Consider the following 112,536-nt stretch of genomic DNA (forward strand, 5'->3'; position numbering starts at 1 on the left):
ATCTGTTGATATGGTCATTTTTGTTAAAGCATGTATTTTATGATTCAAACGGTTTTAGTTATGGCCTTAGCTTAACGTGGGTGGCAGGGTCGGAATTTTCACGATGGTCCCGCACTTTGGCCTTGATGCCCTGTGAAAAAATTTTCAATTTACGGCCAAGGTGGCCTTTGTGCCCCTGTCAAAGTTCAAGTGTAAACAACGCTAGTGAGTGGTGGGCTTTTGCTCTGCTGTGATTGTTCCAAAACAGAACTTGCGCAACTTCGCAAGCCGCGCAGGTGAAGTATCAACATAACATGCAAGAAGAATGTCAACCGTTCGTCAGCTTAATTTAAGCCACCCTAGTGGAGCTGAGCGAGCAGGCAGTGAAAGCACACAGCTGCGTTTTTATTATAAAAGTAGCGGTCCGGTTCCGCTCCGGTGCCGCTCACACCACGAGTCTGAAGCCCAAGCCCAACCCTGTGTCCTACAGTATTTTCAGTCATTAAACGGCTCGATAGCGGGGTATCACTGAACGATAATGAGAGGGACTGCCCATCAATTAAAGTCTACGTCATGTCCACATTGCCTACCCGTGTATGTGCTTGTGCATCTTTATATAAAGATTTCATACAGAATATGTTTTATTGCACTCAAGAAGTAATTCCTTTGTAAGATGTTATTTAAAAAAATCCAATGTAACATTAACTTGATATTGTATTAAAAATATTTTAATACATAATTAATGTTTTGCTATGAATTAGGATGTTTTGGTATTAATCTGAACGGTAAAACCATCTCATGTTACTCAATGGCCTTTGTGCCCTGTCATGTGGCCTTGGTGCCCCTAAAAAAAAGGAAAGTGAAGGCCAAATGGCCTTGCCCCTAAAATGATGAAATTCCAACCCTGGTGGGTGGTATATAATTTTTTTTCTTCCAATGAATTTGAATCATTTAGTGCAACTAGTGCATCCCGTTCGGCAGCGCGGCGCTCCTTACTCCTGAACCCGTGCATAATGTCACGTCAGAGCCCGTATCAACTTGATCGCTGTGTTCGGGGTCATTGCTGGTGGTGATAGTCAGACAAGGGCCATTGCTCGCTGTGGTGCCTTGGTGCCGTGGTGATTTGTAAGCCGATTTGTTCCTTTATTTCCCCTGGCCATACACATGCAGTCACAGGGCCTTTCTCCTCACAGACACACACTAACGCACACACGGAGCGAGCAAAACACACAAAGGCCCTCCCAGAGGACAATCTGTTCTGAATCGCATTACAGCCATTTCCCATTCTGTAGGTGGGGACCGGCCCCAGCAGAAATCAAATATTTATCATGTTGTATTAACCCCCACTGCTGCCCTGCACACTCACACGAGCACACACCATACATAGGTCCTTACACTGCCTCTACACACTGAATTCATTATCCTATTAGGCCATAGCTCAGGCACTGCGGCTGGTGTGTGTGCGTGTGTGTGTGTGTGTGTGTGTAAACAGATGCACATCTATGAGAACATGTCTCACAAACACACAGAAATGCCCATATTGCCAGCAACCTGCTATTGTTGGGTCAGTTAGCTTTAATGCAGTATACGTTATGAATAATATAAAGAAGTACTTCTATTGATTCCACATTACTGTCAATCTTCTAAGGAATACCAGGAAACCCGCCTGATGGTCGCCTGTTCAATAATACAGTCACTAACAGCATCGTTCGTAGTTCATTTCAAGGATGTAATATTTTAGAATATGATGGTTTATTCACATTTTTATTTATTCTAAAGTTGTGATTTTTACTTGTTGTGGTTTATGTTGTTATTGCTGCCTGTTTTAGCAACTTGAAAATGTCAATTTAAAAAAATGTAATTGTTTATTTTATATCGTGAGAAGGAAGACATAGAATCACATATGCCAGGAAAAAGTCAAGGAAAACAATAGTCTTTCGTTTAAATGGCTTTTACGCATTTTTCGGAATGTTTCTATGACAACAATATCTCAACAACATATCACCACTCTGATCACCGACTAGCATCACCACTTAGCTTTTATTATCTATCAGGCTACTTTCTACTTGTTTGACATAGTTTTTTTGGAGTGTAGAGCAGCGGAGGATGATTGCTTCATACGTTGTATGGATGAGCCACCACTCACTCAGACGGAGGATCTGTTGGAGATAACGCGTATACGCTGATACAAGTCCAACACTCACCAGCAACGTTCAGTGTCTGTCCGGCCGATCTGCTCCCACACATTTTTTTTCTTTTCAGTCTTTTCTATGATAGTTTCTGTCTCACGGCCAAAACAAGCTTCCCCTCATGAAACAAGCTTTTCTGCAGTGACATCACCAGCGCTTCTCTGAACATTTTTGCGATATTTTAACTTGTAGCGCTCGGAGCTGCCGCACAAAAAAAGGTGGAGCGCTCCGGAAAAAAAAGATGCAGCAATTATTCTTCTATGAAAAAATGACACTTATTAAACTTTGTGCCTTCATCGAGGTGATTCAGAGAATTACAATTTTACATTTTGCATCAAGCTTCACTGTTCAGTTACTCACTCCGAGTGCACGGTCCACCGCGGGACACGTGGCTGATTTCAGTGTTCTCATCAATGAAGTGATGAGCACGGCCTCAAACACTTTCTCCGTATACATTTAACTCCGGTTTGGCTATTGAATACATCTTAACGTCTATTGGATTTCTGCAAAGCGGACATTTATCTTCCTCTGTGAGTCCTGTCTGGACCGGAGAGAGAGGACAACGGACAGACACACATGCACACACACACATAAACACACACATGAACACAGCTGTCCTGATTTCTTTTTTTCTTCCTTTATCCGTCTCTCTCCGGGAGCAGCATCAGTGTTGGATACATCACCCAGCCACACATTCTAATAATCAATAAACCGGTTGTTATGGTGATCAAACTGCATCCGTTTTTTTTGTTGTATTTGCTGTTGTTTTCACCCCTGTGGCAGGTCAAGACTAATGTACCTTGTCACCGCGTGTGATGATAAAGTGTCTTATTACCCAACAAGCAGGAATTTTAAGATTACTATGAATATCTTAAGGAATCAATCTGACTCCGTTCAGTCGTTGCTGTCTTTGACCTAGTTGTGCGAATGTTTGTCTGAGTGTGCCTGCTTACACTGCACACACACGACACGTATGCACATATTTGTACACGGAAGTGTGCACGTGCACGTCTGTGGCCGTGCACTAAGGTTGTTCTCTGCTGAATGAAACAAATTGAATCACTTTTTTCCTCATGCATCTCTGCATACGTGCGTGTGTTTCCGTGTTTGCTTGTGTAGTTCGGTAACTTTTCCTCCTCTTTGTCCTAAACACGACATACTGGAGGGTAAAAAGGCAATTAGAAGCAGTGAAAAACAACCGCAGTGTCTCCCGCCAACATTCATCTCAGTCCTGCTGCTACAAAAGCCAACTGGTCGGGAGGTCCACCCCTGTTAGCTGCGAGGCGTTAAGGACGGATTTATCGATGTAAATATTTTGACTCCTTGACTTTGGAGATAATTTCAACTTTACGATGCAATATTTCCACCCGTTCTTTTTTTACATTAGGTGAATATTGCACTTAAAACTCCACCATTTAATTATTTGCACCGGCCCAATAAACATGACTTTATAGCGTCCATAAATCAAGCAAACAAAAACACACTTCACACTGTTAATCTCACATATTCCACCATAAAGCAGCATCTATAAAAAAAAGATGTGTTTTACACCAAATGTGTGTGTTGCTGAATACCTTAAGTAAATGTAATAAATGTGGCGAGCACGCTGTGTAAATCTCACATGCTGCGTGTTGTTAATTTGATACATTGGGCAATAATTTGTTATAAATAATTGTTTATTAGCTGGACCATCCTGGACTTAGGCCTAATGATATATACTTTGTAAGTTTTAAGGGAGGGTTCCAATCAGTGCACAACTTTTCAGCAGCAGGAACGTTCATTAAAAGGAAAGATAAAATTATTGCCATTTAACCGTTCGTATAATTCAAAACAAGTAATCATTATAAGGAGGGAATTAATTTTTTTTTTAATTGCTCCCTTAAACATGGATTTTAATACTCCCGCTGCAGGATCTTTCAAATATCTAAAATGTGATTACTTTCCTTCAGAATGTATGAATATGGAGGGTTTCGTATAGCAGCTGTCCCCAAATTTCCTTTCAAATGTAACATATTTTAACTCTTCCACTGTACATACAGGAGCCTGTTTGGTCGTAATGAAATGGAAAACAAATGGAATCTGCCAACCATGATGTTAGCAAATGTGAACAAGTAGTCCACATATGGCCCGCTCTCCGCTATCTATTCACTTATTTATTAATTCACTTCATTTTATTCACCCGCTCTCTTGATCAATAAGTAATTAATTTCCCTGGCTGAGGGAAAACGGGTCCTAAAATGTTGCTAATGTCGCTCCAGCCCCTGACTTTTCTTTTTTTCTTTTTTTTTTGTTTGAAAACTTCAAATTTAAATTAGAAGCAAGAGAGGAAAGGCGATAAATAAATGTGTCTCAACTCGATTTCCCCGAGAAAGGGAATGAGTGTTTCTTTGGCTCCGTTCTTCCTTACTGATAGCGGACAACATCTCATGATAATATTGTATTTGTTTTGTTGGAGGGGAGCCAAGGACAGAGGGCTGGGAGAGCAACTTTGAATTGAGTTAGTGCTGCTGTACAAGTTACTCTTTTATTTTCTGATGTGACTCACTGACTTTCAACTTTCTTTCTTTTCTGTAATGGACACCGGGCTCATTTGAAGAAGTAAAGATGATGATTTTTGTATTTATACACCCCTTGAGATGTATCATCTTGTTTTTGAGGGGGTCCCAACAACACAATCACTACAAATGACAGAAAAAAAAACTAAATAATAATAATAATAATAATAATAAGTTAAAAAAGAAAGAAAAGAAAAGAGACCCAGTGCTGTTGCGGCCAAGCAGATCTCATTTTCTCTACAACATTAATGTTTTCTGTGCAATAACAATGCTGTGGAATTAGAATAAGTTAGTAAGTTAGCTAGTTAGTTATCTAGCTAGAAGACAGCTGGCTAGTCCACCAGGCTTTTATGTTGTGATGTGTTCAACAATTGACATTTTATTTTTTGTACATGTCAAATGATCATGAAAAACAATTTAATATCCTAGGCAACAGCATCCATGTTTCCTTACTTCCTGTCAGCTGATGTCATTCATATACACTGAGACACATTTAAACTGATTACGTTCAATTGCGGAGCGCTCTATATATAGATGTGACAGCTCATTTAAAGGCACAGTTTCTGAATACAGACTGTGTGTAATTCTCCATTGATGTATCGTTTCGATACTTTCACAGTATTTATTATTTTGATTTTTAATGGGGTTTTTTGTTGTTTTTTTTAAAGTAGGTCTCACTTTTTACAAGAGGAGACCTTTAATCTAATTTAAGCTTTTAAACCATTGCTGCAATCCAGCAAACGACTCTTCCATTGTTTTACTCATTGTGATTTCAAGGATAAGACTGAAAACACCAACACGTTCTGTTTTCCTACCCTGTCTGTGGCTCAACGCATCAATCTTGGAAAGTGTATACAAATGTAAAGTCTAATTTTAAAAAATAGCTCCAGTAGATTGGATTTATTGGGGACCATTTTCATCTGTGGATTAACACACATTTGGGGCCCTTGTGACTATTCCCAGCGGGATGGTGTATGTGGTAAAATACAGTATACAGTGTGTGTGTTCTTGATGGAACATGTCACCCAGTGTAACGGTGTGTCTCTCGATGTTTTTAAACTTTTTGAATACCAGTGGAGCTTTATGGCACAAAGGAGTGAGATACACAACACACACACACACAAAAAAAATGTCTCTCTCCCAAAACATCAAATAATGCAGCTTGGACAGTGCTCCTCTGTGTCTGACACCGATGCTCACCCATCGCATTACAGGCCAGGCAACCTCTGGTTCTGAAAGGTGAAGCCATGCTGATGTGCCATAAACTTGCATCTACTGGCCATCAGGGGGCGCTTCATTCTTGAAGTAAAAAGAAGTGTGATTGCATGGAAGACCCTACTTCTCACTTGATTTATTATCTCAGTAAATGTTGTAAACATGAGTTTATGGTCTCAATCACTAATTTCAAGTCTTCTTCAATACAATGAACTTGATGCTTCAAAAATGAGTCCACAATGTAATGGGGTGATGTCACCATGACTACGTCATCTTCTTATACAATCTATGTAATAGGCAGAACAATAGACCACAGGGAAGGTTGGGAGGTGGACGGGTCAAAAAAACAGGACTTTTGTCTTGAAGACCACTGGTTGTGTCCGTAAAAGTTCCTGTGAATACCGCAATTTATTTTGAAAGGACACGATGTATGTTACAAGCGTGACATTGACCAAAAGAGGGAAATGTGGAGCGTCACAGTTTTAAGCTTTTGAAGTGTTGTCTTTTCATAGGATTTGTTGACTATGAAAAAACTGAATTCATGTTTAGTTCATTGCTGCGTATGATCAGCAAACTAAGTGCAAGGAAACTGAACAGAGCATTGAATTTAAACAATAACTCCGCCGTTCATAGAATATACACCTTTTTGAAAACACACCCACAGTCCCGCGGAGCCTGGACTCCCCCAATTCCTCCCTTACAACGTGATTCATACATTCAATATGGCCCGGATAGATCATGAAGACACATTATTCCCCATTCCTCCAGTGAAAGTATTATTATGCCGTGTTGTTGTTGTTTTGAGTGCTGGTGTTTTGGTGTAGACGTCACACTATTTTTCTTTTCCAGGTGAACCGTGGCTGTAAGATTGGCCGGGGCAACAGAAAGAGAAATCACACCAGAGAGGGAGGGAAATCGGATCAGCGAGCACAATAAAGCAGCACCTCTGAAGAAAATGACCTGGAAAGCAAGCCACATGTCCACCTCTCAGAAGGAGTGTGTGTGTGTGTGTGTGTGTGTGTGTGTGTGTTAGTGGAATCTATATTTTAAGGGGGAGAAGGACTGCGATACATATAACTACAGGCTGTCGTTTTGTTTGCTCACTCCCGTGGTAAAATGGAGGACATACATCGTCTCTTATTGCCTCAAAAAAAAGAGGAAAAGAGCAGAAAAAAGGGGGACCCACAATGCAATTCTAGTTGCCCTTGGGTGTGGCATGGCGCTGGTCACTCAGGGAGTGTGCTGCAGGAGTCACATGGCTCAGATGGATCACATCAATTTGCCACAAAAACAATACCCCCACCCCCCTCTCTTTCTTTCTCCCTCCCTCCCTCCTTCATATACTCTTCCTTCTTTCTCCCTCTTTCTCTAAGCCCTCAGTCCATCATCACATAATAGAAGAGAAGAACAAAATCCACAGCCTGGCCTCCCTCTTCATCCCCCCTTCTTACTTCTGTGTAACATTCCCCCTCTCTCCTTCTCTCTCTCTCTCTCGTTTCGTCTCTGCACAACAACATTAACATTTTACGTTATAATAAAATCTTATTAACTGATCTCCGGTCACTTTATTTCCTTTCAATTCCGTAGCTACATTTCTAATGTGTTTCACTGGTATGTTAATGAAGGAAAGTCATGTTAACAAAGGACATCGCTCAAGGTTAACATTTTAAACAGATGATTGATGTTAATTAAAGAAAAAAATCAGTAATATTAGTGTTATCAGCTATGATATAAAAACACTCAATAACAATTTGGTTCAATTCATATTCTGTGTGTGTGTGTGTGTGTGTGTGTGTGTGTGTGTGTGTGTGTGTGTGTCATTCCCTGTGTTCCACTGAGCAGAAGGTCACTACTGCCACCCCGTGGTGATCGTTGGAATAGCAGAAAGGAGATATACTGCAGACTGCTGCAGATGAAGATGGCGAGGACAGAGGAGGACATGTGCACCACCGAATTGTCTCGACATGATGACTGTTCCATTTGAGCTCAGCATTTCAGATTTGTTATGTATATAACTTTTTAATCGTGTGATGATCAGATAGTACATTCATGACAATTGGGCAGTTAACTACCTTGGTGTTCTGTCGAGTCTAAGCGTGTGTGCTCTACTTTGCAAAGTGTATTTGTACTTGTGATTTATGCTATCCAGTTCTTATTAAATACTTTTTGATTTTAATGATCAGAATTCAGCTATTTTGTTGACAGAGATCCTCCTCTTATAAGTGGGGCTTCTGAACCCGACAACACCGATCAGAATTGTGATCAAAATAACTTTTGTGGGGTTGTTGCCTTTGTAGGTGACAACTCTCAATCCCAGTCCTGACATAGTACTTCAACTCTTCATAAACAGTGTATTTATGCTTGGACTGATGCGTATCTGATGATGAATATTTCATTTTGTAGAAATATCATGTGTAATAGACACATAACAGGTAGCATGTCACTAGGTTCATGGAGGCTAAGAGAAGCTTCATTTATTTCATGTTTCTCCTGTGTTCATCTGAACATCAGGAGCACAAAGAATAAACATATTATGAAACAACCCTGATGATGTCATGTATGACCTCAGTGTATCCGTGGAAACTACAAACGCATAATAGAAAGTCTCTTGTTACACAAAAGTTGCATCATGGGAAGTGTAGTAACCTGTGCTTTTGGTACTATATCCATACTAGGGATGAATATTATAGGATATATCCAACTTTATGGAAGTGCGTGAATCTCTGGAGTAGCATTTGAATTCAATGAATCATAAAGAAGTAAAAAATGATCTCACTCAAGCTTCAAATAGCTTTCCTCATAGTTTCCTCTAATCAACAGTTTGTTGTATAATTGATGTTACGTTCCTCTCACACGGCTTCGTCCCAGCACCAACGGGACACGCGTCTCCCAGCCGAGTCCAAAGTAAACACGCATGTGAAGACAGGTCAAGGAAAGCCTGCACCTTTGCTTCTCCTTCTCCACATTTCCTGATTCCACCCTCCACACCTGACCTCTCTCTCCCTCGTTCACATTCAATCACTCAACCTACTCAGCCCTGCAGTTGTGGGGGGAGGGGGGGGGGGGGGAAATAATAAACCCTGAAATAATAGCTTAAACTGAAGTATTACTTTAATACTCCGATAGAAATAACCTGGTTCCAACATTTTTTAAAGGAGCAGGCTGGGTTCCCCGAGGCTATGCTGTAATGTGTGAGAGGAAGTATATGGGCTGTCACTTCAGATTAGAGAACAGCCTCAGTGTGCCTTTGATGGAGAGGCAACAGGGCTAATCGAAGGTGGAAGGGATTACGGTTCATAAAAATCACATAGGAATGGACATAGCCAAGAAGAAAAGAAGCCAGTTGGGCCTGATTACATTGTGTGTGTGTGTGTGTGTGTGTGTGTGTGTGTGTGTGTGTGTGTGTGTGTGTGTGTGTGTGTGTGTGTGTGTGTGCATGTGTGGTATTCAGAGGTTTTGTGTTTAAAGTCTCTTATATCTTATATCTGCATATTGTTTTCTCTGCACTGCATTAATCTACCACGGCTCTATGGAGCTTCTGTGCCATTTTGAGATTTGACATTTACCGTCTAAAAACAGTCGACAGTCAGTTTTCTGAAACACCTATCAGTAACAACAACAACATAGTCATTAACATGGCAGACAACAAAAACAGTATCTTGAGCTGATTTTCCTCTTGTGAACTATGTAACCAATAGATTATGACCTTTCTGTTTTTATTTCTGACATTTAGAAACATCATGTTTTCATTAAAGTGGTGTATGATTAATGTTTATGGTCTTCTTGTCTTACTAAAGGGCCAGTGTATCAAATGTATTGGGATCCATTTGCAGAAATTCAATTGTATAAATGTTTACTTTTCTGAAGAATAGCCTGAAAAAACTAATCCTTGTGCTGTCGTTTTTTTAGAATAAGCTGTGGCCCAATCCTGATTTCCACACTTTCGGACTTTGAGGTTGCCTGTGGGGGTTTAGGGCTGTCCCACCGTTGTTCATCGAGTCATCGTTCGACATTTTGAGCCCTTCATGTACACTTTCTGTAAACCTGTGTATCTGTGGACTCCAAAAATCATAGTGCTATGATGTTAAACGCAGGGTTGGAGGTATTAAAAGAGGTAAACAAAGAAGTGCCACATGGGTGTTCAGATCGGCATATTGCACACATAACATTGAATGGAAACACATGGAATATAAAAACAGAGGAAAGTCATTTTGCTCAATGAAGTAAAAAGATTACTCAACAATTAGCTCCCCTCTGGTATGGTGTGACTCTGATAGAAATTTTCATCAGGCAGTAAAACACAAAATAAAAACCCATAATTCTGGATACGTTTTTGTGTCATGAAAGTAGCGTTCCATTCCTATCTATGTCATTTCACGCCCTGGCGGCCTCTCACACTCCGTTAAGTCCCTGAAGGTTCAGGTTTTGTGGGGGGACATTGGATTGGGGCTTTCTCTTCACAGAGCTGTGATCTACGGAAGCGTATTGCATTCACTTGAGTAATTTTTTTTTGGTTTGTTTTTTGGAGTAATTATTTCTGTTTTTCTGAGTAATTTATTTCTTTGGTCTGTTTTTCTGAGTAATTTATTTCTTTGGTCTGTTTTTCTGAGTAATTTATTTCTTTGGTCTGTTTTTCGGAGTAATTTTTTTTTGGTCTGTTTTTCGGAGTAATTTTTTTTTTTCTGTTTTTCAGAGTAATTTTTTTCTGATTTTCTGAATAATTTTTTTTCTGAGTTTAGACAGCATTTGAAACAATAGACGCATCCATTCCTTTGTGAAAGCTCGATAATGGAGGCCAACATGACCGACTTGTTTAGTTTGATCAAGTTCTACTTTGATCTGGGATTAAGACACTGGGAGATAGTCCTGTCTTCGAGTCATATAGATGGTATTACCATAAGTGTATCCACTTTACGCAGGCACCTGAGGACTTTGCGGCTGAATAGCTGAAGATGGGGCATGTGTATGCAGGAGTCACTACAGGTCCATGGGAGTCACTTGCAGGTTGGAGGTTCTCGCGGGAGTTCGAAGTATCGCGATAATTCAGGAAAAAAATTACTCCGAAAAACAGAAAAAAAATTACCACGAAAAACAGAAAAAAAATTACCACGAAAAACAGAAAATAAATTACTCCGAAAAACAGGAAAAGAATTACTCAGAAAATCAGGAAAAATAATTAGTCAGAAAAACAACCAAACAAAAAAAAATTACTCAGAAAAACAGACCAAAAAAAAATTACTCAGAAAAACAGACCACAGAAATAAATTACTCAGAAAAACAGGAATAATTACTCCAAAAAACAAACCCCCAAAAAAAATTACTCAAGTGAATACAATACGCTTCCGTAGTGATCCACGTTTCTACAGTAGTCCAGAACAGACAAACCAAACGCGTTTTCACATTTCCTCGTGGGCCGAAGTTTTAATTGGCTGCAATCTGCAAACATGCCACTAGATGCCGCCAGATCTCACTAGTGCTTCTTTAAGTGAGTCAAGGCATTGCACAGTAACATTTCCGAATACAATTATGTTTTGCAATACAAATGTTCTGAAAATGTATGTTTGAATGAGCAAATGGGGCAATCAATTATCAGATATGGCTTTTTGATATCTTTGTATCTTTCAGAAACTTCCCCAGTTGATTACTAATAGTAAGATGATTATTTTTGCTTGTATAACAGTTTTATGTTTAAATATGCAAATGAGTCATTATCTAATGCAAACATTTACAATTTAAATAGTGTAGTAAAATAAACAGCTGCAGTTTTTAATGTTAATGTCTCCCCATGAAGCATTGTTATGCTTAGGGAACAGGCCTGTGAGATAAGTAAGAAATTATGTGAAGAGTTGTGGTATTTTATATTCTATTATATTCAAGTTGTAGCCTATCATTCATATAAATAATGCACTCTGGACTCACCTCACAGCTGAGCAATATAACACCATCATAGATTTCTTAACAATCAATCCCTTTTTTTCTTCCAGTTTTATCTCTTTCAAATCCCCAAATAAGTCAGAACTATTTATCTATTACCATTATTAAAATGATTGAAATATTAGACATGATTTACTGGTTTCTATGTTAAAATGTATAGAACAAAACTACAGACTGGCCTTATTTGAACCATTTGTACTCAAACCTGTTGAAATCCTCAACATGTGAGAAGAAAAGTAAGCCACCCTATAGGCTATAGCTGAACAAAGCAACTTCTTCACTGTAGACTCAGTGTTTGGAACATAAAAGCCTCGCAGTTTTTCTCCTTTTAATGACGATGTTTCTCAATTTATTCATAAAATGTCTCCGAAGAAGTCGGTCGAAGGTGCAACCCGGCGCTTTACGAGTGGCACCTGAAGGTGGCATCAGGCAAACCTGTCAATCGTCAGTCTGCGTTGGTCACCTGACCCAAACTCCAGGTCACGTGACTGATATTCCATCCTCGCCATTTTGCAATGTGGGAGAGAGGGAGGCCACTTTTTATGGCTAACGAATAAAACAAAGCGGTTTTATGTGTTGAGGACAAAGAGCTCTCGAGCCCTTCTGTGTCAGTGAGTATATCGCCATTAAAATACAGTCACGCGCTCTTCCGTCACACATTAACCCAAATGATAGTTAAAATGCCCTTGTACAGTCATGAATGCAAATGCTAGCACTGTGTGGGACTCGCGCGTGTGTGTGTGTGTGTGTGTGTGTGTGGGTGTGGATAGCAGGCAGCAAGCTGTGGAGCTAGCTGTGAAGCTAAGAGTGTGTCCTGCTGCCTTTTTGCTCAAATTTCCGTTTGTTTCTTTTCTTCACTTGAACGTCTCTTTTAGCGTCGCTGCTCGTTAGCTCCAGCACGTTAGCTAACATTAGCGAGCAAGTGTGTTCAGCTTCATACTCGGGGGCAGTGCAAGTGGAGGAAATATTTTTAGATGCTGACATAACAGGTGCTCATTTCAGACCGGTTCAAGCACATGATGGGCTAAAGAGAGGCTCTAAAGAAAGACTACAAAGAGACTACAGTGACCACAGGCACATTCGACCTCACACACGTGTCAGATGAACAGGCATGTCGAGCGTCCAGCTTTGCAAGTTGCACTTATTGGCGATTTGGCAGATCTCTATCACTTGGACAACACTTTTCTAATAGAAGGAGTCCATAATTGTGGTTCGAAACCTTCTCGGGTTCAGTGTCATCATGAGGCCAGCTCCACAGAATGATGCTGGAGAGTAGCCAGTCATTCCTGCATGTGGTAACCCTTCCTCCAAATGTGCATGCCGCTGTTTTGATGCAGTCATCCAGAAGCAGAACTGGGAGAAAGAGGAAGATGATATGTGGTTAGAAGGAAGAAAGCGGCAGGAGATGACCAGTTCCCTCTAGCTTAGTTTGTAAACAAATGCACATGGTTCCTGAAGCTATCACGCTTGCCATGCTGGTGTTTGGGCTGCTTCTCTTTCTTCCTAACAGCTGATCCCCTCAAGAAATACACTGGTTCAAGAAAGTGACATTTTTTCTTCTTCATCAGATAAATAGTTGTCTTTAGGGAGACAGCGTCCTTGTTTTATTTATGTCAAACTGATAAAACCAGTGGTCACCATTAGATGTATTTTTAAATTGTCTTTCCTCGTTTTCACCGTGCAAAACTCCTTGAAAAGACAGACTCCCTTGTTAGATTCTTCCCTTTTTAACAAACAAATCCTGAGCTACCATGCAAAGTGTGAATCACTCAATCGCACCAGCCTGCAAGTCAAATATTATAATGTCCAGGGTTTTTGGTTTCTGAACTGTTCTCACAGGTCTTCATCATGTCAGAATAAACAGAATAAATGCTATTAATGTAACATTTTCCTGCTAGTTATACGTTTTGTTTTGTTATTGATTTCCTCGTTATTTTTTTCAAAGAACACGCTTGTTTACACTTTGTGTTTGCAGTAACACAGAATATTCATCTATAAAAGCAATTGCTGTGTGGATGCTGATAAGGCGACGCTACACTGCATTTCTGGTTTGATTGCGTAAGAAAGTGAAGTAGTTGGATGAAGTCGGAATGGCTTTAATTCCTATGAATGCCATTGAAAAGTTAAATAATACCATGAATGTATAAAATTATTTTTGTTATTTTTAAAGAAACACTACCGTTCTGGCTTAAATGTGTCAGTAGTTGGAATATTTGAAAAGATGTTTTAATTCTTAGGTATGTCCTTGAGAAGTTTAAACATTCGTCCAATCATTTGAACAGTTTTCACGGAAATCATTAAATATTTCTGAAAGCAAAGTACAAATGACAAAGGTAATATTGCACATAAATATCATGAAAGTTTTCCAAAAGTTGTCATAACTACATCATTTTAAATAAAGAGTTCTGTATTAACTTAAACAGAACTGGCTAAACTTTAACCACTGCTGAGTCCGTTTCAATCAAAATTGAGCCAAAGAAAATGTTAAATACCACAAGTCATCAGAAAATCCTTGAGTGACAAACCGTCTCCTAGGGATACATGATATAATTAGTACTTGCTATTACTTACACTAGATTATTAAATTACGTCTTAGGTGGACAAAAATGTATGTTTGATAATTATTTTTCCCAAACATTCACAGATTCCATTTCATCAAATGTAAACACTGCCCTGCGTTCTATTTTTTAAATAGAATTGTAAGAATTGTAACTTTGAGTTTTGGACTGGACAAAGTCTAACATTTCATAGACAAAGAAAATAATATAGGGGAACTGGAGACAGATATATATTTTCTGGATTGTGTTGGAGGAATATGCTGTCCTATATTTAAAACATTTAAAATGTTTGTGTGAGTTAAAGTGACCCCCTGGCCTGACAAATTCTGGAGGACTATTTCCATATTATATTTAAAAACATCTGTATCCATATTAATAGTCAGGGATCATATCTGTTAGAATCTAATGTACCATATCCTTTTTCTTTCTTCCTTCCAGGTCATGGAGGAGATCAGCAATGTAGCTGTTGTCATCACACACTCCTCCACTGCCTCCCCTTCCTCTCCCGCTCCATCAACTCTGGGATCACTCTCTCAAACCCGAACACAACGAGATGTAGAGGAGGACGCATCCCAGAGTTTTCAGCAGAAACAAGCTGCAGATTCTCTCATCCAAGTCATTGAGAAGCTCAGCAAAATCGTGGAGAAGCGCCCTCAGCGCCGCTGCACCTTCGGCGGTCAGAAACGAGCCTCTTCTGCTGGGGGAGGAGGTGGTGGTGAGGAGGGGACAAAGGGAAGCAGAGGAGGCTCCCCCTTTAGGAAAATTAAGAGGAACTGTAAGGGGCAGGAGACCACAGAGGAGGTGCCATTAGATGGTGGCGCTCTTTCCTCACTCGTGTCAGGTGACAGTAACAACAACAACATCACCTCTGCGGCAACCGAGGTAGCTGGCAACCCCATCAGCAGTGACCACAAGCGGACGGTGACGTGCTATCAGTGCAGCCTGTGCCCCTATCTGTCCCAAACGCTGCCCCTGCTAAAGGAGCACCTGAAGCAACACAACGAGCAGCACAGCGATCTCATCCTCATGTGCTCCGAGTGCCACTTCACCTCTAGAGACCAGGGGCAGCTGGAGGCGCACGTCAGGCTGCACTTCGACGCTGGTAAGGAAGAGGTTATAAGGACGCAGGACGGGGGCTGGACTGGGAGCAGTGGCGGTATAGGAACGGAGACAATGAACAGCTCAGTGGATGTTTCCATGGAGCTACCGCAGAAGAAGAAGTGGTACAGCTACGAGGAGTATGGCTTGTACCGCTGCCTGATCTGCAGCTATGTGTGCAGCCAGCAGCGAATGCTCAAGACTCATGCCTGGAAGCACGCCGGCCTGGTCGACTGCTCCTACCCCATCTTCGAGGACGAAGACGGGGCTGCCGCGAGGAGAGAGGCCCAGGCCACAACCAACACTGCTGCAACCAGAGAGGAAATAGTCGTTCTTTCCCCGGTTCAAGATAAAAGCCTTCAGAAGCTGCCCACTGCCTTCAAGCTCCAGCTCTGCGTGCCAATGGCTGTTGAGAACAAACAGGATGTGTTGAATCATCCGGTTTCTGATCTTCAAAGTCCAAAGACAGCAGAGGAAGAGGAGGAAAGCGTGTACCCTATCAAAGACCTGACCTCCGAGGAGCCCGTGGTGGAGGTGCAGGTGACCACGGAGACAGAGTCTGAGGTGGAGATCGATATTCACCCCGACGGTGCCTCCGTCACGGACAGCTTGCTGTCGTCAGCTCAGAAGATCATCAACAGCAGTCCCAACAGTGCCGGCCATATCAACGTGATTGTAGAACGCCTTCCTCTGGCAGAGGATTCAGTCATGGTGACCAACCCGCTTCTTCTCAGCCCAGACGTGCACAGGGACAAGAACTCCATGGACGCAGAGGGAACGGAGCAGAACCATGTGGGAGACGTGAAGGAGGAGGAGGTCCCTGTCTGCAGTGCGGGTGGCATCACTGACAGCCAGCCAATAGGAGCTGATCTTAAATCCTCTGTGGGGAGCGACTCTCCACGGGATGAAAACATTCCTCCAGCTGGTCGCAAGAGGACACATTCGGAGTCCCTCCGCCTGCACTCTTTGGCTGCTGAGGTCCTGGTAGCTATGCCTATGAGAACCCCTGAGCTCCCCATCTCCAGCGCCAAGGTAAGCCTGAAGACAATGCAGGCTCAGAGCCCAAACACGGGCCAGAGACTGGGAGAGGTGGCTAAAGCTGGACAGAAGGCTTCTGACGAGGAGACACAAGCAGCGCTGTTGGACCTGGAGCTTCACAGTGCGGGCAGAGAGGAAGATCTCGGGTCCCTGTGCCTGGGGGATGGAGATGAGGAGGGACCCGCTACCAAAGCCGGCATCAGCCTGTCACTGCTCACCGTCATAGAAAGACTCAGAGAGCGCTCGGACCAGAACGCCTCAGACGAGGATATCTTAAAAGAGCTTCAGGACAACGCGCAGTTTCAAAACGGAGCCGCGGCCGGGAACGGAGCTGGGAGTTACATCTGTACAATCCCAGACATGGACGGGCTGGTCGCCTCTCCAGATGGTGGCCTGGTGGACTACATCCCCGGTAGCGAAAGGCCATACCGGTGCCGCCTTTGTCGCTATAGCAGTGGCAATAAGGGCTACATTAAACAGCACCTACGGGTGCACAGGCAAAGACAGCCGTATCAGTGTCCCATCTGTGAGCACATCGCCTCGGACAGCAAGGACCTGGAGAGCCACATGATCCACCACTGTAAGAGCAGAGTGTACCAGTGCAAGCAGTGCCCAGATGCCTTCCACTACAAGGTGAGTGTTGAGTTGAGTTTTGGCATTCGTTGACATGTTTCTGAACTATTCTCAGAGGTCATCATCATGATAGAATAGACAAGCTACTATGATGAACCTCATACTCTATATTGATTGTAATGTTACATTTTTCCACATTTACAACCGGACTTCTACTAATTCTCAGTTTTGTCCTTTCATTATTTTTTCTAAAAACACATTTTACAGAAGGCTATTTTCCAAGTTAAAGTGCCAAACATTTTCTGATTCCAGCTACTCAAATGTGAGAATTTGCTGCTTTTCTTTTTCAAATATGACATATGATAATATGATAATGAGTTTTGGGCTTCTGGTGGAATGAAAGAAGCCGTTTGAATGTGTTCTCCTGGGCATTTTTCACTATTTTATGAACAAAACGATTAACCAGTACTAAAAAACAATCATGAGATTCAGACAGACAGACATGAGACAATATGAAGATATCGTCGTGTCAAAGTTATCATGGCCAAAATAAAAGGGATATTATCCTGTTAACCATGAAAATATGCTGCAAACTCTTGAAATGGCACTTAAACATACTCAAATCAAATTTTGTTAACAAAAATATACATATATTTTTTTTAGTGAATATCCTTTTTAAGGGAAAAACAATCAAATAAACTTAAATGAGATCATCATAAATCATAAGGTCTCCCTGCATAAATACAGTATAAATACATTTTAAAAATGTATTTATACTAGACTCTTTGTTTCACTTGTCTTCCATGAGAATGAACTGAACAGCTTTTTAATGAACAGAAATTCACCACGATCAGCTCATTGTCAGTGATAAAACCTGTTATCATCCCATCTCTAGTTGGTGATAACTCACATTCCCACAATTGTAGCTTCAGATTTCAGTCTTATCGGTGTGGAACTAGAGAGGCTTAGTGAGCTAACTTCAGGGTTAACTGGGTTTTCCGTCGCTGGTTCACTTCTTACCAGGGTACATCGCCATGGTACACTACACTACACTTACACTGCAGAGCTAACCTGCTCTGGAGCAGGTTATGTTCTTGATAAATCAACGTGTAGAAAAACACCGCCTACTGACCAATCAGCTCTCTTGGAAAATGCCATCAGCATTTGTAAAAGATCCCGTGGAGCTTGATGCGCGGAAAAAAAATGAGCTTGTGGATTGTGAGAGGGTCTCTAAGGAGAGCTAGAGTGTTAAGAGACCGGCAAAACCCTTTTTCTTTCCCTGACAATTTTATATGAGAGATCCAGATTCTCATCGGAGGGAATGACTTATCTGTGTCAGTGTACAGCCTACTTACCCATTTGAACAATGTTTTTATATTTCTTTTATTTGCTCCCAAGTCCGTTTTACACCGCCGGGATTGCAGGTGAAAGAATGAGGCTGATATTGTCATACAACACACCATAAAAATACATCTAAGCAACACATTGATTTGTTTAAAGTTATTTTATTTCATTAGAAGAAAGAACAAATATGTATCTTTATCTGGTATAAATCCCATTAGAATCATCAAGTGCCCACATGGTCATTTGGGGGTCCAAATATGGGGTTCCAAAAGAGTCACCTCTGCCCGAAAGGGTATTTGGACCCCCATAAAACCCCCACCAGTGGTACCATACCCTCCAAATTAATTTTGGCAAGAGCAAAGTTCCCAAATATAACAACTAATTCTGTTTAGAATAAATATGATCATTAATTGTGGTGCTAGGGGCACCCAAAAAGTGAAAAATCACACATGCCGTCAAAATTTTTTAGGACTTTGGTGACCCACCTCTCACCCAAACAGTAAGGAATGTTGATTGTGTAGTACAAACTACAATTAACTAACACCAATTTCCAGCCTTCTATCACTTAGAACAGAAGTTATGGGCCTCCAAAAATGCCAAAAAAATGAAATGCAAAATTCCAATGTGTCAAAAAAGGGGTGTGGCACTTGAAATTCAAATGGACGTCACGGGCAAACCGTTTCAGATATTGACCTGAAACTTTTTCACATTTCACGGACGTCAGCAAAATCTGAGAGGTGTCATGTACATGGTACCCCAATATTGGCTGTTTTCACATGGAATGACCCTATTGTGATAATATAATCAATGGAAATGATTGTGATACTTTGGTATCCCATTCCCAGTTTAGACCGATTACTGCAAAAATGTGTCATTTGTCGTAGAATATTTCAATGGAAAACGATACGTTGCTCATCTTTTTGTCAATGCCGACATATCCATGGTACCTTTTTTTGAATGTATCTTCTACTATGTACACATTCTATTACGTAATGCTATTATTAATTATTTGTTTTTACCTTTTCTAAAAAATCTGTATTTAGTTAGTTACTGTGTAAATCAATGTAAAAAGATTTTTGCTTTGCTAGCAGATTTTATGTTGGTAAAAACTATATTTGATGAGAGCTGTCAACTGCATGTTTTGTCATTTCTTTGTCTAGAAATCTCATGCTGTGTCTGTGTTTTCTTTCCTTTAGAGTCAGTTGAGAAATCATGAAAGGGAGCATCACAGCTTCAGCGGCGGCACGGCGGCCCTCACACCGGTCACTGAAACCGTAGCCATGGTGGAGGACGCTGAGCGGGTAACAGACGAAGGTAAGGCATGTTTTTATGGCCTCATTATGTTTTAGGAAGGGTTGTTACAAGATACTTCAATGACTAGCTGACGCTCATCAGAGCTCTCACTGTATGATTTTGGTCAGTGCTTTCAGAAAGTTGTTAGTCTTGTTGAAGTGGATGTCTTACTAACAAGGCAAAAGCCACGACTTGTTTATTTTTTAGTTTAATTGCAGTGTATTCCTGTTACACAGTTCAGACAGCCATTCTTTGCACACAATGTGTTCTGACACAATGCCATAGAGGCTGGGCAAATACACACACCACAGTTGAATTTGTCCTCTATTACAGACGGCGGTGTGCAGAAGATGTATAAGTGCGATGTGTGCGACTACACCAGCTCTACGTACGTCGGCGTGAGAAACCACCGTCGGATTCATAACTCTGACAAGCCTTATCGGTGAGTCATTAAAAAAACAATCCCCTAATCCCACCGATACTCATTCCCCTCAATGAAGTCTATCTGAACATATGATGAAAAAACAGGCTTGTATAGGCCTTATTGTTTCTTGTATCAACGAGAGCGTGTTGTTGCGTGGGGTTTGAGTTTGTTTGTATGTTCCATTTATTTAATAACAAAAACTTGAAGTTACAGGAAATGGATTATTGTGTTTCTTCCATGTCTATATGTACGTGTGATGTGCTGTGCAAAGCATTTGATGTTACTAAAAACATCAAATAACTAAAAATCCCCCCCGAGCGTGAGTCCAGATGCCAGGACGTCCTGAGCATTTCATTTAGAAGTAACTAAAATCGACACATCCTGGTGTCATCCATCTATCTGTTCATAATCAGATTCTGGTCGTGTGCAGGAGAATTACCATGTAAATATGCATGAACATAATGAATCGTTAGGGGCACGTGCTTCCTAAATTGAGTCAATTTGTAAAATCTGTGTAATGTTGAAACCGGTGCCGTTTGAAACCAAACCTGCTTGTTTGACTGATGAGCAGCTCTAAACTCACTTTCAGTGGTATTACGAGGTTTCAGGTTGTGGATTTTCTGCATTTCCTTGAGAGGGAAGCAGATGTGAAATGTTTTTGTGGTCTGAAATACATTTGTGATAAGATTGGTCATCATATTAATTGAAGTAAACATGATTTCCTAAATGTCACAAAAGACACTTTGTAAATACCATTTATTCACATTTTTTTTAATTGAATCATATGCTTAGATCCTTTCATTAGCTAGTTTAAAAGTTTTTGGTTTCGGTAGTTTTCCACAACAAACATAAATAGTTAAATAATAGCAGCTGTACTGTGTTTTATTGTTTGAATGTGTTAACGAGAGTTGCAGAAATGACATATGACATTCAGCATTAATGAAGCAGATGGCCATCTGGAGACTGATTGCATATTCATTATCAACAATGTTGGAAATTGCGTATTAACTTTACAGACTTCTGTGTTAATTGTTTTGCACACAGCAGCCTATAACAGGGTGCTTTACATGAGTTTCAGAGATCAGCTATCTTTTTTTTGCTACATATTTGAAGACAAACTTAAATGAGCCAGCTGGCCATTGCAGTCAATGAGCGGATTGTGTGCTGCTTCTAATGCAACTCCCTGAGCTGTACTTGTCATTTACCAAAGGACCATTAGATGGCAGTGCATGCACGCTGACGTTCAGCAGCACCGTGATGTCGCTGTGTAGCCACAGTTGGACTTCCTCACAAGGCGCCTTCACTGCTTCTCTCCAGCAACTCTGTATTAGGCCTTTGTGTGAACACAAAGCTGCCATGTGGTGTGAACATGTACAAGTGTTTGCTTCAGCTTTATGAACAGTGTTCACTGTGCTCTTAAGGTCAAAAGCTCATATAAAAATACACATGCACTACAGGATGTCTTTCTGGTTTGGAAAAGGTCAGATGATTGCTGTCACTAACTAGAATGGTCAAGCATCTTATTCAGTTCAGATTCAGACACACACACACACACACACACACACACAGTCTCCTGGCCGTCAGACATTGGTACTTATGTCATTGTGCTATTGAGTTCATTGTGCACTTTAAATCTTAGTCTTGGTCTCTTAGTACTGTGCGGCAAAACACCTGAATGGCAGGTCAAACATCAGACACAGTGTGATATGTAGGTGTGAGGACCACAGCACATGTTCTACTGTTTTGGCTCTGTACTCCAGCACACTGGAAGTGCAATTGACTTTGAGTTGAAAGCGCCAACTTTCAGCTTTAATTGCAGTACAGATGGATAATGACAGGGCTACTGTTCTGCACCCAATCTGCATGTAAACACCCGTAAATTAAAGCTGAAAGTCTGCGCTTCACCCTTCAGTCTGTTTTATTTCAGATAAAGTACAAAGCCAACAAAAGAATATAAATGTGTCACTGTCAAAGGACTTGCAGACTGCACAGCCTCTCTAGTGTATGACTTTTGCACCAAAAATGTGCTGCAGTGTTTCAAATGCCAAGGGCTTTGCACTGTTCCTGTGTATTATGTCTTCAGGCATGACGACATCATGGTGAACGCATGAGCTGCCGGCTGCCAGTATGTTACAATATGCAATCAGTGGAATTAGAGAACAAGGCCCCAATGGGCACCATTTTATGGTGGTACTTATTGTCTCTGTTAGCGCCTCAAATTTTCATAGCAAACAATAGGATGTGAAGGCAAAGAGCAGACTGGACTAATGCTCACATATAACCATTCCTTCCTTTGGCTAACAGCAATGAAATGGACTCTTTGTTACACTGGACTGAAACTCCAGTGGTATTCTTTCCGCTTTGGCACTGAATTCAAATGCCAAAACATTTCATTTAAGGTGCTCCTGTACTGTGTATCTGCAATAATGCCAGGAACCATGCTGTTCTGAACGTGTGAGCAGGCAGCAACCTCCAGTTCTGTAAAGTGAAGCCAATATGTGACTCCTCTGGTTGCAAAATGAAGTCCATGGAAGTCTGAGAAAATTATCTTACTTCTCACTTGATGTATTATCTCAGTAAACATGAGTTTATGGTCTCAATCTCTAGTTTCAAGTCTTCTTCAATAAAGCATGATGCTCATGTAGTAAATGATGGTCCATTTAGAGCCCAACAGACCAGGAAGCAGGAGATTATTTAGGGCGGGGCTACTTTGTGATTGACAGCTCTCTACCACGCTACCAATGCAGTTAGCTTTACCAGAATCCAGATGGATCCAGATCCAGTAAGGTTGCTGGTCGCAGTGCCACTCTGCTGCTTGTGTTCATCAGATCCGACTGTCACCCCTCCACAGTCCAAATATGATATGATAATGCAAAAATTCCAAGATGGCTCGAGGTGCAAACTCCGGTGACGTCATGATGGCTATTTCCACTTTATACAGTCTAAGCCTGTGAGAAGAACATTCAAAAAATCTCATAGGTGCAAAGGTTTAGATGCCAAAAGAGGGCACATTGCATTGAGAAGATGTCTGACTCCCAGCTATATAATAAGTACCTTTATTTCTCATGATGTATCCTGCATGTTAGTTCTTGGTGGTCAGAGAATACTGCATTTGCATATGCCTGTTCCTGTTTCAGACAGTGTGATCTCACTAACTAGCTGCTAACGGTGTACCGACAGCTCCCTCCAGAATTGTTGGCACCCTGCAGTAAAAATTAGCACGATGCAAGAACATTTTTTTAATGTTTAGCCTTGTGATCTTTCATTTGAAAATACCCCACAAAAGTCTCACCTTTTTAATTGAAGTAACATCATTGGAAAAAAGACATTGAATGCATTTTGTGAAACAAAAAGACTATTTTCCTCAAAATATATGTACCACAGTTTTTGACATCTCTTGATTTAATATTTCATGCAGCTTCTTGCCAAAATTACAGTTGTGGACTATTCTCCTGTAATGTCTGATGAGGTTGGTGAACACATGGCACAGGATCTGAGACCATTCCTCCAGAAAGAATCTTTCTAGATCATTCTGAGGTGAACACTTGTGGGCTGTCCTCTTCAGCTCATCCCACTGATTTACTACTATGGGGTTAGGGTTGGGGGACTGTGATGACTGAAATGTCCCCACAACATCATACATCCACTACCCTACTTCACAGTGGGTATTAGGGCTGAACGATATATCGTTATCGTATCTATATCTAGATATGAACATTCAAGATATTAATATCTAAAAAGCAACGATATAAACAATATAGATTTCCCCCGCGCTTGCCCTGCATGTAAAGCTCTGGCAGTTACAATATACATCATTTTTACGATTGCTGTTGAATGCACCGCTACGGCCAGCCAACCACAAACCTTACTAAATGAACATCATGGATTGAAGAACACTTGAAACTTGAGAGCAAGTCCATTAATTAGTGTTTACCATGTTTACTGAGATAATAAATCAAGTTAGTAGTAGGGTCATTTGTCATTGACTTCCATGCAATCAGACTTCTTTTTGCAACCAGTGGAGTCGCCCCCTGATGGCCAGTAGAGAGAATGCAAGGTTCAGGCATTTACATGTTGACTTCACTTTTCAAAACTGGAGGTTGCTGCGTCGTTTGCTGCCCAAAAGCTCTATTTGGGTCTCATCTGACCATATAACCCAGTCCTAGTGAAGGCCCCAGTAACAAACTGTAGGTGCTTTAGTTTGTTGTTGATTGATAGCAGAGGATTTTTTTCCTGGCACCTCTCCCAAACAACTTGTGGAGATAGAGATGGAGTCTGATTTTGGAGACTTCCTGAACTCAAGACTCAAATAGTCCTGCAGGTCTCCAGGTTTGATAGATTAATTTGGTCAATGTACTCACGTTTAATTCTTTACATCTGCTTTCGCTAAACAAATTAATTAAAGCTCTGACAGTAGAAATGGCTATTTTCAACTTTAAGCTCTTTCTTATAAGCATCTCCTGATTTGTGCAGCCCAATAACATTCGTCATTACAGCCAAACTCTTCTTTTCTTCCCTGGAGTCAACGCTGAGTGATGGCCGCCAGAAACAACACTGCCTGAAACAACTCTGGAAGTCCCAACAACCACATCGGCCCGCTACACACGGCCATGCCACGGACGGGCACTACTTCACATGAATTATATTTAGACTTTACAATTACTCTATTGAAATGTGTTGTAAAGGTTTCTTGGTTGGATGGTCCAGATCGTCTTTTAAATATTCTAGTCTCGGTAAACCTCACATCAAGCATCTATCCGGTTTGTCTGATTTTTGCCACGAGTTGAGTGCAGCCTCTGTCTCTGCTTTCATCTCAGCAACTTAAAAGCTAGTTTCCTCTTTCAGCCACAACATCCGAAGTGCAACGAAGTAGAAAATGTTGTGATGTATTCTTTTCTTAAAGTGGCAATTTCCTCTGTGTTTTGCTGTAAATCCCTTATCTCCCTCCAGGCTACAAGTGCAAAGAAGCGAAACGATGACCTCAAAGGGCAGCGTGTTAAAGCTTCATGTTCTCTCATCTCTCGTCTTTCCATTCTTCATCCGCCAGGTGCTGCAGCTGTGATTTTGCCACCACCAACATGAACAGCTTAAAGAGCCACATGAGAAGGCACCCTCAGGAGCACCAGGCCGTGCAGCTGCTGGAGCAGTACAGGTGAGAAACCTCACACACACAAATCCACCACAGAGAGGAGTGATGGGGAAACTTCTCCCGGGCCCGCGAGGTAACAATGAGGATCTGTACCTGGCCAAAAGAAGCTGGCTGTCTGTCTGTGTGGGTCTGTGACCACACTGGAGTCACTCATAATGGCTACAGCCTGGGAGGTTGAGAAAGAGGCTTCTGATTGCGAGGTCCGTGACTGTTGAGTGGAAGGAGTGAATAAGAGCGAAACACTCACAAGTCCACATTCTTATGTTAAATATCCTGAGCCGTAAGCGAGACACTGATTGCAGATTCCACTTCACTAGTTATTATACCGTCATCAGTACGTTCAAGCCGAGAATACCAATGTTTCCATGAAGACATGGACACAGATGACGACCTTTTTTCTCTATTTGGGGCCTTCGTATTATTCACTTCTGCACTTTATTGTAATGAGGGACTTGAGAGAGACTGGTTTAAAAAAAGAGCCACTTTCACATCTGTAGCTTGTAGGGATGCACGATATTGGATTTTTTGCCGATATGCCGATATTTTCAAACTCATTTGGCCGATAACCGATACATATACATATACATATTATATATATATATATATATATATATCACGATTCTCCAAATACTCGATTCGATTTGATTTTCGATTTTAGGGTCACGATTCGATTCGATTCTCGATTTTTTTCTTTTTCTTACAGCACAGATGCCTATGCCATTTTCAGACTAGTCTAGTCTACGATCATTGGTTTTATTCATCAAATTTTGTACAGTAAATCTTATTTCAAAAGTTGGGCTACATATAAGTGATGCAATTTCCATAATGTATCACATTAGGCACTAATGGTCAAATTTAAATTATTTATTTGCAATATAAAAGTAACAATCTTGTTTTCAATACAAGGAGGGAACCACTTTTGTTGTAAGATGCGACCTGCTGGGCATACTGTAGCGTGGCTCAAGTACGCTAATTAAATGTTTAAATCCCGTGTTTTCCACCACCGAGTAAGGCTGCAGGTCTGCTGCTATAAATAGCCCTATAGCGCTAGTTATAGCTTTTGCGCGAGCTGAGGTCTGTGGAAGTTTTATTGCAAACGAGGATTGAATAGTTGGCTGGACCAGTGATGGTGCTTTCCCAGCTGTCAAATCTACATCTTTGTGATGCCGGCGAATGTGTCCTGCCATGTTCGTAGTGTTTCCCGTGGCCGGGTATGGTACACGCGCATAGCATATCTTACACACTGTGGTCTTCTTGTCAACAACGCGAACGTCGTCGACATAACTCACCGGGAACGCAAAGTATTTCCATACATGTGATTTAAGAGAAGCAGGAGCTGCTTCAAGCTCCGGTGCCGCGTCTCCTCTTTCATCTGCACTCGCCATCGTGTCATAACCTGCAGGATAGGTAACTAGCGGCGTCGGCTACAATGTGCTGCGTCATTTGCGTAACTTTGCGTAGTGTGCGTAGCTTTGCACACGGGGGGAGGGGGGATCGTCGATCCTCTCTTTGACTTCGATGCTCGAGATCGTGACGTCATTTCGATCGATTTCGATGAAAAATCGAAATCGTGACACCCCTAATATATATATATATATATATATATGTATATATATATATGCAACAGCAGACTTGCTCCGCAAGACGCGCGGCCGCAACAATCTTCGCCGCGCGCTCCCGCTACTTTTTTCTTCGTGTACTTTACGCGCTTGATGTTGTTCTGATGCCGTTCCGCCTCGTTAAACCACCGCGATGTCGCTTTCTACTTTGAAAACACGGAACGTTGACACTGTATTTTGATAAGCTGTTGCACTCTTCAGACTCGTGGTGTGAGCGGAACCGGTCCATAGGGTCCATAATATTTATTTTATTACATTACATTATTATTTATTTTTACATAATAAAAATGCCGCTGTGTCTCCGTCCAAAACCCGCTGCGCTCGCGCTGTCTGCTCGCACAGATCCGCTCGTGCGCACATGCGCTGATGCAGGTCGAGTGTTGTCGAGAAATATAAGCAGAGACGGCGCTCCTTAAAAACAACATCACGCCATGTGTGTGTAGTATTAGGACGTGATGACGTATGTACAACCGGCCAAAGCCCGTTTGCCCCCCCTCCCCGGGGGGGGGGGGATTGTTTTTGATAAGATGTGGAACTTTGAGTTAACTGCTGTTGAGTAAACCTATAACTTATATTTTACTTGATAAAATAAGACAATATATGCACTCATATGTCGTTGTAGTGTTTTACAGTATCTGTAGCTATTAATGTGATGCTCATCATTTTCCAGCCATATTTTTCTGGACCCTGATCATTTCCATCAACCACCACCTTAATAAGTCACTATCTCCTTGTGATCTTGAATACACTCTGGTTGAACAAAAATGTTGAATGCAAATATAATAATTGCAGAATTGCAGACTGCTTGCTGTGCCACCTGACTTAATCCAACTGCACCAATACACCATCCCACACGTCTCGTCTGTTTAGGGTTTTTTTCGGTGGGTACCACCGGGCCTGAAAAAAATTCTAGGGGAAACACTGCCTAGTAGCTTGGATCATTTGGTAGAAACCAAAGAAAAGTTCATGTGGTGTTGGCTGGCTTTTTACAGAGAAAACACGTAGACCCCTTTTTCTTTTAGGCTAGGCAGAATGATTAGCAACATTTTCAATCCATCTCTGAAACGCTAGCAACACCAATGCTAATACCTGACAACAAAGCAAGGTGACATTTTTGATGTGTGACTTTAGCCAACTACTCTGAGGGGATTGGATTTAGTCTCCTGTCCTTTGTATTGCCTCAAGGTAGCGCTGTAATGTAATCCTGATGTTGGCTTTAAAAGGGACTGTAATCATATGGGCTGACATGTAATCAACATCAACCAATGCAGAGAATATAATGTAGTTGTTTTGTTTTTTAATAACTGATTATGTGCCGTATTTGGGCCCCGTATGTCATGAATAATGACAATTAGAACTGCCCCCCCCCAATACATGTGATGAAGGCTTCGTTTTCAAAATTCTCCCAGGCCACGATGTGATAACCCTGGAGGATATTCGCAACTTTAAGCATTTGAATAGTTCTTAAAGACGTGATCCACAATTCTTCAGCAGTAGTATTTCCTTGCTCCGCTCTTCTTTTCTCAAGCTCAGTATTCCCCCGCGGAGTCTTGAGTTGGGACGATTCCTCTCGATAGAAAGCAGGAGGAGGATTAATGGATATGAAGTCAACTTTGCCTCTCGCTCCGGTGCTCATCTTCTTAAACATCTCTCCTTTCTTGCTCTTCTATTTCTGCCCCCCTCCACCAGGTGCTCTCTGTGTGGCTATGTCTGCAGTCATCCGCCGTCGCTGAAGTCCCACATGTGGAAGCACGCCGGAGACCAAAACTACAACTACGAGCAAGTTAACAAAGCCATTAACGAGGCCATCTCCCAGAGCAGCCGGTAAATACATGAACTCGCATGCACTTCTCTTTCAGGTTACATTTCTCTGTATCTACTGTCAGTACACTGTAGGTTCTTGGGAACAGGTACGTTTGTTCAAAGTACTAGGGCTTTAGAGCTTGAATGCTGAAATGTTAAGGGTTTTTTTCGACAGTAAAAGTGAAACTATAATATAAATATTATATATAAAACCTAAACTAGCAGCCACTTGCAGTTCCATTTTATTATTGATGTATCAGGGACCAAACAACAATACATCTGTCAATGTGCAACACAGGGTCGTTGCTAAACAAGAAAAATATTTACAAGGAATGTAAGCGGCAACAAGAGAAGCAATTCTCTGGGCAAAAAAACCCTGACCCAATATATGGCTCTGACTGGACAGAGTCTCCAGCTTGCAAATGCTGGACAAAATAAATCAAATATGTGGTGAGAAAATAAGTTACATTTATTGAAGTGCAAACTGTAACTTACAAAGCACACACAGTGGCGCCGCCAGCCGGAATCCTGTACGCACTGTGCATACTTTTTTTGAAGGTGGGCTAGATATTTAAATTTCAGCGGGTGACACCAAACAACGTCTGCCCAAGCAAGTCAGAGCTTTTCTTTCGCTCACACAGTGGAGAGACGCAGCCGCATTTGAGAGGACGATCGCGCGTGTGTGCGCAATTACGCGTAGCGTGTGTTGGCCCCTCTCCACTACACAATACAGCTCGGCTCTAGTCTCGTCACCTCTCTGCTGCTGAGCACTGTGGGCCGAGTCGATGCATGTCTCTCTCCCCGGGCCAGGAGAGTTACCATACCGTACTGTGCGTGTGTCCAAGCGTGTGCGTGCGTGCGTGGAGTGCTCACAAGCGTGCGCTTGTGTTTAGGGTGGGGATGGAGGGCACACAAAAAATATTTGCACCGGGGCCTATAACCATGATATACGTTGTATTTTGCCGTTTCTGTGCGTACAATGAAATTGAATCCTGGCGGCGCAACACACACGCACACACACACACACAGAGCAACGGAGTGGGCTGGCTACGGGGCGGGGGGTGGGGTTTTGGGTGTCTACAGTAATATGGCTTATTCATTTCATGAGGTTATTTACTTACCCACGATGAAAAAAATAGCTCTGAATGAATAACAGCTGAGCAGAAGCACTTGTCGACCGTCGCGGAGAAATACGCGTCTGGTCTGAACTGGGGGGCAGCGGATCATGTGTGATTTCCGTGGCCGTGACGCTTTGCAGCAGCTAGTGTGAACCTGGCGTCATGCCGGCGTGAACCGGGCGGCCGCTGAAGCACCGCGAACGAAGCACGCTTCCTTTCGGCGCTTCCTGTTAACCGATAGTGCAGTTCAGACCAGACGCGAAGCGCCGCGATCCTGCGCGGCCGTCTCTCGGCGCAGCAAGCAGAGTGCCAGGGGGATTTGAATGGGACTTAATGTATCGATACTCGTGGCTAAAAAATCAATACTTTCTGTGGAAACAAAATATTGATTTATATCGCAGAATCGATAAAATCACTCAGCCCTAAAAGATAGCTACCGTGTGCAGCATGTATATGAGTTGCCATTCTTTCACCAGATATAGCTAAAAGCTCATTTCTATCTGTAGCCTTGGGGTCACCAGTGATACTGAAACTGAAGCAAAATAAAGATAAGTCACTTTGAAAACAGACGACGCATCAATATTACAATCAGAATCAAACACGCCTCGAGTTAACCCAGGTCTGGTTTTATTTACTGTTTAAAGTCTGTCCATTCACTTTTACACTAATAGATAAATTAAAACAATATTGAATACTTTATTTAATAATGCTTATAACAACTAGGTTGTTATTGTGTTAAGGGACAGGGACATTAATAAATAATAATCAATAGATAATCATTGAATACTTTGAGATGGTGAGATTATGATACCGTTGGTTTATTTGTATTCTTTATATTCCTTACATTGACTCACAGATATTTGTTTTGAGTTTGCAAATGTCTTTCTTTCATTGTATTTTAAATGTGTGCTCTCTTTGGAGCTCTTATGCTCACTTGACACTACTGATGAAACGTTGAGCTTGAGCATGTGTCCGTTCCTCAGTTCTTGTTTAGAATGATATAGATTGCCACTATGAACTGCCAGCTGTCTTACAAACACACACCACATCATAATGATAATAATAATAATACATCATGGGCAGCAAGTAACGTTTTACATGCAGCAGATGTCTCAAAACTGGTACACAGACAATTTGACATTTTCCTTCGTGGGCCAACACTTCCCCCAAGAGTGAGATTTACAGCTCCAGCATTTCATCCTGCTCCCTCTTGTTGGTGATACCACCCGTTATTTCCCTCAGAGCTCCTCAGAAGTTGTCGGCGGTCCTGGAGTCGGTGGCAGAGCGTCCTGCAGCAGCCCAGCCATCAAAGGACAGAGCAAAGGGCCCGGCGGAAGCTCCGCCACCACCCACACCAACAATAACGACGACGACAGCGGCAGCAGCTGGCCTGTCTGCAGACAGCTCAGCGTGCCTACTCTCACCCACAACAGACCCTCCACAGTGGCCCAGTGAATCCCCAAGCCCCCAGGGGAAGGACCCTGCACACCTCCAGTCCCAGAGCCAGCCACACACTGGCCAGGCCCCCGGCCCGGGGCCCGGCATGGAATACTGCGTGCTCCTGTTCTGCTGCTGCATCTGTGGCTTTGAGTCCACCAGCAAAGAGCGGCTGATGGAGCACATGAAGGAGCACGAGGGCGACATCATCAGCATCATCCTCAACAAGGAGCAGCAGCAGCAGCAAGCAGAAGCACAAACGGCAGAGTGAGACCTGCCCTCTCTTTATGGTAACACTGACCCTGCAACCTCTCAACCAGCTGCTGCCCACAAACCTCTCTCATTATGGTTCTTTACCTCAAGCTGGGTGCGATGGATATGGATGCGTGAGCGTTCCCCAGCTGCTGTACGGTAGAGTGGTCCGGGGTTACAGTGTGCTCAGAGGGGGGGCAGCTGTGAGGCTGCCGTCACTGCCGTCCAACGCCAACAGCTTGAACAGGCGTTGAGAAAAATGATGAAATCATTTTTGGTGTGGCGTATCCTTCTGAAAGGAATGTTTAAAAAAAAAAAAATCATGTTCTCAGCCGTTTGTGTCAAATCCGTTGACATTAAAGAGACTGTGAGAATGTGTCTGTTGGGATTGCTTTTTGGAGGGACAAGCCTGAGCTCCAACCCAAGTTTCTTTTTCAATACAGGTACAAGTTCATACCTCACAGAACCATACAATCCCTCACCAGAAGTGGAATACATAGACTTGCATATTTTCCAGTCTAATTTCTATATTGACCACGAGGCAGCTCTTTTATTGCTACTGTAATATTTAATGTATATGATCTGCGACAGCCGAGGCTCTGACCTAGTTAAGGACGTACACGTGCAAACTCACAATGCCTAAAGGCATGCATCACAGCTTGAATATGATTTTGATATTTATCAGTTTATTTTTATGCATGTTTCCATTTATGCCATTTTAAAGAGGCAAATGTTAATTATTATTTACATATGTTTTTGTATGAGTGACTGTAATTTTACTTGTTGGATAATTTCTAAGTAAATTAGCATTTTAGAGGACGAAGTGGAAGTTGACTAGAGCAAAGTAGAAATGGGTCTTTGATGATTGTAGTCTACTGGAGAAAGAGTTGGTGGTTTTTAGGGCATGTTGACAAAAAGGAATCATGAAAAGGGAAATGATCGTTGGCGGGCTGTTATTTCAAACGAATGGTGCCTAGATATTTAAAAGCAGGAATACGTTGTCTTGAATCAGCCTAGGTTCACTGTAAGAGTTGTTATTAAAGGTAAAGTCTGTTCTTTTTAGCCCATGCAATTTATGGTGTGTGTATATAATTACATTTTTAGAATGACCGTTGCTCTTTCCTGTCGTGTTTTTTAAAGGACAAACTTTCTAGTGTCAGATGCATTTTCAAACGACGGGCTTTCCCAGCTAACAAACATGCCTGAAATAAGAAAACATGGTTGTGAAAATAAATTTTGGAAGGTGCACACTTTTTAAGTTTTATTGGTCACAGTCCTCCCACCTGTGGAAGTGTAATATAATCACTGAAGCTCTGATATGGAAACACTGGGTAAAATGGAAAGTTTGAGGCTCTGTGTATAGCATTATTTTTGTTCATATAGCATAAACGGCAGCATTTTTTTTCTGAAAGGAGAGAATGTCACTGTAATGTCTCAAAGGACGCAGAGAAACACCTGGTTGAATGTAAAGGAAAGGAAATCTATCTGGTCACCCAGATTACCTTTCAGAACAAAGAGGTTTAAAATGGAAACAAACTGGAGGCTGTGGCAGAAAGGGAACTTGTGTGTTCTGCAAAGTAAAATGACTGTTATTGGCAGTCTGGTGGCAGTCCCTTTGATGTGGATTTGCGTCCCTTTGCCATTCAGTCGGGTACAATTGCTGTTGTTGCAAAGCCTTCATTGGAAAAACATTGAAATGCTGCTTATTTATCCATTTAATGTATCATGTAATCCCATCATGCAGTCATCAGTATGTCATCATAGATGGAGGAAATTCAGATAAATTTAATTATCATAATCCTCAACCTGACACAACGGCTTGGAGTTTTGTCTAAATGAGCGTGCAAAGTGCATGCATCTCTATCTCAATGACCTGGCCTGAAATTCTCATTAATTCTCACAATTATATTTTAGATTGACAACCATTATATGTGTAATCCATGCCACAATGCACATGGGATCAAATCGTTATTTGTCCATTGACTACCATACATATTTTTCTGAAATAAGGTCCCATGGTGGTCCTCCAGAAGGGGCAGGACTTATCCTCTCCATGTGGCAGAGTTAAGGCAGTTGGTGACAAATCTAAATAAATCAAATAAAAGTGGCACCTAGAACACATGTAAATGAATGAAGAAGCAGTTTAGGGAGCGACCTGGCCCAACTGACCCACTTACTGTAGTCGGGAACGCAATGCAATTAGGAGTTACCAATATTTGTACTTCTGGCACAAATGAAGGGGCTGCGCCGTTGGTTTGTTTAGATCTTCTTGCCCTGTGGTGCCTTGTGGATCTTCTTAGATCTTAGCAATTCAATAACTTATACTGTACATTTTGTAACCATCAGCAAATTTCATGAAAAGACCAAAACCGACAACGCATAAGTCATTGGATCATTTCCAGACTCCCTATCCTGTTTCTTTTGTCATAAATATGTACTTTAGTTCTTATTAAAACTGTGACATAAATTCTCGTAAGTGTTTTGGCGAATATGATTTAAACGAAAAATAAATAGTTAATTTGTTGGGCACTATTTTCAGCTGTGCATTGATACACAGTTGATGTGGCAGTGAGTCTTTCTGTCAGCAGATTGACTCAAAGTAAACAACGGTGGTCATCCAGGTCAGCGTCGAGGCTCAATAGAAAGTACTAGTACAATAAATTGTATAATATAAAAAATAAAACTTGTATTGCACTACTAGACTTATCTTTAATATTGTGTATACAGTTTGATAATAACAAAATTGTATTTAACTCGCTGAGCTGACTACAGTATATTTGTTAACTGGGGATAAGCGGTAACATCAGTAAAACAAGTAGTCCTGCCCCATGGCTTGTTTCACTGACTAGTGATTACAACAAAGTTCTTGATAATATTTCAAGTAAAAGAAAATCATTTCCCATAATAGAGACAGAAAAAAACAACTTGAATGAATAAATGTTAAGTTGAGCTCAACAGCCGGCGATACAGCGTTGGTTCATTCCCCTGCTGGTAAAAGCATGTAAGTGCGGTGGGATTGTGCGTGCAGATGAATATTCCGTTGCAAATCCACATTTTAGTTTTATTCAACCGTTTTGGGGACACAAACAATAAACCAGGTTCATGAAACAGCTAATCTATTTTCATGAAAGCTATTTTACCAAGTCATGGGCTCAAATACTTTCCTACTGTAAGTGTGTACATATTAACCTCGAAAGTGACTTTTTTTTTAAAACATAGAATCTATTTTTGAATGATTTTGTTAAAACAAAACAAAAAAAGAAGAAAACAATTTTGGCTCTATACTTATTTGCTGTTTGAGGGCACTGGCCGTATGAAACTAAACAGGTGAATGAGCTGCGTGTATTTAAACCAAAGGAGGTGGAGAAAATTCAACATGTCTGTCCTGTTCAACATGTATTTTTGTTTTTGCTCATGTTAAGTTTTGTAATAAGGTTCAACATAGAAGTGTTTGAGACAGCAGTGTGACACTTGCTTTATGTTTATTTATTTTTAGAACATCATAGGCAGTATTATGTCGCCACTTTGCCATTGTATTTTTGGTAATAAAGACGGAGAAATAAATTGCTGCTTTGCTTTTTGTCTCCTCTTCATGTTTGTAAGATTATGGAACGAATGAATGTTTCACGATAAATGAGAGATAAATCTGAATGTAATATATTTTTATTTAGCAGATGTGTTCTTTTTAAAAACATCTTAAGAAAACGAATCAGGAACATTATTGGTATTTTCGCCTCCAGTTCTCATAGCACTTGACATAATTGGACAGCCCTGAGAAAACGTTTTAGTGTTGGAGGTTAAATGTAGGAGTACTGATTAAAGTCTTTACTCAAGTTAATGTACAGGCTCTGAAATGTACTCAAAGGATAAGATAAAACGTATCCCTATGAAGGACATTTCTAAGGCTAACTGAATCTTGCATCATATTAATAAGAAAAAAACAATAACTCCCCTCGAATGCATTAAAACTAACGAGTCTGTTTTGAAAATGTAAGTAATACAAAGTACATATATTTCTTTTAAAATGCAGGTTAAAGTACAGATACCTCAGAAATCTACTTCAGTAAGGAAGTATTTGTACTTCATTACTTCCTTAATCTGCTGCAGATTTGTGTGAGAGTTCGTAAGCAGATGTTTTGATAAAGAGGCAAAGTCCCGCCCCTTGAAACACCATCCGACTTTATTTTGGAAAAACTATCAACGGCAGTCAATGGAGAGAGACGTATGAATTGTGCCATGAATTACACATATTATCTTTGTTAATTTAATGGATCATTTAGAACATAATTTTGTAGTATTGCTGTTGAAGTATCAGACTGAAAATATTTAATTGGTAAGACTTTCCACCAAAAGTGTGGTAAGTGTCGTCTCTCTGAAGCCCTGATGTCTGTGTGTTCCGTACCAGGATGTAACGTTACTCACACTAACAACAGGTCTCTCTGTGTGTTCGGTACCCTTCGAGAGGAGGAATTAGTTAACACCGATTTTCTGACCAAGCCTCTGTCCAGAATGTTCTCAATCACATTAAAACCCAGGAGTGTGGCTGTGATTTGGAATGGAAGGTCTGATAGACTTTCGAGGGGTTGGATTTTAGCATTTGGTAAGGCGTACTAGTGGCATGGCTTGATGCTTCCACAATGACACCTTCAGTTGCGTTAGTGTTATCAGCTGTAAACGGTGTGTGAGAGCATTGCAGAGAGGCTCACATGCACTAAAAGCTCACACAGTCCCGGCTATGTCAACAGGAGCAGAGAATGTCGGATTGTGACTCCATTCTCTGCTCAGTAGACATTACTCAACTATATTTTTACATAATAAATAGTTGTTTGCTTCTATATTAATGCTCTGAATACCATATATTGCTCTTTTTAAGGCAGCCTCGGACAAAGCCCAACCCAAAATGGTATAATGGCAAGTAATACAAGATGATAGAAGATAAAATAAAAGCAAGAGTGTACACGTATATTGCTCAACATAAGATTAACAGCAGAACTTAATAAAAAGAGAGTTTGTAGAGAACAGTTAAGAAATCAGTTGATGTGATCCTTGGGTGTATTCAAAGCAAAGACAGGTTCTTCTATTCAGGCAGTTTTTAGAATTTACTGTGAAATACAATACCTCAAGGTTCTGCAGCGCAGTAAGAAGCTAGTACCTTCCATTACTTCATGCACATGCACAAACATACACACATGCACATTCTCTGATTTTGAAAGAAATAAAGGCTGCCACTGTAATCCCCTTAGCTTTTACATGAAACCCTGACTGCACACACAGAAATGAAAATCATCCAAGTCTATTCATTTCTAAAGGATCAAGATTTTTATCTCAACCTTGAAAGTAAAGTACCATGAAAGTAAATAAAAACAACCCCAAAAAAAGAAAAGAAAAGAAAGAAGCAAGGGCGAAGAGAAGTTGGAGATACTCTAGACTCAGCCTAGAATAATCTCCTGCTCTATGAACCTTGTTTTGAGTTACTGTGAGTTTGACTGTACTGTGAGATGAGTTTTGATCTGAGGCCGATTGGGCACACTGGGTGAGACGAGCGTTATCTCTAATGGGTTGTCCTCCTGCAGTCTCCCTCCCTTGCTTTAGATGACAAGACTTTGAGAATTGAACGAAGGTAGGAGGGAATTAAGGACAAATGTGGACTTGCTCTAAGTGTGCCCACAAGGAAATGATGCAAGAACAAAGGGGACGGAGTCAGAAAGTATGGCCATTAAACAATCAGTTTTCTTCTCCAGTAATCCTTCTTTCCAGCAAGAGTCAAGCCAATTTATTTTCTTAAATCTTTTGGATAATCTCCAGGTCTTTCATGTCAGCCCTCTCAAATACACTCTCCCTATTTCCATTTGAATGCCCTGGGCATTCTCCCATTCGACCTGTTTACTGTGTCAGGGCTGCTCGTCAGGATGGGCGTCGGATTTCTTTGTAGTGCATGGTGAGAGCTCTGTGCAGAAGTCAGACAATCTGAAAATCTATACAATAATTCACAGACCACGATGTGGACAGTTTCCCTGAGGACTATTTCTTTGGTAATAAGTATAGCAGATCCAATGGAAACTTTCTACAGCAAGGTGCATGCTCTGGAAAAACTTTTCAATATTAGTTTTTATTGCTTTGGGTGATTCCATTCACCTCCGTTGTATTGGGGTGAAAACAGAAACCTCACTGACCGATACGCCAACCTGGACTCACAAAAACAAAACTAGTAAGAATATATAGTCATTTGGGTGAACTGAGTAATTGTTATAATCATTCCATCTCCTACCATGGCAGAAAACATCACCGTAGTGTTCAAGGTCAGTTGTGACAAAATAATCAGCCCAGGCATGGCAGCTCTGATATTTTCACAAATTGCAATGTATTGGTTTCTTGTATTATGTATTGTCACTTAAAACATGTGTCCAAGTGACTCTGCAAATTCCAGAGCTGGTGACCTAGTATGAAATACTGAGAAACACTACTTATGGTGGGTGGGTCAAACAACACAGGACTTTCAACCGTTAGACTGATGTTCAACACCACGTCTCAAAGTGTTTTAGTGAAGTGACATGTGTGCAACCATTTTCCGAAACATACCTTTTGTTGCCTTAACCTCGCTGAACGTAGTTATTTTAAGCTCAACGACAATGTTTTTCCTACACTTAACTGATTTGTTTTTTCGCCTGAACCTAACTTTTGTTTTGGAGCATAATGTCGTCAAGACTGAAAGAAAAAGTGGTGGATTGGAAATGCTATTTGGAGAACAAACATAATTTTACATTAGATAAGATAATTGTTTTATCTCTGCCAAGTGAATATTGGCAACCATTGATAACATTTAGCTACTTAAAGTTACAGTTCAATTATATTATTCATTTAATTTCAAGGTTTTTATATAATTCTGTCTAAAAAATGTACAACAAAATACCTTCCCATGAGACTTTCTCAGGTTTCGGCATGAAGTTGCTGTATAGCAAACCTCTTCATCTGGTCAGTTTTTTTACCCAATACAATGTATTTTATACTGTAAGATGGGCTCTCTCCATTTGGAGAAGCAGACAATACCACACAAACTAACCGATCGAGGCAGCAGTAGACCAGCATCTGTTTTTGTCATTGGAGTTTGTGACTTTGAAGAATCCAGAAATGACAACTTCTGTTTCCCACCAGAAGGGCTCTTCTCTGCTTTCCATCAGAGAACTGAAGCCATTATATCACTCTCTTCAAGCAACCACACTACATTGACAAAAAGAGCAATTTTACCTCACAGAATACCTGTGGTGACAGGTGACTCGCAAAAATTGAGGAGTACAATATTTAGTTATTTTTCTTATTTTGCACTTCCTCCATTTTATTTATGACTCACTGCTGCTTGATAGAACAGTATTTACTCATTGTGACTTTCTTATTTTCAATGAAATGTAAAACAGTAAAATGAAGACTTGCAAGATATTTTAAACACAATCACTAAACAAACTAAACAAACCAGGATCTAGTCCCGGGTGAGTAGGGTATGCAACATGTTGGAGCCCTGCATGCCACCGTATTGCTGTTGTGGGTCCAGTCTGGACTGCTGACAGCGTGACCTAAGGCTGCACCAGACTTCATAGTGTTCTTAGTACTTGAAATTAAAGACTAAAATGAAGCAACGTCTGTCATCAAAAACAGACTTTGTCTGACTTCCAATGGTGGACAACAAATGTTGAAGCACTAATAACTCCTGCCAATAAGTCCAGCTTTCTGTTTGGATATACCTGATGGTAGTCGAGACCTGTCTCTGATTAACAACTGGCGAGGTTGTGGCAATGCTTTTCTGCTCTCCAATACCCTTTTTCAGGACCATTTCAAGGTGGAATATGGACAAAGGACTTGTCATGATGTTGTTATGATATGTTCTGTTGAACTTGTATTTTGTACACTGGCTTGTACACAGAGTCAGAGTATTTGATATATTGATTGCTGTCGGGATGTACTGGAAATTTCTACAAATATAAGAAAAGTGTTTTTGAAGAGGATTACCAACCCCAGCTTTAAAATGAATTGTCAAATATGGCAACCGTGGGTATTAAGCATCTTGTATTACAACAGAAAGGTCAGTAATGTGTTGAAGGAACGTCTCATGCCTTTTATACTTCTGTGAAAAAAGCTGCAGGAACAAATCAAAAAGAAAGTACCTGCTGCCTGTAATCCATGGCAGCATTATTTAGGCCTGGTGTGTGAGAGTTTCCGGGGTGGTTGTGGCTCAGTGGGTAATCCTTAACCTCAAGGTTGGAGGTTCAATCTTTAAGCAATACACTAAACCCAGGGTGCTTCACTGCTTCCCCACTGCTTCCCACTGCTCCTTCGGAGAGGTTAAATACAGAGGTCAGATTTCATGTATGTACCTGCATGTATATAATGTTTGTAATAAAGTTTAAGTTTTAAACCTTTTTAAATAAGTTTTGAAATCTTCAAATGTAGCAGTCTTCAGTCCCTCAAGTGTAGGAGCAGAGACAATGTCTTACATGGCTTTTTCATGACACAGAAACATCCAGCATAGCAAAATTATAACTTTCTTTCCCCTTTAATCTATCTATTAAAACCAGTATTAGCATTAAATTAGTATAGATAATTAGTATACATTATTATTTATTTAAAAAGCACCAATTAAACCAGAAAACAATTAAATCATTACGAACAAATTGTTGAAAATTGCAATGTAAAGAGTAAAGCTGGAAAGTGTTGCTGGGGAGAGGGACATCTGGAATGCCCTCCTAAGCCTGCCTCCGCAACCCGGCACCAGATCAACAAAGGGCCACCCCAGAAAGCTCATTGGCTACCCCAACATCAACTAATGTACAAACGCAAACACAGGAAACACAGATGATACAGATGACAGCCTGATGTCATTCTGTAGGATGCCTAGTGATTTTTGAAAATGTATAAAAGCGGTTTTCAACCCAGTATTATTTCCTCTTGGCCCCTGATGGATGCATAAACTGAAATTTTGGCTTTGATTCAGTGTGATGCTGTTTAAATTAAGCTGAATAAATGAGTAAATCTGCGTGCTGCCCTTATAGGCTACTGCCCTGTGTGCTGCCCTTCATGCACTTCATTGATATTGTTATCCATGTTTTGGTAAAATGTTAAATTAACCAATAGTTTTAACATGCACTGTTTTTAAATGACCATACCAGTCTAATTGTGACTTCTCTCCATTAGCAGAGTCCTCCTGTCTTCAACAGTTTGTGTACATCAGTGTCTGCAGTGTGAGCTCAGCCTACATGTTTGAACCATTCACTGCCTTTCATGTTGAACCAGTGTGTAGACAGTAGACAATGACATTTAGTACACTGGTACAGTATAAATCATTATACAGGATAACTCTTTACCTTTTGTTGAGGACTCAACCGTATGTGTAGCCTATCCAGAACATTATTACTGAATAAAATAGATGTTATGATAAAATAACCAGAAGTTCCCGGTGACATTGACTGGTGGAAATATACAGGCACCTGCATGCTTGTGCTGTTCTAGGTTGTTAGGTTATATGAATGGCACCTTTAAAACTGTTTTATAGAATATCAAAACAACCTGGCATTGAATACAAACAATTCAATTCATTTTATTCAATTATCATTTGTGCATGGGTTGAAGCAAAGCAATGTGATATTTACACATTTTACTGTTCATCAAGGTTTGCTCCCCCCCCCCACCTCAGTCCCATCTTGGCCCCAGGAAAAACCTCCTAGATACGCCACTGCTGATACGCTGAGGAAGATGGAGAGGGACGTGGTCGCATTCACGGAGAGTATGCTTGTCTCCTCCACCGCGCAACTGTTTCAAACTCCAAGGCTTTTACATAAAAAAGATGGTTTGTGCTTTTATTTTGAAGGCAGCCTCTCTTGTGTTCCGGCATTGCCCCCTGGTTAAACCCAAGTAGAGCCGCGTGAAGCTGACCGATGAATTCTAACGGGAGGGAAAATAGAGGAGAGGAAAATGAAAGCGCGAGGTAGCTAGAGACAGCGGGAAAGAGGAGGAGAGAGAGAGAGAGAGAGAGAGGGAGGTAGAGGAGAGCTCGGACCATCCTACCAGCCGCTGCTGTAGAGGAGGGTGAGGCTTATTCATGTACCGTTGGCGCAAATCGTATTCGTCTTTGTTGCTGTCAGACAGAAAGAGAATTTGGCGTCCATAACAGGAACGCGCCTTTATGCAAAACGCACATTCATGATGACACGGCTGTAGAAATACGTTCCACACCAGGGGTTTTACACCTACCTCATCCCACTATGGGATCCAGAGCCTCACCATGCTAATATCACTGACTTGTACATTAGCCGCTATGTTTGGCGTAGTGTTTTACATACGGTAGGATTCACGCAGTTTTGCCGGTGACGTGCGTGCTGTTGATGTCGATAGACTGGACCTGATGTTTCACGTTGTTGTGGCCGCGACGTAAGCAGGAAATGCCGCTGTAGGCAGGCCCGTGCACCCCATATATCAGGCTGAATGAAAGGCTCCAGACAGAGCAGAGTGCAGGTCGCTGTTTGCTTTGGCGTCGGGGTGCATGCATGTGTCTTTTATGTTAATGCATTACTCATGTATCCTGTACACCCCCCCCTCCTCCCTGTGTCTGGTTGCAGTGTTTCGACATGACAGCCCTGCGTCAGAGGAAGGGCAGCAGGGGGAAGGAGCCCCCTCTTGGTGCAGAGTTTCAGTCCCAGCAGCCCAACTGTTGCTCCGATCATCATCATCATCCAGAGAAGACCTTGCGTGGTGAGTGAGCCAGTGGGAAGGGAGGTTCTCCTTGTTGTTGGTTAATGAAATGCGTCCTCCTTTTCAAAACTCCCTCATCTAAAGCGGGCGGCAACATCCAGCTCTGAAAAGTGAAGCCAAATCTGAAGTGCCTTCGTCTTGACTTCTGTCTACTGGGCATCAGGGGGCGACTTCTCTGGTTGCAAAAGCGGTCAAAAAAAGAAGTCTGATTGCATAAATCTATGAGAGAATGAGCCTACTTCTCATTTGATGTGTTATCTTGGTTAACATTGAAACATTAGTTTATGGTCTCAATCGCTAGTTTCAAGCCTTCCTAAATACATCATGATGTTCATTTAGTCAATTATGGTCCATTTATTATTTGGGGACATTTTTGCCTTTTATTGAGAGAGAGAGAGTGAGAGTGAAAGGGGGAGAGAGATGGGGATGACATTGCAGAAAGGGCCGCCGGTCAGATTGGAACCATCATTACTAATTGTCACTTCCTTCACTGGCTGCAAACATTCCAAGATGACTGAAGTATCTGCAACAACAACAACACATACTAGTTGGGATTTAACTATAAGCAGTTGTTGCATGAGCGAAGGTGTAAGGAATGTTTAGGTTTAGGAGGAAGATGAGAAGAGGCCTAGATGTAAATTAAGCTTGGCTGGCTGTCTGATGAGGCCCTGAGACATAAATTAGTGATGTCTCTCTTTGTATGTGTTACACACCAGCTATAGGAAATAAAGCCCATATAAGGGAGTAACTAAGTATAATTTTGCTGCCGAAATGTCTGGGCAAAATGTCTCGAAATGTCTGGACAAAACATGACCTTATAAGTACAAAATATAGCTTTAGGATGGAGAGCCTGGCAACCTCGCTCTTCCATTGGAGAGGAAGAGGATACATTTACTAAGGTGACATAATGAGCGAGAAGAAGGCCAATCAGGAAGTAGAGGGCTTTAAAAGAAAGATGTGGCAGGGAGATCTAAGGATCTAAGGAAATCCATCTCCTTAGATTCTAGGGTAAGAAAGGACTTCCCAGGTCGAACAGGTGCAGAGGCTCCAGGAAGGACTCTGCCAGGGATTCGGAAACTGCATGACAACAGCCAAAATTCTGAACTCATGGCTTCAAAACCAACAAACCAATGGGTGATGTCACGGTGGCTACCTGCCTGCACTCCTACTGCTTCTTGTGCCCAATGCCCACACAGTCACGTTTTGCTTGGTTTGCATCATCAGAAGGCATCAGGCACAATGAACTGAAGCTTTTTTTTATTTTTTTATACTGTTGAATCAAATTAATGCCACTTACATTTTGAGGAATCTATATTTCTGTAGTGTCCACTGAACAAAAACCACCTGGTGTTGTCATGTTGACTCGGGGGCATGGCTTTGTGCAGCACAAAATTCAGCCATGATGAATGATTTACTTTCATTTTTCATTTGAATGACCCAAGTGCAACACGCCCTTCAGGAGAGACTGGATGCACTCCCTTTGTTGCAGCCAAGGCACATTCCAGGGCACAATGTTGGAGCAGCATCCACTATGCCTGGCATAGTGGATCCTGCATGTCTTTGACTGTGGGAGGAAGCTGTAGAGAACCCACGCTAACACGGGGAGAAGATGCAAACTCCACACAGAAGGAACCTGAACCGGGAATCGAACCTGGGACCCTCTCGCCACTACACCACTGTGCAGCCCAGGACCCTATAAATGAAGCATTGAAATGGAATCCATCACTCATTCCGTTATTTACACCTGTGCTCTTCCTGTGACATCTCAAAGTGTTTTCTGTACAAAAGCCCTGTGTGAAAAACATGAATCATGTCATGTTGTCAAACATTCACTTTCCCCTCGACAGCAACAACTCCCTGACATGTTAATGTTCCTGCAGGTGATTGGTCATGGGGGGCGATAATCTGGATATCGGTCGGTTGGTCCGTATCTGTCGGTCTTGGCCTGCTGTGCTGCATCTACATGGCCACACTACACGAGAACGACCTGTGGTTCTCCAACATAAAGGTAAAGGCTGTTCTTTTCTTTGGTACCACACACGTGTACAGAAAAGTCAATGAATACTTCTTGATGTGCTTGCTACAAACGAGATGTTTAATTGCCCTATCTTCAAAAGGTCAATGGCTGAAAGAAACATCTTTGTGCCTTTCATAGGGAAAAATAATAACTCAAATTCTTCAGGGGCTCAAAGGAAAACGTGTGGGAGGGTTATGAGAGACAGAGTGGATAGGTGGAATGTAAAATCATAAGCGTTATGTTGTTTGTGTTATATGTTTGAATATGAATATGTAGGTAAGAATGGAACATTGAATGTGATACAGTTTGTGGGTTTCTGCTCATTGTCGTATTGTTATACTGTTTGTGTATATATATATATATATAATATAAACAATAAACATACAAACAAAAAAGGTAAAGGCCGTTCACCGTTAACAACCTTTATTTGAAGTCGTGTCTTTCCCCTAACGGCAGCTTGATGCTACCAAAGAGGAGGTGAACTGACTGAAGGCATCAGCTTACAAGCAATATTGTTAATTAAATATAATTATGTTCAGTATTGAGTTAATATAAGTTAAATGAGAGCCTTTATCCATTTATGAGAAGTTTCAAATAGGAAAAATCCCAGATAATTCTAAATTTGTAAAAACTAATTATAGCTCCAAATGTAAAAAAAAAACATAAAGCCAAAACAAAAGAAGCGATGTAGTCTGGGCTCAGAATAGAAGCTTAAATATTACAGACGTGCACAAAATGTAACTGAACATTCAAAATCAGCCTTCACATTGTAATGGGAATTTTGGATGTTTGTACTTTATAATCAGAATATTTGTCAGGCCAGACGTCGATCCGCATCTCCTCATCTGACTGTTATGCTATGACGAAAATGAATGCCTGTTTGTAGATGATATGAACATGAGTGCCACATTGACATAAGATAATTTCAGGACTATGACGCCTGTGTTCTGTAAATCTTGACCTTGCCTGTACATCTTGTCTTTGTAAGATAGGACATGATCCGTCCTTTGGTTCCTCCTTCTTAAAAGGGAGACTGTTGTTGGACTCAGGGTCGTTCCTGCTGATTCTGAACCTTTGCATCAGAAGGCAGGGGTGAACCTCCTCTGCAGATGAGAATACTTAGTGGAATAAACCTCGGAGAAAAAGCTGATCCTGGTTGTTGATCTTTATTGGGCAGATTCATTTTTCCACAACAACATTGAACAGACAGCAGGTTGTTTTAGTGATCTTGGGAAAATAAGATCTAATTACAAACTTTCAAATGTGCAATTCCCAAGCTGTGCCTAAGCTGAACATCACACTGACAGCGTAGATACAAGTGTGCTGCGATCAAAGTCTCATCTAGAAGTTTCCTCTTGAGGGCCTGGACTTTCCTCTGACAGTTTTGAAGCCTCCAGTTCTAAGAAAAGCTATTGGTATAGCTCAAGGATACACTGCGGCTGCCTGGGATAATCACAATTCAAAAGGAGGACAGAGCGAGCCCTGGCAATACCTTCAAGTCCTGTGACGACTTCCACACCATGAATAATAATTCCAGTGTCCGTTTTGATTGTCACCTTTACCAGCCTTCGTGATCACAGTCATTGCCAGTATGAGCTGTTCCGAGCCCAACCTGAATTTTTTATCAGTGTCATTGCTAGCCCGTCAAAGTTACGCCGTACCACAAGCTAAATAGTAGAGCTGAACGACCAAGTGACTATATTTAAAGGTCAGTTCAGTTTATTTATATTGACATGGCATGGGATGGTATGAAGTTTCATGTCACGATCATCCTGGCCAAAAACAACTGCCTGACAATCATCAAAATATGCATAAAACTCTTAAAATGACACTTAAACATACTGGAATCACTTTCATTTTCTGAAGAAGAAACCAATGTTATTTCATCACAGATAGGACTCTTTTTTTAGTCAACATCCTTTTGAATGAAAAACAATCAAATAATATTAAATTAGATCATCATAAATCCTAAGGTCTCCCTTGAGTAAAGGAAAAATAAACTAAATTAAAAAAAGCCTTTTTGTACTTTTAAAACGGGGCTCTATTTTTCACTTCACAGCTAGATGATGTAAATTCCCCACAATCAACTTATTGTGAGTGTTTTTTTGTATCAATCTGCATTAAAATCCCATATCATCCCATCCTTTATTTCGACAGACTCAAACCCCTTGAGGAAAAACATACAACTTAGTGTATCACCATGTTTGTCATATTTCCTAATGCAGCGTTGTGACACAGCCAAAGAATAACATTCAGCTGACATTACAGTTGAGGTTGTCCATGGATTCATGGATATAAGTACAGAAAAGATCCAGGTTATTGTAAAAGTAGTGTCATTGTGTGCTGCATTCAGGGGTGTGATTTTGGCTATGATTCATGCCATAGACAGTTTTAAGTCAAGCGTTTCTAGTCAATAATTAGAGCAAACAGCAGGAGCAACATTGCCTTTAGGAAAGCAGCAGGCATCACACTTTGAAGGTTGTTTCTTGATGTAATTTATGCCTCTAGTAGGGTCGATTTCATATCAGAAGGGAGTCAAATTAGTGACGTTCTTTGCTACGTATGTGAAGCTAAAACATATTTATGGTGAATCATTATGCGATGACTTGTTTGTAGACGTCTCAGTGGTTTATCAAGTCCTGTAAACGTACTGGCTGTATGTCTCACTGACAATATAACACTCAGGAAACAATCTGGGAATGTTGAAAACCCACGGGTCCTTTTCTGTCTCGCACTCATTAAAAAGCAGCACGGATGCGTCAAGTTGATGTGTCTGACATTTATATGGAGGTTATATAAGGCTTTGACATCCATGTGTAAGATTCATCAAGCACGTCCCAGATGTGGATATTTACAGATGGAAAATGTCTCCCGGTTGTCACGTTGGAAAGCTGAAAACATTCCACATGCATTTTTTTTCTTATCACGAGAGGAAATGTCTCCAACATGCCAATCGGATAGATCCTCTCCTCCTGTGTTTGTCGTTAAAAATACGTCATAAACACTTCATCCCTAAAATGGTTTGATTGTTTTGCCATGCGCTGCAGAGGTTTGATTTTCAAGCCTTTTAAGTGAACCACATGAAGTCCTGAAACACCAGATCCACTGGTGGTTACACAGACCTTTTTTTAAAGTGTGTGTTCAGTGTTGTACGACAGCAGAATATTGTGCCGTGCCAGATATGATGTCACTGTTAAATCCTCCTTCCAGAGCTTCACCAACACTCTGGTTCAGACTGAGCTGTACATAGCGGGCTGTCATCTGGTTGACATGGCAGAACAGATCACTTTGTCACAGTCACAACTGGGGCATCATGTCAATGAACACATGTTTTTTTTTTGTTTAATTCAGCAGTACAGTCACAAGAACATGTGGTAACCGAGGAAAGGAACTCAGGTCGAGTGATTCAAAAACCTCAACAGAAGCTTTGAATGTCGTAACCCCCCCGGTGTGCAGAGAGCAGGACAGCAGTTTGTTTTTGAAAGGCTAAATGCCAACAAGTATGGATTGAAGCAGAATATTTAGTGGATGAAAACATGTTGTTTATTCTGTTAATGATTCCATCTGGCATTTTTAAATTAAAAACACACACCTTACTTGTCGTTAAAGTTGCAGATTAATTCACAGAGAAATGTCTGGCTGTTACTCGTTAAAAAAATCGAGAGCACAGGATGTTAAGGTGTAACTTCGCCCACAAGTCTGAGCTGAAATCCAGCCACCGCTTCATTAAGAAAAAGTGAAGTTTTTGGACTTTCTTTTTTGTGTAGCACAGAACAGAGAGTCGGGACAGAGCCTCTAAAAAGAACTGGAACTGCCGGCCAGGTGCCTCATTTGTTTCTCATGCAGATGTGAAATGCGTCTTGACCCACATAGAGGCAATCTGAACTGGATCATTTGTGAGTGTTTGTCACAGAGAGACAGAGCAGCGAGTAAAAGTTAATTGAGATGATTCCCTGCGGACACAGTTTGTGGTCCTGTGCTGTTTTTTTGTGTGTGTGTGAAGGGAAGAGGCAGACAGATGCTTTCATTCATAATAAATGCAATTCACTTTCCAGGTCTGGCGAACATTTCCCTGAAATGTTCCCACATAAGTGGGCTCCTGGCTGACATCATACATCGCCTCCACATGTGAGTGTGTGTGTGTGTGTGTGTGTGTGTGTGTGTGTGTGTGTGAGTAGCATTTCATTCTGTTAATGCTACCAAAGCCTCCGTCTTAGACATCGTAATCTGAAAATGCTGTTTACATGTAAAAACAACGTGGGTCCACAATGTAGGACATCGATCTCTGTCAACCCTGAAGCCTTAGGAAAACGCCGAACTCTCTTCTTCCAGCACTTGGTAGGCACAACAAAAGTGTGCATTACCACCAAAACCTGTGCCGAAGTGGGGCAGAAACAGCATCAGGTACTTGTAGTCAGTGTATACCTACAGTATGGTGGTCAGCACGTCGCCACTTCAGAAAAATAAACAGGAGTAACTTCAAGCAAAGCAATGTCGTGCTGTGGACTGGGTAGAGTTCATTATTAACCGACAGTAAGACTTTACTCTATACTTGTATTTCGCTTTACATGTTTACATGCTTTAACCATAGACTGTATATAAGAAGTGGACGTAGTCATTGTGAAGTCATCCACACTAGCAACATTTTTAGCGGTTTATTGCAATTAAATCACAACATAATTGTTTGATTTCGGCACATACCACTGAAGTAAACCAGCCAATGTGTGGCTTCCTCTGCACAGTGAATGCAGCTCAATGAAACAGACAGGACAGTGGGTCTGGCACTTCCACAATAACAACAAAGCAGCATTAGTGGTTATTTCAGCCATGACTGATGAAACATTGCTGCAAATAAATACAACTGATAAATCAGGTGAGAAATAGGGTCATTTTGTCAGAAATGCAATCAAACTTGTTTTTGCAAACGGAGGAGTTGCCCCCTGATGGTCAGCAGAGAGAATACAAATTTGGACATGGAGGACCTTTAAATGCACAAAAAAAAACACAATCTAACAGCCTAAGTAAAGCAGTAAGTTGTTAACTTAAATCAGCAGGTAGCAAGACACAAAAACTTAGTATTATAGTGTTACTGGTATCTTCATGCTCCTGTTCACACACGCTGTCACTAGAGTTGGGCCAATTTCCGGTTTCACCGGTCCGGTTTGGTGTAAGGGGCTAAACCGGTTTGATTTATCCAAACCAGCTGAACAGGCATTTGTCCTTATGACATAATATATAACAATATACAATATAATATTGTTGATTTGTAAACTTCAACCGCAGCACGACTGCATGACAGGCACTAATCCTGTCGGTTAATGCAGGCGGTCTGCTATCGGTCAGGAAAAAAAATCTAAATTAGTACCCTTTGGATCGGGGGAGCTTCAAGATGTGTTTTAGGTACCTGAACGAAAGGGCCACCTGAAATCAATCAACATCAGTTTAAGTGTACACTATTTTGATAATATTTTAACTTCATATATAAATTTCATATCATCATGTCGAGTCACTGCACTTCACTAGTGCACGCTCCTTGTATGTGTCTGGCTCTCTGTAGACATTTTGAAAGCTCAACTTTGAGGTGCAACAGCTCAGTTAGGGACTCGTAGCCAAAATTGCAAAGGAAAATTCATGTTCGTATTTACCCCGTGGGACTCCCTGGGGGTTCTGGGACCCCTGCTTGTAGTGAACATAACACACTGTTCAGATGCTTGTGGCCTTGCCAGTTGAGGCTGCAGTCTGACTTTACCTTGAACTCTTTTGCTGTTGCTCCCTCAGATAGTTGAGATTGTTTCCTGCTTTTCGAGATCCAATATCTGTCTGTAACTTACACACACACACACACACACACACGCACACACACACACATTCTCTCTTAAGCGTGTCCAGGTAGGATGGAAAGGGCTGTGAAACATGCTGGAAAGTAATTTGTGAGTTTGGGAATCCTGCCTGCTTGTTGTTTGTTCTTTTTGTGGTTGGTGCTGTCTGACCTGACCCGACGTGACTGATGGTATCAGAATGCTGGCTGGTCTGCGGAGAAGCTGTTTTTTTGGGGGGTTTTAATAATCTCACATGTGGCTCCGTCATCCATTGTGTTGTTGTCGGAATGTGTGGTAGCGGTGTTAGCCTCAGGTTAAAGGGTCTGGAGACTTAATTATCAAGTTCTTCACAATCTTCCTCTCCGTCTCTTTCACACACATCCTTTCGGTGTTTATTATCAGCGGCCCTCCTCTAACGTATGGAGTGAGACAGACCGGAGATTATTTCAGACATGTGCTCACAGCTTGAGGCTGGTCCCAGATCCACTAACCCTCTGACAAATGTTCCCCGCATTTTCCAACTGATGCTCCAACTTGTTCCACACCCCCTACCCCCACCCCATCGTATTCTTTTTCCTTTGTGCATGTGTGCTTTTATAGACAAGAGGTCACTGGTAGGGAATATTTTCTTTCCCTCCCTCTTGCTGCTGCAGTTATCTCCTGCCCAGCCTGTTGTTCGTATAGTTTATGCTCATTTTCCACTTCTTACGCAGTAGCTGATTTGTTGAGAACGGATGCTTTTTTCTGTCTGTTGGAGTTCGAGGGTGGCAGATGGTGGTCCTTAATTTAAGCTCTGGACGACATAAATCAGAGGGAAAACTATGCATGGCCAATGATGGACGGAAGCTCACTCGGATTCTTCAAGCATCAGATCAGGGAGATGGGAGTTATTCAAAAACCATGAGGAAACAGAGAGAAGAGGATCGGTGCCTTCCGAAAAGTGAACTAGCTTTCAGGGTAATAAGCAAATGTGTGAACTCGTTAACTGGGCCTATTCCCTTTGACCTTAATTTAAACTGAGGATTAGCCATCTCATCAGAGTCCTTGGTGAAAAGCCAAGGCTTGTTTTTCCTCAAGCAAACTCAAAAGAAGGATTGGGAAGGAAACTAGCTGCTCATTTCCTCGGAGAAAGCTTTTGCATATTTCCTTTGGCAAGGAACTTGAAGCGATTAAAAAGCTAATTTATTTGGACCGACTTCAAGAAAAGAAAAGCACACTGCATTTACATTTATTGCCATAATGGATTTGGATCGGTTCTATAGCTCGGGCCAGGAGCATGCTGTTTATCTACCTGAATTCAGCTCATCAAAGGATCCAAGAACGCATTAATAATCTCCCGTCTTCTCCGGCAATGGAGCTTCGTAAGAGAGTTAAGCTGAGCAAGCTACAACATGATTTGGGCCTTTCACACGCTGCACCAGCTGAAGCGGGACGCAGCAGTGACATGATGTGGGGGACAGAGAGGTCTAATGCCACACAGGAGGGTACAGGGGAGGTTTTTCTGCTCGGAGGATCCGGTGCTTATTCCTGTTCAGGCGTTCTGCCCTGGTGGCCTTGGCGACAGCGTGTTTCCATGGCAGCCGGGCTGTTATTAGCTGCACTGCTGGCACTGGCTCAGGCCTGGTGCGTCAACGCCATACACGAAAATCTGCTGTGGTTCTCTCAGCTCACGGTAGGAGTTATGATACTGTGTTAATTTGAAACTTTGATTAGCAGAGCACATCACAGACATGTTCTCGCTCACAGCAACAGCCTGCAGCACCAGTTCCAGGGGTCCAGTCGGGACCACGGTGCATAGAAAAACTGTCACAACCCCTCAGCTGTCCAATTTCAGCTCACAGTAGGAGTTTGTCTGGTGCCTATATATATATATATATATATATATATATATATATATATACATATATATGTATTGCTAATGTCTAGGAATGTAAATGCACTCACACCTTTGATTGACACGTCATTTGAGCCAGTAGGACCTTCCATGTCCTGTCCACAGCCTACAATAGCCAATGACACTCTGCGTTGGAAGGTACTGCCCGCCCCTCTTCTTCGTTTAAAAGCTGAGCCAGTTGCAAACAATTGGAGTGATGGCCGATGCTTTGTAGTCTCCAAATGGCCCTTTTTGGAAAACACATAGGGATACTTTAGAAAAATGTATAAAATATTCATTTTCCATGGTGTCATATTTGAACTTGGACTAGGTAAGGCGTCATGCTGTGGTTCTGTTTGTTTTCCTGCCAATCAGTCCTAGCTATATTCATATAAAGGCATTTGTTTTCATCAAATATTCAGGCAGAAATTAACCCCTTACTTCCCTGTGTTCAGACTTCTATTATGGCAGTAGCATTTACAGTGATTCTGACTGAAAAAAAAACCTCCTCCGAATGAAACAGCCTTCAATTTACTTTTGGGATATCTTGGTGTGAATGGCCAGTTTATATGTTCATATTTAATAGTTCCTAACAGCATTTTACACTTATTTTAGAGGGCTTACACTACCAAAGATGGCAAACCTGAATACTAACATGCTGTATGTCGAGTCAGGCACAGCGACTTCATGGTCAACAACACAACTAATGCATGAGAACCATTGGGAGCAGAAGAGGGAAATGACCCATAACCAGGTTATTATAGCTTATAATAAGCAAGAGACCAGCATGGATACTGATGTGTATTCACCCCACAGAGGTTCAAATGAGACAGCTCAGACTCCAGTCTGCAGCATATTTCATTCACTTCTCTGATAAATGAAAATACAAGCTACATTCATGCTTATGATGTTGACTTGTATCCAATTGAACCAAACAGACAGGATGAATGACATTGTTTTATGTGTTATATTCTCAAAGAATATATATATATGTGTGTGTGTGTATGTGTGCTGTGCCTGAGGTTAGTAAACTTAGGGTGCTTTCACACATATACTTCTTTTGGTTAATTTGGTCCAGACCATGGGATTTTAGTTCTGCTCCGGTGGAGAGGAGAAAACATGAAATTAGACAAACTGACAGGGAACAAGTTGTCAATTGTGATGCTGCACCATCAGGACCCACGAGGGGGAAAACAAATTCTGGTGACTCATGACAGTTTATGCAGCACTTAAATGCTTCTGGTATGTCTATTATTTTTAATAATAAATGATGATAAGTATGTAATAATCAAAACATATAATGTGTTAAGTAGACTGCATGTTGATGATGGTTGAGACACACTGGACAAAGGCACACTCCTTGGTGACGAACGCATAGTGCGGACACCAGAGAGTGCACAGACACAATGAAGCGTATTACTGTGGGAACGCTGTCATCCACTTTTTAATGGACTTAAAGAATTAACAAATGACACGTGTAACGCAAGTCAGATACAAGCACAACAGGTTTAACAGGTTTAGACCATTAAATCAGGCAGCATATGCTACATACTCATATCTGCTTTCCTAAAATCCTATGGTCCACTAACCAAGCAAACAGACCATTTCATTTTTAACTGAACCAAAGGGTAAGGTGCAAAAGCACCCTTACAATGTTCCCATCCTAATAGGTGCAACAAAATGAATCATAGTCGGGAAGTGGAGCACAGCCTGTACATGCCTACTGTGCTCCAGGAAGAAGTCTAATTCGCACCACCATGTATGGGGAGGGTCCTAAGGGTGAAAACTCACTCGATTCCCTGTTAACTTTGTGTTCACACTCACAGTGCCAGTCTCTCTCTTTTTTTTACTGAAGCGGTTCATAATTTCTTTGTGTTTTTTCAGCAATGTAACAACTACAACAATGTCAGTAAAATGTCAGGACTCTCCCTGAACTAGTTCTTCTCTATTGTGCTCCTCGGACGTCAACGTCATGCTGGTTTTTGCTCAATTAATCAGCGAATGGTTTAACCCTGGTGACTTCTATGGATTGGCTGGTGGGAACACCTGCATCGGTCTGGGTCCCAAGCTGCCTGGTGTTCTGCCCCTGCTGTCAGGTAACTCCAGACAACCGGGTTACTTTAATTCAGCCATCAATTCCATGTTAGATGATGGGATGTAGCTGTAAGGAGTTACAGGCTGCAAAGGGACATTAAAAGGTTCGGAATAGTCTTTGACGATACTACGGTATCTATTTTTATTACCATCATAAATACATATATTGCATTTTGTAGGCGGTTGAGCTCAGTGGTTGAGAGCCATATGAGGGAATACTAAATGGTCAGTAACATAGCTGTGAGTGTAGCTTCGGTCAACACCGAACCCTGAAAAAACAGATCCTGCCAAAGGCTCGTCAGGCATTTTATATACCAAGTTGTGTTTGAATGTGGCACAATGTCAGTATGGTGGCTTCAGAAGAAATGCAAATGTGAATCAGCAGGGCTGTTCCACTTAGTGTCAATTAGTCATTGAATCAGTTGTTAAGATTTATTTTGTGTCCATTAGTTGCTTTTTTATGGTCTTTTTTATGAGGAATGAGCTTTTAATCAGCTTTTAATTGCTGGAAAAGGTTGAGGAAATGACATTGTAATAATGCTCAGACATATTATTTCCTTTTTTTAATGATCAGATGTCATGATCCCGCAGAATGATCGCATTCAGCCATGGAGGGACAGAAATACTGGAGACTTTCATTTCAGTCATGTAGCCGATATGTAAAAAAAAAACATTGTTATATTCAAAGAATGTCGTCGAGCACAGCTGTAAAAACTATTTACAAAGTGAACATGATAGACTAATGATCGGGTTAATATTCCACAGCTGGCTGTGAACTGTTTTTTTTTTTAACCCCCCCCAGTGGAACACTAATCATGCATGGGAAAGCAGGAAATCCCTTGGGAAGACGTCGTCTTGGCACTCACACCCACGTTACCTGTCTCATTGTTACTGTCGAGGATTATACGTGTATTAGCTGCTTTGCCTCCGTCCTCCGTGTTGCTGTCATGCTTTGCCAGGATAAATGTTTTCCATCTTTCAGAGGACAAAAGTCTCTGCTGTCATACGACTAAAAACCCCCTCTCTTGCTTCCAGGAAGTGGAGCGGGAGATTTCGTTTCGAACGGAGTGCGGGCTGTACTACTCCTACTACAAGCAGATGTTGCAGGCCCCGTCCATACAGGAAGGTATGCATGACCTTTGCATTTACGTAGATTAGGGATACGACAATACAGTTAGCCCACGGGTCGATATGTTCAATATGTGTATTTGCTTATAAGCTAAGTTTTTTTTTGACATTCAGACACATTCAAGTGTATTGTATAATAAAAAAATATATAAAAAAGACGTCCTTCTTAGCCTTGACAACTGGTATAGGATAAAGGGGGGTTAACAATTTAAAAAATAAATGTACATATATGAAATATGTACATATTTAAAACATAAAGTCACTGTTTTAAATAAACGTATCTGTACTTCAGTAGCCTATATGACTTTCATACAGGGGACGGATTTGGAGTACTGTGCTCTTCGGCCCCTAGTTTCGTAGACCAGGCGCAGTCAGCTCTCAGCGCACCTGCGCCACGCCGACGGGGTGTGTCCGCCTGGACTTTGCAAGTTTCGTGCACCGCGCAGGCTCGCGCAGGCACACCTCCCGTCTCGCCCACCCGCGCAAGTGGGAAAGAGGGAGGAGAAGAAGGCGTGAGTGGGAGACGAGGAGGAGACGAGGCGTGGACTGGGATTAATACAGCCGATTCAGATCTTCACCAATCAAATGAGCTCCTCTCCTCACCTTTAATGCGTTAGGGGAGGTTCAGTGCAAGTTCCGTCACTTGACAACCCGATGACAGAAGCAGCGCCGCCGCTCCCACCACGCGCATCACGCGCTGTGCGTGCGTATCATAATAATAACAATGCCGATATTATAAAAAACAGGAGAGAGAGAGGGAGATGTTTTGGTCCGAGAGGCTGAGTTTCCGTTACGCGTGCCATCCGCCTTTGATCTGACGTCAGATGTGACGGGACAATCTATATAGATATAAATTCACGTGTTGATTCAATTAGTTGCATTAAATAGTGTTTGTTGTGATTATTTATTGCATTTAAATGTGCCTGGAACTGTGGAAACCTGCCTGTGAGGTCTCGGTGACGTGTGTCCGCTGCGAACCGTCAGCCAAACTTCCACTCCGCCAGCTGTGATTCGCATTGAATGAATGGACTTTATTTACGCCTTGCGCCTTGTGCCGAGAGTAGACCAGGTTGGAGCTGGCGAGCTTTCAGCGCAGTCTCGGCGAGGCTTTTTGCCACGAAACTTCCGCTACGGCAAGCTGAATCTGTGACGCCTCCCCCTGCTGCGCCACCACACCCATCTTGGCGCAGGCGATCTACCAAACTGCCAAACTGACCGTGCGCCCTTCATCTTCCACTCCGACATATTGCGGACTGTCACAGTGAGATAACTCTCTGTTATCGAGTCAGTGCTAGGCTCTGTGCTTTAGCCAGTTCCACATCGATGCCTTTCCGCGTTGTTTTATAGAAGTCAGGAATTACGTCAGTGCTGAAAAGTGTAGCTCGGATCGAGCGTTTTGATTAGGTGACGGAAGCCCGCAACTACGGAAAAGGGCTGTAAATCTTTAGCAATAATCGTCCGCACTGCACTTGTTCTGTTCTTGTGTGTTTCTGCACCGGTAGAATTGGCTTGTTGGAAGGCATCAGCGAGAGACAACTGTTTTGTAACTGATGGTGTTACCTGCTCAGCCGTCCTGCTTCCAGGACATTGGATATGTACTCAGCAGGGAGGTGTTTCCCCGTGAACACATGCCCCTCTCAAGCTCCGACATAGCCAATTCAGAGAGAAATACAAGGATGGAAATGTGAAATTACGCAAAATGTATTGCAAAACCGAAAATACCTCAATTCACAAGTGTGTATTGAACCGTGCATGGCGTACCATACGGTTCAATACTATATTGAGAACCGTTGCATTTAATGACTATTTGGTTGGTTTTCTTTTTTTTTTTTTATATTCTTTTTATTTTCATTTTTCATTTAAAGGAAAACAGACATAACAATAACAACAACAGTAACAACACCCCGGCTCAGACACATAAAATTAAATTAGAAAAGAAAAATACCTGTGACTTTAGTAAGCACACATACACATAGATGAGTGCATAAACAAATACAGTAAGGCTACCAGTTATTTGTCATCTGTCCTGGTCTCATCCAGGTAGGCAAGGAAGGGGCCCCAAATAGCCAAAAAATGTCCAATTGAATTAGTCCTTGTGAACCTGAGTCTTTCCATTTGTATGGTTGAGGCCATGTCAGCCAACCACCTCTGAAAGCAAGGGGGAGACGTCGACTTCCACTCCAGTAGGATTAGCCTTTTTGCAATAATCATCCCCAGCATCAGAGACTGCTTGGTTGGTTTTCTAAACCCTGCACTCACAGGGGATTGTCTAATCCCAATCCCTAGTCCTGTTAAACCCAGAAGGATATCATCAAGAAACTCCATTTTTTGGTAAGGTTCCAGGTTTTAAAAAGCCCTTGTTAATGTCTTAACTAACATGCAGTGTACAGTGTTCTCTCACTGTGTGGAAGCTCGTCCTAGATGCCATCAGAGTTAAGCTCTGTACTGCTTCTTTATTGGATTCAGTCAGCATACTATGAGAAAGGCTTACATTTTGCAAAACACATGTACTTTTCTTTTGTACCATTCAAAGTGAAAACATACTGTTTGAAACATTTGCTTGTATACATACGTATTTGTATAATATGTATGGATGTATTCATTCTATTATACGTTTAATAAGTATGTATAAAGCCACACAGGGTTGTGTTAGAACGAAGGCACAGACTGATCTTACATTGTTCCTTATCATACTTTTAATTGTAGGAAAACATTCCGCACAAACCGCACTGGTGAGAGCCATGCCCGGGGGCGTTGTGCTTTCAGGCTGTCCGTCCGTCTGTCTGTTTACCATCCGGCTGGTTCTCATCAATGCGATAACTCAGCAACACCTTGAGTGGTTCTCTTCAGATACGGCGCCAACTTTAACTTGGATTAGAGGGTGAACTGATACAAATTTGGCTGTCAAAGGTCACTGTGACCACCCAAAACTAATAAACTACAATTTCACACACATTTCAGTGTTTCAGTGAAAAACATATACAGTGAGTGCTGGATTGCTACACTTTAACTGACTGCTCCACAGCGTACTTGTAGCAGAGTTTGGTTTTATTTGTGAATTCAGCCAGCCGTCTTCTCTGCGGGGAAAACAATCCTTCCTGCACATGAACATTGAGTGAGCACGGAGAGGAGGGGCTGTTCACAGACAGTAGCAAGTGGAGGGGCTGATGCGCTGCGCGCAGCTCTACAATTAAATATGATTTTACCCATTTTAAAAAGTTAGAAATAATAAAATCAATATGTGGCGGTCAATGTTGATATTCTGGTGGGCCGCCACAAATAAATCAATGTATGGGCAACACTGGTGTGTGTGTGTGTGTGTGTGTGTGTGTGTGTGAGAAAGAGAATGACAGGGAGAAAGAGTGCTATGCAGACTTGAATGAACGGAAAAATTTTTATATTTCAAAAACGCTGATGATGTTGATTCTGTGGTGCTGTGCCACACATTGGTCTATGTATGGGAAACTGCATTTCTTAAGAGGATAAAATAAGGAAAGAGATGATATTTTGGACAGAAAATTATGTAAACTGCATGAACGTGGATAGACACTAGGTGGCTATGTTCTCCTCTTACAAGGAGAAAGACTCCATTTTCCAACCAAACAAGTGATCTGCAATTACTGACGCACAGTCTGGTTTGAGGGAAATTAGTGTAATTGTATGTTCCCATTATCATGTACACTTCTTAGTTGGAAACAACCCTAATTTTCCAGTATGGCAAATAATTGATCTGCAAGCTAATCAGTTTAGAAACTGGCTGACCTCCCTTTGTGTCTCATTTAGCACTCATTTATTTCCCCGACAACAGAATGGCTTGAAATGCAGAAACCACAGTTGTAGGGAGGAGAGCAATACAGGGATGGCATCATGGAAGAAATGAGAAACTAAAAGAGGGATGGATAAGTGCGGTGGGAGAAGAAGAATTTAAGCAGCGTGAATAGAGAAAGGGATGAGAGGAGAAGTTATAAGGACAAAAGGAAAGGATAAGGGAGCTAAGAGGAATCAAAGTGAGGAAAGAAGGAAGGACAGAGGGAAGGAGGAAAGAAAGAGGACAAGGCAAGAAAACAAAACAGGAAGTAATGAAGTGGAGTGGGTTGTGTGTGTGTATGTCTATTTTGTTTATTGAAAACACCCCGTTTTTTTTATGGTTGAACATGGATCAAGGACACAGCAGTTCTCAAGCTGACACATCCCAACCAGCAGCAGGAAGTCAACCCTCTGCTACAAGTTTGGTGTCACGCTTTGTTCCAGTCAAACCAAATGCATAGTAATGATACTGCAGCCAGTGTCCAATTTGGAATTAGGACACCGTCTGTACCAGTCTTTTTGCATGGCACAATAATGCCATGGTTCAAGGATAACTATGGTTAATTACAATGTGTGTCTTATTTAAGTCGTTTTTACCAATAAAACTCACCATACCACCAGTACTTGCTAGATAGAGGAACACCAGTACCATCGCTGAGTAAGCCATCATACAGGCTGTAAACACACCGCAGGGTAGCGCTCGAGCAATGAATAGGAAACACTGAATTAATCATGGGAAATGAGAACCAAGCCAGTTTTCCTTTTACATCATGTAGCAAAAAAGTTATACCATGATTTGTTTAAAGTGGCAGTCCATAAGATTTGAGATGTGTTGCTTCTAGCGCCCTCTTTGGCGGTAGATGGAACTGCAGGCGAGCCTCTGGGACCCCATCTCCCTCACCAAACAGTGTCGACTGTCTCTCATCTGCGTGATGCCTTCAAATGCTCCACACTGGAGGTCCTTGTTTCCATCGTTGGCGGTCACTTTGCTTCTTGATGACTTGCCCTTCTTCACTTATCATTAATTTGTTGTTTCTTTTTCTTGGGACTGGAAGTTGAATAGTCTTCTTTCTCTGTGTGTTGATCCTCCATTGAGAGTCAGAAGTTATGAAATGTACCTGGCTGCGCCAGTCAAACACTTTAGGCTAGAGGGATCTTGACTCAGCAGTTGGAAGTTACCGATTTCCGATAACAAGAAAACGCAGCATACGCTACCGCAGAGTAGCTCCACCTGGGCAGACCAACAGCTGCTGACTGACGGAAAAAGTGTCACTCATTTTGAATTTTGCGCGGGAATATCGCCACGGACACGGAGATCCTATTTCTGGGCAAAGCAGCAAGTAGAAGCAGTTTCATTATTGGGTCACATAATCAATCACCATTGTTTTAACTCACTCTTTGATAGATAGTCACCTAAAAGACAATTAAATAGATGAAAATGTTACGGACTGCCACTTTAAGTTGGTTTGCCAACTTCACACATCCTGCTACGGAACTATTGCATCGCAGTATCGATACGTAATCCAAACATCTGTCCCTTAAAAAATGCAAAGTGAGATTCAAGCATGTTTTGATCATTATTGGGACAATATTGTTAATTGCAGTTATCTTGGCCATTGTCCCATGCCTAATCCACTGTTAATATGTAGTAGAAACATTGTCTATAGCAACTTTGAAAGCCTCTTTAGTAGAACTTCATCATCCGTATACAGGCTTTCCTGCAGGATGTTGTTTAGGAGAGGTTCTCTACCACCCAGGTCCAGATGCAGCTCCTTCTCTCTGATTACTTTAGGTACTAAATGACACCTTCAACTATATCCACACTCAATTGGAGAGATGACATTTTGCTGTGTTTTGCTGTGTTAAATAGCTCCCCTGCTCCAACTCAAAGGTTAATGTATTTAATTATTTTTTTAAAAGAGCTTTTATGATGTTAGTGGAGATTTAAAGGCTTTATATGCTCCCTGCAGATGAAGTAGGGTGCTATAAAACACACCACGAAAGCTGGGACATATTTAGAGTTTTGGGGAGAAGAAGCAGTACAACAGTACTTAGTTATTTTAATTGAGCAAAGGGAGCGATGCTTGAGGGCATTCAAGGTTGAATGCACCGGCAGATTTCAGACACCCATTGTACGCTCAGCAATTAGGGAATTAAAATCAAGCTGAGCAATCTGTGGCTTTAGGGGTTGACAGACATTTCAAACACTGTTATTGTCCTTTAACAGCCCCTTACGCCGTAAATGAGCAAAGTGAGCTTTGAGAATTCACGAATAATACTCCTTCCTCCCAATAACAATTATCAGCCTGTGTCACTGTGAAGAAATGTGTGTCTGTGTGTGTTTGTGTGTGTGTTTCCAGGGCTCTCCGATTTGATCCATGACAACTTGACAGAATCCAAGAGGACCATAAATCTCCTTCAGCGAATGAATATCTACCAAGAGGTCTTCCTTGGCGTTCTCTACAGATTGTTACCCATACAGGTACCACATCACTCAGCTGTCAGCTATTTACTACCGACTTGTGAAACACAAAGATTAGAGAAACCACTCTGACACGAACTGATTGACTGACTGTCTCTGTGACTCGTCTCCTTTTCATAGAAAGTGTTCCCGTGTGAAAAATGTAAAAACGATATCAAAAGTCATTATTATTAACCACATTCCTGGTGCCTTTTTTGAACGATAGTCATATAAGGAGACTATCAGGCAGTTTGAGGTGCTGTGGCATTCTACATTTTGGTCTTTTGTAGCTGACATGGCTTGGCACAGCTGCACTTGTCACACAGTTGGAAAAGGTTTTTGTATTGGCATATCAATTAACTGAGAAACAGTAACTTAGCTTCCCTCTGAAATCTTGCTGTGACAAGAATGCCAGGAAGTGAAATATCAGACCAAATTTTGCAAATGCCACAATGTTCCTGAGTGCCAGACTCAGACACAGTCCCTGCCGTCAACTGTGTTCATTTACAGCACCTAATGAGCTAATGGTTTCTGTGTGTGTGTGTGTGTGTGTGTGTGTGTGGCCCAGTCTTATCTGGAGCCAGTGTATTTCTACATTTACACAGTGTTCTCGCTCCAAGCGGTGTATGTGATCGCTCTGTACCTCACGGCATGGCTGCTGTCTGGTTCCTGGCTGGCCGGAACGCTCACTGGGATCTGGTACATCCTCAACAGGTGGGTGATAACCGTGCCTTTGTGTGGAAGCCATCACTGCAACAGCCGGTATTTTGTGACGGGAGTACATACAAAAATAACACAGTTTTGCTTCTGTGCATTTGGTTCAGCGCTAGTTCTGACCTTTTGGTAATTCATTTCATTTTATTTATTCATATGGGGAGCGTATACATACAAAGCTAAATATGGTACAAAGATGCTTTGTACCATATTTAGCGGCTAGCTCCTATCCATCTGCTGTCTCTGGAAACGATGCAACACAGAGCGAAACCTCTCATCTCCACTACAAATAGACAACACACACACACACACACACACACACACACACACACACACACACACACACACACACACACACACTTCATCCTCATAATAACCCCATAATACAAGTACGAAAATATGACATATCATAATCTTAATGCTGATGACTTAAAATGGTATGGTATGGTATAACTTTATTGTCACTGCAATTACAGAATCACCCCGTCCGTACATATACAGCATACAGTACATATAGTAGACAGACATAACGGGATGACAAGTCAGTAAAAGTGGGTAGAAAGGGGGGAGAACAAGAGGAGCGGGGAGGAGAAAAAAGGCAGCTCCCAGACTGTGTTCCTGTTGGGGAGCACAGTGTGGAACCGGGGAAAAAAAACCTCAGCGAGAAAGCAACATACGAGCACACTTAACAACATGAGAACAACAACAAACTGCACCAGGGGAGGGGGGAAGGGGGGGGGGGGGGGTGTGTGTACCAACGCAGACAGACAGCCAGTCGCTGCCATTACGGCGCTGCCAGCGGACCCTGCCTGACGCACTGGGGGGTGAAAGCGGCGAAGGCGTGGGAAGGGGGGCTATGGGGGTGTATTGCAAATGTGCATGTGTGTAAAGTGTCCATGGATGCGTGTGTGATTCATAAGCCTGGAGAGTCATATTCTTCATACCTTAGTAAAAAAGTGCATGTTTCCACATAATAATAATAATAATAATAGATTTATGCATTAAGCGCTTTCCATCAATAAGAATAAAAACAGTTCAGTAAAAACAACCACTAAAAACACTGCAAAATTCCAATAAATAAAAGTAAATAAATAAAACAAAACACAGCAGCACAACTCAGGACTCATAGATAGCAGGAAACAAGTGGGTCTTTAGCTTGGCTTTAAAGGACGTGGAGCTTAAAAGAAAAAGGAGATTGTTTAAAGGCAGAGGGATGCTACAACCTCCCTTCAGGCAGACCTGGAAGCTCTGCTTGTTTGCTCAACAGTGGAGGAGCAGCACTATGAATTATCCATCTATGCTCTACCCAAAATAAGAAAAGTAAAATATGTCTTTGCACAGAAATAAAATATGAATAGAACAGACATCCCCATTCAAATCAGCATAGCAGGCTAACTTCGATATAAACTAAACCCACTCAAAGCAGGGTGAGGTTTTGCAGGAATAAATAGAACGAGCAGTGGAGCCAAAACAAATAATGTGCACATTTCAATGGCTTAGACGATACACAGCGTTGTTGGCATCAGTCACACTAACAGAAGCACATCAAATCGTTCTCCTCAGCTCCACGTTGTATTCTATTGATTTCTTGTGTGTTCCTCCTCAGCCACCGTACCTCAGAGTTGTTGTTGTTTCATATATTTGAGCACCAGGTTAAAGTTCGACAGTAACAAGAGAACATCGTCTGCTTCATTAAGACACAGAACTTTACAGAAATAACTTAAATTTCAGCGTCTCTTTCTTTGCTTGCATCATGTCGACAGGATGCACCGTTCCAGTCTTCATCACCTCCTTATATGGTGCTTCATGGGCAGGGTTTATGCTAATTGCTGTCAGTCTGTGATTGATTGATTGGCATTCATAAACACACACGATCAAATCAGAGGTTTGACAGGAGGTTCATGAATCTGGAGGTGATTTATGTGCAAATCTACACACAGATTTACTAACATTTCATGAATGAGTGTATTTTGATGATTAATGCCACCAGATAGAAAGTACCAGACAAATCATAGGGATGTTGTTTCTCAGTGTGTGTTGTGAAACTTCAGATGCCAGTCTGTGAGTGGTCAGCATATCATATAACTGCTTACTTTAAACCTTTTATTTGATTAAAAAATAAAAAACATTCTGATATTTGTCAGGATATTCTCCTCTGAGGTCATGAATGAGTGAATTTTTCGCCATCTGAAATAAGCATTAAACTCTTTTTCTCATTTAAAAAAAAATTACCCTGAATATTATGCTAAAATTATTCATTTCCGTGTATGCTTTGATCCTTTTGATCACATTATTTGCTTCCATGAAGGAATCCGTTTTGATTCATTAATCCCTTAGTCGCATTAATGTGTAGAAATCACGTGTCCCCAAATCATATTTTTGTATCAGATTCTGGAAAACAAAACACTCCAGCTGTCCTTTTTTCTGCCCATTATTAAAATGCATCACTCTAAGTCATATCCAGCTTCTGAGAACAACTACAATAATATATCTATTACTTTTCAAGTCGTTATGTATGTATTTGTAAAAGCCGTCAAATTATCAGATTAAGCACAAGGTCGTCCTTGTAAGGACAGCCGTGCTGTGAAGGTCACATTGGATCCTTTTTTTTATATACAAGGAAAATAATCCAATCAGTTGAACGAGCCGCTTTAGTGTCGAAATTCCGTGAATGAGGCTATTTTATTAGATTCACGTTCTCTTGTCAGGTGTGAATGTTAAGACGTGTTTCTGTTTGAGTGGAAAAGAAAAACAAAGGTCACCTAAAGTTCTTACACTATGCATGAATTACAAACCTCTCAGAGGTTCATAATCAGGGTTCAGGACTCGGTGCCGTGTGGAGAATTCCATTGCCTTCAGTTCCATTGAAAGATGGATGGCGGCCATAATTAAGCATGCAACATCACCTGTTCAAGCTTTTATTTTGACGAGTGGTGAATTATTCAGACTGTTGAGATGTGTTTAAAGGAAATCCGTGGCCTGTGTGTACCTGTAGTGCCTGTCTAACTCTAAATGAGCAGGTTCCTTTTCTTTTTTTATTGTGAAATCAATGAGAGAAAAGATGAAACATGTTTACAGCTCATAACTCCCTGTGAAATCATAACTTGGCATTTCCACAGTTCTGTTTGGTGGACGGATCAGATGAGGTGATTTGTTATCAAGTTGTTCATGTTTGCTGCCTGCATGTTTCCAGTCGTACAGACGGGAGCGGCTTCGGCATTCTCAACCAACACTTTAATAACAAACAGATTTCAGTATTTCTCTTGAAGCTCCCTGGGACCTTGTATAATGCAAAAGCCCAAACTTGAGAGGCCAGGACCTCGGGGGCTGGTTTGTGCCCACTGCCATCAGACGGAACTTTAAATCAGTCCTCTGGTCCGTTCTCACCATCAACACACATCAGCACCGTACGTTGCATTTGGTTTGGGTGTAAGGAGAGATCAACCATTATGGGAGTTTTGGGGCTAACGCCGATTCTAATATTATGGAGTAAAAATATCCATATAACAGCCAATATTCATGTTTTTTTTTTATTATTTATGACATTATTCACATTGATTTATAATTTATTATACATAAATAAGGCTGTCTGATTGAGTGTCTTCTTCTAAGTCTTGTCTAAAAACAGACTTTTGTCATGAAATCATATCCTGAATGGATCTGAGTTGCCTGCTTATTTTATTGTTTTTAATTCCCTTTTCTTTTAATTTAGCCATTTATATAGTTTAGCATTCACCTTGATATTTTATTTGTATTTATTTATTTATTGAACTTTGAAATGACACCATTTCTGAGTCATTCCAGCTGCCCTTATCACATTAGATTCTTCAAAAATGAATCTTACATATCCGTGCATTTTGGCCTGCGTATGCACTAGAGTTGTTCCGATTCCGATACCAGTATCGGAAATGCCTCTGATACTGCTGAAAAATGCGGGCATCGGTATCGGCGTGTACTGGAGTCCAGGCACCCATCATTATTAGAATATTAGAAATAGGAATTTATTTACTGGTTAGCTCTGACACAATTCTTCTTCGCTGCTCATAAAACAGTTGCGCTGTGCTGCGATTGGCAGCTGCTGTTTTTTCGAGGGGCGAAGAAGAAGACACCTGTTAAAAGGAGCTAATGTCTCTCGAAACTCGACGCGACGCAAAGGCATTGCATGGCTTCTTACATAGACAATGAATGGGAAGCGTAGAAATAACACTGCCTGTGGACACGTACCTTCAGCCAAAATTTCACGCTGAACTAAGTTAAAAACTTGAGAGCCCTGTGCAACATATGCAAAGACTCAATTTCGAGGGGTGGCACAAGTGTTGCAAATTTGCACTACTGTTTTATACTGTTCTATTTAAAAATAAATAAAAAAATAAATGGCTTCCATTTGCTGTATTCATTCACACAGTCATGCAGGTGAAGTATGATCTTTTTCTTATTTTATTTTTTTTTTAAACACACTGGTATCGTTATCGGCCGATACCCACGGCACGAGTATCGGTATCGGGAGGGGAAAAATGGTATCGGAACATATCTGCGCTGATACCATATATTTGCAATAGGCTGACGTCGGCCGAAGAAATCGACTGACCGGCAAACCTGTTGGCTTCCAGTCGCACATTTTTGATGTTGTATGTGTATCATTTTGAAACTTGATTTTGACCACCAACTCTCCGTCCCTTCTTTTAGGATAGACACCACTCGTGTGGAGTTCACCATCTCCCTGAGAGAGAACTGGTCTTTGCCCTTCCTAGCGCTGCAGGTCGCCGCTATCACTTGTTACCTCAGGCCTCAGCTCAGCACCTTACAGCAGGTAACCTCCAACCCACAAACCCCCCTCTCTAGAAGAGCTGGCAGTACAACAGGAGGGCCACTAACAACCACTTAAATGTCTAACCTCAGTGTGTGTGTGTGTGTTTCTCCTCTTCAGAAGGTGATGGTGTGGTTGATGTACGTGACCACGTTCTGTTTCTGCCTGACGTGGCAGTTCAACCAGTTCATCCTGCTCGTTCAGGCTCTCATCATATTCACTCTGGACTGTGCTGACTTCTTATCAACCACACAGGTACGGCAACATGAAGGGCCCCATACTTAGATGGTCGGCTCCACAGGTATATATAAGACCGTATGAAAGTGGTCATCATTTGCGAAGGTTTTGTGCTTGAATAAATTGCCGAACGTATCGTGAATGTTTGTTTGCCACAGAGTTTATTTTCTGCAACAAATCCAAATCTGATGGAACAATCCTTCATTTTGAGAGATAAACAGTAAAAAGCAAATGTATGGGTTATTATTATGAGTAATCGACATTTTAAAGTTTAGTCAAAGGTTTATCAATACATTTTGCTAGTGTGTTTGCAGGTATTTTATACACCATGCAATTTTCAACTGCAAATTATGCCGTTTGTCAATTTTTTTTTTTTTTCTTCAGATGAATAAAATGATTCATTTACTACAAATAAATCAAAAAATATGTCTGATAAATACTTCAATATTTGAATTCAATCATCGCTTAAAAACAAACCAATGCAACAAGATAATAGTCCCTATTTGTTGGATGCCTGATCAGAAAAACCCTCATTATTCTTTCTCGGTGCCAACCTATGTTATGTTACATGTTTTTTTTGTCCCACACCTACTAATATGATTTTTCACTCAGGCTCATCTCACTGTTTTTATTGCAGCAAAATGTTTGTCAGTTAAGCAGACAGACTGACTGATGACCACCATCCTCTGTTTATGGCATAAAAAATTATTATCTGGTGTGTCGATACCAAATTGCCTCACAAATTATCGCAATACTCTGTATGCTCTATGGACATCCATGTAACATGGAGGCTACTGGCTTGTGTTTCACAGCGCTGTGTGTGTGTGTGTGTGTGTGTTTGTGTTTCTCTAGGTCACCACCATATACCTTGTTCAAGTGAGCAGTCTGCTGAGTGTGTGGCTCCTCCAGTTCTGTAACTCCATGATACTGGGATCACTGGTCCTGAGCTTCATCGTAGCTGCACTCTTCGTCAGACACTGCCAGGTTAGTGTTAGTGTGTGTGTGTGTGTGTGTGTGTGTGTGTGTGTGTGTGTGTGTGTAGAATAAAAGTTAAAGCAATTAGAAAAGGAAGGAATTGGGAACGCAGAGAATTAATATAACAGTGTTGGTGTCAAAGTTGCACAGAGGAATAATATCCAGACATGTGTGGTACCTCGTTTACAAAACACAGGTAGGAGATTATCCTGCACGGCGTGTACTGGAGTCGCTTTTTGCAGGACATAATTCCAATTTGTATGCGGGAGACATATTTTCCTGTCGGGTCCAAATGCAATTTAGTTAAATCAGATCTTATCACAATAACAATTAGAGAAACTTCTAAAGTGAAGGGATGAAAGTGGAATGGAGAGACAGATTTCATTTTTGGCTTTAGATAATTTGTAATATATATATCACATGCTCTTATAGTGTTTCATTAAAAACCCCTTCATGTTTTAGAGGTGTGGACTCGAGTCACTCTTTTCAGTCACGTATTATAAATCTGATGTTTAGACTCCACTTAGACACAAACAACTCGTAACCTTTGGCTTGGAATGAGTTGATATCCTCCCAAGTCCAAACATTCAAATGTTATGTTCTGAGAAAAAAGACCGGAGCACATCCACTCTTCAGTTACCAGACAACAGATTTCCCTTTTTTTAATACTCCACTGATTGGGAAGACTCTTTTGACAGTGAATTATATCAGCTGTAGCTAATTAATATTAATGTCCAAAATGAAACTTTTGGCTGCTGCCTGGTTAATGTGCAAGCTGGAGTTTTTACTCGACCAAATGTCATTTGTCAGATAAAAGAAGCATCCCTCTGTAAAATCACGAGTGACAGTGAATTTTTCTTTATTTAATAAATAATAATAAAGGTTTACAGCAGGTTTCTATCTGGACTCCATTTCCCCATGTTTTTTCGTCTAAGTGAATAATGGGGACAACAACTTTTGAAATGGGACCAGTGTTGAGTAAGAGAGCTGCAACGTGTCAATCCACTGCAATGTCTGTCTACTAAAAGTGCTTGTTTTTGAAATTCGCAGGCTCAGGTTGTTATTATAAGAGTCTGACAGCATTATGGAAATAACCCACAGAAATCAAATGTTTTCAATTTCCTTTTGCTTGAACCACGCTGTTTGTTATTGTGTCTTCTGGAGTCTTGCTCAGGTAGAAGTCTCATTCATGGTCAAAATCTGCTAAATGTTCAGCCATGACATGAACATCTTTTAGATAGGGCTGAAATATGTGTTCAGAATCAGAATTAGATTAATTGCGGAGAAGGATTTTTTGCACAGGGGGATTTGTCTTGGTGACAAAGGTGCATACATTGTTGTCAGACACTTGGCGTGACGTACATTGATGGTGAGGAGACCCCGCGGCTGAAAGCTGTGGTCATAAAGGACCCTACTGCCATCTCGGGGTTCTTCTTTTAGTTTTTGTCTTTAACAGTTTGTGATCATTACATGGTTTTTGTTACTATACATTATTTCAATGTGACCATATAGCTTTAGTTTGGTACATTCCAAAAGAATATCAAGCCTGATACCATGCAGCCTATTTTTTTTTTACTTCAGGGCATGAAAGCAGTGATCTGTTAACTGTTGTGAATCAAGACTCCCGTGGTTTAACGGACAGCCGTCACTGCTGAATTTTGAATGGAAATGAAATTAAATCATCTGTTGCAGCCTGGCCTGAAGACGGGAAGCCTGCTGGTTCGTCTGGGCAAGTTGCTTCTCCACAGCGCCATGGTTCTCCTCCTCACCTTCACCATCAACTACCTGGCCAAGGTGCTCCTCCACTTTGTGTTTCATCTCTGTAGCTCCCGTATCTCCCTCCTTGTTTTCCCCACGTTTCACTCCTCTGCATGTATCTGAAACTCGTCCGTGTGATGTAAGCTCCCCGTGTGATCTCAGTGTGCTTCATTTACTATTTATACATCTCAGCCTGTTGATCTATGGCCTTGACAAAACGACCGTATCTGTGTGTGTGTGTGTGTGTGTGTGTGTGTGTGTGTGTGTGTGTGTGTGTGTGTTTACAGAAAGCACTTCAGCTCAGATCAGACGAACACATCTTTAAATTCATCAAGTCCAAGTTTGCCTTGGGGCCGACGAGGTACGGACACACACTGGTAGATGCACACACACACACACACGCACGCATAGATTAGCGTGTTTCTGTTCTCCAACGCGGTCGCACTTTTCTTTCACAAATCCATATTTTGCCACGAGGACGTGCTCACACACAGCAGTTCATGCATACACATCGCCTGCACAGTCAGAATCTATCCACCATTCGGACTTGGAGCAGCTTGACTGTATTACTCACCAAACACCAGTATTGTGGCACCTGGAGTTTTGGTGCGTGTGAATATGAGATGTCGAGGTAACGCCATCGGGCCTCCCATCGATCTGATACTGTGCGTGCGTGTCGAGCTGCTCCGCGGAGGCAGATAACACCGCTCACAACCCACCGCCACACAACTGGCCCTTCAATTATTCAGGAGGTTGGAAAAATGCAACGCTTTCTCTACGCTCTGTCTCTGCCTCCCCCTCTGTCCTTGTTGCTCTCACTCACCAGGACTGATTTCTGTTTTTTAATGCCCGATGTTTTTTGATATCTCAATTCCCAATTCAACTACTTATCAGCACGGCTGTTTAGCAGACGCGGTATCGCCATTAGCATGGCATTCGTGCCATATTGAGATAACACATCCATTTTGAAAACATTTGCTGTATGGCACACAGTTGTGTCTCGCCATTTTTCGTTGTATCGTGATGATATAACACACTTCATTTTTGCAGGTCTCTCTTCAGTCAATGAAGTAATGCAGTTTGTTTGTAGAAGAACTGCTCTCAGGTCTGCTTCATACATAAATCACTGACGTGTCTAGAGTTCATCCTAGTGACTCACTTATATGAACTAGTAGTCAAAGGTAACTAGGAGCTTTTACTCAAGTGCTTGACTGAGGGAGGAAGGTGGGGAGGAACCTGCACTTCACTTTAGGTTTTCCATTTTATGTTTCTATCTACTTCTACTTCTTTACATTTTAGATTTAGATTTCAAAATGTCATGTCAAAATTAATACCGAAAGTGTCATACAGAAAACAAAATATTACACAACTAGAAAGCAGAGATATATATGAATATCATTTTTTTTACATGTCCGAAAGGGAGTGGGAGGAAGAATACACTTTTTTAATCTCACACCTTCCCCATAATTCATATCCTCTGTCATACGTATATTTTATTTCAGAGGTAAAACTTTTTACTCTACTACTTGACAGATAAGATATCTGGTGCATGTTTGGAGACTTCCCTTAATATCTACCTCATATAAATTAGGGGTGCACTGATATGGTCTACCGGGCCGGTATGGTTTCAAATAGCTGGTGACCACGGGGCCGATCTATTCCATTCTAAGTGTGCACATCATATCCATCAGATACTCAAAGTTTAATTCCCAAACAATTTGTTGCTGCATTATAAAGGTCTGCTCGTAATTCCTTTTCTTTTACCAAGTTACTGGTGAACGATATATTATTTCAGTTACATCAATTCAGTGAACGTATACCTATGTATTTATTTGCTATATTTTGTTTTAGTTAAACACATAAAAATAATGATCCCAGCTTATTCATTCAACACTGGTAACGGCAGGCGGATCCCCGAAGCCCATTGGGACTGAAAAAGTCCGGTCGGTGCATCCCATAATAATGTTTAATAATGATTTATTCATTTCATAATAGATAACATTTCAAGATAACTTCATTTACGGGTCACAGGGTCTTGAACTGCATTCGTAGACCAAATGAGTTGGATGGCAATAAACACCATCATTACTGCATGAGCACATCTGAAGAACAATGTCCTGGGTCGTAGGGTCGGGCCGGTGGAAAACATTTCAAACCCATTATATAAATTATATATAATTATTAGAAATGATATAATGCCAATGACGAGGCCGGACTTGTATACTTAATGGAGTGCAGCGTCAGAAACTTTAGCTTCATCAACAGAGTAACCAAAAGATGAAAGCTGACACACCATAGACAAGTTTCTTTTGTGTCCATCTTCCCCTTTCACTTGTTCTACCCCTCCCTTTCATCACCTCCCCTCTCCCTCCCTCCCTCCTTCCTTTTACTCCCCCTCCTGCAGAGATTTCGATGCCAGCCTGTATCTGTGTGAGGAGGCCTTTGGCCTGCTGCCCCTCGACACACTGGAGCGCCTGGCTGGTACCCTGCTGCTGTACCCTTACATCCTCTCCCTGCTGCTGCTCAGCGGCACGTCGGCAGTGGTTGCACTGCAGAAGCTGAGGTAGGTGACAGGAAGTGAGGGGGGGGGGGGGGGGGGGGGGGGGCGTGGGAGGTGTCCTTGAGCAACTTTTGGAACTATAATTTCCACCGTTTCTTGTAGTCATACCTCCACTCTATTACCGTTCACGATGAAACAGCAGCTGAGTGAGCTCCTCAAGCTGTCAATCTGTTCTTTGTTTCTCTCTCGACATTCACAGAAAGTTAATGACCAGTTTAGTGTGTGAGGGTGTGCATTTGATGTGTATATATGCAGATTTGGCTTATTCTACGGTTGAAATATGTAAATAATATTATGTAAGTACTTCTCAATCAGGTCAATTTGACCTAAATTAACACAGTGACAAGATTTTAAAAATTCCTTCAGACAGAACCCACATGGATCCTGCGAATGTGAATGTCCGCCCCTCATGAACAACTTCACTCTTTGATGAATATATAATCTTTATTTATTTTTCAACCTCTTCTAGTTCGGAAATGACTAACTTGCAACAAAGCGATAGCTCAGGTTAGCACTTTATGTCAGCAAGTATTTACTTTTCAATCCTCAAACTTGGGAGGAGTGAACAAGTTAGTGGGCGTAACGTTAGATCCGGGTTAGAAAAGGACATTGGGGTGGCCGTCGGAGCAGAAACACAGTCCAAGTAGTAGTCCCCGTCCCCATGTCTCTGCCGCTCATCACTGCTGATTCAGTAATGACATCATTGCTTCACGCTCTGGAAAACAGAATATTCTACCAGCTGCCTTTCGAAGCTTCATTTGCCTGTGGTGCAAGGTGAGGTGCTGCATTGAACTAATCACATTAGCATAACAACTCGCCCTCTGCCGTCGGAGGGCTGGAATACTAACCTCATAGAACAAAGGGCTATTTGCCAATTCAGGAATTAATATAATTTGGTTTAGCCCACCTCTCGTCGAAGGAAGAGCCAGATTGGATTTGTATTCAAATGGGAGCGAGTGTCCGTCTGATTCGGTGCGGGAGGCCAAATCGTGGGAGTGACATCATTGCCCTCAGGCCCCTCTCTGTTTGTCTGCCCCGCTGACTCCTGCAGACACAGACGGTCGTGGGGGTGTATCATTGCCTGACTGCCTGTGCGTAGCAGCTAATGAAATCTGAATAACAGTTACTGAAATCTGAATAATCTGAATGATATCAATTCCACCCACCTACCCTTCTGGCTCTCTTCTTAAGCATCTGACTGGAATGTTTTATGCATCACTGTTGTCTGATGTCTCACAGCCTCTTTTTGGTTTCCCAGCCGACCTAAAGGAGGTTCAGCCGAGGAGAGGAAAGGAGCCGGAGACGGCCGCGTGGTGGCTTTCCGTCCAGACGTGGCCTATAATCTGTTGCATACACTGTTCTACGGCCTCCTGGCTTTCAGCACTATGAGGTGAGCTCATGCACATGTAATTGCAGGATCGTGTACACGCAGATATGTGGGTTCACGCACATTCCTCAGTCGTCCCCTTGGTATCGTTTCCAGACGGGGACTATTCAGATGTTCTGTTCCTCTTGATGGCTTTGTTCTTGATTGTGCACGCTCATGAGCAGATGGTGGAAAGTACCTCTCAAATGCTTTTCATGTGTCTGAGTGGTCCATCTTAGCCTTGATCAGCGTCCCACAGTGGAGAATTCTATCAGATAGCGACACCACTCGGTAGGACACCGTCGGACCACGTGTGTCATGTTTGTTTGTTCAACGCAATAGGAGCAACTGTGTGCTTGCTAAGCCCTGCCCCTCTGGTTACCGTTGCTACTCCTGTCAAGATTGCACATATGCAGTTCACAATGATGACAGATTTTCTGGCAGATTAACAAAAATAATAAATAATCCCAATAATATTTGAAAGATTAGGTCATTGATTTCTGGCAGAAGTCTTTTTTTCAAGGGGACCATTGATTTTGTAGGCTGATTTTCGATAGTAGATTTTATCAGCTATAGCCATACATCTGGATAAAATGTTGAATTGTATGACAACACATATTTTCCCTATTAAACGAAAAGAAAATACAACTCTCATTTTTCTATATCTCCAAACTCAGACTACCTTAATTGCCTTTTAAACTCATCGTAAAACCCACTTCATTCGAATTAGATGGAAACAGAATAAAACCTACCAAAACAGTCTTGTTAATATTTCCAATACTTCCAACGATCAGCAGGTCTGGTTTGGTCCACATAAACCCATAATTCATTGAGTTAGACCATGAAATATGCTGGCTCTTCACGCTGTTTTCCCCGCTGTCTCTCTGCCCTTGCTGGCCTCTTTGTGCTACTGGGTTAGTTTGCTGAATGAGAGTATTGCTAAGTAGTCTTGTATAGTTGGATCCATCTCCAGTCTTTGAGTGCTGGCACGTAGTCTTTGGAGGCCAATTTGATGGTCTGCAAGAAAAACAACAACCAGCAGTGTACTCGTGGAATAGGGCTGTTGGAATGAACTTTTGGAATCAAATAGAATTTGAAAAGTAAAAAAATCTGTCCTATTCGAATGCGGAAATTTGTTTTCTACTGTAAGCAAACCTTGCCCTCCTCGCCTTGGCCTACCCGCATAAACGGATGCTTTTGACACATGAAGTCTGATGAACAATAACGTTTTCTGATTCACAATCTCACTATTAGAAATAGCCGACGGCAGCGCGCATTACATGCTGCGATAACACGCGGAGAACTGCTAGCTAGATCAACCTGCATCTCCATCGGCTTATTCATCTGGAACGAGACCAACAGCAGAATGTACATGAGAAAGTGAAAGTAGAGCTGACGGTGAGACGTGGAGGGCATAGCCATGGCAACGGGGACAAAGCTTCCTCAGGAGAACGGCAATGTGGTTGTTTTACTTTTTTAATTATTAATTATCTAGAAAGCTGTCACCTGTTGGTAATTCAACATATTTATTGGTAATGTTTTTGGAATGCCCTCTATTGGATAGGAAGTAAACCACATTGCCGATGATGACATTGGCAACGTACAACCCTGTGTACTATTAATAATCGGCTGAATTTGAGCATTAAATATTGAATCTAATTTTAATATTGAAACAAATACGGAATGGAATTTGAATAGTATTATAAAGGAACATTGACAGCTCTATCGTGGAATCAGCAGTATATATATATATATATATATATATACGTCCAGTCGCCCAAGCCTTGTTTCCTTTTCATTCTAACATTACAAAAGAATGCTTTAGAATGAAAACTTACAGATGTATTCGGCAAAGGTAACACTTTTATGAGTAATTATGAGTATTATGAGGACCAAGTTGTACCACACAGTAACTGTGCTTGTATCGAACAGGGAATTTAATCTTGTATTATGTAACCTGTAACGCCACAAACCAACATGTTTACTAACTGCATCCTGTACACATCATCTGTATCAACCGATTACTCAATAAATACTTCCAGGTTGTGTATTAAATGTATATAAGTGTCATCTTCAGTTCCGCCTCTGTCATTCCCAACCAAAGAAGAAAATCCCTTTTTTTTGTTATTATGTTAAATATATATAACCTTTTTGTTGAGTAAATGCTTTGAAATGGGCATTTTTTAACATCAATGGCGTGCAATGACCGCCACCGCCATAATGCAACAAGTCTTGCAACACAGATGCTGTTTGTTCATAATCCTGTGTAGCCAATATGACATTACAGCAGTGTTATTGAATAAAGTTATTGTGTTTTACACAAATTAAATATTTGAACATTTAAAATGTTCTTTAATCAACATTGAAATCATGTTATGGAAGTCATGATTGTACTCAGTATGGAACACCATTGAGTACCACACCAGGAAGCTTGATCGGAAATCAAGCTTGAAATGATCGGTCCAAAAGACATCAATCAAAATGGACAGTAGTCTGTCCAATGGATATTCATATTTCCCTGGAGAATACACAAACATGCTTGTCTGGTTCTTAACAACAGAGGACTGATCGCTGGCATACCTTGAATGGCCAAAAGTGTATGGAACACCCTTTTTGAAGTAAGAAGATAGTAAGCTACTTAGCCAGACTTGCTAAGAGCTATGCTTAGTTGTTAGCACACTGTTTAATCCATTCCTTTCAATTTTCCTTTTTTGTTTTTTGGCTTTGGAAAGGCGAGACAAAAAAGACACTACACTCCAAAGGCTTTAAATGCACAGCGTCTCTTACTGCAGCCCCATGCACTCTACGACTGCGTGCGGAGAAATCAACAGCTTGACGGGCCTGCTGTGCCTTGTTATGGTTACTTGGCTGTGATTACTTGGCTGCTGTTTTAGCAAGCAGTCAACTCCGGTCGCAAAACTTCTCTTCGTTTGTTGCAACACAATATCTTTGGATGTTTAGAGATTCCTACTGTACTTCAAACACCCTTATGGGATCATTTCTAGACCTACACATACAAATGGGCTTGAATGATGCAAAGGCAACTTCACACGTACAGTTTGGCCCTCAGAATTAAATTGCTCTTTGTCTAACGATAAACAGAAGCAGAGAGTAACAACTGCACATGGCACTCTCTCCTTCTCTGCGGTAAAATATTTCACCTTGTTTATCGCTCCTTTTCCACAATTAGCCCCATTCCCTCTCGTATTCTCCTGTTTTCTGTTGCTTCTCTTTCTTGTTGGCACACACAAACACCATGGCCTATTTCTCTGGTTCACCTAACTGCATCATTCATTGGCAGATCCCCTCTGTGGAACAGCACCACAGCTGAGGCCTCAGTTGTGGATGCCAGATTCCAGAGCCCTGACTCCGCCGCTGGCACCTCGGCTTCACCGTTCGACAGAAACATTTGTGAAGGCGACTTTCATATCCAGCCACTTCTTAATTCCCAGAATGTTTCCACTCTCTGAGCTGGCACTTTTTTACTGCTGCTGTGACATGCTGGATTTTGACAAATTTGCTCTTATTGGTCACACCAGAACTATGACCAGGAAACAGGTGTTTGATGACTGGCCTCAACTTCAGCAACAGCCTCAATTTCCCACCCAGTGCAGTCTCTCTTTTCTAGTGTGCACTTCTGTGTTCCCCAGGTTTCCTCGCCAAGTTGGTTTTTATTTTTATTTTTTACCTCCAGTGGTTTTTGTGTTCACCTTGCTGTAGTTATAGTGAGGTGTACCCCAGCACCCAGTGACATCACTGTTGGATGTCTTAAAGTAACCGTCAGCGATGGGACCAAAATACTGTTTTTTTTTAAACTTTGTGTTCATTTACTCTTTAAAAGTTATCTATAAGACATTCAGCTTAACATTGTTTGCTCTGGTAGCACTGTTGCCGTTTTTTGCACTGTTTTGCACCAGTCGCTGCTAGCTGCTGGCTCAGCTGTCTCCATGTTGAGAGCTGTGTAAAGGAAATAGATATGCTCTGAATTGATTCATATCAGTTGCCAATAGGTATTTTGTTTTTCTAAAAGATGTAGCCTGCTATATAATGTATAATTGTAAATTGTGGAAGTTAAGAGGCCAGGATAGGAGCTTCACAAATATGCAAATTATTTTAAGGTCATTATAAATAGTTAAATAGAAAATTGCTTGTAGATGGCTGGTTTTATAGGTGGAAGCCTGCTAGTCTTAATTGTGACCATATGCGTTAGTAAATGGCAAACCTTGTTACAGTGCCACTGCCTTGCAAAAGTATGCATCCCCTTTGCTGTTTTTCCTGTTTTGTAACATTACAACCTGGTTTGCCAAAAGGCATGTGGGAGACCCTTTCATAAAACCCAGCTCTGTGAAGTGCACACCTTAAAGTTGTCCTTTGGACAGATATACTCCAATCTCTACTGTGGAGCTTTCAGCTCCTTCAGGGTCTCTTCGGTGTCTTTGTTGCCTCTCTGATTAATGTCCTCCTTGCCTGGTCCATGAGTCATGCTTTTCCCTTCGCAGGTTTGTTGTGGTGACATTTCCCCCCCATTTTGGAATAATGGATTTAATGGGAACTGTTAGATCATTTGGCAAATCATGTGATGCTTAGATTGCACACAGGTGGACTTTATCTCCCTTAGTATGTGGCTGCAGGTAATTGGTAGCACCAGATCTTATTTAGGGGCTTCATAGCAAAGGATGTGCATTTTCAGGCCTTTTTAAATATTTATTTTACATCACCACTTTTGACTATTTTGTGTAGGTCCATCCACATATAATTTAAATAAAAAGCTACATTAATAATGGATTGCATTACAACAAAATATAAGAAACACCAAGGTGTTAATGCCTTTGTAAGGCACTGAAACCCCATGCATCCTCACTCTCCACAAAGTATCTGTTTGCTTTTGCTTATTGATTTATATATTGAGTGCATCACATTAACATGTTCCTATTTAAAAAAACAATTAACAGGGCTTCTGTGCTGCTTGAGCAACTAATTCTGTACTGCTCCAGCTGTCATACAAGTTATGGTATTTCCCTGTAGTAATAAGTGATTCACTTTATGTTGGATGCATCTTCACATTTTGAGTTATCTACAAAAACGTTCTGCTTTGCGGTTTGGACCTCACAAACTTAGACTCGCCCCATCTTGATAGTTGGGTCAGAACAATAGACCTTTGTTGTGTTTGTAAACAGCAGTGACTGATTTTGTGGTGTCAGAAGGTGACAGTTCTATAGTAGTGCTGTCATATGTGAGCGCCAACATCACTCAGAATATGGATCATCTGGACGCCTTCTTTGATTATTTTACTCGTGTTCCAGCAAAACATTATCAGTGAGCCGCACTCACTGTATGGATCCAAGTAAATGGACTAAGTTACAGTGACCAGACTACAACCCAGTATCTCTCCAAACGAACAACCCAGTATCTCTCCAAAAGAAAAACCTAGTATCTCTAAACGAACAACCCAGTATCTCTCCAAACGAACAACCCAGTATCTCTCCAAACGAACAACCCAGTATCTCTCCAAAAGAAAAACCTAATATCTTTCCAAAAGAAAAACCTAGTATCTCTCCAAAACCCAGTATCTAAACAAAAGAAAAACACAGTATCTATACAAAAGAAAAACACAGTATCTTTAAAAAAAAAAAAAACATCTATACAAAATAAACCCAGTGTCTACAAATAAAAACCCAGTATCTATAGGCTACAAATAAAAACCCAGTATGGAACATACATTGGAACACCAATGATGTTATGTGTCTCAAGGCTCAGCTAAGTTTGCGTTCAGTCAGTGGATAAATATCACATGACGGGAGACTTTCTGTATGAATGTTGTTGTAACATTAGCTAGCTAAACTGTTTACATGCTACTTCTGCTAACATGCTAATGTTACTAAGGTTGATCTGTGGTGTTTACATGATATAATAGCCTAGTGAGAATGCCAGCTTTGTGGTTGCTGCTGTAACTAATTTATGGTTATTAATAACCCCATCATTGATTTATAAACAGGAGGAAACATGCACAGAGAGAGAGAGAGAGAGAGAGAGAGAGAGAGAGAGAGAGAGAGAGAGAGAGAGAGAGAAAGAGAGAGAGAAAGAAAGAGAGAGACTCAGTGTGTCGATATAAATCCCCCGGCAGTCTAGGCCTATATAGCAGCTTAACTAAGAGCTGGGTCAAGGCAAACCTGAGCCAGCCCTAACTATAAGCGTTGTCTAAGAGGAACGTTTTAAGCCGACTCTTAAATGTGGGAACAGTGTCTGCCTCCTGAACCAGAACCAGAAGATGATATGATGTCACAAGATGTGGCATGCAGTTTTTATTTCTTCCTGTTTCACATTCATAACCTTAAGCACAACAACCTCCCCTCCCGGACCCCCAAGTATATATAATGTGTAATTGTGGAGTGGTACTCATTAATAGCATCATCATTACATTTCTTGAGTGCATTTCAAGTTGCAAACACAGGCTGCCATGTCGCAGCCTGTGACATGGCTGCGACATGTGTGTGAGGACTGTCAAGAAAATCACAGCAATTGCAATTGGAATAATCATTTCTTTCTCTCTTGTTAAATGCAACCTGCAATTATTCAGTTAACAAGCAAATGGCAATATTTGGATGCAGGTTTTCAAACGTTCATTTGGAGTCGCTTAAATTAGAATGAGTGCAGTGTTGCCAGAAGCCGGTTTACTCTGTGTATGCCAATGCTGCAGATTGTGTTCTTCTGGTATACGGGTGGTTGGCAGGATTTGTATATTTATTAGGGCTGTTGGAATGAACTTCGGGAATTTAATATAATTCGAATAGTAAAAAAAATGCATAGTCTTCAAATGCTGAAATTAGTATTCGATTTTTTAGAAACAGATTTTCTAATGTTAGCAAATCTCGCCCTCCTTGCCTAAGCCTACCCGCATTACGGATGCTTTTGACACATGAAGTCTGATGAACAATAATGTTTTCTGAATCACAGCAGTGCACACGCAGAGATAACAGCGCACACACGGCAGCACTCGGTGAAATGAAACGAAGATATCGACGGACCTATGACGTCATACCAAAGATGCATTCATGCTGCTCACTGCTTGCTAGATTGACCCACGTCTCCATTTGCTTATTCATCTGGAACGTGACCAACAGCAGGATGTACGTGAGAAAGTGAAAGTAGAGCTGATGGTGAGATGAGGAGGGCGTAGCCATGGCAACGGGGACACAGTGTCCCCAGGAGAATGGCAATGTGGTTGTTTTACTTTCTTAATTATTAATTATCTAGAAAGCTGTCACCTGTTGGTAATTCAACATATTTATTGGTAATGTTTTTGTAATGTTTGGGAGCCTTCTGGAGCAATGGCTCCCATTAGTCAACTTCTATGCAGGCCTATGGCTGATAGACTGAATGGATTTGTTATTCCAAATCGTAGACTAAAGCTTTATTATTAATAATCGGCTGAATTTGAGCATTAAATATTCAAATATAATTCGAAAGTTGAAAAAGATATGGAATGAAATTCGAATAGTATTATAGAGGAAAATTGACAGCATAAAAATCATACAATGCATTCAGTCACTGTTAGGAATTAGTACTGATTGAATTCACACAAAGGAAGGACAATTTGAAAGCTTTTCATACAGCATCAGCAGCAGCAGCCAGGTAGTGCAGAAACTGACGCATTTGATTTCAGCACTTTCTCTAAAATGCTGATGAAGGGCGAAAGGCCAAAAGTGTAGAAAGCCATTCGTTTTTGTCAGACAGCTCCTTTGCATTAAAAAAGTACTGAGATTTATTTCTGTGAGGCTCTCTCTCTCTCTCTTTCTCTCTCTCTCTGCCAGCTCCATCTCTGTACCTGGCTGTCAACAATGTTTCAGCTCATTTCATTCTCTGCTGTTCACTCAATCTTTCTCTCGTTTGTTGGGAACTCTAATTCATGTGCGCTGAATCAGAACTTAGATGATAATGTAGTGTTGCAGACACTAAGGCTTAACCGCACTGGAACCACTTCACCATGTCGTCCACTAAACTAAAGACAATTTTGTTACCTTGTTTGAATTCTAAGCATCACAATTAGACAGCAATCATGAGATATCCGTCTGTCCTTGTATGATAGACACACACGCACACACACACACACACACACACACACATACACTAGCATTCTTAATTTGCTAGTTTCAAACAGAAGGGATTTTGTAGTAAGTGGGAATTTAACCAGGTGAGACGTTTTGGAGAAATCGTTTAAACACTGCCTGATATTGCATGTGTCTCCCACTTAGGATGAAGTATATATGGACCGGCCATATGTGTGCAGTGGCAGCCTATGGTGTGTGTGGGAAGGAGTTGTGGACTCTGCTGTTCAACGCTCTCAGCTGCAACAGTAAAGTTCTGGTAAGACGACACAACGACTGCACTTCCAGCTCTGCTGTACTGTTTTCTTTTCTTCTGTGAAAAAAAGAGCGATACTTGAGTTTCATTCAACACAAGGGCTGTCACCATTCGATTCCATTTCAAGGTTTTTTGTTTCAGGTTTTTTTCCAGCACTGACAGCTATGCTCTAATTAAACTATTTAGTCCTGATTCGTAAAGAACAGCTCATTGTTTTCATGCCCTTCAAAAGAAGGGTATGTGTGATACAAGAATCATATTTCTGGGGCATGTACCACACTGATGCCATATGGTGAAAGTAAAGTAATGTATTTTAAATATAATAACAATAACTTATTTAACCAGTCAACTAGGGCTGACCGATAAATCGTATTTTCATCGTCATCGCGATATGAACATGCGCGGTTAACACATCGCAAAAGATGCCTGAAACGCGATGAATAAAAATAATTTTATTTACACGCGCCATGTATTCACACCCAGCATGCGAACATTTGACCTATCAGATGGAGCCCTGGATACATGCGCCATGCATTCACACCATTTGGCCAATCAGATGAAGCAACAGCTAGCCGTCGGCGCCGGCAGCGTCCCCGGGTCCTATGTTCCCCCGGGTCCTATGTGTTCCGGAGCCCCCCTCAAATTAATTGGTGTTAATTTTGTGGCGACTGCGAGGCTATGTAACACGATGGCGGAGAAAGGAGAGAATAGCGAGGAAAATGTGGTTGACGAAGACCTTGTGGTGAAAAAGAACTGCACTTCTGCAATTTGGAGTTATTTTGGATTCCGTAGCGACGACGTGTTACAAACACAGGGACTGTGTAAAACATGCCGAACAGCTGTGGCAACTTCCAGAGGAAACACAACAAACCTCCATCACCACCTGCAACACAACCAGTGTTTCCCCTACCATTGTACAGGCCAAAAAAAATAAATCAATACTCCAAAAATAAGCTACCTATCAATTAATTCATAAATCAATAATCATTTACATTAGGAGCGCCTCCGCGCAGCACAGTAGACTTGCTCCGCAAGATGCGCGGCCGCAACAATCCTCGCCACGCGCTCCCGCTACGTTTTTCGTGTACTTTACACGCTTGATGTTGTTCTGATGCCGTTCCGCCTCGTTAAACCACCACGATGTCGCTTTCTACTTTGAAAACACGGAGTTGACACTGTATTTTGACAAGCTGTTGCACTCTTTAGACTCGTGGTGTGAGCGGAACCGGACCGGTACCGGACCGGTGCATTTATAAGAAAAATGCCGCTGTGTTTCTCCGTCCAAAATCCGCTTTCCTCGCGCTGCCTGCTCGCACAGATCCGCTCGTGCGCACATTCGCTGATGCAGGTCGAGTGTTTAATAGAAATATATGCAGAGACGGCGCTCCTTAAAAACAACATCAAGCCATGCGTGTGTAGTATTAGGACGTGATGACCTTTGTACAACCGGGCTAACGGGCCAAAGCCCGTTTGGGCTGGAGCAGTGTGAATGCAAAGCCGCGGGGGACCCCCTGGGGCAATCGTGCCGAGGCACGCTACTGATCGCGCCCTTAGGCAGCCTATGTTAATAAAATAAGGATTGTTTTTGATAAGCTGTGGAACTCTGAGTTAACCTATTTCTACCTGAATTTCTATGAACTACCAGGCTGTTGAGTAAACCTATAACTTATATTTTACTTGATAAAATAAGACAATATATGCACTCATGTCGTTGTAGTGTTTTACAGTATCTGTAGCTATTAATGTGATGCTCCTCATTTTCCAGACATATTATTCCAGCCCCTAATTTTGGATAATTTCCATCAACTGGCACCTTAATAAGTCACTCTCTCCTTGAATCCTTGAAAACCTTGAATACACTCTGGTTGAACAAAAATGTTGAATGCAAATATAATAATTGCAGAATTGCAGACTGCTTGCTGTGCCACCTGACTTAATCCAACTGCACCAATACACCATCCCACGCGTCTCGTCTGTATAGGGTTTTTTCGGCGGGTACCACCGGGCCTGAAAAAAATTCTAGGGGAAACACTGAGTGTACCTATTATAGCAGAAAGACAGGAACTGTATAGCTAATATGCACACTTCAATATTTGTTTATTTATCGCAAGTCATATCTCATCGCAATATTGAACAATGGTATCGCACATCGCAGATTTTCCTCATATCGTGCAGGCCTACAGTCAACTGGGAACAAACTGTTGTTCACCTGCAAAAAGGCACAAGATTCCCTGTCATATTTGACATGTTTCCTGAGGAGGCGTACGTACCGCCGTGCAGCGTAGACAGACAACAGCCTGTAGTTTTTCTGTAAACAACATGTTTGTTGTTGACATAGATATAATATAATTTGCATTGATTCCAACACAGCATCTATGTTTCTCTAATGGTGCTACTTGGCGGTTGCTATTAGCGCCCCGGTGACAGAAATAACGGTGCTATTTCCAACTGCGTGTGAAAAGCCATGGCCAATCAAACCCGGATGTAGGTAGCAGAAACAGGCACCCAGGTTTCCGTATAGCCAACAATGCTATTTGCATCTGACACTAGATACTGTACGTGCAAATGAAGTGTAGAGGAGTTTTGTTGTATAACCTAAACCAAACTGCGACTGAAAACTGAGAAATAAATATGGGCTTTTTACAGGACTCAAACCCCAGTCTCCTGGGTGAACGTCCCGAGTTTGACCCCATCACCACCAACACCCTATACCTTGTCACTCTTTGTCATATGACTACTATGTAGCGACCGGCTGTCGTAATTGCATCACTGCCCACCTGACCTGACGTTTTCTCACTGTTAACACCCACGATCTTGGCTTCATCCAATCACAATTCCCCAAGAAAAGGACCCGCGCAGTGTGAATGTGATCGGTGAGAAGTCTGCGTGGGTGTCTCTGAGCCACCAGTACTGTGTTTTGTGGAGCGCTACCTCGGCATCTGATCATGTTGGGAAATCCACGTTGTGGGTGCCTAAGAGTCTTTGGAGTCCGTGTCAGGAGGAGGAATTAACCCGTGGATATTTCCAGTCGGAGAAAACTGGATTCTGTCCTTGCTGGATTGAACTTTGAGACTATTGGGCAATTTTCTGCACACAAAATTGAACAATACACATTGAAAACTGAATTGAATTGTGGTCTATTTGTTTTTCGCAGTGCTGGTTTGGTTTTACATTTCATTTACTGCTTCATACTATTTGCTCTATTGTTTGTATGGTTTGACCGAGCTCTTTTCTTTCTATGTTATATTATTATTTGTCAGATATGACTCTGACTGGCACCCCACTTCCTTTTTAAACGCGTCAAACCCGCTACAACTATTAACACTCCTAAAGCTGACTATTGCTTAGTGAAGTAGCATATTCAACTTGGCTGGGTGCACATAGTTGACTAGCTGCCATAATACTATTCTATAACTTTACACCTTTCAGGAATAAATATGTTTAGCTATAAAACAAATCCTGCTTTAATGTAACAAAATGTACAAAACAAATTAGAGCATTGGTGTGTTTACAGAAGCAGCCTCACAATAACTTTTTAATGTGTTATAAATAAGATCAGGAAATCAAATGTATTCGTATGTAAGAATCTGAGCAAAAGCATTCAATGCCAATGTTTGGTCAGCGCTCGGACACCATAGGACGATTTGCTTGTTTGAAGCAGCAGCCGCCCGATGACCAGCTGCTTCTGAATCCACAGCCTCTGCTCAGCACGGGTGGTGACATTGCCACCGAGGCCACTAGATGTCAGTGTGGTCCTGACATGACAACAGCATTGGATCAGCTAGGAAGTGATACTTGAGAGCAATGCTGCTCTGTCTGCCGGTTATCTCTGTGTTGTGTCTCTCTGTGCTTGTCTTCAGTTTGAGGCATCTCTCTGTCTGACTCTTTCTTTAATTTTTACAGTTAAGGGTTGTCAGAAACGCAGTTCCACTGTTGATGATCGGTTGCCTGTATTACAAGGTATGCCATTTTCTTGCTGGTTTATGTTCATCACTGTATAGGCGCTCTCTTTACGGAGCCATTTGTAAAAGCTGTGCGCAAAAATGTGACAAAAAGGAAAATACCTGAACTGGAAGTTGCGGAAGGAAGTGATAAGCACGCGCTTCAACAGGACATAAGAATGATTGTGTGCCTGCCTATTATTTATTTCAAAGCCTGAAGAGTCTAAATGTCTGTCACGTATACTGTCATATTTGGTGCAGATGTTATTTAAGATATATTGCTAGTTTGATGCTTCATGGCCATAATGATCCCTAACCCAGGGTTTTCCATCACTTCTCTCTTGCCTGTTTCCCTCTAGTTCTGGCCCAAGCTGATGGAGGAGTTATCCGAACTGCGGGAGTTTTATGATCCAGACACTGTGGAGCTGATGACCTGGATTAGGTACACACACACACACACACTTTCACAAATCCATAGCACATAGGGGTGTGAATCTTTAGCTTCACTTCGATTAACGATACACTAGTTGGCGATTCGATTCTTCTGAAAGGTGAAAAAATAACATATTTATTCTATAAAAAAGTAGTCCTGCATAATATTTTATGCTGAATACAAAAATGTAATTAAACATCGCTCAGTTATTTTTAACATTTTCAGTAGACTACATGCTGGCAGGGGAGAGAGAGTCTTAAACGTATTAAAACATTAATCATAAGTAAGAATCACGATTCATCCGATTAAATGCATTCATATCGATTATTGGTGAAGCCAGAACAATTCATTCTATTTATTTATTTTAGCAGATCGATTTAGTTGAATCTATAGGACTGACAATCGATTCATCGATTAATCCAATGAATCGTTACACCTCTAATAGCACACATCAAATTGAAGCACATCTGATTAGCTTGTTTCCGCCGATCAAGTTTTCGCTTTGCCTGATGTCCTTGATTGGTTTGTGTGCTTGTGTGTGCATGTGCGTGTTATACATGTGTGTCAGCGGTTGTTTGAGGGGGAGTATGGCCGAGGATTGATGAGAGCTGATGGGTCTCCATGAGTAAGACTTAGGGGGGCTGGAAAGGACCCAGCTGTTGGCAGAGCTGCACCCACCTCAGGGGGGCTCCGTAGCAGAGCATCACCATGATGGGATCAGAGATGGAGCTGTGATTTGGAATGGCTCCTTGCTGTGTGTGTGTGTGTGTGTGTGTGTGTGTGTGTGTGTGTGTGTGTGTGTGTGTGTGTGTGTGTGTGTTTGTGTTTGTGTGGGTGGGTGTGCGTGCGTGTGTGTGTGGGTGGGTGTGCGTGTGTGTGTGTGTGTGTGTGTGTGTGTGTGTGTGTGTGTGTGTGTGTGTTTGCACATCTGTATGTGTCTGGATGTGTTGCATGGGGCTTGGCAGTCGATATTGCATACCACAAAGTCTGGCCAAGGACACATCACATCACATGTGGTTTCTTGTCACTTTTCTCTGTTATTCCCCACTCAGACCAGCGCAGAGAAGTGAGCTTAATCTGAATTGGTGGATAATCTGATTGGGTCAACTGGTGTCAGCCGAGCTGGTTTTACAATCTTCCCCCAGAGGGGGAACAAGGGCCAGGCTAGAGGTCCTCCAAGCTGGATTTTTAAAGGCCAATATAATAATGATGGTTTGGAATGAGGGATCAACCTATCCAACTTTTTCGGACCCGATAGTGATAGTCATCCCATCAAATATTTTATTCTTCCTGGAAACAAAATAGAACAGTGTGTCAGCTGGTACCAGCCAATTTCAACCGATAACACTATGACATTATCTATCAATCCATCTGCAACTTTTAGTAGCACAGAGCAAGAGTAGGTGGTGAGCTTATCTTTTCAATGATCAAATTCCTCAAAAAATGATGTTCCGACTGTTGGCTTAAACATTGCTTACCTAACGTTATAAAACTAAATGAAACAACACAGATTTAAATGTACTGAAACTATTCTAGTAGATACCAGATTGGCCCATAGTCAACGATACCCGATCAAGCTATGTGAGTCAGACTGATATCCGTATTGGTGCATCTCTATTTGGAACGAGAAAAGGCGGGTAGCTGATCAATCGGCCGATAAGCTGATAGTGTTGCGTTATATATTAGAGGATAACAATGTCAGGAGAACAGCTCAGATGTGACAGAAATACCATTTGTTTGCTTCCTGCAAAAATCAGCTGTTCTGGGACCGCAAACTTAAAGCCCATATTTTGTAGGTCCCTAGAGTCCTTCATGAATTGGAGGAATGCTTTCTGACACAAAACATTTCACATGATCAAAACCATAAATACGTCAAAATAATTTGAAGATTGTCATGTATTTATGGATGGAGCACACTGAGTGTTAGCAGAACCTCTAGTGCAGTCATCATCAGCCACTACTAGAACCAAGTTTCACTATAGAACTCTGACTTTAGTGAGTGAAACGCTGCCCAGATGTAAATCCTTAGGTGCATGGCAGTTGCAGACTCTCTGTGAACAATGCTGGTTGAATGGCGTTAAGTTTAGCACGTGATTGAAAGACCTCTCTGGTATGAAGGCGCAGGGAGCAGATAAACGCTGGTTCAGGGTCGGTTTGTTGCATCAGTGAAAAGAAGGATCATCCAAGAAGTGTGCTGCGGGAAGATTCACATTATTGAATTATTTAGTCTCTGGTTTTACATTCTCGTGTTTTTGCTGTGGATGCAGGTGCTGTACCTGGTGAGTACAACCTGCTGTGGGCAGCTGAAGTGACTGTGTAGGTAGCGCAGCTTTAATGTGTGTGTGTGTGGTTTTAAAGTGGAAGCCTTTTGTGAGCGTTTGCCTCTCTGCACTCCTCAGTCCTACACCCAGCAGCATTCGTGTCCCCAGCCAAAGCTGACTGAATCAGGGTCAGCCAACATTCAACATGTGAGAACCTTTTGGGAGGGAAATCTTTCAACTCGGACACTTTGCATCTTTTTCTTCATGTTGAACTTGTCAGAACGTTTTTTTCGACAAAACATTTCATTGGAACAAAAAAAAGAAGCATAAAAGCAGAACCAGTTTAGATTCCCAACGACGATCGCTGTAGTTCACTTCCACACTGAATAAGTCATCATTCAAAGCTCATTATTTCCATCCTATCATCATCAGCAGCATGATGACACTCAGTGGACCAGATGTGTTTTTTAAGAAATGGCCAATTTTGGTCTAATCCTGTTAGGCAGATAGTGGAATGGTGCAGAGAGAGAGACACACACAGAGATGGATAGCGAGACAGAGGAGGAGAGGTTGGGATTTTGAATGTATTAGTGTGTGTGACATGGGTTCCCTTCCCTCCGGAGCTAATCCCATTAGGCTCCGAGGATTAGGGGCAGCCTAGAGTTACCTTGGTTGGGCTGAGAGCAGGGCGAAGCGCTAAGCTTCTTGCTGCTGCGCTAATTACATTCCAGATGAAAGTGTTAAGATGGAGGGGGGGGGGGGGGTTCATGTTACGTTGTATTCTCCAGCTGAGTGAGGCCAGGGCTATTTAGTTTTGCACGGACACATCATGGGAAATTTTCTTACTGTGGCGTAATGAGGGCAGAACAAAGATAGATACATGCACGTAGAAGAGAGGGCATTTGTGGGCAGGCTAGCATATGCAAAGCGGCCGGGGGGGGTGCATATGAATGTATGAATCATGTACTACGAATAAAGGTTGCAGAAAAGGATTTAACGTGGCCCCTTGTTGAAACCAGAATACAAATGCTTTATCTGTTTTGCTGTATTTCTGCTGTTACAAGGCAGAAGTGTCTTTAACAAGGATACAAAGTTCTTATTCCTACAAAGAGTATGAACATCACCAGGATAATGTTTGGGGAAAAGGATAGGATGTTTGTTGGAAAGATTTAGGGGGCCATCCAAACGTCGTTTCAAGAAAAACTGCATCCAAACGAATCCATTGTAAACGACTCGGTGCATAGTACATATTCCAGCCCTTAGGTGGCGGTGTTTCTGGTACAAAAATACACCAAAAACGGAGGAGAAGAGACGCATCAAAATTTGCTACTTTATTTCTTGGAATATTGCTCCCCTCTCTCGGCTCCGGTTTTTTTTTTTTTTCATACAGTGGCCCTAATATGCCGTCGTACAGAGGAGCAGAATATCTGCTGCAGCACGATCACAAGCACGTAGGCTGCCATTGTTGTTGTTGTTATGAGATGTCGCGGGATAAGAAGTCAAAGGCTTGAGGGTCGAGGGGCAGGCAGATCACATCATCAAATGCGTATTTGCTGTCTACACGAACACGAAACGGAGGGGCAACGTTTTTTCTTTTTCACCCTGGGACCTGTTTTCAAAAAAGTGTGTTTTCAGGCACCCAAAACGGCGGATCCGTGTGGACGGTCGGCCCAAACGTGCAAGAGTTCTGCGTTTACACACAAAAAACGTTTCCATGTGGACGGGCTCTTCAGAGTTGAGATTTTTATGAGATTAGAGGCAAGTGGGCCATAATGATACATGTCCTCAGCCTTCATTAGTGTTGAAATACGAGTGTTAAGAAAGGTTGATGGGAGGATTATGATAACGCCCAGGGCAATCAGTCATGACCCTCCACTTAACGGGTTTCAGGAGCTCCGGCTTAGGTTAATGCCATAACAAGCGGCAGAGGACCATCTGTACTTTGCCCATCCATAATTCACAAGTTTCCACTTGATAAGAGCAGCGGCTCCACAGCTCAGCTCTGGGCTGATCCTCCTTTCTAAATGGACGGTCAATAAATCAATAGCAATGCCTGGTCATTCATCTGCCTCTGACTCTGAGTTATAGTTGCGAGTGTGCACTTTTTAAAGTCACCAGTATTCAAACCCATGTGGCCCCGTCCTCATTCTATTTCTTCAACCTTTTTTTTGCCAATCCAGATTTGCACACCTGCTTTGCAAAAGCGGTGCGGTGTATGTGTCCGCGTCAACAAAGGCTTCCAACAGAATACATGCCGGGCATGAAGAGTTCAAGGCGGTGCAAGCGTTGCATGTGCCTTATAGAGAGGAGCAGCTTAAGCTCGGGCACATGCTTCATATAAACAGCTGCTTCTCAGACTGTCGGGGCTCACAGATAACCACAGTCCATACTCAGCACTGTCGTTGCACCGCACGCTGCAGAGCCCTGCAGGCTGGAGCTGGCACAGGGAACGAAGCTCACACGTCACACAGTTCAGATGGGAGTCAGGAGCGGGTTTTATTGCGTTTTTTTCCGATGTTGCACTCCCAAAGTTACCATGTAGGGTAATTGTAAGGTTTGTAAGGCATTCGGTTGCACATAACATCAGCACCTAATAATGCAGCTCCTCTTCTGGGTGGAGATATACAGTCTGTGGTGGAGAATTATGAAAGCTGCGGTGAAAATTATTAATGAGAGCTTTGACAGCAGTTTTGCTGCAAATTCAGGAGGCTGCTTGCTGCTCAGCATGGAGACCCGTTCAGAGAGGGAACGGGCTCAAATGTAAAAGTCAGCATATTTGAGTGAAACACTGTTTATCCCTCAAGTTCTCATGCTTAAACACAAAAATAGTTTGTCAGACCCTTCTGGAAGAATGTTATGACCGCTACAAGCGGACATTTTCCAACAGAAGTGGAGTCCCAACATTGACAAATTGTAGTAAAAGGTTATCAGACATGTTCCAAATGTAATTTAGTCACCCATTCCATGGGTGTCAAATACCTCTGTTTTATCGTGGCCCTCAGCGTCTGATATCGATGCACCCTTCAGCATCTGTATGAGACGCACCAGGGTTTCAAGGAACTCCAACGCATAAAAATCTGTGGCAATATTAGACATTCAGAGCACTCTGGGAGTCAGGTTGTATATTCTAAAGAGCAAAGTCTGCGAAGGCAGGAGGGGGGACGGCCAAACAAACACAGGACTAGTGTCCCGACCGCAAACCTAACCAAGTTTTGTTGCCAGAATCTAAGTAAAGCCGAGGGATCCTGACCAAGCATCCCTAATACATGCCTACATAGTGTATATATAGTAATATTTTAAACATGTTAAACAATTAAAACTGAGTTTTGACAGAAATGTCCTTTCACCTCCGAGTTGGTGTAAAAAATATACATTATATATATAACGTTTCCCCCTTTACCACCAATAATTTTTTATATGAATACAACATTAGTGTTACTTTTCTTTTATCTTTAACAAGCACTCCCTACTTTTAATTTCTTTGGGACACCATTTGTGTTTTTGTGTGTCTATTCATGTCCTGAGCATAGACCGTATCTAAGAAGAGGACGTAGTCACCCCAACGTTTCCCATTGGTTTGTATGCTCAAGACTCAATTTTGGCATTTTATCCGTCGCCATCTTGTTTGTTTTCTCTTCACTGAGAATAAGAGCTTTAAGGTGACCAAAAATGTCACAATTAACTTTCATTAACTGAAAAAGCTGTGAAAGGTTACAGTTCAGAGCTGAAATCAACTCCCAGACCGGACAATACTGTGGTAGCGACCTGTCAATCACAGGGTAGCCCTACCCTTAAGCATCCCCTGCTTTCTGGTCTATTTGACTCTAAATGGAGCATTACTTGCTAAATGAACAGCATGCTGGATTGAAGAAGACTTGAAACTAGAGATTGAGACCAGAAATTCATGGACTTCTATACAATCAGACGTCATTATTATAAAGCCATGAACGCTGCTGCTTTGAAGTGTGTGTTCTAATGACCAACGCTGTCATGCTGCTGATGTGGACAGTCCCGGTCCTGCTTCCTGTCTGTATAAAGGTTAAAGACCTAACTCACATGAGCTAGAGCTCATCCCTCTATGTCCTGCTCACACTTGATTTGTAGATCTGTCTCATTGTATCCATTTGTCTGTCTAATTAAAACAAATTACTTCATCCATTCTTGGGAAACATATGCCACTATTCATCTGTGCATCAATCCTTCTGTAAAAAATGTAAAAAACGTTCTCGGCTCCCTCTGTGAAGCTGCATCCTCCCCACTTTATTTGAAGTCCCCTGCTCGCGCTTTGTCTGACTCTCTCTCTCACTTGTGTAATTGTCTTCCTGTCATCCTGCTCCTCGCCGACTTTTCAATTGTCTAAATTAGCAGCATTTGGCCTCATCCTTAAACAGTGGAAGTGCTCTTCTGCGTCTGTGTGCCTGCATGAGTGCGTGTGGACTCCTCCCATGGCATCTTAATGCGAGCAGAGGAAGTTGAGAGAGAGAGCGAGCCAGCGGGAGAGTGAGATGTCCTCGTCCACGTGGCTTCATCAGTGAAGTGAGACTTCACCAGAAATTCTGCGGCCTGACACATTTCAAAAAACTCGTCCAATCACTTCCTCAATCTCACTATTTGTTGTCCCCATCATATCCTCTCAGTACCACTTAACTGTGTGTGTGTGTGTGTGTGTGTGTGCTCTTTCCACTCTTTGCAGGTGGAAGTAACTAAAATAATGATGAGAAAAGCGACACACTTCCACAGGCGTGTGACATCACAGACCCTGCAGACACACAGGTGTCTTCAGTTATTCTGAATGGCTAGAATGCTTCGTGTTGTTTCGGTTTCCCACCATCATCTATCAAAGAGAGCAGCAATGTCATTTTTACCTCAACCATCACTGAAAATAGAAATTGTGTGGACGTCAGGATATCATATATTATAACCTTGTCAGACAAGTACTTATACAACTCATGCAAAGTAGTTGTAGACTAGAGTAGACTAGAGTTGATATGTTCAACTGTTCTGAAGGCAAATGTCCTTTTCTTTGCAATTGTTCACGGCCTATTTGTTCAGATTGTCTTCATATAGACAGGTTGAGATATTTTCTTCTGTTGTTTAGGTATTTTTTTAAAGGTCACATATAATGCTAATTTTCAGGTTCATTATTTTATTCTGGATGTCTACTAGAACATGTGCAAATGCTTTCATGTTCATAAAATATTATTGTTCTCAAACTGTCCATTGCAGCAGCACCTCCGTTCCCCATCTGTCTGAACTGGCCTGTTTTAGTGCCTGTCTCTTTAAGCCCCTCCTCCAGAATTTTTTTCATATTTCTTTTCTTTAATGTCTCTTTCTGTAAGGACCATTGTCAGTGCTGTTGTCGCTTTAGACATGTGGTAAATGTGTTGTGACATTTGAAACGTTTTTTTTAAACTTGTTCTTTTTTTGTTTTGATAGTAGTTCGAGTAGGCATCTATTTTCATATGCATTATTTTGAGCACTGAAAATACTTTTCCTTTTTTGAGCAATTGCACCTACCGTTCTCTTCAAGTAGAACCATAGGATTTTACTGCGGAAGGCCTCAATGGTGACAGCTCAGCTTCCCCACATCACTGAAAACTGTACCCATGAAACGCACCGCCACTGAGCCTGGAATAACACACGGAAAAATGTTCACACACTGTACTGTTGAATGACAATGAGAATAGATCAGAGCTAATTCTGCAGCTATACCTGGGTATTAAAGGAGGAGCTGATGCTGCTGCTGGAGGTATGAGAGGAAGGAAAGGGGAGGTTCGCTATTATATTGTGAAGAACTCACAGAAGCCCATAAAAGCTGATACACATTTGAAAAAGCTTGAGAAGACTAAAATGCACAAACTCAGAAAATCATCTCTGACACAGTCCAGTGCTTATGGTCTCAACCTCTCGTTTCAAGTCTTCTTCAATCCAGCATGATGTTCATTAAGTCAGTTATAGTCCATTTAGTGTCACATAGACCATAAAGCAGGAGATGCTTTAGGGCGGGGCTAGATTGCGTTTGACAGGTAGCTGAGCAGAGTCGAGTGATCATTTTCTCCACACACATGGTCATTTGATCCATTGTCTGTAGAAAAATATTGATAACAGCTGTTTTTATTTACAATGACTGTCTGTAGATTCTCAAAAGTTGAAGACTTGAATATGGCTGCCAGTGTTGCCTCATATTCTTGAAGTATTCTCGGGTATTTGGGTTTACTGCCCACTCCCTGCCTCTTCCTTGTCTCTTAATTCAATGTTTTCTCTGTTAAGAGTGCTTTTTAAAGTGAAACAACTACTGCTAATGAAGACTTTCAAGCAACTTTTCCATTTGAGCCCGTTCCCTCTCTGAACTCGTAAATACAAAAAGATAAAATACAAACAAGCCAGTATCTCTGCTAAGACACCATAGTGACACCCCCCCCCCCCCCCCCCCCTACGATATCCATGTCATTATATCATTTTTACATGTGAGAATATATGATTTTTTTTATATTAACATGAAATGAAATGTAAATCAACTTGGAGGGAATGGAGCCAGTCCTTAGGACGCAGTGGGCAATTTAATTGCACACACTCACAGAGAGAAGACGGGCAGAAATTGAAATAACCCATTTCTACAACAGGTCAGGAGGTCAGGCCATCAACCCACACACACATCCGCCGGCAGCATGAATTGTACGAGGATATGCTCACATCCACTCAAGCAAATGCCTTTCTTTCAAACATAAGGCTTGTGGCTCGTCATTATTGTACCACACATGCACAGATCTCTGCTCAGCATCTGTGTAACTTGACTTGAACCAGGGCATTTATATCTATAATGATGTGTGTGTGTGTGTGTTTGTATGTGTGTGTGCTCTGCTGCTTCCAATTGAGGGCTGAAGCTCCAGCTTCCTCGATATCTGTATATTTGAGCGTTAACATGTGTAAAAAAACTTCCATTATGTTTTGTACGATGGTTTTCTGGATGTAGTAGATGTGTGTTCTATCTTTTATGTCAGAAAAGCATTGTTGCACTGACCTGGGGGTACAATGATTTCACTATGTGGTATACACTTGTGTATTTGTATAGTCAGACAATGGAGTGTGACTGCACTCAGGTCAGTGCAGAAAGTTCCTTCCTGAAATACAAAGTCCATGTTGTTTGGATCCAAACAAAGTCAATGCTACTTTTTTTCTTTTTGAGAATACTTATTGGAAAGGAAAGGATATTAAAGCTTGTGCCACTTTCTTGTCATATGAGAGTTAACAGTTTCCAATTGTAGTAAATACAACTGGAAAACTCTTTCTCCAACTTGTCACTTAATAACAAGAGTGGCTGAAATGCAAACAAATGTGGTTGGCTCAAGTCAGGCACATTTTAATTAAACTCAAATGTAATGGATGTGGCACCATGCTGTCTATGCACAACCGACTCTATAATCACACAAAGAGTCTTATAAATGATGCTTGCAAGTCCCTTCCCCTGTTTCCCTTCCACCCTTCCCATATGATGCAGACGTTAAAGAGCAATTTGTCATCACAGTCAGCTCCATTCATTCTCCTCATCACCCAAATCTGTTTTATCCCTTTGTGCTTTAAACTGGCCTCTATGACAGCAATGAGGAACTCCAGATTAAAAGAGATCCTTCATAAACCTAACACATGGATCAGGCATTCAGATGTGTGAGGGATCAAAAGAATGAGCTTTTTGTTTGACTTTGCAATCTGACATGTTATATTCTTATATATAGAAAGATAATGAGTGGTTTGGACACTGTGGTTATGTCCATATATGGATGACAAAGTAAATCTGTTGCTTGGTTGGTCCACCACTTTGAGTCAAAAAGCTCAAAAACTATTGGATAGATTGCCATGACGTTCCATACAGACATTCATGGTCCCCAGAGGATACATCTTAATGATTTTAGTGATCCCCCATTTTTTCCCTGAGTGCCACCATTTTTTGGTTACATAGCTCAACTCTTGGATGGAATGCCATTATATTTGATACAATATTCATAGTGCCAAGAGGATCCAACCTGAATTTTTACACCAGCACTTCCAGCTCATCTGCTTGATGGATTACAATAAAATGTTGTACGGACATCAATGTCTTCGGGGATACCTTGACATTCCCCATAGAGCTACCATGTGGTTTGCTATCTGTTTTTGAGTAAACGGTCTTCACAACTATTGTATGGAATGTCATGACATTTGTTGAAGACATCCACGTCCATCTGAGGATGATCAGCATTCACTTTGGTGAATAAATGTATCATTTATCCATTACTCTGTTTTAGGACCAACGTAATCGTTCACGTTGTGTTTGGTGCTAATTAGCCAAAGTTAGCATGCTAATGGTTAACGTGGACATCGACATTCTAGCTTTAGCAATTAGCTCAGAGCAGTGTGGTGTCAAAGTACAGCCTCACTGAGATGCTGATATGGCCGGAAACTCTTAGTCATGTTTTTACCTCGTAAGCCCTGCCCCGCCTGTAGCTGATGACCCCCGGGTCACATGGGTGCATGTTCACAATGGAGGCAGTTAAGTTTGGTTGACACACACACACACACACGGATAAACATGCACACACAAACACCAAAGTTTTCGTTAACACGCCACAAACCCCTAGAGTGTAACTGCACAGCTTTGGTCACGTCTTTGTGATTCCATTTGTCTGAACAAAGAATGTTTTAGTAAATGGTCTTGATGTAGACAGCCGTCCTTGGAGCCACGTCTCTGGAAGAAACTTTTCAAACGCTATCAATATTTCTCAGTTATTGGTGCAAATGGAGAAAGCTGAATAATAAGGACTGAATAATAACACTAGAAAATGAACGAGAGCAAAATCCAATCAAGTGTTTTTGATGACTGGATGCACATGTGAATACCCTCCAAAGTGTTTCAGCTCCTTCAAACTGCAGACAACCATCTTTTCTATCATCTACCGTGTTGGTGTGGTAGATTTTCTCTTTTTCTCTTTTCGTAACTCACAAAGCTCTAAAGTCCAATGTGGTTCATCAAAAGATTTGATATTGTATGCAATATGTATATATTCTTAGTGGTGACTGATGTGCCCGTCGCTCTCCTTTCTCTCTCTGTTTGTTTGCAGCACAAAGACCCCTAAGCAGGCAGTATTTGCAGGCAGCATGCAGCTGCTGGCTGGTATCAAGCTGTGCACAGGCAGAGTTCTCACCAACCACCCCCATTATGAAGATAAAGACCTGCGGGAGAGGACCAAACAGGTACTGTAGGCTGCAATATACTGTCAAACATACATGGATGTGGAGGAGGCAGAGATGGTAACTACAGTGTCTGCTATACAAGTACGACATGTGGTTTTGAATGCCAATTCATGCATGTATTGGCTTTAACAGTGTTAAAGTGTTGGAGGATTTATGTCTGAGTAGTACGGGTACCTTTCGGGGAGGGTGGGGGGCTCAGCTCACTGCCATAAATTTCTTCAACGGCCACTCTGCTATAGTCAATTTCATCTTCTGACTGCGGAGTCTACGTTTCAGTGGTGTGCCAGAAAAGCCATTGTTCAACCGTTCATTTCACTTGTGTCAAAAGCAAAGCCAAAACAAATGTGATAGAAGCTGTTAGATGGGTTATTTGTGTATAATGTGCATCCACTTTTATAACTAATATACTTCTATTTGGTAATCAGACTTTTATGGATGATTTTATACCCAATTTGTTTATTTTATGGCATCAAATTTTTTTTTTTTCATATAGTTTGTCAAGGAAGGCTGCCCTCGTTCAGTTGGAGGTCTGTAGTCCAGTTGTTGAATTTATCAAGGACAGGAGTACATTTGAGAAAGCAATTTTTCCAGATTGGAAAGTTTATATTGTACTGCTTCTGTAGCGTCACAAAGCAGCCGTCCTTAAATACATCATGTAGTTGCTTGATACCATGTTTGTTCCAGAATAAATATGCCAGAGAGGAAAATGGTGTACAGGAGTATTTGTTGGCCTGCCACCAAGCGGGGTTGATTGTTTTGATGGAGCATCACAGATTTAGGTGTCAAAAAATGGTACATTGTTCACTAATAGAAACAACTAATATTTGAAAACATACCTAGGATGTGATTATATTTGTCGATTGTCTGTCAGGTCCAGATAGAATGTTGAACATTTTGATTGTTGCAGTTTACTCAATTAAATTCTTGGTTTTTCAGTTTTGAAATTGAATTCTGCGATGGATACTTTGTTTATTGAACCGCTGTGCTGGTTTTGAAACTGTGCTTGTATTGTATAGGTAAAGGATCTTTTGTATGGTTTCCATTTTAACATTGGAGATACACTACTGATCATCTCATCAGGAATTTACTTCACATTTCAATACAAACTGACCATGAATACAAAAAGGGCTTGTTCATTCCCATTCTAATCCAAATGTAGATATAACCGGCTCATTCTAAGGCAATGAAACCACAACGTTTTTTTTTTAGTTATACTTTCTATGGTTCAGTTCTGTTATATTTGAACACAAAAACAAAAAAAAATACAAAAACAAATGAGGGATAGGATATTACAGACTAATCATTGAAAAGTAGAAGAAAATATAAATATAGAATAAACACAGGTGGATCCATCCTGTCATAGTGCATTTTTCCCAGTATTCCTTTCCTTTCTCCTTTTGAAGCCGCAGCATAAAAGTCCATTTCTCCATACCACGGAAAGAGTGTTTGTAATGAGTCTCATTGTGGGGCGATTCCTCTGAAGCCAGCATTTAGTAATTGCTTTCTTACTGGCCAACATAAAAATCTCTTTGACTAGGATCTACAGGAAGTTTCCCAAGGTAGGAGAAGGTAAAAGAAAAAATGTTGTAATTAAATAAAAATATAAATAACAATTCACGATCATTAAAATATGCTTAAAACTTTTAAAATGGCATTTTGTCGAGAAACACATTTTTGTTGCAGCACCTATAAGAGACATCTTTTTTTTGTAATCATAAAGGACAATAATTATAAAATAGCAACATTTTGTGATTTTTTTACTTGCCTGCCATGATGGCAAACTAGACACATTTTTCAAGTCACTCATAACAATGTTCAGGATTATATTGTTTACAAGTGTTTTAATCCGCAAATCAAAGTCCGATATCCTCTCATCCCCATAATACACTACATACATACTAATATCATATTCCTTCTCAATGAAATGCTAGGGAAAGAGGTGTTGGAAGACTGCAGGAGTGTGGCAAATGCTTGCCTGCTCCTCATGGGTGTCATTTATGCAGTTAATCTGAGTTACCCACTGAAACTCAAATACACATTTGAGGTATTTCAGAAAATGCTTCTTGAGCTTGATGCTCTCAAAATGTCTTCAAGGGTCCAGGCTCTCCACAGGAAACTATTAGCATAGTTTCTACAAGCACACTAGAGTGTGTACAGTGCTGCAGTGTTTTGAATCCATGTGCCCATGCTCCACAAAGGAAAGGTTTTTAGTTCTTGTTCTTTCTTTCCTTCTGTGATCACAGTGATCCACTGTAGACAGTTAATTCAGTTGCTGTTGTTGCAGTGATACCTCTCCTCTGTTCTGAGGTTAAAAAGAAAGGAATACCGTACATATGTGAAATTGCCGAGGGGTGGGTGGGTGGGTGTGTCTCATTTCTGACAGTGTAAAAAATATTCTGTAACGGACACTTCTTCCCCGATTTTTTGAAATCTGTGAATATTTGGAAGAAAGTGTCATCAGCAGCAGTTCATGTTTTCTTTTAAGAGAATATTGAGGACACCAAGAGAACACTAATTCTCCATTGAGTGTGTGGGAGGACTCCTCACCTACAATACAAAGGCTGTGTTTATTAGATTTTAAAGGATGTTCACTGTTTCTCAGCCCTATTGTGTGTGGACAGGAATGTGTGGTTGTGGGTGCGTGTGCATGCGTGCGTGAGTGGGTGTCTGTAATGTGACACAGGTGTGTGTGTTTTCAATCCTTGTTCATGATGAGGTTATGATGTTTTGTAGACATACATATGTCAGTGCAAATGGGAAAATAAAATGTCCATTTGAAAAATGTTAAATGTTTTTTTATTCACTTTACAGAAATGGCAACAAATTTATTGTGGTAATGTGAAGTAAATATTACTTAATCATTTCATAGAATTAAACAAAGAAAAGCTTAGTTAAATAAGAGTAAGAACCACTAGTAATATTTAACTGGATTTTGCAATTAAAAAATGCCATGGTAATTGAGTAAAATTTACTTCCAATAGGTGAGTAATACTGCTCGTGAAATTTACTTGAGTATTTTTTGTAAAGAAAAGGTGTTTTTAGGAAGTAAATGCTACTTAGAATTATGGAGTAAAAATTACACAGGATTTCTGTGTGGAAAAACTGTCCTAGCTTTTTTTAAAGTAAATGTTACTCCAATTTTTTTTCAGTGTACACACTGTTTTCGAGTTCAGTGTTTCCCCTACCATTGTACAGGCCTGGCGGGCCGCCAGGCCAAGGAGACCTGCCGCCAGGCCAAAAAAAAAAATCAATATACCAAAAATAAGCCACCTATCAATTCATTCATAAATCAATAATCATTTACATTAGGAGCGCCTCCGCGCAGCACAGTAGACTTGCTCCGCAAGACGCGCGGCCACAACAATCCACGCCGCGCGCTCCCACTACGTTCTTCTTCGTTTCCTTTGCTTGATGTTGTTCTGATGCCGCTCTGCCTCGTTAAACCAGCACGATGTCGCTTTCTATGAAAACACGGAAAGTTTACATTGTATTTTGATAAGCTGTTGCACTCTTCAGACTCGTGGTGTGAACGGAACCGGACCGGTACCGGAACCGGACCGGTGCATTTATAAGAAAAATGCCGCTGTGTGTCGCCGTCCAAAATCCGCTTTCCTCGCGCTGCCTGCTCGCACACATCCGCTCATGCGCACATTCGCTGATGCAGGTCGAGTATTGTCGAGAAATAAATGCAGAGACGGCGCTCCTTAAAAACAACATCAAGCCATGCGTGTGAAGTATTAGGACGTGATGACGTATGTACAACCGGCTAACGGGCCAAAGCCCGTTTGGGCTGGAGCCGAGGCACGCTACTGATCGCGCCCTTAGGCAGCCTATGTTAATAAAATAAGGATTGTTTTTGATAAGCTGTGGAACTCTGAGTTAACCTATTTCTACCTGAATTTCTATGAACTATTAGGCTGTTGAGTAAACCTATAACTTATATTTTACTTGATAAAATAAGACAATATATGCACTCATATGTCGTTATAGTGTTTTACAGTATCTGTAGCTATTAATGTGATGCTCCTCATTTTCCAGACATATTTTTCCGGCCCATAATTTTGCATAATTTCCATCAACCGGCACCTTAATAAGTCACTCTCTCCTTGTGATCTTGAATACACTCTGGTTGAACAAAAATGTTGAATGCAAATATAATAATTGCAGAATTGCAGACTGCTTGCTGTGCCACCTGACTTAATCCAACTGCACCAATACACCATCCCACACGTCTCGTCTGTTTAGGGTTTTTTCGGTGGGTACCACCGGGCCTGAAAAAAATTCTAGGGGAAACACTGGAGTTTAAAGCAGCTGTTGCAGCAAGCTGATTTAACGGCATTGCTGCTTTAACCACATTAAACATTTCATTCATGTTAATAAACGTTCATTCTTGTGGCTGGTTTAAAAACATTGTCTGGCTAAAGAGTTCTAAATTAATTAAAATAATGAATTAATGGTTCTAATATTTATTGCTGCGTATGTGCTCCAAGTATTTCGTTTGCTCCTGTTGATCAAATCGCCGGATGTTGCACCAAAACCAATGTGAGCTTCAAGGTCAGGAAATGAGTGTATGGGATTTTTAGTGATATAAAAACATGATGGTTCGTGTAATAGAGCTGAAAACTGGCTGGCAGTATGCGTTCATTTAGCTCTAACCACAGAGGAATAGGAGGAGAGCGGAGTGGGGATTCTGTTTTCTGGCTCATTTTGACCACCAGAGTGGTCTATCTATCTTTTTGGCTGCAACATTGTGTCCTCAAGCATTCCGTGTACAAGTCTCCTAGCTGACGACTGATGTGTGACAGCTCTGACTGCCGAAATTGCCATGATTTCCATTTATTTTCCTGCAGAGTCTCTCCTTTCTGCCCAGTCTCTATATTCATAGTGTCATCGTAGCCCGGAAAAAATCCCACAATCTTACACTGAAGTTGAAACATTTTCAACTGAAGCAGATGTCCTCCGTCTCCACCTCCATCCAAGATGCCCAGAGCCAATTTATTTTTTTGTCTCCGTTCTTGTCAGGGTCCAGTAGAGTAACGTGGGGGACCCAAAAGCAGGCAGGAGACAAAAGGTAACGGCAAAAAAAAACAACAAAGTAACAACTCCTAAAACAAAGTATAAACTTAGGGAGACCACAAGGGTAAAAACGGCAGTCAAAAAGGTGAAACACATTAGAGCAGGTAGGGTAATTAACATGAGTGGGTGGGGGAGTCAAGACAGTAGAAACAACAAGGACCAGGAAGTACAAGACAGGAAACCACAGGGGACAAAACTACAAAATAAAACAGGAAATTAACTCGAGATAAATACAGATCATCACAGTTGTATTTCTCTTGACAGTAGTTGGCTTTTGTAGTTCTATGGAACTACTGTACGCTGCTCTAAATATCCCTTTATGCTGCAGAGTAGAATCAAACAGCAGTGCCAACCTATCTTTCTTTCTTTCTTTCTCTCAGCTAAGGTGCCAACCATATAAGTCCTCCAACAACTGTTCTTTATATTCTCAAGAACATTTTCATACTTCAGTTTAGTAAAACAAGCAGATTTATTGCAATAATCGTCACTAATCAATAAACTGACTTCCTGTATGTTAAATGATGACACACATAGGCATACCTAATTAAAGCCCTTGTGCCATAGTAGCTAGTGTTCTATCTGGCCGGAGACCTGGAGGACAAAGCTATATGCTGCTGCCAAGATGAAAGCGCACTCAAGTACAGACATTCAATCTGCACGGGTCAATAATGCTGTTGGGTAGGTGAACAACGAGACATTCTTCATTGTCAAAGCGAAGACTTGTGCGAGTCAGCTTCCTAAAGTTGGTTCCAAAGATAACACAGCATCTCATTCTAACAGAGTTGGTGATTGTTTGAACGGAGAGACGGACCAAGGTGCAGTTTTTCTCTCGGGCTTGAATGTAGTGTTTAAGATGTAATGGTGAATTATATATAAATATAATGATCATATTGTCCCGTGACGAGTGTGATGACACTGTTGGCTAGTAACAAGGATGGTGGCTCCTACAGTGGTTAGCATAGATGCTGCAGCAGCATGTTAAACGGAGCACTTTTCTTGTCTTTGTGACCACTCAAATAATTACATTACATATCAACATTCATACACTGATGGCAAAGGCTGCCCATCAGGGTCTATGAGGTTATTTAAATACAAGCATTACACATTAGTTTAGTACTAGAACTTTTTAAAGATTTTTTTCAGGCATAGACACCTTTTATTAGCAGTGGATATATAGGAAAGACAGGAGAGAGAGGGGGTGTGACATGCAGCAAAGGACTTCCGGCCGGGATTCGAACCAGGGTCGGCTGCGTATGCGTACGTGTGTACATGGCATGCGCCCTAACCACTCCGCCACCTGCACGCCTATCTTCAGGTTTCTATTAGAGTGAAAGCAAACTGGCTGAGAAACCCATTTCCCAAACCAAACTGAGTAAATGAAAATGCATCAATTTGGTCCTACCTTTTTTACAAATCACAATACTTGGCATAATGTGTCCTTTATTCCTTTTTTTGTTATTTCTCTTTGCATCATGTCTTGATGCCTGTTGTTATTACATGTCCTACCAATAGACCTAAACAACAGTTTGTTACTCTCATATTGACCGGATTGATTTTAAATATGAAAGTTGACATCCAAAAGACTGCTCACAAAGAGTGACCCTGGCTAAAAAATGCTGGAAACACAAGCACAGACGACTGATGGAAAAACACGGTAGCAAGTTGGCCTTGCTGTTAATCGGTTGTTTCCTCTGTGCCGTGTGTGAGTCTTCACAATGAACAGGGAGTCATCTGCGGGTCATCTCTTGGGGAGCCAAGCCTATGTTTTGCCTCCCAGCAGGAAGTCAGCCGAGCTGAGCCGCCGGCGAGGCCTCAGCTTAGCGTGGAGCTCATTAATGATCCACGACACGGGAGCAGACCTTCTGGCCTCCATGTGTGTGTGTGTGTGTGTGTGTGTGTGTGTGTGTGTGTGTGTGTATGTGTGTGATACTGATGAGGAAGCACAAATGCATTTTCAAACATTTGTAAGAACCTTAATGATGTTTCCTGTTCTTATCTGGGTTTAATTTGTTTGTCACTACAAAATAATTCATTAGTGGACAAAAAAAAACAACCCACAGTTATTCTTGTATGTGTTTCATGCGCCTCTCTGAATTAATTCACATACCCGGCAGGCATACATTCCAAATTGGGAAGCAACCGTTGAAAAGGTTTATTTTGTCTAATTTGTGTGAGAATGTTGTACATTTCTGGGGTTTTAAGGATAATGAGGGATGTATTCTATATTTTGGCTTTTGGTCAAAAATCCCCTGAAAAGACCAAAACCATCACTTTACTTTACTTCTCAATACTTTAAGCCTATGCGGTCTTTTCTGTGACTCTCAGCTCCAAGTCTGCCTTTGTCACAAATGCAGGCTGTTGTTTAATAATGCTCGACATGGCTGCGTATTTTCCAATAACAGCTGGGATCAAACGCCATCAAATGGAGCGAAGCCTGTGAGCTAGTTCAGGCAGACAACTCGAGCTGCACTCATACTGATGTGACATGTCTTATACGCCTAAGCTTCTTCCTACACATCCTCCCTGCGGTCTATTGAAGCTACGACACTTCCCATCATCTCTATGTGGTCGATATTCAGGGAGTGATGAGGCCGGAGCCTAGACACCAAACTTCAACTATGTTCTGTTGCTAAACATTCTGAACGCGAGTTGTCTGACTAAAATAGTGTGTGAATATTTGTTGGGGACTGTTTTCAACAGTGGAATAATCCATCTAATACAGGGGTCACCAACATTTGTGAGACTGAGAGCTACCTGAACCGTAGAGGGTAATACGTAGTGTTACTTTGTTCATACATACTGAGGGAGTATGAAGAGATTGATGAGGTACACTTACGAATTAAGTGTATGTGGCTACCAGTGCTGATCTTTGTGAACTGCCCCCCCCCCCCTTTTTTGCATTACACTAATTTTGCACCAAATGTATGCACGTTACTTAAAGTGATAATCCGTAAGATTTTGGATGTGTTGTTTCTAGTGGCCTCTTTGGCGGTAGATGGAACTGCAGGCGAGCCTCTGGGACCTCGGGTGCAGTCGAATAGTCTTTTTTGCTTAGGAAGGTTCCTAACTGAAGAAGTGACCCGGAAGTAAACAAGTGGCCGCCATGATAAGAGCCGTTCGGATTCTCTAAATGCAAAGGAAAGGAACTCCAATGCTTCCTTTCAGAGCTCCTTTAGCATAGGATGCAACGGACCTTCCTATGCGAAAGGAAAGGAGATCACGCCGACCCACAATTCTTTGAGAGAGCAACATTTAAAGTGCTGCACACCTCGGCCATTCATGAAAACAAACGATACATATAGTAATTGGAATTGTGTTGCTAAATGCGTGTGGACAGTGATAATAATTTAATGGTATTTTTATATATTTCAATCATGTTAAAAAAACTAAAACCACAAATGAAATGTAAATACAGCCAACGTTCAAACAGGAAGGAGGAGCTGCTGGACTTGAAGCCGGTCAGTGAACCAGCTGTTTATAGAACCGACAACATGGGGAGAAGTGGACGACGCGCTTCTTGTTGTCCATTATTGTAGTTTCTCCAGCGCAGACGCACGTCAATTGCCGTTTTTTTTACTATTCGACTGCAGCCATGATCTCCCTCACCCAACAGTGTCGACTGTCTCTCATCTGCGTGATGCCTTCAAATGCTCCACACTGAAAGGATGTCCGTGGTTTTCCCTCGTTGGCGGTCACTTTGCTTCTGAATGACTTTCCTTCTTCACTTCCATTAGTTTTTTGTTTCTTTTTCTTTGGACTGGAAGTTGAATGGTCTTCTTTCTCTGGCTGTTTATCCTCCATTGTGAGTCAGCAACAATGAAATGTACCTGGTTAAACACTTTAGACCAGAGGGATCCTGACTCAGCAGATGGAAGTTACCGATTTCCGATTACAAGTAAACGCAGCATACTTCCGTGAGTAGCTCCACCTGGGAGACCAACCGCTGACGTAAAAAGCTAAAACTCATTTAGAATTTTGCGCCACAGACACAGAGATCCTATTTCTGGGCAAAGCAGCAAGTACAAGCACTTTTATAAGTGGGTCACATGATCAATCACCATTGTTTTAACTCACTCTTTGATAGATAGTAACTTTAAAGACAATTAAAAAGATGGAAAAGTTACAGATTATCACTTTAATAAAGAGACAGTGTTTGCATGGCAGAGCAGTTGGGGTGGATTTTAGCCTCTGCAGGCGTTTTGAGTAGTTTATTTTTGTTGTATATTTGTGCAGGTTTAGCAGCCGCAAAATCTGTAAAACTGTGGTATTGTTAGGCAAAAAGTAATGCACAGCATCTAAACTACTTTCTGCTGTTTCTTTGAGGGAAGTGTATATTAACATTGGGACATTCAATTAAAAGGGGCGAGGGTGAATATAGTAATTATACAATACATAGGAAGTAAACTGGCAAGTTGGTTTGTCATGTGGATGCTCCAGCCCTCATGTAAACCAAAACCCATTTCAACCCCACTGCTGTGGTGAGTTTTGTTCCTGACAGACAATGTAATTGTTAAATGACGGGTTTTGTATTTAAATGTGTTGTTTGTGTGAATTTTTTTTGGTTCTGTATACAAATACATTTTTTTTACTGTAACACATTCTATAAATCTGAGGTGTGTTATGTTCTTGCAATAAAATTTTTGTTCTCACTTTTTTCTTTCATCCAAACTGTAATTCAGGAAATAAATGTGTCCGGTAATTGAGCTCCAGGAGAGACGTTTTCTCCTTGCAACAGTACTGGTGATAAATTAGAATGCTAGGTGAACTTTAGGCTGGGGGGGGGAGGCATAGAAAAAATCCACACACACCAATAATCCACTTCTGTTCTGTGTGCGTGTGTATATTTGCAGGTGTATCAGGTGTACGCTCGCCAGTCCCCGGAGGAAGTCTCTGACATCCTGAGGGCCATCGGGGCCGACTATGTGGTGCTGGAAAACAGCATCTGTTACGAGCGGAGGCACCGGCGAGGCTGCAGACTGCGGGACCTGCTGGACCTGGCCAACGGACATGTGGGTGGCATTTATTCAACGTGACTCATTATGTGTGTGTATGTGTGTGGGTGGGTGGGTGTGGGGGAGGTCGCATGTGCTGTCTCGTGCGACTTGGTGATTGATCCGCCTCCACAGGGATCAATAGTCTCACTTCCCGTCTGCATGTCACTGGCTCTCACTCACTTGCTGTTGCTGTCCCTTTCATTCCACTTAAACCCGCCTCACCCCCCCACCCCCTTCAGTTTGATGTTGGACACATGCGCTGGCATGGATTACCAGAGGCGAGGCAAGCTTCAGTCCGGCCGGCTCCTTGTGGCGTGTAAGACACATGAAACACAGAGCCGGTGTGTGTGTGTGTGTGTGTGACAACTTGAATGTCACACAGCGTACACAACGCTGACACGTCGACAGCTTTAATGAAGGAATGCTGGGTTTCCATCGGCCTGTTCTCTCCGTTGTTTTCTTTCTTGCTTGCTTTTCTCTCTTTCTTGTGAACCATATCCTTCATTCGGAATCCTCGAGTATTGATTCGTTACAGTTAATGTACTCTGCTATTAATGTAGGGAATAGGAAGTTTAAGCAGATTCAATAATAGCATAACAAAATGTAACTAATAAGAAATGATTATTATTAGGACCGTCTGTGAAATGTGAAGGCCCAATGTACTGAAAGCATCCAAAAGTGTTACAAGGCGTGTCAAACTGCTTCGACTACTCTGACCTTGTTTCCATTTTGGAGCATGAAATGAGGAGCCAGACACCAATGCTGTTTTTTATGCAGGCATGCTTGTTTCTGGAGAGCTAAATGAGTAAAAAGCTAAGGATTTTACCCAGGGGGATGATATTTTATTAAAGAAATGAAGTGTGAATGATTTAATTGAAAACAAAAACAGCTGTCTGTCTGTCTGTCTGGCTATTTAAATGATGAGGAGTAAGCAATGATTCTCTGTGATCAATCAGTGGCCAATCTAGGACGTCAATAAATGCAAATTCTGGTGCAGCGAATGTGGTGAATACGGCAAATTCACTTATTTACACGAAAGATTTGTGCGAAAGAACCTAGTCCAGAGACCAGACCAGACCAGACTATGTGTAGGACCTAGAGATATTCCGATACCATTTTTCCCCTCCCGATACCGATTCCAATACTCGTGCTGTGGGTATCGGCCGATACCGAGTACCGATACCGATACCTAGTGATGTCCAAATGAAGCTTCGTGAAGCATTTTCTTTATTTTCTGAGCCCAATAGATGGCGCTCTCTGTTCAACGGGTTGAAGGCCGATATGTTCGCCTCTCGATAGAGAGCGCCATCTATTGGGCTCAGAAAATAAAGAAAATGCTTCACGAAGCTTCATTTGGACATCACTACCGATACCAGTGTGTTTAAGAAAAAAAGAAAAAGATCTTACTACGCCTGCATGACTGTGATATGATTATCATTGTGGTAAGGCCTAGCTCAGGTTAAACCCTTTGTAAAACATGAATGAATACAGCAAATGGAAGCCATTTATTTTTAAATAGAACAGTAAAAAAACAGTAGTGCAAATTTGCAACACTCGTGCCACCCCTCGAAAATGAGTCTTTGCATATGTTGCACAGGGCTCTCAAGTTTTTTAACTTAGTTCAGAGTGAGATTTTGGCTGAAGGTACGTGTCCACAGGCAGCGTTATTTCCACGCTTCCCATTCATTGTCTATGTAAGAAGCTGTGCAATGCCTTCGCGTCACGGCGAGTTTCGAGAGATGGGGCGCCGCCTCCGCAAGCTCGCGAAAATCGTTTAAATGGACCGTTGTCGATCTAAAATAAAGACAGATTCAGCAACTGCATAATTTATTTCTTGCATAAAATGTTTTCAGAAACACATTTCGGTGAAATATTTTCGTAAAATAAGAGAACGTTTTTTTTAATCATCCCGGTAATTTGTCTTTGTGAGAAATATGTGATGTGGCGTGTGAGTGTGTGAACAGGTTGAAATGCGTGTGTCTGACGCCCAATGCAGAGCCCTGTGTTGCATGTCGCCGTCTTACTGGTGGGAACATCCACTGTGAAGTACTGCCAAACCGCCGACATGATGCGCTAACATTAGCTCTTTTTAACAGGTGTCAGGTGACCAATTCTTCTTCGCCCCTCTAAAACAGCAGCTGCCGATAGCAGCACAGCGCAACTGTCTTCAGAGCGGTGAAGAAGAACTGTGTCAAAGCTAACGGAAAAATAAATTATGTGGTATCGGACCGGTGCCTAGACTCCAGTACTCGCCGATACCGATGTCAGCATTTTCTGCAGTATCAGAGGCATTTCCGATACTGGTATCGGAATCGGACCAACTCTATTAGGAACGAGAGACTGTCAGGAACAAACAACAAGTCATTTGTGTTGCTGATGATGATGACATGCTCTTTCTGTGTACCCTCAGATCATAGACGGACCTGGAGAGAATGACCCAGACCTGGTCCCAGCCTCCCACCCTCGATTTTGCGAGGCCATCAAGACAGACACGGCAGCCTACACCGCTCTGTTCAGCAGAACATTCCAGAACAAAACCTTCCATGTGTACCGGGTCAAGAAGAAACGCAAGAAGAGCAGCAAGAGTCCGGCAGAGCCCAGTGCGACTCAGTAGCAGGATCAGGGTTTGAAAGAATCCCCCCGAAAGAGGCCAGAGGGGAGAGACTGAGGAGAAGACGAAGAGATAAAAGCAGTGAATCCTCGCTGTTCCTCCGTCTCCTCTCTGCACTGTGCCCAGCTGTGATCATGCCCATTATTTTTCTATCACATGGCGCCGTGAACTGTGGTGTTAGAGCAGTGTGCCGGTTCGTGCTTGGGGCTGCATTGTTTTAGTTAGTGGAGTGCGGAAGCTTCTATAGGAGTCCTACTTTGGGCTGTTCTGTCTCCAGCCGCCCACCAAGAACTGTCTCCCAGCCCGCACTGGTGCACACGCAGTCATTAGTCCTCTAAGCAGGCTGCAGAACCACAAGCAGCTACTAATCATTAAGTTTCATTTGAGGAAGTCACCTTCATTTCTGCACAGCATCATGAAATGAACCAAATCCATTGCTTCTCATTATTATTCATATATAAGTTTGGCTTTTTACACAATTAGGCAACAAAATTAATAAATAACACCAGAAGGTTGAAACTCAAAGATTGACATTGAAATACTCACTATATTGTCATAAAAATATTTGTTAATAAATGGTACATTACATATTTGATATTGAGCAATTTGCCAATGGAAATGGGGGGGAGGGGGGAATTAAAGATTTGTCAAGCTCACTTTTTCAGTGGACTTTATTTCAGTTAGAAAGTGGAGACATTAGGGATCAAATGAGCTAGTTTAATAAACACAAAAGTCCAGTTTTTGAATGTGCCATATTTTGAACAGTGTTGATTAAAACTGAAGTAGTGTGCTCATTGTAAATACTCGAAAAGTATTTGTGTGATCAGTGTGTAGGATCTATTGGCAAAGGTGGAATATAATGTCAATAATATGCTTCCTTTAGTGTATAATGACTTGAAACTATGAATCGAAGGGAGCAGATCCTCTTCCACTGAGGCCGCCATGTTACTACAGTAGCCCAGAATGGACAAACCCAACACTGCCTCTGGAGGGGGGCTTTCACATTTTAACAGTGGCAGCTTGAATTTGGTGACACAAATGTACCATAAAGGCCTCCGTGGTTTTTCCACATGCCAATAAATCTTACACACTGATCCCTTTAGGCGTTTCTAGTTTTGTTTTATGTTGAAAAACGATGTAGATGTTGGTTATTCTAAATGGGCAAAAAAAACTATTCCTTACTTTGACAAATAGTCCAACTCAAGGTGGAGGTAACTCGTTTTTTGCCGTAGCTTTCAACTGCAATAGTGGAAGGCTCACTTGTCATGATAATGGTTTGTATTTCCAGTCCCAGGAGCTGATAAAGTCCTGGTTCATTCAGCATTTCTATTTGAGTGTAAAAAAAAAAGGAATCTTGGTTGTGTAAGGAATTTACTAACATGCCACTTTTTTTCTGAAGTGTGTGCATGTTTGCATTTCTTTGTGTGTTCACAATCGAGAAAAACGAATGTCGCCACAGACACGAGTTTGTAGTGATGTGTTTCCTCCTTCGGTAAGAGATGGTGACCGAACAGACATTAATTTAAAATCTTCAACATGAGCCACACTCAAAAGAAAGAAGCAAACCAACTCAATATGCGAGACTTTATGAGATATTTGGTTCTAGATATTTGTTGCTGGGTGAAGGGTACTTGGTGAACCACTGTAGCTGGCAAATTAACCGCTTAGCCGACACGCTCCAGCTGGGATGCGCGAGGGCA

General features: G+C 41.6%; 2 protein-coding genes across 3 annotated transcripts; both read left to right on the forward strand.

Annotated features, from left to right (window-relative positions):
* Window positions 1-12,350: 12,350 nt before the first annotated feature.
* On the forward strand, window positions 12,351-33,432 carry znf507 (zinc finger protein 507). Of its 2 annotated transcripts, XR_014597586.1 has the most exons (8): window positions 12,351-12,483; window positions 14,869-17,199; window positions 19,680-19,797; window positions 20,110-20,218; window positions 25,248-25,352; window positions 28,658-28,792; window positions 31,132-32,422; window positions 32,464-33,432. XR_014597586.1 is itself a non-coding variant. In XM_084015221.1 (7 exons), exons 2-7 carry the CDS (start codon window positions 14,872-14,874, stop codon window positions 31,595-31,597), a joined length of 3,261 nt encoding a protein of 1,086 aa, XP_083871347.1. In that variant the 5' UTR covers window positions 12,351-12,483; window positions 14,869-14,871; the 3' UTR covers window positions 31,598-33,432. The 2 variants fall into 2 exon arrangements, 1 of the variants encoding a protein (XP_083871347.1); XM_084015221.1 differs by having other exon boundaries at window positions 31,132-33,432.
* An 8,067-nt stretch (window positions 33,433-41,499) lies between these two features.
* Window positions 41,500-111,437, forward strand: dpy19l3 (dpy-19 like C-mannosyltransferase 3). Its single transcript, XM_084006977.1, has 19 exons — window positions 41,500-41,652; window positions 42,183-42,315; window positions 44,196-44,323; window positions 55,154-55,244; window positions 61,414-61,535; window positions 62,083-62,228; window positions 66,915-67,038; window positions 67,156-67,290; window positions 68,125-68,256; window positions 69,940-70,041; window positions 70,293-70,366; window positions 72,410-72,568; window positions 73,824-73,955; window positions 82,184-82,295; window positions 86,196-86,252; window positions 86,593-86,675; window positions 98,023-98,155; window positions 108,082-108,240; window positions 110,636-111,437. Exons 2-19 carry the CDS (start codon window positions 42,192-42,194, stop codon window positions 110,837-110,839), a joined length of 2,217 nt encoding a protein of 738 aa, XP_083863103.1. The 5' UTR covers window positions 41,500-41,652; window positions 42,183-42,191; the 3' UTR covers window positions 110,840-111,437.
* Window positions 111,438-112,536: the final 1,099 nt, after the last annotated feature.

Source organism: Eutrigla gurnardus, assembly GCF_963514095.1.
Source record: "Eutrigla gurnardus genome assembly, chromosome: 1".
Taxonomy (NCBI): Eukaryota; Metazoa; Chordata; class Actinopteri; order Perciformes; family Triglidae; genus Eutrigla; species Eutrigla gurnardus.

Bases quoted from the DNA above. Each gene is read 5' to 3' on its own strand.
- znf507 (XM_084015221.1), top strand. From the start codon at position 14,872: ATGGAGGAGATCAGCAATGTAGCTGTTGTCATCACACACTCCTCCACT. The intron at 17,200-19,679 runs GTGAGTGTTGAG...TCTTTCCTTTAG, and splicing joins CAGATGCCTTCCACTACAAG to AGTCAGTTGAGAAATCATGA. The intron at 28,793-31,131 runs GTAAATACATGA...TATTTCCCTCAG, and splicing joins GCCATCTCCCAGAGCAGCCG to AGCTCCTCAGAAGTTGTCGG.
- dpy19l3 (XM_084006977.1), top strand. From the start codon at position 42,192: ATGACAGCCCTGCGTCAGAGGAAGGGCAGCAGGGGGAAGGAGCCCCCT. The intron at 73,956-82,183 runs GTGAGCTCATGC...TCTCCCACTTAG, and splicing joins CTGGCTTTCAGCACTATGAG to GATGAAGTATATATGGACCG. The intron at 86,253-86,592 runs GTATGCCATTTT...GTTTCCCTCTAG, and splicing joins TCGGTTGCCTGTATTACAAG to TTCTGGCCCAAGCTGATGGA.